General features: G+C 37.0%; 11 protein-coding genes across 23 annotated transcripts in view; 3 read left to right on the plus strand and 8 right to left on the minus strand.

The window, feature by feature from the left end:
* The window catches only part of LOC132127504 (secreted frizzled-related protein 1-like), a 4,241-nt gene extending 2,947 nt beyond the window's left edge, over positions 1-1,294 (minus strand). The window contains exons 1-2 of the mRNA XM_059539404.1: positions 601-1,294; positions 1-43 (exon numbers count right to left, since the gene is read on the minus strand). The exon at positions 1-43 is cut by the window's left edge and continues 38 nt beyond it. Of these exons, the coding sequence (XP_059395387.1) occupies positions 1-43; positions 601-1,090 (533 nt within the window). The 5' untranslated portion in view covers positions 1,091-1,294. The remainder of the gene's footprint in view (positions 44-600) is intronic.
* Positions 1,295-5,926: 4,632 nt separating this feature from the next.
* LOC132127244 (golgin subfamily A member 7-like) lies at positions 5,927-9,668 on the plus strand. The gene is made up of 6 exons (XM_059539022.1): positions 5,927-6,070; positions 7,567-7,689; positions 7,810-7,962; positions 8,047-8,148; positions 8,638-8,694; positions 8,794-9,668. The coding sequence occupies exons 1-5, from the start codon at positions 6,062-6,064 to the stop codon at positions 8,680-8,682; spliced, it is 432 nt and encodes a 143-aa protein (XP_059395005.1). The 5' UTR covers positions 5,927-6,061; the 3' UTR covers positions 8,683-8,694; positions 8,794-9,668.
* Positions 9,669-17,090: 7,422 nt separating this feature from the next.
* LOC132127049 (lysyl oxidase homolog 2A) lies at positions 17,091-38,887 on the minus strand. Its single transcript, XM_059538663.1, has 13 exons — positions 38,573-38,887; positions 37,561-37,736; positions 31,352-31,560; positions 29,974-30,190; positions 28,499-28,682; positions 26,671-26,822; positions 26,415-26,582; positions 23,475-23,640; positions 23,009-23,249; positions 22,770-22,885; positions 18,136-18,272; positions 17,868-17,979; positions 17,091-17,777 (listed from the first exon to the last, which is right to left on the minus strand). The coding sequence occupies exons 1-13, from the start codon at positions 38,877-38,879 to the stop codon at positions 17,713-17,715; spliced, it is 2,250 nt and encodes a 749-aa protein (XP_059394646.1). The 5' UTR covers positions 38,880-38,887; the 3' UTR covers positions 17,091-17,712.
* Positions 38,888-40,951: 2,064 nt separating this feature from the next.
* si:ch211-113d22.2 (CD59 glycoprotein) lies at positions 40,952-43,214 on the minus strand. Of its 2 annotated transcripts, none has more exons than XM_059538666.1 (3): positions 43,070-43,214; positions 42,069-42,182; positions 40,952-41,414 (listed from the first exon to the last, which is right to left on the minus strand). In XM_059538666.1, the coding sequence occupies exons 1-3, from the start codon at positions 43,116-43,118 to the stop codon at positions 41,197-41,199; spliced, it is 381 nt and encodes a 126-aa protein (XP_059394649.1). In that variant the 5' UTR covers positions 43,119-43,214; the 3' UTR covers positions 40,952-41,196. The 2 variants fall into 2 exon arrangements, with proteins under 2 accessions (XP_059394649.1, XP_059394647.1); XM_059538664.1 differs by having other exon boundaries at positions 42,069-42,209; positions 43,070-43,202.
* A 693-nt stretch (positions 43,215-43,907) lies between these two features.
* LOC132127687 (transforming acidic coiled-coil-containing protein 1-like) lies at positions 43,908-64,489 on the minus strand. 3 transcript variants are annotated; one of them, XM_059539671.1, is made up of 13 exons: positions 64,350-64,489; positions 55,246-55,352; positions 50,594-51,578; positions 49,238-49,298; positions 48,694-48,853; positions 47,458-47,510; positions 46,992-47,120; positions 46,820-46,896; positions 46,648-46,691; positions 46,411-46,571; positions 46,225-46,331; positions 46,006-46,126; positions 43,908-45,903 (listed from the first exon to the last, which is right to left on the minus strand). In XM_059539671.1, the coding sequence occupies exons 1-13, from the start codon at positions 64,400-64,402 to the stop codon at positions 45,835-45,837; spliced, it is 2,127 nt and encodes a 708-aa protein (XP_059395654.1). In that variant the 5' UTR covers positions 64,403-64,489; the 3' UTR covers positions 43,908-45,834. The 3 variants fall into 3 exon arrangements, with proteins under 3 accessions (XP_059395654.1, XP_059395653.1, XP_059395652.1); XM_059539670.1 differs by lacking the exon at positions 64,350-64,489 and adding an exon at positions 58,366-59,152 and having other exon boundaries at positions 55,246-55,349; XM_059539669.1 differs by lacking the exon at positions 64,350-64,489 and adding an exon at positions 58,366-59,143.
* Positions 64,490-73,372: 8,883 nt separating this feature from the next.
* Positions 73,373-80,001, minus strand: ddhd2 (DDHD domain containing 2). The gene is made up of 17 exons (XM_059538726.1): positions 79,838-80,001; positions 78,619-78,786; positions 78,294-78,490; positions 78,119-78,208; positions 77,919-78,033; positions 77,335-77,424; positions 77,038-77,179; positions 76,049-76,257; positions 75,861-75,925; positions 75,444-75,572; positions 75,256-75,342; positions 74,925-75,056; positions 74,291-74,446; positions 74,105-74,210; positions 73,879-74,019; positions 73,642-73,786; positions 73,373-73,558 (listed from the first exon to the last, which is right to left on the minus strand). The coding sequence occupies exons 2-17, from the start codon at positions 78,746-78,748 to the stop codon at positions 73,483-73,485; spliced, it is 2,010 nt and encodes a 669-aa protein (XP_059394709.1). The 5' UTR covers positions 78,749-78,786; positions 79,838-80,001; the 3' UTR covers positions 73,373-73,482.
* A 1,382-nt stretch (positions 80,002-81,383) lies between these two features.
* Positions 81,384-85,880, minus strand: LOC132127099 (phospholipid phosphatase 5-like). 4 transcript variants are annotated; one of them, XM_059538727.1, is made up of 8 exons: positions 85,625-85,880; positions 84,430-84,542; positions 84,109-84,217; positions 83,899-83,989; positions 83,308-83,371; positions 83,014-83,138; positions 81,978-82,148; positions 81,384-81,894 (listed from the first exon to the last, which is right to left on the minus strand). In XM_059538727.1, exons 1-8 carry the CDS (start codon positions 85,775-85,777, stop codon positions 81,725-81,727), a joined length of 996 nt encoding a protein of 331 aa, XP_059394710.1. In that variant the 5' UTR covers positions 85,778-85,880; the 3' UTR covers positions 81,384-81,724. The 4 variants fall into 4 exon arrangements, with proteins under 4 accessions (XP_059394710.1, XP_059394712.1, XP_059394711.1 ...); XM_059538729.1 differs by having other exon boundaries at positions 85,690-85,828; XM_059538728.1 differs by having other exon boundaries at positions 85,621-85,784.
* Positions 85,881-86,468: 588 nt separating this feature from the next.
* On the minus strand, positions 86,469-108,734 carry nsd3 (nuclear receptor binding SET domain protein 3). Of its 6 annotated transcripts, none has more exons than XM_059539576.1 (23): positions 108,393-108,734; positions 106,094-107,121; positions 105,803-105,962; positions 104,681-104,835; positions 103,998-104,594; positions 103,350-103,452; positions 103,135-103,226; positions 102,716-102,761; positions 102,423-102,553; positions 102,114-102,239; positions 101,485-101,611; positions 99,327-99,524; positions 99,061-99,240; positions 97,367-97,516; positions 95,575-95,731; positions 93,091-93,293; positions 92,850-92,962; positions 92,418-92,687; positions 91,863-91,979; positions 91,636-91,777; positions 91,430-91,536; positions 91,042-91,246; positions 86,469-89,991 (listed from the first exon to the last, which is right to left on the minus strand). In XM_059539576.1, the coding sequence occupies exons 2-23, from the start codon at positions 107,075-107,077 to the stop codon at positions 89,705-89,707; spliced, it is 4,650 nt and encodes a 1,549-aa protein (XP_059395559.1). In that variant the 5' UTR covers positions 107,078-107,121; positions 108,393-108,734; the 3' UTR covers positions 86,469-89,704. The 6 variants fall into 6 exon arrangements, with proteins under 6 accessions (XP_059395559.1, XP_059395562.1, XP_059395558.1 ...); XM_059539579.1 differs by having other exon boundaries at positions 97,367-97,390; positions 106,094-107,124; XM_059539575.1 differs by having other exon boundaries at positions 106,094-107,124.
* Positions 108,735-109,752: 1,018 nt separating this feature from the next.
* Positions 109,753-118,410, plus strand: LOC132127787 (LETM1 domain-containing protein LETM2, mitochondrial-like). Its single transcript, XM_059539890.1, has 11 exons — positions 109,753-110,077; positions 110,991-111,046; positions 111,668-112,106; positions 112,392-112,535; positions 112,727-112,864; positions 112,955-113,158; positions 114,881-115,000; positions 115,327-115,446; positions 116,070-116,177; positions 116,331-116,396; positions 117,214-118,410. The coding sequence occupies exons 2-11, from the start codon at positions 111,000-111,002 to the stop codon at positions 117,265-117,267; spliced, it is 1,440 nt and encodes a 479-aa protein (XP_059395873.1). The 5' UTR covers positions 109,753-110,077; positions 110,991-110,999; the 3' UTR covers positions 117,268-118,410.
* A 4,169-nt stretch (positions 118,411-122,579) lies between these two features.
* LOC132127785 (serine/threonine-protein kinase 10-like) lies at positions 122,580-132,698 on the plus strand. Its single transcript, XM_059539888.1, has 17 exons — positions 122,580-122,900; positions 124,435-124,599; positions 125,271-125,319; positions 125,403-125,552; positions 125,631-125,703; positions 125,925-126,119; positions 126,204-126,378; positions 126,917-128,722; positions 128,805-128,935; positions 129,011-129,134; positions 130,251-130,430; positions 130,509-130,638; positions 131,630-131,754; positions 131,851-132,036; positions 132,117-132,242; positions 132,330-132,443; positions 132,531-132,698. Exons 1-17 carry the CDS (start codon positions 122,751-122,753, stop codon positions 132,654-132,656), a joined length of 4,005 nt encoding a protein of 1,334 aa, XP_059395871.1. The 5' UTR covers positions 122,580-122,750; the 3' UTR covers positions 132,657-132,698.
* Positions 132,699-141,141: 8,443 nt separating this feature from the next.
* Positions 141,142-142,862, minus strand: LOC132127529 (shadow of prion protein-like). 2 transcript variants are annotated; one of them, XM_059539436.1, is made up of 2 exons: positions 142,733-142,862; positions 141,142-141,614 (listed from the first exon to the last, which is right to left on the minus strand). In XM_059539436.1, the coding sequence occupies exon 2, from the start codon at positions 141,597-141,599 to the stop codon at positions 141,180-141,182; it is 420 nt and encodes a 139-aa protein (XP_059395419.1). In that variant the 5' UTR covers positions 141,600-141,614; positions 142,733-142,862; the 3' UTR covers positions 141,142-141,179. The 2 variants fall into 2 exon arrangements, with proteins under 2 accessions (XP_059395419.1, XP_059395418.1); XM_059539435.1 differs by having other exon boundaries at positions 141,142-141,617; positions 142,733-142,860.
* Positions 142,863-143,044: the final 182 nt, after the last annotated feature.

A 143,044-nucleotide genomic window follows, 5' to 3' on the forward strand; every position in this document is an offset into this window, starting at 1 on the left:
GTGTTCATCTCATGGTCACATGGCGGACAAACAGAAGGGACACCTAAAGAAAAAAAGGAGGAGAAGAAAAATGGTTTAAACCAAATGTCCTGACTGTTGCTTACATCTCAAGTAGATAAGCAAATGGTAAGATTATAAATTGATCTAAGTGTAAATGTTTAATTACTTGATATATAATAATTTATTTATTTATTTTACAGTAGTTTCACATTTAAAATGTTGAAAAGATGCAACAAATTCAATACTGCAGGTAAAAAAAGTAATGTATTTAATACTGTAATGTTAAGTAAAAACTAAATACATGTCAATAACTCTATGGTTATGTGTTTGTAATGCATCATAAACGTATCTAAACAAACAATCAGCCTTAACAAACCATAATTCACAAAAAGTCTAAACTTAAGACACACCTACTGATTCTACCTTTTATTTTTCACATTTTTAAATAACAAAACAGTAACAATATGTAACCAAAACAGTCAATAAAATAGTTGCACAAAGTGGCACAATTTATTTGGCTGCACCATATATTTTTTTAAGGATAAAAAGGAAGATTCAAAAAGAAGTTAATGTGAAATTCTGTCAAATACAGCTACACACCTGGGGATTTGTCCGTGTCATCGCTGCTGGTGGTGTTCATAGAAAGGCACACGTCGCTCAGGGGAAACTTGTCACATTTGAGCATTTCAGGCCAAGGGAACCCAAACGCCTGCATTATAGGGGTACAGCCGTCCCGGACAGCCTCGCACAGCCAGCGACACGGATATATGGGTGTTTCGAGGCACACGGGGGCGAAGAGCGAGCAGAGGAACACTTGCGTGCCGGGGTGACAGGCTTTGTGCACCAGAGGAACCCAGCTGCTCGCTTGCTGCTTCACCTCAGCTATGCTTTCATGCTCCAGCAAATTGGGAAGCAGCATTTGGTGGTAGCCCACATTAAAACACAACCTCAGGTCCTCGGGAATGTCCATGCACTGTGGGCTTTTTTCGTAACCCGAATCCGGTATCCAGGTGTGGTACTTAGCGTTGAGCGAAGGGAGGAAGACAGCTGGAGCGATGAAGATCCACAGCTTGAGGAGAAGGTTCTTCATGGCACAAGAGGGAAAAATAACAGTTATATCCAACTGCGTTGCACTGTTGAGACTTCAGACGTATGTTTTTGCATTAGTACTGCACTAACTCGGTTTCTTTGGCGTCCTCGTTTGCCACTGTCTTGGTATGAGAGTGTCACGCGCTGCCGTTCCGTTACGCAGCGCGAGAGTAATGAACGCGCTTGAAAGGTGAAACAACCAATAGTAATGCAACTGGCTTGGCATAACGCGAAGATTGCTCAATGTGCTAGACAAATATATATATTTTTTATTCATGCAGGGGGGACTAAAATTATTCATTAACCCCTTGTGTCTACTAATTGACTGAATTTTTAGATAATATAAATATGTGTGTGCACGTGTAAAAAAAAACATTTAATTTGAATTTTCCAATTAATCTTTTAATGCGATATATTAGACCTACAATTGGGGAATGCATAAATCACTCTCTTAATACAAGTATCGGATATAAAGAACATAATGTCTTCTTTAGTGATCCCCATTCGCGAATAAATCGTTCTTTTGAACGTCACACCGTGGTCTATCACACTTTTATTTCCTTTTTCCTCTGATTCATAAAGCATGTTGTGTGAGGAAATATTTATATAAATGCACAAATATTTATTTTATATATTTTATATTTTCTCATAATATCTGTGACCCTGGACCAAAGAACCAGTCATAAGGGTCAATTTATGCATCTCAATTGTCTGAAATGCTGAAATGATGTATGGTTTGTTAGGATAGGACAATATTTAGGCTGAGATACAACTATTTGAAAATAGCCATGCATATTACTAATCAAAAATTAAGTTTTGATATACATAATTATGGTAGGAAATGTACAAAATATCTGCATGGAAAATGACCTTTACTTAAAGGGGTCATATGATGCGATTAAATTTTTTTCCTTTCTCTTTGGAGTGTTACAAGCTCTTGGTGCATGAAGATCTGTAAAGTTGCAAAGATTAAAGTCTCAAATCCAAAGAGATATTCTTTATCAAAGTTAAGATTTGTCCACACCCCCCTAATACGTCTCGTTCTAACACGCCCCCACATCTCTACATCACTATGTGGGAAGATTTGCATAATGCCACTCAGATGTTCACGCAAAGAAAGAAGGTGTAACTTTTATTCTCGTTGTATTGTTGTTGCCGCTGCCATGTCGTATAGATGCTGTGTTTCATTGTGAAAAAGAAACTACTTTGTTTGGCCTTCCAAAAGAGGGCGATATCCGCTTCATCATGCCTGGAGCTGATCCGTGCTGGTCTCTGAGGAAATACATCAACTTTACACTGTGGATCACTGGATCAGCTTTCACCATGGACGAAGTGGAGTCCAGCCCGGGGTCGTCACATGTGGTGGCCTCAAGCTCCAAGCTGCTCCCTCGTTGAATCCACCAGCCGTTCCTCACTCACTCTTTGAAAGGGCAGTCTGATGCTTCTGACTCACATTCTGTAAGTACATTTTTATATTTAAAGAATTTGTCACTGATGATTCAAACATGAGTTTTGAGCAGTGTAGAGTAGCGCTTGTTGTTTGTCGTTTCTCAGATCACAAATGCAGACATGGTTTTATGTTTACGCAGCGCAATACGCAACACAATGTGTAAAAAGACAGCATAAGTCATTAAAATCAGTAATTGTTTCCCCACTTGAAGCAACAAATGCCTCGTTTATAATAGGTTTTATTGTTTTTGTCTCATCCGGCTGGGAGATGACATCACAGTAATTTAAGGGGCACAACATTTCCATCACACGCTTGAGGCATTCAGCCAATCACAACATCTTCACTGGAGGACTCATTAGACAGAGGACTTGGAAGCAACATTTGTAATATTTGAATGATGAATTTGTTTAGAACATATGTGAATCCTTTTACTTCATTTAGACATTATGGACTGGAGTCATGTGCATAACTTGTGGATTATTGTGATGTTTTTATCAGCCGTTTGGACTTTCATAATGACGGCACCCATTCACTGCAGTGGATGCATTGGTAAGCATGCTACATTTCTCCAAATCTGTTCTGCTGAAGAAATAAACTACTCTACATCCTGGATGGCCTGAAGCTTTTTTTTGTTGTTCTGTTTTGTTTTTTCAAAAGTGTTTTTTTTTTTTGTGAACTATTTACCAGCTTGGCTAAAACTGGCATCCAAACAGCTGCATTTGTTCAAGAGGCTCTAGGTTGAAAAGCTCTTGTGTGACAGACTAATAAAATGTACGTGAAAATGGCTGTACATGGACTGTATCCGTGGTGCATCTGTAAAATGTCTGATCTAATTCTATAAAAGTTCCACAGCCTGATTTATAACAGTGTTTGTCAAAGCAGTCAATGCAAGCCGGATGGCTCCTCTGCTACAAAGACACATTATTTAAAATGTATTAGTGAAGCATCTGTGACTTTTGGCTGGGTTTCTAGGACTGGGATGCAGATGCTTGCGAGATGTCCTTTGCTGCGTCTCGTTTGCTTTTCACACTGCATGAGAGCAGCTTCTACCCTGTTCTAACTTCAGCCATTACAAACAGCAATGTGGGCATTTCCTCTCTCACAATACTGCAGCTGTGTACTGGCTTTCATAACCACACGATTATTTCACAATGTTCTTAATGAAGTGACAGCTGAAAGAAAACAGACATGCTATCATGGAATGCCAAACTCGTCGTCACTTAAGATGTTTTAATTACACCAAAACATATCTGTCATCATGATATGTTTACCCGTGATTTCTCCACACTAGAGGATCTTTGGTGGTAGCAGAACACGTACCCTTCCAGTGAGACCACCTGTTGTTAGCATCATAGAGACTGCATGTATAAATGCGGGTCATTCAGAGATTTAGGAATGTCTACACTCATAACTTGGCTGTTATATCAGATATTTTCCTTATATTTTGAACAGCAGTCATATTAGTAAAACATATTTTCTGTTTCCCTAAAATTGCATCTGTGAAAAATAGCTAAAGTTGCAGAACACTGTACAGAAGACTTGATTGAGGACTGAGTCGTGTTTTGGGGTATTTGATATAGTTTTGATCACTTTGTTCATAGAATGGCAAACAATAAATTCAATTATAAAACTGATAGCTCCCTGATATATTAAAGCATCCCAAACACCTGCTCACCAAATCGCTTCACAACATTAACATTTGATTATTTTTGTAGAAAAAAATAAATAAAAATACAAACATACGAGTAAAAAATAAAATGCAAAATAAAATGCATATTATTTGAATTAGCTGAATTAATGTTTTAAACAACATCATTAATAAATTCTTAATATTTTTTTTAAAAGGTAAACAAGGTGAGTATTAATTAAAATGATTTTACCCAGATCTGTTATCACTAAGTAAAATCATTATTAACATTTTAATTGCTTAAATATTAAAAAACATATTATTATGATTATAAATAATAACAATAATAATTATAATGATAATACAAAAAAGTACATTACTTGATAAACTTTAACTGAAATGAAATATTTAAAAAATATATTTTAGTAAGGTTATTCTATTTCTCATTTCTCATTGAAGTACAAAAATAACTAAAACTTTAAAAAAAACTATAAAATTGTCAGAAACAAACTTACTAAAACTTAAAAATGTGTGTGTGTGTGTGTGTGTGTGTGTATGTGTCTAAAATAACAATGATGCAAATAATGAAATAAATAAAAAATATGGATGTATGTATTTAAGAACTGATTATTAAACTAACACTATTAATGAAACAAATGTAGGAGTTAAATGATTCAAAACAAAAAGTTTCACAGACAAAAGTTTACAAGTGTTAATAAAATTAAATTAAATAAATTTAAATTCATGCATTTAGCAGACTTTTTTATCCAAAGCGACTTACAGTGCATTCAGGCTATTAATTTTTACCTTAATGAGTTTCCTCATTTGAGATCAATCAAAAAAAAAAAAAGTTTGTGTGAATCGAGCGTCCTGCACCAACTTGATGCAATGAGAATGCCATCAAATAAAACATTACCACACAACATGATATTTTTACAAAATATTGTCTGATATATGATCTGCCAAATGGTTTTGAGAGATCTCAAGGTGTACCAAAAGCTTATTTTATGTACATACTGAGTTGATCCAGTGCTGTCTAAGGAACTGAGTGATGGTGAAAACTTTGAATCCAATGAAAAACGGCCCAGGTGTCCCACGGGAGCCTTTAGGTCTCACCGATGTACCATTCATCATGTGAGGCTGGCGGGACCGCTGCTGTAAAATAAGGGCGATTCCTTGCACTCTCAATCATGAAGACTTTTCTCTGTTGTATGTCATCCTGTATAAGTCATCCAAGTAGGATTAGAAAAACACAGATGGAGACAACGAGGGAGAACTGTTTTAGGCATTAACCTTGTTTTCTCCTCTAGGTTTCACTCAGTATCACAAATTATTCTGAAATAAAAGTGAATAAACATCATTAGTAGGATGGACTGCTTCCTTCTTGAATCCTCTTCTCTGAAATGTTGTGACACTATTGTCTTAATGCTGGCAAACAAAGGCATCATAACGATGATATATATGGACAGAGATACATTTAAATACCATCCAAAACAACTAAATCCCTTTGGAAACTGCAAATGAATGAGTTTTAGTTTAAAGGAAGGTTATATTTTACATGAGTTATGAGATTACCATTTAATTTTAGCTATTTCTGAAACTGTTGCTCAACTGTTGCACAATATTTTTCTTTAAAGGTATTTTAATGTGAAATAGTGGTGTGCTGGCAATGGTGTATTTTTTAAGTAAATTTGAGGCTCACCAAATAAGTTAATTCACAATACGTCATCTTTAAGGTGAGGAAAAAAAATAAAAATAAAATAAACATTTTCGCCATAATAGAGGAATAGATTTGGTGTAGCAGCGGAACTGTTGAGTGAAGTCAAAGGTTCCTCCCGGACTGTGTTTTGTGGAGGACAGGAGGTCGAATAACAGGAAGAGGAGCAGCAGCCACTATGGCGGAGGTGCGTGAGTAAAAATTAAACTTAATTACACTTGTCTTTATGTTCAGTGACAAAGATTGACGTCTGAAATAATGCGTTATAATAAATGTTTCGCTCTCCAATTATCTGATTGGCAGAATTTGGCACACGTGTTCTTGTAATACCGCTATTATTTGATACGTTAGCGTTTCTCCAGTGGTCGTCAAATATAAATATCGACTTAGATATACATCCTCACTTTTACTGACAATATACTCATATAAATCTCAAACCAGGTGTCGTATTTAAAACGAGCTTCATGTTGTCATTAGATTTCAGTCGTTGTATTAAAATGTAACGTAACTTATATGTATTTGTTGATGATGCTATAAGGGCGTTGTGTGTGTAGTTGTCATTATATATAGGTCTGATTTCCTGTGGTTTTAATAATCACCTTTGATAGTTATTAAAAATGTCATCAAATCATCATCATAGTGGAATAATTTGTGAAGGATCATCATGTGACTGAAGATGAGTGCTGAAACACCAGCTCTGCCATCACAGGATTATATTACATTTAAAAAATATATTCAAAATAAAGAAGCAGTTATTTTAAATAGTAATAATATTTAATAATATTACAGTTTCTTAATATATATTATACATATACACACAGACACACACACACATATTATTTATTATGACATGGAAAACATTAGTTTAGTAACCAGTTATTGGCTCTTAAAATGTAATATTTCATATATGTACTTGGAAAAAAAAACACTTTCAGAGTTTTGAGGCGAGACACCATAGGTGAATAGGGTAAAAAATATGAACTAATAGTTATCGCCTTACCTAGTTGATTGATTACACTGATAATTGCAAAGATTTTTTGTTTTAAAAGTTTTCTAAAATGTTAGGTTTAAATATACAAATGAGGCATTTTCTAATTAAATATGTGCTAATTTGCATACATTTCTAGTACCTAAATCTGAACACTGGATGAGGTCAGTTTCAAAAATCTTGTTTCTTTCTTTTTCTTTTTTTTGGGACACATCAGTCAAATGTTTTTACAGAGGGAATTTGGGGTGTCTCAATTTTGTCACTCCATAATACACTCAGAACAGACAGAAAACAATATGTGATGGGGAATAAAATGTATATAATCAAGAAAAAAATATATATATGAACAAATCCTCTTTAAAAACCTTCAGGATATAGACAGGAATGAAAATGTAACGTTTGGTGTGTGTAAGTGCTACCGAAGTGTACTCTGTGTAGGAGGAAGAAAAACGAATTTTGAGAACAAAAAAAAGCCTTTTAACAATATCTGTTGTGAATTAAATGTGTTGATACAAATAAAGTGCTAGAAAAGAAACACTTAACATGTTTTCTATTCTTTCCTGTAGTTTGAAAATCCAAAAAGTCCAAAATCTCAAAGTTGACAGGTGTATGAAAAAACATCAGTGTTTTCCCCCTTAAAGAACAGTTTTTTGAGGGTGGAAGATGTATTGTTTAATCCGTGGTTTTCTCACCAGACGCACAGCTTGCAGGACCTGCGGCAAGCAGCCGTCACCTCCAAGGTTTTCGTTCAGAGAGACTACACCTCTGGAACCATCTGCAAGTTCCAGACTAAGTTCCCAGCAGAGCTGGAGAGCAGGGTGTGTGGAGACCCAGAGCAAACACAAAAGTTCCCTTAACCACTCATCTGCATTTACAGATGTCTGATATATCCAGAGCTTTGGCACATGGATTCTATGATGATTGTGTTGTTGTTACAGATGGAAAAGCAGCAGTTTGAGGAGACCATACAGACCCTGAATAATCTCTATGCAGAGGCAGAGAAGTTGGGCGGCAGGTCATATCTGGAGGGCTGTCTTGCCTGTCTCACTGCGTACACAATCTTCCTCTGCATGGAGACCCACTACGAGAAAGTGAGCCGACTGAGAGATAGGCTTTACGTGTCATCTATATCACATTATGCGTATGGGTTTCAGTGTTGTGTTGAATTCATTCAGGTTCTGAAAAAGATCGCCAAGTACATCCAGGAGCAGAATGAGAAGATCTACGCTCCTCTCGGGCTTCTCCTGACTGACCCCATAGAGAGGGGCCTCAGGGTTGTATCCTTACATACAGTTTTCTGATGTAACTGAAGGAAATGTGTACTTGTATTCAGCAAGGATGCATTCAATTGGTCAAAAGTGATACGAAGACATGTTTAATGTAACAACAGATTTCAAATACAAATGTAATGTTGCATAGATCTTTTTTTTTTTGTTAACAAAAGAAAAAAACGTTCTGCTTGTGTACAATTTTGTTGATAATGTTCCTTGAGCAGCTAATGAGCACATATGGGGGAGTAACTTTGCATTATATGAATTAATTCCAGTTTCAAATCTGTTCAAATAGAAAATGTATTATTTCATGGAAATAAAATTTCACAATATTGCTGCTTTTAATGTACTTTGGAACAAATGAATTCAGCCTTGGTGAACATAAGAGACCTGTCAAAAATCCTATGTACACAAACTTTTGAACTGTTTGAAGAAATAGAAAACACCTTGCAGGGTTTTTATGACACTTTATTTCCTTAACTTGAGTTTTCAAAGGTGGAGATCACTATTTTCGAGGATAGAAGTATTGGTTCAAGATAAAACACACCAAAGGTAAGTCCTTTTAGACCTGAATATGATGATATCCCATGTATTTAGTGCACTGGATCATCATCATCATTGAAATAATGCAGTTTTCTTTCTTTCCTGCAGGTTTATGTTTGTAAGGTGATGATTGGCCTGCTGGACTCAGAACTTGCTTCTCTATCTCATGATATCTCAACCCTAATGCTTTACATGTAGATAGCATAGCTTTAATTTCAGACCATTGATCCATTAATGTTTGAGTTTTTTGACAGAGGGAGAGAGTGGTTATATTGTGTATCTTCGTGAAACTCTCCAAACCAGCTTTCCCTCATCTAACAGCTTTCCAATGTCTTAATCGGAGTTGTTTTAAATCTGTGTTGTGCCATGTCATTTTATATTGCAGCTCCAGTGCGTTCCTTTCTCTTGTTTTCTGTGTATACTTGTTTTGAATGGGAAGTATAGATTAAGTGCACAGTGTTCAGTCACAATACAGTTGCATCTTGATTATTCAAAGCTTTTGTGACTGTGTTCTCATAGTAAAAATTTGTTTTTGTTAAAAACGGCCATAACATTCAGGAAGAAGCTTCAATTTCGTTTACGTGGAAATTTGAGACTCATAGTTTATTTAATTATTTTTTTTTTCATCAGTTCAGTTTCTTCAAGTCACTGTTCTATTCCATTCTCCTCTAGCAAAAACTTTGTTTTCTTCCATGCTGTTTTAACACTACATTTGACTATATACACACATCATTGAACTACTGTACTTTTATTGGGGTCTGCAATATAATCCTTCTTACACACAAATGCCATAAATCCTTAAAAGGCATGATTGCATTTAATATTGCATCTCCAGCTTGTATTTCAGACTGCTGTCAGTTCGACCTGTTTCTTGCATAAATCTTTTTATCAGTGTTGTATCATAATGTCTTTTTTTGAAAATCTTTTGACACTTATTTAAACTATGTATCATACAATAAATTGTGTTTTCTTGAACAAATTAATTTCATTGTCTGCAATTTTTCTTCAAACACAGTGCTTGGTACATTACATAAGAATTGTAGTTTTACTAATATAATCTGATACAAATTATGATACGAATGTGACAAAAGAAATTTAAATACACCACTTCTTCAACTTAAACATAAATTGCTGTCACTATATAAACTAAATGTGTCCAGCCTGTTAGGGTTTCTGACTTCAAATGAGCCATTACACATTACATTACAATCAGTCTGAGCAATAAAATGCTAACACAGAAGGTGTGTAAAATAAAGAATAGAACGTTATTATAAAAAAGTACTTTTACAAATAAGAATTTCAATTTTATTTTATTTTTCATATTCCCCTCAACAGGATGGACATGTTGAAGTCGACCACATGTTGTCTACATGAAAACTGCGATGACATGGTCAAAGTCTTCCAGATTTTAAATAGTTTTGTGGGATACACATTGGTAAAGTTTAGTAATTATTTGTCTCATACATAGATTATCTTACTGAAAAGGCGCTTTTAGCCCCAAATTCTGAAGCATGGATAGCAAACCAATGTCAAACGGGGAAAAAATGCACCCTGACCGCTAGAGGGGCCTAAAAGCCTTCACATGTGAACCGAACATCTTCATCACCTCACTGGTGCCGGTGTCATGAGAAATCGAGTCCGCCCGAGAAATCGAGTCCGCTTAGGACCCCGAGTGATCCCATTGGCTCAACGAACATTTAATGGGTATTATTTTTTTAGCGCCTGATTACAATTCCTGCTAAATCGCGTTTTTATTTATGTCGTTTGAACTTTGCTATAATGACCATTTATGTACTTTAAATTACATGTTTCATAGGCTAGTATATAGCCGACGCGCTATAGGTTGTGAAATCAAACATTTCTCGTTTTTTTTTTTTTTTTTTTTTTTTTTACTCGTGTATCAGCATAGCATACAGCTACTCGATGTGTGTGTAAATTTATATTGTTAATCTAAATGATATAATATCGCAATTGCTTGTGCAGAACCGTGTTATTGTTGTATTATATACAGATATATTATTATTTTATGTAAAACGAATGTTATATTAATTTTACATGAAGTATGTCAGTATGCCTATTATATTTATACAATTAAGTATAGTAAGTGAATAATGGTTGTTTGTGCACTGAAAGTAACTAAAAATACAACTAGATAGTTTATATAGATAGCAATAATTGCTATATAATTATAACTTGCAATTATAATATAATGAATTACTGTTTTTTTTTTTTTACATATAAATGTTCAAGCAATATGCACACTATCAATGTAAGACATTTATACATTTTTCAAAATGCATAACATTTTCAAAGAATCTTTACAGAAAGACATACTGTTGTGTCTATATGGTCAAAAACACCCTCACTGTTTTAATAGTTGGTGCTAAATGCATTAGTCGTCATACAGACAGCAAGTAAGCCAAAGGCAACGGTGGTTAATAAAGAAAAATCTGTAAGATGTCGATACTGGAGTAAAAAAAACTTTGGAGAAACCAGACTAACCAAAAACACTGGGGACCAGTTCTCCTCTGTATATTCAGTCTGAACATTTGGTACAATATCATTGGTAGTTAACAGTGTTACTGCATTGATTCAGCTGTAAGGTTAGAGGTTAATTGTGCCATGTACAGGCAGCAACATTGTTTTCTCTGTGGCCCAGGTGAGGCATGCAGTGGCAGTGAAGAGTGCTAAGGTGCAGTCATCCATTCATAAATTCTTGCTTTTTTGCTGAAACTGGAAACAGTTCATCCTATGTGAAGTCCATTGTGGAAGATTGGGGAATCATCAGTCTCAACGTAACTCGAGAGCGTCTCGGGACAGAGCTTCTGTGGTAAAGAAAAATATAAAAATGTTTAGGAACTGTAATATAATAACATTTTTTTCCTCTCTGCCTTTGTAATATACAGTATGCTTTCTTGACATCATACAGAACGGAATACAACAGAAGCAGGAAACATCAAAAATCACTGTTAACCGTAGAGCATCGGTTTACAATTCTTGCAAAAATCAAGTTATGATTTATGTGTATGTTGTTATAAAAACAATGAAACAGACGTAAATGTAATCTGTTAAACTATATATATATATATATATATATATATATATATATATATATATATATATATATAATATATATTTAATCTATCCTATTTTCTTCCTACAATCTTTTGAATTTGTGGGCTAAACGTGTTTTAGTCATCACAACTGAATTATTATTATTATTATTTTAGAACTGGAAAATATATTCAAAAGCTGTGCTGAGGCGTTCTAGTAACCGAATATTAAAACTAATTACAATGAATTATTTATTTATTTGCTAGTTTTATGACATTTAAAAAACATTTTGATCGATTACATTCTGTATGTTGCTTTTACTAAATTATTTTAGCTTGAAACAACAAGCTACCGCAGCTCCGATTAGCCATACAACAAGTTATCGCGATAACAACTTTTGATAGGCATTTAAAACAGCTACCGCCTTGGTCCTAAGCGGACTCGATTTCGCGGGGGGACTGGATTTCTCACCACACCGGTTCAATATAGCGTTGTTACTGTGTCACGGCTATCAAGAGTTATCTTTTTGACTGGGATTTAATCACGTTTAAAGGTCTCTTTCGAGTTTATTTGTCTAAACCAGTCGCGTCTTGAAACGCGTTTAACGTTCATGAGTGAGAGTGGCGAGCTAAGCTAGTAACGTTAGCTAATGTTCAAGTGAGTTCAGATGTTTAATGTCATTTTGTGTCCCCTTATAAAACTTAACGATAACTATTTATAATTTACTCATACTTGAGCAGGTGACAATAAACTAACGACTTAATGGCTTTTAGGTTTTATTTTGGACAGGTGTATGTGAATTAATGATAACATCTGTGCCTCGGTGAGCTCAAGCCAAGAGCTTTATATTGTTGTTTTGTGATGTTTGACTTTTAAGTTACTGATCCGCTCTGTAATGTTTTTTTCTGAAGCGTGTAGAGACTAAAGCATCTCCTGTAAGTCTCTGTGAATAAAGATCTTCATCCTCTGACACCCTGGCTCTTCCTTGTGTCAATGGCTGTTACCTCCCCAAACGAGACTGAATTCATCCATACAGGTTAGGATTCATCCATTCATCCATACAACCTTAGGGTTAGGAGTCAACCTCTCTAACTTCTAGGCCAAGACTTCCCCACAAAAACAATTGAAACCTCATAAATTGCATAGCTGCATGACAGAACAACCCTCAAAACTACACAGAAACAGACCAAGAAGCACTCCGAAGACTCAAGCAGCTGCATGGCAGAAAGCAAAATGACTTATCTTACAATACCCTATTGCAACACATTAAAGACACTCAAACATCCTTGCAACTGCAGTGACTTGACAACCACCCTAACACAGTGGCGATGGATTTGACATATATCACTCTCATATGTGTGTATTTTGGGCTTCCTGTCATATTGTCTGACTGAGATGTTCTGAACTGCAGCGTTCTACTCTTCCCTCCTGTCCCGAGCCGACTTCGCTTCCTGATTCACCAAACCAGTGCAAATCATCCCAACCTCAGCACCTTCTCTGTGGGCAAGGGCTGCGCTCGCAGAGTCGTAGTGTGCTTTTCAGACCTCAGGTAAAGTGGCCAGAGCTCATGACACACTCATAGAGCTTCAGTGTCTCGTCATCGTGATGCCAGTGCTGAATGGTAACTGGATTACATAATCAGATTCAGAAAATCCAGAAATTGGTTTTAAATTTGAAAAATACTCATAGTCAGACTACACTTTTTTATTTGTTGCATATTATTTACACAACAGCAATCAATTATTCCTAATTTATTGATTCTCTCTAATTCGTTTTCATCTTTTAAAAAGTTCCTTTCTTAAATAGTCTACCGCTTTTATATACATTCAGAAAGTCTTCCAGTTTTATCAACATTCAGACAAAGAACAGCCATTAGTGAAATGGCTACACAGCAGTCCACACAGCATCTGACAACTGGATTTACAAAATCATTTCAATTTTAAGAAGCGTTTTCATTCATATCAGCATTTCAACATTGCATTAATTACTGATGAGCACATTCATTTTTATTGAATTATCACTCCATAATTAACCATACATTACTATGTCTTTTTAAGACCTTTGTCTTTCAAACACAGTAAAATTCAAAAATTCCTGTTATTTCTTATTTACATGTAATGCAGCGATTCCCAAACTTTTTTTTTTGTCAGCCAAAAATACATTTACTTGAAGCACTACTTGAGATTTTAAGGTAATAAGAGTTGATAATTAAGTATATTTGCATGTTCATCGTTCTCTAATGTTGTTGATGGTCACATGACAAAATATTTCATATTTTTAATAAAAGTTCAATTTTGATTATTGTTATTATTATTTAATAATAAGCTTTTCATTATAAAGTTCCATCGTGATGTAATTTTTTTTTATGCACTTCATGTTGTTAACAATTGATTGAAATATATTTACTTTGTGTATTTTACTATCCGTATGGTTATAGAAACTTTTTTTATTTACACTATGTAAATTAGGGTTGCAAAGATGCAGAAACTTTCCAAAGTTTCCGTAAATTCCCAAAAGTTTCCAAAAAAACCCAGAAAGTTCTTAAAATTTCTGGAAAGCTTCAGAAATGTTCTGCTTTATTGCAACCCTAAGTTAAATTCAATGCGATAAACATTAGTTCAGTCAAAATTAATCTAAAACTAATTTAAAAAGTACTCCCACTGTATTACCTAAAATGTGTGATGTAACAGATTATGTTACTAACTACAGTTTCTGTGCGGTGCATCTGACGGGTTGCCAGAAGAAGAGCAGATAGATGGGAATGAGTGAGCGCGCAGTCGGGACAGAGACATGGAGACCAGCTTCAACAGCAGACAGAGAGCCAGACGGCCAGACAAGGCTATTTACATTCCACGTGTTATGAGACATAAGATAGATCTGGAACAACCGAATCTCAAGGAGTCATCTGTGGAACCATCTGACATTGCTGAGGAACCTCTTGTAGCCAATCAGAAGCCAGAGTAGACAGTACTGGCCATTCAGTGGGCGATGAGAAGTTTGTGCAGCTTTCGAGGTCGGGTCCGTCACCGTGGCCTCCAGCCTGAGACCAGACTGTGACTTTCTTCACATCTTTGACATTAGATGACGAGAAAGATGAAAACTGTGCCAACAACACGGAGCTTCCCACTGAGGCCACACTCCAGCAGCAGGACGTTGATGAAAGTTTGCTCTCCGAGGTCTTTTAACTTTCTTGAATCATTTCTTGCGCGCTGCTGGAGTGGAGCCAGAAGGCAAAGTGGAAAGCAGCCAGACGTGCAGGTACACAAAAGATGCCTTTCAGAAAGTAGTTTCACTTTAGAAGACTTGGTGTGTCCACCATCAAAACAAATCTGGATTAAATAGCTTTTTTACCTTTTTAAGGAAAATATTATGTAAGGACTTTAAAACTGTTAAGTGGTGTCACAATCAAGTGAGGTCGAGAAGTTTTTGTCTGTGTGTTTGAAAGCCTTTTATGCTCTCCAAGGCTGCATTTATTTAATCAAAAGAATACAGTAAAACAGTAATACTGTGAAATATTACTAGAAATTGAAATAATATTTATATTAAATATTTCTGTGATATTCACGACTCTAGTCTTAAATGTCACCTGATTTATTATTATCATTGTTGAGAACAGTTTTGCTGCTTAATATGTTTGAGGAAACTGTGACACAAGTGTTTTTTTCAGGTGCTATATTAAGTTAGGGATAGTTCACCCAAAAATGAAAATTCGGTCGTTAATTATTCACCCGTATGTTGTTCCAAACCTGTAAGACCATTGTTCATCTTCAGAATACAATTAAGATTTTAGAAATTAAGATTTTTTTTGATGAAATCCGAGAGCTTCCTGACTCTGCATAGACAGCAACACAACTGAAATGTTCTCAGACCCAGAAATGTAGTAAGGACTTTGGTATAATATTTAATGTGGCATCAGGTTGTTTATTTGTAATTTTCAAAGCTGCGAGAATACTTTATGCGCAAACAAAGCAAAACATAATGACTTAATTCAACAATTATTTCTAAATCACGTCTTCTACCTTTATCGAGAGTACCTCTGCACATTAACAATGCAGAGTGTTTAAAATGTAGAACGTGCAGAGGAACACACGCATGTGAAGCGTTACTCTCCGTAATGGCGAGAATCAACAAAGAATGGTTTAATAAAGTCGTCATTTGTTTTCTTTGCGCACAAAAACTATTCTTGTTGCTTTTATAAAATTGTGGTTGCGTCACATGGACTATTTTACCGAAGTCCATACTATGTTTCTGGGTCTTGCTACATTTCAGTTGGGTTGCTGTCTATGCAGGGTCAGAAAGCTCTCGGATTTCATCAAAAATATCTCAAGAAGTTCCTACGGTTTAGGATGACATGAGGGTGAGTAACAGAATTTTCATTATACCTTTTAAAGTCATTGTATGTATATTTTGTATATTTTTAAATAAATAAATAAATAAATTCATACAAATGCCATGTTACTGATCTGTATAATGTCAGTAATATACTAATTTTGAATGTTGATGTCGTCCATACAGAGTTCATTCAGCCGGTGAAGGTAAGGCCGCGGACGGACAGTGGTGGCTCGCAGGATGGTGACCAGAGCGCTGGGCTTGATGGGGAGACGCTTTGAAATCAGAAACAACTTCAACTGAATATTAAATAAAGTTCCAAAGACTGTCCTTCAGTTAAAACTAGACTGGGAAAAGAACAAATGTCCTTGACATTACTGAACCACTCAAGACTATTTTAGGAAACAAGCCAGTACTACGTTACAGTAAGTGAGCATTTGATTTGTGTTTTGGTAAGCATTCAGAGGACTTTGGTTCTTTCTTCTTTGGAAGGAAACAGCCTTGTTTTATTTATTTTTTTCCTGCTCAGCATCTGCTCCAGCCATTGTAAATAGATCGTTTTTATGAACTTAAACCTTATTTAATACAAATAAGCTCTTTAACTCATTGGATTTGTTAAAATGGGTCATGCAGGACCATCATAGTGAATCTAATGATTAAATTAAGTAGACCGTGTGTTTAGCTTTGTCAATGTTGTTTTCATGTTCAGCTTGTGTAATTTAAGATGGAATGGACTCCGAATTACATTTTTGAAACATTAAATATGCTGTTTAAAATGCAATAGTATTATTTTAACTACACTAACTAAATGTAGCTAATACTGTTTATTTTGTTTGCTACCATTATTATATATTCGACTTGAGTTGATTTGTTAAAAAATAACTCATTTCTGCACTATGATACTTTAAAATAGTTTGATACCTCAACCTGTTTCTCCTGATTTAATTAAATGTATCGTTTGTTGTTTTGGTGTCACGTGTTTAACATGGGTCGTCAGGTTCACATAAACACCATCCTCCAAATAACACACATGAATTGCTTTTATTATAGAAAACGTTGCAATGATTTGACCAAATGTGTTGTTCAGTCATAAACACATTGTATATCTGGAAACCATTGAACTCTTCATAGATACCCTCATAAAACAGAGGGTAGATGCTTCAAAAAATTGCACCAAATTATTACAGTTTCACATTGCATACACAAAACCTGACAAAACATAATCCCTGACTGAACACAATAAATTACTTGACATGCTTGATGAATAAAGCACAGGAGTTTGACAGCCGCTAGTGGGGCTCATGAGTTCATGAAACTGCAGGCTTTGTGAATTTAAGTTATAATGCAGAAATAATTGAAAAATTAATATTAAGATCCTAGTTTGAACATTACTGCATGGGTTTGTAAACTCTACAACCAACAAATAAGCACTTCAAGCACCAAAAATGAATAAAGCAAGTACAGTACAGGAATTTAAATCGTTTCTGTTGAAAGCAAGTTTGATATAGGGAGGACCATGAAAGAACAAGCTGTACTTCAACCTAAGAGTGCTGGAGTCTCTCTAGTGGTCAGTAATATTTGAATAGTCTGAGTGACAGCCTGCAGCGTCCTCCTGCGAGAGCGTTTGTCCTTCCTCACTGTGTCCTATCTGAAGTGCAGCTGGTTGCTCATTCCAGGGTACTCATCCATGTCTGAACTCCGCGAGCCACCTGGAAAGTGGTAGAGGTGGTAGAATTCACTTCTAATGGCTTTTAAACTGTCCTGGTAGAACTTCAGTACAGTTTTTATCTGCAGCTCACCTGTATGACATTGGTACGTCCATATCCTGTATCCATCATAGCGGCACTTGCACTTCATAACGTTGTTGGAATAATCTGATTCGGCTACATCATAGTTAGGATTGATTACAACCTGTCACAGAATGTTGTCAGAAAAACACAAATTCTGAATGGCTATAAAAAAGAAAAAATTATGTTCACTCATGAATTGTTAGAATATTTATCAAAAAAATAACCAAAGAATTAAAGATAGATTTTTGAAGTTTTTACACTTTAGGTAAAACACTACCTGGAAAATATAATCTCCTGGTTTGACATCTGTGATATCAATCCACTGACAATCAATGTCATGTCTGTAGGTATCCCAGCAGCCAACGGTGATGCCCTGTTCACCAAAGTTGGCACAAACATACCGTTTCTGAATACCTAGATCAAAGAAAACAACAGTTTCATTAAAACTGATGGATTTTTCCTTATCATGTCATCCCCTATATGGCAAATATTTATCTTTCTGGGCAAATATGATGTAAAGTAAAAATATTATTGCACTTTATTTATTTATTTATTTTTTCTTTTTTAATAATAGTAAATAAACTAAATAATAGTGTGTGACAATATTATTAAAAATAAAAGGCAGTCCTAGTATTAAATACAAATACATTTATTTTATAGTAAACTTACAAATAAAATGCTAATATTTACTACTACTTCCTTTGTTTGCCTCTTTAAGAAAAATCGCTTTATGTATTCCCAATTTTAAGTCGCTTTGGATAAATGCGTCTAAAATAAATAAATAAAAGCATTTTCATTATATTCAAACTTAAAATCAGCAGGCTTTTATTTTGGCGGGTAGCCGACAAGTAAGTATACGCACTTCCGGATTTACCGCTGCTGATTTAAAGGTCCTATGACATGAAAATTTCACTTTCTGAGGTTTTTTAACATTAATATGAGTTCCCCTAGCATGTATGTGGTCCCCAAGTTTCAAAAAATTTTAATCGGTGTAAATCGAGATTTTGCTATCTTTCTCTGCCTTTGAGAAAATGGAAGCTCAAACGGGCTGATCTGGAATCTCCTCTTTGTGACGTTGTAAAGAGAAATGTTACCTCCCCTTTCTCTGCTTTGCCCGCCCAAATATTTACATATAATTCAGTCGCAATGTCAGCAAAGGCGTTACAAACAGACTTTTATGATATGGATTCGACAGCACCGGCACAAACAGTGAGTAACAGTGTTCATTAATGCCTGATCTGTGATCAGTGATTTCTGATGTGTATTTAATCATTCAAGTTCACACAGACTTTCTTTCTAAATCGTTTAATACTGTTTATGCATCAGTGAATCAAGCCAGTGACTAAACGATCAACTTCACGTTCTTTCTCTTAGTAGCATGAAACAAATCTGTTATTTAAATTGTGATTTAACTACAGAGAGCGATCAAAGAACGCCCCTTTTTTTTTCGGAGCTCTCACACATCGCGAGTAAATCTGCACACTTGCCTAAACTGCCGTTACAATGAATGACGCTGTTATGCTGCACAACAAAGCTCTTACTGTATTCATGTGTTTGCTGTTAGTTGTGGTGAAAGCATTTTGTGAGAGAAAACGTGTTGCAATAATGACGAGATCACTGCATTCACGCGATAAACAGACTCTGTCTCTTCAATGCTCATCACTGCAGTCTTTCATGTGATGGGAAAAGATCGAAAAAATAATTATATGATCAACAAATCTACGATTCGTTAATCTCGACAGCTGTAGTAGGCTATATATATATATATATATATATATATATATATATATATTTATTTATTTATTTATTTATTTGAGAGGGGTTCCACATGTAATACGCATTTCGAATGCAAAGATGTCAGCCAATCACAACAGTTGTCGTTTACTCGGAGTCTCACAGCAGACACGCCCCTTCAAACAGAGCATTCAAGCCAGAGGGCTAATATCAGGATATAAAAAATGCTTTTTATTTCTAAATTTTAAATGTAAAAATCATACTAACAATATAAGTACACCTAAGGAAACATTAAAAAGCATTTAAAGAAAAGTAAATAATCTATGTCATGGGACCTTTAAGAGCATCAGTGGATGAATGTCACAGTTTTGTATTGTGCTTTGAAAACGGCATGACATAGCCTAGATTTATGCTTTCAGGTTGAAAATAAAACTTATATAGTACAGTTTGTGATCTAAAATGGTAATTGTGTATTAACAGCTGTCAACCATGTCGGTACGCAAATGCGCTGTCAGAACATATTTATATAACACATTTTTTATTTTGGTCGCACATGCAGACCTGCGGAGTGCGGACCACTTATGTGCACCCTTGTGTATATGTATGTATAGTACAGACCAAAAGTTTGGAAACATGACTATTTTTTATGTTTTTGAAAGAAGTTTCTTCTGCTCATCAAGCCTGCCTTTATTTGATCAAAAATACAGAAAAACAGTAATATTGTGAAATATTATTACAACTTAAAATAATAGTTTTCTATTTGAATATACTTAAAAAAAAAAAAATCCTGTAATGCAAAGCTGAATTTTCAGCATCATTACTCCAGCCTTCAGTGTCACATGTAACATCCAGTCTATCACATGATCATTTAGAAATCATTCTAATATTCTGATTTATTATGAGTGTTGGAAACAGTTCTGCTGTCTAATATATTTGATGAAGAAAAGGTTAAAAAGAACTGCATTTATTCAAAATAAAAAAATTCTAATAATATATATTCTAATAATATATCTTCTTTACTATCACTTTTTATCAATTTAACACATCCTTGCTGAATAAAAGTATTGATTTTATAAAAAAAAAAAGAAAAAAATTACTGATCCCAAATTACCAGAGGTGGGGGACTCGAGTCACATGACTCGAGTCACAATTTTCCGGACTTGCAACTTGCTTGATTAAAGTATGAAAATGACTTGACTTGACTTTGACTTGAGAATAAGTTACCTGAGACTTGACTTTACTTGAAGTGGAAGACTCGACAATGACTTGAATGTACAGTACAATAAACAATCAGCAATAAAATTAACAATAAAAAAAAAAATATTGTTACATCAGCACCACTAATCAGCGTCTGTGCCTTTAATGCTGCAAAATTCAAACCGCATCAAACATGGTAGACATTAGTCGAGCTCCACAAATAGGACTTTGAAGTGGACCGTTCCGATAAAAAAATATTTGCCAGATGCAAAATATGCAAAGCAAGAATATCCGAGACGACAGCATCAAATTTCATTCGACATTTCAAGAACAATAAATAAAGGAAATAAAATAATTTCTTTATAGTTAGTTTCATTAAGATCTATAACAATTTCTAATGTACGTTAATGAATTAATCTTTTATGTTTGTCATAATTTGGCCTTGGTTGCATATGTTTTATTACTTATTAGAAATGTGACCATTATCATTACTGATACGTCTCATAAATAGATGTATTGGGGAATTTAGCTATAACAGTGGCATAACCTGAATTTTAATGCTGGACGCGTCCAAAGGAAACAGTTCTCGGTTCAGTGTACTGGTGATCTGAAAACCGATGCAACCGGATCTTGACTTGAGAACGAGTCAATCATTCGTTCGTTATCTGGCTCGGCTCTGTGTTCATCTTCAGTTCTCTCTTCACAGCAGTCCAGTCAGTGTACTGTTTTAGTAAATGAATTACTCCGGGATATTGGTTTGTTTTAACGCAGAGGGAGTGTCAGCCAAATTAAACAAATTAACAGTTTAAGTCATTTGTGGATTAATGCGTATTGGAGACGCGAACCGTTTAAAACGATTCAGTTCGATTTGGTGAACTGGTTCAATCGAACAATTCGTTCGCGAACCGGACACTATCGTTCACAGCTTAGTGCCATTGTCTATGCAAACCATATTTTCTGTAAATGCAACACATTTTAGACTGTTTCAATTAAATTGAATTAGACGACTGGATTGTGTAAACAACACAATTTAATTTAATTATGGATCAGATATTAATGTAGCACAGGTCTGCGTATGATTCATATATAGCAAATGTATAATGAATAAGATACATAATAATTGTATACAAGTTCATATTTTCTGTGCAAAAATAAATATGTATTGAAAAACCTTACCTCTATTTATTTTAGTACTGACTTGACTTGACTAGAAACTTATCAGGTCTAGACTTGACTTGCTTAGGGTGAACGCTTGACTTGACTTGACTTGCTTGATTTATCTGAACTGTGACTTGAGACTTGACTCGAGACTTGATGATTAAGACTTGAGACTTGCTTGGACTTGACCATGTGTGACTTGTCCCCACCTCTGCAAATTACTGATCAGTAGTGTATATTGTTATTACAAAATATTTATATTTTAAAAACATAGCTTCTTTTTTTTTTTTTTACTTTTTATTCATCAGAGTATCCTAAAAAAGTATCACATGTTCTGAAAAAATATTAAGCAGCAGAACTGTTTCCAACTTTGATAATGAATCATCATATTAGAATGATTTCTAAAGGATCATGTGATAATGATCCTAAAAAATTCAGCTTTGCATCACAGAATAAATGATAGTTTAAAGTTTAATAAATTTAAAAACAATTATTTTAAATTGTAATAATATATCACAATATTACATTTTTTTCTGTATTTTTGATCAAATAAATGCAGGATTGATGAGCAGAAGAAACTTCTTTCAAAAACATTAAAAATAGTAATGTTTCCAAACTTTTGGTCTGTACTGTATATATATATATATATATATATATATATACTGTATATGTGTGTGTGTGTGTGTGTGTGTGTGTACATATATATATATATATATATATATATATATATATATTATATATATTTTTTTATTATTATTATTATTAAAAAAAATAGGCCAAAAAAATCTTTTATTTACATAAATAAATGAACTCAGTTCTCACCCTCGTCACACTGAGTGTCCTCTAGACAGAAGCTGGCCTTGTGACCCTCTGCCACCTTGGTGCCGTTCAGACTCAGCAGATCATAATGAGTAAAAACCTCCATGCTGTGATAATGCCTGCAGAGTCACAACAGTATGATACTTTAAACATCGTCTCATTGGCACAAATGATTTTGTGACATCATATCTTCACATATGTGTTTGTCTTTATGGTGTTTACTGAGGGGTCTAAGGTCTTGCCTGTGACACTCGTGCCAGGTCCAGGCGTGGTAACCCAGTTTGGGTCTGAAATCTGATTGGCCAACGTTGTGGATCTGGGAGGAGAAGCGGAGCAGGCGGCGGTAGGAGCTGTGGTCGTTCTTTTTGGCCGTGCTTGACAGGCAGTTCTCCTCAAGAGCGCACTGCAGAGCGTACATGGGCCGGTCCTCCAGGTAAGTGGTCTGCTCCACCAGCTGAGCATTCAGCACCAGGTCAGGAGCCGCTGAGATCAGAGGTCAGAGGTCAGACAGAGCAAATTCCTCCATGCGTATCAGTCTAGACAACCAGGGCAGGCTAGTACACATGGAACTGATGATCCATCTTGAATACTTAAAAAAATGAAGATTATGTGACAGCTGAAGTGTAGCTTTGGAATGGCTTTTTAGTTTACTATTACATTAAGCTTGTTTACAAAGCCAGGATTTAAATAAAGAGGTGATTGTCTCACTATCAGAGCAGGAGACCCCAGCAGCGAAGCGTCCTCCTCCTTTGGGACAGCTGATGTGTTTGCCGTGGTGAAGACACTGAGGAAGACTCATCTCAGTTCCTGAGCATCTGACCCCGCTCATCACAACATTATCTGCACTCGCGTCTCCAGCCCAGTACCACGTCTCCTGTACAAACACACGCTACACATGAGCTGTGGAGAAATTACTGGATTTATTATTTCTTTTTATCTGATTGATTGATTGATTTTGCCCCGTCATTAAATTGGTTAAATCATCATTCTGGTCTCTGAGCAAAGTCAGTTTGTTTTACGAGAAGAACTGGCTCAAAAGAATCATTTGTTCACTGATTCGATGCGATTCCAGTTTCCCTCTGTTCACATCTGAGAACGATTGTAAGAACATTTTGATCATTTAGTTTCTTCAAATCACATCAAAAAGCAACTGACTTCTAATGAATCTAATGTAAACCAGTCTTTTTTTTAGCACTGATGAAATACTAACATAGTTTTTAATGAATTAGTATTTCATTTATTTTAAGTTTTGTTAAAGCTTTAGTCTTTTTGATCTAGTTTGATTTCATTTGAGATATTTAAGCACATCAAGTATTTTAGTGCATCTAAATGAAAACTAGTTGAATTAAAATAAGTTTGAATATTTATTTACTCATTTAAAACATATAACTATATTTATATACATTTATTTAAAATGAGTTTTGTAGCTTTTTTACAGTTTCAGTTTTATTGAACTATAATAAGCCTGGAGCAAATCTAGGACAACGGATATCTGGCTGTCATTATGCCTTCTCACCAAACGAGGGCTGTTTTATCACGGTTTCCAGATCGACTAATGTGTTCCCAAACGTGATTTGAGCATCTGCTCCCAAGATTGCTTTTCAATACATCTGTTGCATAAGTTTAGCGGTCTGAAACATAAGACAAGCTGTCCCCCAGAAGAGGGGAAAGTGTCTGTCAGTTTTCTTGTGATGCAAAAACATAATCATCTAGCATTAGGGTGTTTTCCATGTGTTTTGTGTTAGACTGCACAGCGCTGAGTCACTGCCTCCTCTGATAGATAAGCCAGTTGGACTCCTGCTGTGGGCAGGGGACTGTGGGCACATTCTGTCAGACTTTCCATGTGCTTCCTTCAACCCTCGCCATTGTAAAACCCTCCACACATGCTGTCTGGAAAGAAAGAGCCACCGCTCCAGACCGAATATTTAATGGCCACTCCGACATCTGGAAGTTGTATCCTGCACTTTTCAAGTTCGGTAAGAGAAAACGTAAATGTCGGTGAACAAACTTCCCTATTAATGCATCATTTGAATTGCTTTAAAGTCTCTTGCTCGTGCTCACTAAGATGTATTTATTTGATAAAAACTAAATTAAGAACAGTGTTAACAAAACAGCTATTTTCTCATTGAATATATGTTAAAACGTAATTTATTCCTGTGATGTAAAGCTGAATTTTAGCATCATTCCTCCAGTCTGTGTCACATGATCAGAAATCATTTTAATATGCTGATTTGCTGCTCAAGAAAAATGATTTTTTTTTTTTAAGCAGGGCTCCAGTTAAACAAATACCACACTAGCATAATACACTAGGCTTTTCAAGAGGGACTTATAATGACCATGAGTGACATGAGATAGAACTGCTTTGTGTCCCAAAGTTGAAGCCGTTAAAGAAATGATGTCTTGACATGCAGCCATGTGCCACAGCTCGTGGCGAATTTCAGTCAATCATCATAAAAACACTTGATCATGGCATTACCCTGCAGAAGCACTTTAGGCTTCCAATTTCCACTCATAAAACCGCCCATCAAGCTATTCCCTCCATACCATTTCTAATGCATTAATAGCTTCCAGGCTTGTATCACTGTGAGTTTGTCACTGGGCTGTTAAATATCCGTCTCTAGTCTAGCCATCTCAGTCCTAGACAGTCTGTGATCTTACACGCAAATTCAAAAATTAATTATTGAAATGAATGGTATTGAACAGAGTTACAGGATCCAGGAAACTTGTGGTGGATTAAATGGGGATACCACACTGACTACATGGCATGTGCCCTTATTAAAGTCCTTCATCTACACCAAGTGCCCTAAAACAGTCTCATTCAAATGCGTGCTACGAACACTACGATGACTCACTGTGGCTATTGAAAGGTTAGCACTACTGAAGATGGTCCTTCCTTAGATGGTAAAATATGCTGGATTGAGTGTTGGAAACAACTTTTATTGTTCACTGGCGAATCTTAGGTGAAATCTAGTCATTTTAATAGGAATCCACACAATCAGAAATTTAGTTTGCAGGTTAAAGGTTTCCTCAAACAGATTTTCACACTGAACGTAAAAATTTGGTCCTGTGACGCTTTTGAATCAAAACAGATTCGTATGGGGCTATTCACACCGGGTGCAATCATTCACGCAAACAACAGTTTTTTTTTCGTCCTGTGTGTCGATTTCTTCGAAGACGAAACGGCTGTCCAATTAGATTTGAGCTAAGATCACGTGCCCGGAGCAGCTGTTGTTGCACAAAAGGGTGAGAATGGTGGCGTTAAAAAAATATATATATATTTTTAATATAAAAAAATTAATAAGACCTCATGTTGTGTCAATCGCGTTTACACACTACATTGGAAACTTTCGTCTGCCATAAAAAAAAATCAGATCTGGTTCACTTTTCTAAGTTTACGCATCTGTAGCAAGCATTTTGATAGGAAAGAATGACGAATATATATAAAAAAAAAACGCATATGAAAATTTCGGACTCTGTGCAAGGACCTTTGGTCAAATGAATTTGCCATGCTGACCAACAGAAATCTACCCAGCTTGAAATCTCCACATCTATGTCTCTACACTACTGACAATTAACAAGCTTTTTTGGTGAATTTCTGGTAATTTTGCCACAAAAAAGACTGGTGAGCACTTTAATGGGTAGATTTACCTGAAAGGCATAGCTGGCAAAGCCCAATCCCAGCTGTCTGCAGACCACCATGGCCTCGACCATCCCCCAGTTTTCACTACAAACGGTTCCCCAAACCAGAGAGCCGTTCTTCTCAGTCAGAACCTCCACACGTCCCTCATGTGGGTTCCTTCCTCCGCTTAGACGTATCTGTTGTAGTCAAAAATACATATTTGTGAATTTGTAGCTAGTGTTAGAACAATAACAGAATAAGTAAGTAGAGTTGAAGGGTCCTGACCCTCTTCTGGAAACCCATGGCAGGTATATTACAGCGGACGGCAGCGTCCTCCTCGTGACTGCAGCCCAGAGCATCATTATTGAAGTAACAGTCAGTGAGAGATTTCTCAAATCCAGAGCACTCCACCTCATTCATGTGGACTGGACCCATTCCTGAGAAAACACACATTCAGAATAAGACAAAAAAACAGGGTGTTCATGGACAGGGAATATTGATTTGTGCTTAAATGACATTTTTCTGTCTTTTCTGTTAAAAAAACACAGTAGAGAAACAACACAGAAAACAATCAGCATATTTTATATTACATTTATATTAAACTTGATATATTTAATACACATAAATATTCAGGGTCCATTTTGAAGTAACCTTGGGTGAAATGACTTGCTCAAAGGCACATTTTGGACCTAAAAAAAGGAATTCAGCAAATATGGACATCAGACAGATGTCATACTCAGATATTATTTACTGGAAACACATGAAACATTGGATCCAGCAAAACTGAAGAAGTATTTGTTTAGACTAAAACGAGCAAAAGCTGTTGATCTCACTCTCAACTTTTAAAAACTTAAAAGCCTTAAAGTACCACAAAAGGACCTTTGTTTGGTAGAACGCGTTTTAAAATGAACCAAAACAGCTTGGAGACTGATTTAAAGTAGTTTACTGATTTAAAGTTGATGTATTCAATTCTGAAAATAAATAAATAAATAAATTAACTCTTGGAGGAAGAAGAAAGCATTTTTCTCTACTTGAAATTTAGTTCTAAATATAATTTTTGCCATACATGACTAAATATTTTCCTTGTTGTATATTTCCTACATTCAATGAGCTATCAAAACTACCATCCTAATTTCAGTGTGATTGAAGTGAAACCTTGTGCATATGGAATTAAAGACAAGTGCGCAAGTTTGAGATATTTCTGGATGTGCACATCTTCTCTGAGCAAGTTCTTTGAACATGGATTTTAAAAATCCATTACTGTAGGAACCTGTCCAAACATCAGCTGAGGAGCAACCATCTTCACAAGCGGTTGCAGCACAGATGTTTCGTTACGCATGAGTCTCCTTGCCAAAGAATGTTCAAAAAATCTGCCTCTCATGCCCCTGATCAAAGACTCTTTAGTACAGAGCAGTGATCCATGGACGTCTGATGAATGCCAGACACAGACACTGCTGTAGAAGTTGCAGTTTAAGGACAATGTGCGTCTGATTTTTGCTTCCTGCTTAATGAGTATACTTCATTTTCTAAAAAATTTAGATATTAAAGATTATTATAGACATTTTCTGAGTACCAGTATTATGCAGTATTATATGGTTAGTTGCATTTCATTATTTGCATTTTATAAATTTTTTTTACAAGCAGAGGAATACACATGGTGAAGACTGACATGGAAGAAAAAAAGTTGTTATTTTTGTTGTTTTGCACATAAAAAGTATTCTTGTAGTTTCATAAAATTACGGTTGAACCACTGATGTATCATGGGCTGTTTTAACAATGTCCTTACTACTTTTCTGAACCTTGAACGTTTCAGACGCATTACTGTCTATTAAGGGTCAGAAAGCTCTTGGATTTCATCAAAATTATCTTCATTTGTGTTCCGAAGATGAACAAAGGTCTTATAGATTTGGAATGACATGAAGGTTTGTAATTAATTAATGAATTTTCATTTTTGGGTGAACTATTCCTTTAAGCTTCTTCTTAAACATCTAGTATTTTGGAAATCCAGATAATGGAGACAATCTCAACGTCTCAGAATCAAAGAACTGATTCTTATGGGATTGACTCCCCAAGGTCTATTGGTTTAAGAACCACTGATAGTGTATTAACTAACCTTGTCCTAACTTCGCTCCAGTGAGAGCCTCTTTGGCGCTCCCAAAGCCCAGCTCTCGACACACGATGGTGGCAGCCCTCAGGTTCCAGTTATCATCGCAGACGGTTCCCCAAACTCCATTCTTCAGCACCTCCACTCTCCCTTCACCGATCCGCGAACCTCCCCGCAGACGAACCAAGGGTTGCTGTGTCATCAGAGATGGAAGAAATTAGCAGGATGATCAGTCCATACACCCTCAGTGACCAGTGTTTGTTCAGTCTCTGTATATTGATCTGATTCAGGTGACTCAGCCTTTCAGATGAATTTTTTCCATCCCTTGTTTATACACACTCACTTCAGGCCTCTGGGGTCATGTTTGAATATTATGTAATCTCCTTTTCTTCGAAAAGGCAATATGATTTAATGTACTTCATGACTGAAGTGTCACTTTGACATGATGATCCACAGGAAACCAATGGAAGAGTAAGCGATTCTTTCCAGAAAGTAAGAGGCTGATAGGTGAGGGAAAACAGACTCGCCAAACATTCCACAACCACAAATCATCTCTGAGAAGGACTGTAACCTTAGCATTCAACATTCAGCCCTCAACAGACACAAACTCATTTTCACGTGCGCATTAGAACAAACAAGAAGTCTGTGAACCCAGTGCTAACCGGGAGCTGCTGATGGAAGACAGTCCAAAAGGAATTTTCCTTCATTACATCATTGCAGGTGACAGTGTAGTTTCTTAGGAAAGCTATTTTAATTCCAGCAGCGCTTGTAGCATGGGGCCACTAATACAAACTTCATTTTGTGGATGTTGTTCATGTCAGTGTCTCATTATTGTCCATGTTTGATATGTTCTACTAAGTTTAAGGACATAATATACTATAATAATTAGTGCAACCCTTATGTTACCATTTGTGTAACAACAGTTTTACTACAAATACCATGGTTAAACTATGGTTAGTTTAGGGTATTTGTAGTAAATCCATGGGTAATTTTCAATCAAGTAGTTGGGTGAATCTAATACCATCTGGAAAACCTTATGAAAGATGATTAGAAGTACATTTTCTGTTGCTGCTGGGACTGTTGATTCTTAGGAATACTATTTTTACCCTATCGTCACTCTTTTTTCGCTGTTGAGAAGCGCTAGTAGCTACTACCTTCAAATCTAACTTCATGCTCTGTTAACTGTACCATGCCATGAATTACTATTCTCTATTACCAATTTTCCCTGTTGGATATGTTCTACAAAGTCTAAGACCATAATATACTTTTAAATATTACTGTATATAATGACTTGTTGATCAACTGTCAGTCTGTGAGCCCAATGCTAACCAAAACGCCTTCAGGAAACACAATGATGAATGACTTATTTTATTTTGCCGATGACGCTGATTCTTAGGAAAACTGTTTTTATTCCAGAGTCTGTCCTTATTTTGATGCTAAGCAGCGCTAGTGATAACAGTTACTTAAATTGTAAGGCTACCAACCTCTGGTCTGTAAGCCTTGCGGAAGCCAGTGGAGGATGAGGGGGCAAAAGCTCTTCCAGGCACACAGCTGACCACCACAGGCAGGCCATGTCCACATTCGACGTTCCGCTTGGGCTCCAAGGGTTTGCCCAGCCTACAGCTAGACAGGTGGGCTTCATTTCCTGTGCAGTTCACTGAGAAACCCCAGTAGTTCTTTTTCTTACGCATGGACAGTGATCTGTAAAACAGAGCCACAGATAAAGATCAGTAGTGCTACAAAATAATTAATCATGCAATTAAACACATACTTCAGATATTGAATTCTTGTTTAGGAGGACATTATCCAAAAGGACGTGTTATGATTACTATAGGGACCAGACATTGCCTGTGGCAGTACTGCTGTGCTAACCCAAGAAAACATGACTTTTCCCATGACTCCACAGTCCAGAGTTCAGCAAAGGTCACCAAACATCTTGACTCAAACAATCTGAAAAGCCTTCAGGTTTCCTTTCCTTCTCGTTTAATGAGTACAGCATGTTCTGAGTCCAGATTTCTGAGCATTTTTTGATATCTCAGTATTATTTTTGGTACTATACATCAACTCTGATGTAAGACAATACCATTTACTATGGCCTACTTCTTTGCATAATTGTGTTTCTCAATGGCATGAATAACATTAAAGGCACAGACTTAAAATAAATGGACTGAGGAAAAGTGAGGTCACATGGCCAGCAGTTTAAAACGTGGATCATTATAAAACGTTCCAACAAAACAAACAAACATGGACAAACCTCACCTTTAAATATCACCAGGCATTACTTTCATTAGTATGTTGCTTAGTTTAGAAATAAACGCATGAATACATCTAAAAAAAATATATATATACATATATATATATATAAACATTTTCCTGGAATCTATATATATATATATATATGTATATATATATAAACTTACACTAAACTTTTGTGTGTTATAGTGTGTTTTAGTGTACAAATGTGGTTAAAACACCCTAAAATGATAATTTATAGGCAGTTTTACTATAAAATGTCCTTACCAGAGTTACAGTGGAAACAAAATGTTCTCTGTTAGAGGGGAAACAGCCAAGAATTATGTTGGGAAACAATCTGGCCATGATTCACTTGTGGAGGCGTTCACACACATCTGAGGACTAAATAACTCTTGTTGCCTGTTTACATGGTAACTTTAAACTTTAGAAAGTTACTTTTGGGGAAACCCTAAAAACTCTCTGAGTGTGTCTGTTTTCTTTCTTGTCTGTTTGTTCTTGATTTTTAGTGCGTCCTAATCACAAAGGCCTGAAAATGTATCTTTTTTCAAATTTGTGTTTGACTCATGGCTCTTTATCATACAAAGCAAAGCAGCGGGGACTTTTCCGTACTTGTAGACTTTGTTGTTGTAGTTCTTCTCTCTGGGGAATCCGTACATTCCACAGACGACTCGGTTGTTCAGTGGGGTCCACTCCTCATCACAGATCTGCCTCCATTTGCCCCTTTCTTTAATCTCCACGTATCCTTCAGTAACGGGTATGCGCTTGAGGTGAGATGAAATGGGTCTTATACGGATTTCTTCCACTCGTTCTTCGAGAGTCTAGGGAGGAAAAAACAAAAGAGCATGTTATCAGTCTTTATCGGAATTCCCACATTATTCCCAGAATGGATCGTTTATTTAGGCCATTTCCTCAAGTAGCAGCAAATGACTTAAGTTCTGGATGTTGCAGACACCGTATTAGTCAGAAGAGTGTCTTCTACTCTTTCAGGGTGGAATCTGAGGGCCAGCCAGATAATCCATGACTCACATTTAACAAGGCTTGCCAGATACAGTTTATAAGACAAGGCCAAAGTTGGAATTTGACCAAAAGCTTCACTTCAGTATCTCTCAAAACATTCTTGCAGTAATCATCCTAGATTTTGAGGAGTTCATGCACTTTTATTACAGTAGAATCTGTCATCCAATCCATTAAGTTACAGGAATCTTCCAGCTTGAAGGAACATTAACTGTTATAAAATTAAAAGGTATCTTTGTTAGCTGCAAAAAAATACCCTCACATGTGCCCTCACGAGGGCTGTTTTCCATGATATCAACTGAAAGGAATGTTTTAGATGTGTAAACCCAGCAATGTTGTACTTTTAACAGGGAGGTGGTTACCGGACATGTTTCAACTGACCACGGTAAACATAAAACGAAGACTGTGGCTTCTAATTTAATTTTGGCATGTGTTAATGTGCATGTGTGTGCATTATAGAAAAGGGAGAGAGAAAGTTGGCCAACGGGGTTAAGCCAAAAGAATTTGGCGGCCTCACGTGGACCTAAATGCTCTAGACGCAGAGTGAGCAGAACTGAGTTTAATGTAAATATTACTATATAAAGGCCAGACTGATGGGTTGGGTCCAGTTGAAGTGGGCTCTAGAGTCAGACACATCACTGTTTGCTTAAGCACTGGAAGTCTGGAGGAAACCAAAGAGTTGAGTGTTGAAGCTGAGGGCGTGAGTCGGGGTCATCCAGCCAGATGTGAGGAAGTGCCTACGCCTGTTGCCTGATAGCGTGACCTCCGCCTAAAGAAACCAGACCAGATACCTTCCACTGCATATTTTTAAACCAAAGTGACGCCCTGTTTTATCATTCTCAGGTTTTGCCCACATAAGAAACTCAGAGATTGATATACTATGATGGCACAAGTACATTTGAGTTTGCCGATGGAAAATACACTTGGAATGTTCATAAATCTTCATATTTATATATATAAAAGAATGCCTTGCAGGTAGTGTTGGGCGGACTGAACAAAAATCTGTATCAGGGTTTCATGGTTTATTACACCAGACTGTGTTTTTATCAGAATGCATGAGACCTAATCTGAAGAACCACTGTATTCACTGTCATTATTCAGAAATGTATGCTTTTAACAGGGATTCTCTCTCAATCCAGGACACTGTCTAACGTTACAGTTGGTGAGCCACTTGTTCTTGTATGCTTTTTGTATATATTTTTTTTATTCATACTGTGTGTGTAATTCAAACTGGTTTACCGTTTAAATCAGGATACGGCCCAGCACTATGTTGCAAGTGTTGGGTATATTAGATCAAGCACCCTTTAAGGTATAAAGTATCTGTCTAATAAGGAACGTTCTCTGTACAGAATAGTTGAAACAACAATTTCTGCTTTGTTAAGCTTGAAGAATGTCTGGTCCAAGACTCGACATGCAGTGACCAACAATGAAGGCTATGTTCCTGACTGATAGGATGACAAGTTCGACAGGAGCCATCAAGCCTTCAAACCCAAGGTTTTGTTTTGGGGAAATTCCTAGAGACGTAAAAGAAAACTGACCCTATTGAGGTCTCTTAACCAGAAAATACTATGAATTCACATGAAAGGTATTTTTGTGTTCATGTAGCTCAATGGCAGAGCAAAGCACTACCAATGGCAAGGTTCTGTGTCTAATTCAAAGTTGAAAATTAATTAAATCAATTAAATAAAGCAAGCAACTGCAGCAACCAGTGCTCTTTACCTTATGCAAGAAGTTAAAAAGATGTCTGACATTGCTGGACAAATGCCAGAAACCCATTAGCCATCAAGATTGCAGTTTAGGTCAAAGTGAATCTCCATCATTAAAAAGCAGTTAACACATGTATGCCGCCACAATTCTTGGAGGGAAACCTTTTCCACTTTTAATGTCATTTGTAGCATAAAATTAATATTGTAGTATTGTAATTTAATATTTGCTTAGTTATCACCAAAGCTCAGAAGTCTGTCCAAAATATGTTTTTCATGAGGTACCTTCATGCACAAATGCTTTTAAAGATATTTATTGGATTAAATCCCTGTCAATAATCTGAATGTGTAAATGTGTGTAAGTGTACAACCAAACATACGTCATCTTTCATTCAATCACATCACCTCTACTTCACAATGTGTGGGCTTTTTTTAGGAATGAGACTTGACAAAGAGGTCTTTGAGGCTATAAATGCTGTCTGTCAGCTCATATAGACTAATACGTCTGAGACATACTCACTTACAGTCATTCATATAAGTGAGAAACCATTCCCACATCTGACTGTGTTTTAAGAGCGAGGGGTCCATGTGTAAGCGATGGAAACGGTAGAAGTGAGACTGGAAGCCCCTCGTAGTCCAGACATTCCTCAGTAGCTGAGGTGCCAGCTGGGACAGAACCACCTTCTTTTCACCTTCATGGAATCCAGATATCAAAATATTTACATGCCGTTAATGTTCTCCTTAGGGCTTTTTGATGTGGGCGAGGGAGAGGTGACGGTGTCTGGTACAGTCGCGCAGTCAAATTCTCCTCTCCTTTTCCCTTCCTGCCTCCTCTTCCCTTCCTGTTTCACGTTGGTCCTCCACGTGCCTGTTCCAGGGACTTGATTGTGCAGGTTTGTGGTTTTGAGGGAATTTTAGGCACTTTTTGAGGAAGTTAACGATGAATGTGAGGGGTGGATGGATCCAGCTGGTATATTGATTCTTGCTGAAGTAATCTCTAAGAAAGAGGCTACATGGACAACATCTGGATTCTCTCCACCATTACAAAGCCGAACATACGTATGTACAGACTATCATTCCCATCCCCTAAAAAGCAGGAATTTCTTCAGCTCGGTTTGTCATCACTCTCAAACACAACTCATATTCACACCACCACACCAAAGGCCGTCCGTCTACAACTGTCTGAAAGGAATGCCATTTTTAGATATGCTTTTGTCTTCAGGGTCATCTTTGTGTCAGGGTACCACTTACAACTCTGTGTGCATGAAGGAAATAAAGAGGGAGGACAAGAAACAAAGAATGAGAGAATTAATGGTGAGCTCAGCAGTAGTAAAGGGTCACAAGGGTCCCACGAACAAGTCAGTTCCATGGAAACGATTAAGCTTAACATGACCCCTGAACCTTTATTCCACAGAACATCTCTGGACATATTTATGTTCAGCCCTGGAGATTCTTCCCAAAAGACTGGTCTTCCATTATTCAAGAGCAGTTCTTAACACCTTGCAGACAAAGACACCAGTCAGAACAAATCTTGGGTTCTGGGAGAACATGTTAGTCCTCAAGTTATAACTTAATATAGATATAGCAGCAATATATCTACATATACTTAAAAGTCAATACAGCAAGAGAACTTGTAACTATATAGAGTACTTAAGTCTGACTTGATAATATTCTGCCAATCACCATGACAGAATCATTATAAGCATTTAATCTACTTTAGGTCCTGTCTTTTTGCCTCATGAACATGACTTTACTATGTTCTAAAGTTCAGTCCTGAGGACTTCTAAACATCTGAATGTCATGTCTGGTCGTAGTGTATCTTAGCAAGTTGTATATTCTCATCTGCATGTTCTGTATGTACCAAGAATATGAAGTTGTGTTGGTAGGAAACATCTGCTGTAGACAAACATGTAAATAAGTTATATAATCATAAGCTGATTTATTAAAGCATTTTCTTGAACTCAAACCAAGCAAAGAGTTTGCCTGCTCTGAACCTTTGGGAACCACTCTGATTGTTTCCATGTGTGGAGGCAGACTGTGTGTGGTGGTGATTCATTTGATTATATGATAAGCTGTTCTTCTGTTCCATTGAATGTTTACAAGAATACAAAACAAACAATTCACTCATTCATTTACCTCTGCTCTCTTTTCTGAGAGCCTGTCTTTTGCCTATCTTATTAGTTTAGACAAAACATTTGTGTCCAGCTGTGTGTGGTCAGTTCTAAGTGATGAGAACATGTTTATGTTTCAGAGGGAGATAATATATTGGGAAAACTGCGAAAAGGAAAGCAATATAAACAGTTAAATATATGATTCATCATTCAAACAGAAATGATAGCACTAGGAGTTTACGGTAAAAAAAAGTGGTGGTGATGTTACAATGCTACTGTGAATGTTAGCATGTTGCTTGGGGTTTTATACACAGTTCTGTTTGGTTGCTAGGTTGTTTAGGGAAGTTTTTAGCCAATGTCTTCATTAACACAAAAATGTGAATCTAAGTGTCTAAACATCTTCACAAGCCATTAAACCCAGCTAATCAAGTAGCTGCTCTGCATTTATGGGCTCTGAAATAACACTAACGGTAATGATGATGTTAAACACTACATGTTTTCAGGGTAATGTAGTGTTTCTTTACATATCAATAATAAGCTAATATGATTATAGCAGCAAAACCACAGTAAACCATCTATCTGTCATCTTCTCCTACATCTTTAAAGGTTTTTAAGAGGTAATGTTTGCAGGGTGGAGAACACACTGGTTAGCTGTGCTGACACCCAGGAAAGGCAAATAAAAGCAGGCAAACAGACATTAAAACTGTGTTGTTTATATGTATATGACATAAAAAAGTGTTTTTTCCAGTTTTGGCAAAGGATAATATTTGTGGAAGCATTTTGTAATCCACCGCTTGTGATGCGTTAAGAATTTAGCACTGTTCGGCTGCCAGTTTCTGCTACCCTTTGTTATTTCTGAAATCACACCGTCCATTGATGAGAAAAAATACACAAAAAGATGGACTCTCGCTTAGAAAAACATTGGCGCTGGAAGGAAGCCTGAGGAATCTGGGTGTCTGTCTCAGTTTAGTTCACCCTGGTGTTTGAGAATTCACTCATACGAGCTTCACAGAGGAGCGTCTGTGTCTCAGACTTCTGGTATGTGATGCAGGGAAAAGTCACGATTACACCTACCAAAACCTAACAACTTCTCACATTCATTCACAGACCGTCGCCTGACCGGTGACATCACAGGAACTTGAACCTGACGGCTGGTATTTTTCATACCAGGCCAGAGAAACACTGTCCCTCATTCAAATCTTTTAACTAACAGTCTTTTCGCTTCTCACAATAAAATAATTTTCACATTTAATAGGTGGGATTCCGTTTTGAAATCATTCCTTCCATTAGTCAGCAGTTCCCAAAGAAGACATCAGAGGAAGGGGGGAACGTCTCGGGGACAGGAAGGATCGGGAGAAAGACACACAATGTGGGAAAGTCATTAAATCTTGGGGTCGTGGAAATGGAAAAGCACACTATGGGCTCTTAGATCTCTCTCAAAGGTCAGTCGTTTCTTTAAACCAGCTTACCTTGGTTGCCATAGCCACATGGCAAATATACAGATATCGGTTAATTCTGGCACAGACCTTTGCATCAAAGGACATAGGGGTGTGTGTGGACAGCTGGCGCATCATAAAAGGAGAATTGAACGCTAATAAACTATTCTATAGCAGCAAACTTTGGAGAGGAATGTGTGACCTGTGGTAACAGACCTTCACTTCCTTTCATCCACGAGATAAAGTGACTGGGAATGATCACCGATAAGAAAGAAAGAAAGCAGAACTACCACTCAGAGCTGAATTTCTGGATATGACAAAGATATGTGGTCATGTGTCTAAGACATAATGCTTTTCTGGGTAGGATTCTTGGCTCTTCAGATGGAAAATACTGGTTGTTAATCCCAATCACCTCCAGCAGAGTCTTAGGCTTGGTTTACCAGCTCTGAATTCACATCTGCACTGCCTTTCAGTAAATTTCAAGTGACTAAGCACTGTCAACCTCAGTTAGGTTAATAAACTAGCATGATTACGTGATCCTAGAGTTGACGTACCTCAACGTTGTTGTTCATGGTATTGATGAACCTGTGGCCAGGAATGCGCTTCTGATTGCAAATCACCCCAACATCCTCACTGTGGCGGCAGTCTGACACCCCAAAGCCATTTGAGGGGCATTCGGCTAAGGATTTCTCTCTTCCTGTGCAATGGACGTTGTCCAGCCAAATGCGTCCTGTGTAATAAAGAGCAATTGATGGTTTTGTCAATCACCAGCAGATGTTGTGTTTTGGATGCTGTCTTGGTGTCACTATCTGGCTACTTAATTCCCTTAATTGAACAGTTCAACTCTCAAAAATGACTCTGCAACTCTACTTTATCTATTTCAAAACCTGTATGATGGTGAGTTTTGGAAGGATTTTTTTTTAATAAGCACCATAAAAGAATCATTAAAGATGTTCTCACAACTTGTGTACTATGCTGCAAGTGTCAGACTGAAAGTCAAACTAAAATAATTCAAAAGTTCTGCCTCTCACAAATGAATTGTCAGTGATTATGCTGATGACAGAAGTTTCTTATTTGGGTGAATTATTCCTGCTTTTAGCTAAATGCCTTGGTAAACCAGCCTCAACCACTCTAGTCTGGCTAGATTTTGTTAACTTCTTTGATTCAATATAAAGTTATCAAATATGAACCCTTCTAGAATTTCCCTTCACTATGCATTGCATGCTGCTAATGATTTTGCTTACTCTGTGGAAAGTGGAATAAGAGTCAAGACCAATGGTTACTCTTCCCATAGGGCTCAATCATAACCACCCACTGATTTACATCTTTGGACAGATTTATTGAGACAAATCATCATGTTTCTGTGGTAAAGAGACAGAGAGATGAGATTATGTCTGCTCTTGACTTTAAATCTTGTTTCCATACTTTTTTGACTCTCTGTTTGGTATCAATTACCTCTAATGACTAAAACATGATGGATTAGCAATAAAATTCAAGAATATATGCATATAATGGATCTTTCAGTAGAACAGAAGCTTATAATATACAATCAGAATTCTTGCCTACCTTCTCCTTGTCCAAACTTTGCAGATGGGGACCAGGCCACAGCACCCAGGAAGCCAAGCTCCCTGCATGCAACATGAGCAGCTAAGATTGAGAAGTCATCATCACAGATAGTCCCCCATTCGTTGTTGTAGAAGACCTCCAGACGACCCTCGTAATGCTTGCGTTTATTACCCGCTAGACGGAGCTGAATCTTGGGTTGCTGGGATTCAGATTGGGCCTGAACCAAAGCCAAGAGACTAAAGATGCACAATGCAGAAGGGAACACCATGGCTAAACTTTCACCTGCGAGAGCATTAAACAACACCATCCATGTCAGTTCGGTCCACACCATTTCTCAAATCCTGAGGCTATAGCAGACAGATAACTGGGGTGTTTACTTTTTCCACTACTCATCCCAAACTGTCAATTAGAGGGGTTTTGTAGGAACATGTCCTACAATTATTGACACTGATGATACTGACATTAATGTATCTCAAAGGCATGTATGTTTACTGCATTAAAAACATCTATCTATTATTTCTGCACAAGAAAAAACAAAACAAAAACAGAGCTCAGAGTTCAAACAAGAACTATCAATGAATGGCAGCCAAATGGTTTCCAGGATGTTGGAGTTTATAGAAACGCCAGCACATATGACATAACAACCCCTGCTATTCTTACACATCTAACTTGCAAAACCACAAAGTGGACATTTTCACAAACAGTTAAGATGCATGTTTTATTCACATGCATAGACAAATAAAGAAGTGAAGTCTGCACACTGAAAACTACTGCTCCAGAGGAATTTAATCAAGCAACGTTTCGACCTTCAGGTCTTCATCAGGCACATTGTGCACCTGCATCCTATTCGGATGTTTGGGATGTGCACAACAATTTTTGTACTGTATTTTTTATTCACATGCATACTCATGTGGGGTAACTAGGATGTTATCTGCACATCATGATGTTAATTAATGTTCAGGACACTCATCCAGGTACTCATAGGTACTCAATATCCTATTTCCTGACTGAGAAAATGCCTTTCCCTAATGGATTCTGTTCCCAAACAAATCACTAAGAGCTGCCCCGTCAGAGAGTCATTGCATAAAATTAATGAGACTTTAACATGATGTCATAATCACTGTCCCAAAACTAACCATTCAATCTAATTTGGTAGTTTTAAAACCTCCTTAGATTTACTTCCTGTGTGTGTATGATTGATAGCTCATTCATTCATCCATTACAGATTAATTGTCTTATTTAATTGTCCTATTTGATGCAGTAATGAGACAAATATGTTCATATATATATATATATATATGTGACCCTCAAGTCTCAAAATCAAATAATGAGATAACAAGCATCGAAGTTTGATTTTAACTATGATTTGTAGATGTCTATAATAAAGATATCAAGGTTACATTTTCACAGAATGTTCTTTACCTTATTAAGGACGATTATATGTAGAAAACAGTAAATCGCTTAAATTGACTTTAGCTGGGTTTTCACAGCCAGCGGCGCATACTATTCATAATAGTATAATGATAATATTCATATGCGAAGCAATAAAAGTTATTTGTCTAAAATGTAGCTAGGTGTTATAACTGTCCATTTTGGAACAAGTAGACTAGTTAATATAGTATAATTGTAACATGTAGGCTATTCTTCAATATGCATGTGTGCACAAGTTATGTTTTGCACAGTCACGTGTATTTAAGGCACAATACACTTGTAATAGATTAGTGTGGTTACACCACTTCACATCACCTGAATCAACTACCTTTTTTTCTACAAAGTATTTCAAAACCAATAAATACAACGAGTGCATTTGCACGGACACGACAATAAAGTTACCTTTAAATTTTATATATATAAAAATAGCCTAACGTTACATATTTACAGCGGTTTAAATATCACAGGCACTTTATTAAAGACACTCAAAAGAACAACTCGGATGTCAGCATTCCAATATATATATTTAGTAGGCTATATCAGCGTTTTAAACACAATTCGATTTAAAAATAAATGATTAAATACTACATAGCCTGTAATTCTGATTGGCGCCATAAACTTACCTCAGAAAGCGTTGTTCCTGAAGTAACTCGTCAGTCTTCTCAGTCACACCCGCAATTGCAGCAGCGCTGATTCTCTCTGTGTCCTGCAACACTTTTAAACGAGTTTTACCGCCTCCCACCAGCTCAGCAACCTGAAACCAGCCATCACTACAACATGATGAATGTTACAGACGCCCCATGTGTCTGCTGCACATGACTGACGTCATGCTAGGGATGCCCTGTGGCCCCGCGAGCGGATGCTTACTTTTCCATGCTTACTGGAAACAGACATTCAGAGATAAAGATAGCTGAACAGACACAACTACTGAGTCGAATCAGACAAGCCTTCAGCATTTGAACCGGTCATTTATTAATTTATTCATTAGTTAACCAGACGCTCATTTGAGCTCACATACAACAGAAAATAAAAGAGATGAACACCAAATCTAAGCAGTGTTTATTCAACCCCTGTAGCCTATGTGTAACAGCAAAACCACACCGATTATTCTGCCTCCCAACAGACAAAAGCTCATCTATCAGTTACATGAACACCTGTACTCCATCATTTATTTATGTATTTGTGTTACAGGTTTACAGGGAACTGAGAGCCAGTCTAAGTAGCAGGAGCCCCAGCAGCAGGACGGGGCTGGAGCTTAGGCTCGTGGCGGTGTTGTGGTGCTCCCCATGGCTGTGGGACCGGTGAGGGCCGTTACACTCGTCGTTGAAGCAGCATTCCAGCTTCATCTCCCCATTGCTCATGTGAGACTTGTCACAGAAGGACTTATAAGCGCATGACTTCATCACGGAGTCTGTGGTGAGGAAAACACATGGTGGATTTAGAGGGGCTCTACAAATCAATGCTTACAAAAACATCTGCGCAGGCCAAACATTGCTGAAGGATGCGTCAAATAATCCATGTTTGGTTTGCACGCTTGGTTGAGCATGTGTGCAACCCAGCAGAAGCAGTATTTTATACAATAGTTATGAGCAGGGCTAGTTGTCACAAGAGTTTCAAGCATCTCATTAACTGCAGGTTGAGTCAGAAGACAAAATGCATAATTGTTTGTTTTCTGCACAGTGGCTTTAAACAGTCTTAAATCAGCATCAGCATTTTTATAAATTCAGTCTTTCAAATCTTTATTTGCAACCAAGTCTTTAAAGTGTGTGTCTATAGGCCTACAGAAATTGTCTTTCTAAATAATATGAACACAAATAAACACACTGGAATAAACTGGAGTAAAACATGTGACAACTAGCCCCAGTCTCACTTACTGTATTGAAATGAAACACAAGACACACACATGTAATGGCACTTACTAGTTGGTCAATCTAGTTCTTAAGACACGGTCTTAACATGGTGGCTAAGTTTATGCAACTGGTTCCTGGTCAGGAGGGATGTCACCCCCAAGTGTTCAACATCCAAACTGCAGTGTGAATCACTGTATGTGTGCGCATGTACTCACTGGGTCCTGTGATGGTGGAGCAGGCATCTGAATGAGCAGGACACACAGTCGAGCCCTGCCGGAAACACTCGTCCGCGTTCTTTGCCACACAGGTGTAACACTTCAACCCCTCACCTTCACACATCGGACAAGACAACACAGCTGATCTGAGATTAAACCACTTCAAACTTGATCCAGATGCTATGGTTGTGGATGAGGAGATACCCCCTGACTGTGTAAAGCGCTTTGAGTGCCTAGAAAATCGCTATATAAATGTAAGGATTTATTATTATTCATCATTTCACAAGGACAGTAGGAAAATCAGATAATTTATGTTTTGTTATCCGCTCTTATTACTGTATAAGAATTATTGTTTCTGTGTTGCAAAATGTATATGAAATAAGGTTTTATTTACATATTTATTACATATTTATTATAAACAACAACAACAGTAGTAATAATAATAATAAACTTTTTTGTAAAAATGTATAGACTACACAGATTTCTCATGTGTGACAAAAACAATATTTGATTAATATGTTACCATTTTTGGATAACCCTTTATTTTAAAGTATTGCATGTAATTAGTTATAAGACTGCTGTAAATTATGCATGGTTACATCCAGTAACCCAAAAAAGGTACATGTTGTTAATTTAATTATTCTCATTCTAATTTAAAAATTCTCAGTACTTGATTGTATAATAACACTGTAACATCTCACAATAAAGAGTTACTCTGTAAGTCATCCTTGTTAAAGTGTAATTATACATTTAAGTTAATTAACAACATGTACTTACTATATGGTGAGGATTAGGGTTTGGAAGTATGCAACATGGACACCTTAAAATAAAGTGTTGCCAAATAAAGTATAACCCATCACTTTAAGTATTTCTGTAAAATCTTAATCACAGAAGTATTAACACTTAAAGTAATGCCAGCATTACATTAATAACCATAAAGTGATGTGAAAGTATTTTGATAATGTGTGTTTGGATCTATTTGGTACTATAGAGATACTCACTGTGTAGCACAGCGGCGAACAGGACCAGCGCGACGAGGACAGTCTTCATGTTAAGGAGGAGGTTGTATTAGAAAAGTGCTGGGACAGTGTGGAAGTCTTAACTAGAAAACACCTCAGTGTCTCTCCATAATCCCACAGTGAGCATCCATCACATGAGCATTACACTGGATTAACACACACTACGCTTCTGCGCAAGCAACCCGGGGACATGGAGGATGAAAGGGGGTTGCACCAGGAAAAAGGGGAATGATCTATGATCTGGATATTTCAATTTAGTTTTAATGCAGATTTCATATAAAATTTAGTGTAAGACTTATGCAAATCAATTATACTTACCAGAAGGCCACAGAATGCTAATTCCACCAATCATTTTTATCTGTATACAGTATATTTTTCATATTTTGTGTATTTACAGCCCAACAATGTTTTGATTGAATTGACTGCTGTAACAACATAAGGACAGTCTCTCTGAGTGCACATATTAATATCCAGTCTACCCTGTCACCAGATATCCCTCTTAAGAAGAGCTTAGCTGCTGTATGCAACACGCTCACAACATGAGAATCATTTCTGGATACTGCTGCTAATAATGCCACATGCATCTTTGAAATAACTTTTCACTTGTTAGTTCATGTTCATCCCAGGTCCATTAAATAATAATAAGAGAAACTACTTTTAATTTTAATAATACAATAGCAAATACTGAAATGAATTAAAATGAATAAATGCTTAAGAAATATTTGAATTGTCAGTTCGTGTAGTTAACGGATCTTAACAAATGAATCTTATTGTAAGGTGATGTTAACCGATATTTATATGAAATTCAAAACCAGTGTCATCAAGCGATTTTTTTTATTTTATTCAGGGAATGCATTTATGCACAAAATATATATTAGTCAACAGGGTTTCTGTGCAACTGTCTCTTTCTCATCCACTTTACAAACATTAATAACACAATAAAATATCATGTTCTCATTAAAAATATACACAGGTCAGTGAGTACTGTAAAGAACACCAACACGCTCCTGAAACAACAACATGACAATTTACAGGCTCGACTTCTCCACACGAGCTGGTAATGTTTGGCACATGGACAGCGGTTTCATTTGGCAGTTGATCATTCCGAGCTGAAAAATATTGCATAAGATAGCACAAAGGAATTGTGGGTAAAAAAAAAGAAGCAAGAGCCAGTAGAAAGCATCACTTCAGCCTTTTTACTCACATACTTTAGCAAGTCTGGCAAAAGATTGTCAATTCTTGAAATGACTTCATTAAATGTTTTGAAAATGATTCGGTCCATTTGACACAGCTCAGTTAAACGGAGTGTAAACTTGTACTTCATGCAGACTTTGAAACCAAAGTAATTCATTAATCAAAGAAAGTTTAAGTGCTTTCAGTTAGATTTGCTTTTGTGCTGTTAAATTTTGAAAGCAAGCATTTGATCGGATGATTATGACTTCATGGCTAGAAATAAGTCACCCATCAGAGCATCTAGTAACACCAGAGCTCACCTAATATGATCAATTATGATAATTTGGCACCTAAACACACAGGGAGTAAGAAAACAATGGATGGAACTACAACCGTCTACGTCTACCAACTCTCTTCAATAACAGCTTTGAATATGCTGAAAGCTACTCGGTGAAATAATATTCCAGGTTCAGTACAAGTTCAACTCGACAGCATTTGTGGCAGAATTTTGACTAGCACAAAATGTCATTTTGACTCATCCCTTCTTTTCTTTAAAAAATAAATAAATAAATGAGGCAATGGTGAGGCTCTTACAATTAAAGTGAATGGGATTTAAAGAAATGTGCAGCTTCTAATTTCATAAAAGCACTTTCATTAATTTGTTATTAAATTATTTGAGCTCTAAATATAATTAAATCAGAATTTTAGGGTTTTAGTGTTTAAGGCTTTATGTTTTAATGGTAATGACGTAGTATTGTCAGTTAACTTTATACAAAAAAAGGTTAGGCAAGCAATTCTTCACACTAAAATCATGTTAACACGCATATTGTGTACTTCTAGTGGCCATACTATTGAAATATTGAATATTTTCATGTTTATATTTACATTTACTTCCATTGTGTAAATGGCACCTCTGCTAGGAGTTCTGTAACCCAGAATTGTGTGGTTTTCTTTTTTCTTTTTTTACAGACACATTTTGATGGTAATCAACATTATACCACCAATGATTTCACCTTGTACTGAACTCAGAACAGTCCTTAAATGTATATCAGAACCTCTAATATATAAACAAATAATTACACAGGTTTACTTTCCAAAGCAAGTAATGTAACTAAAAAGTTGTAAATAATATGATTTGCTCCCTCCGTTACAAATAGCAGCAGTGCGATCATGTAAACTAAGAACAAGTCCAGTGACCCTCATCCCGTGTCTGTTTCTTTACACCTGAACACACACTCAGAGGCTCTCCCAAACGCTCAGAACAGCCAGCAGAAATGAGATCAGAATCAGATATGTGGGTGGTGTTTCCCACCGTCTTCAAAGACATTACACCACCAAATATAGGTGCAAGTCCAACATCAGCATTTTATGAATCTGTAAAAACATTTGGGACTCTTTTATTTGATTCTTCAGCTCATATCTTGTTTCTCCCAGTGCCTGAACCAGATCCATGGAAAAGTGACTCCTTTCCAAAAAAAAAAAAAAAAAAAAAACACCATTGGGAGATCCAGTGGCATTCTTGGTCAGGGTGGGTTTGGGTCAGAGAGGGCAATATAAGCAGATTCTCCTTCCTCTTAGTCCGTGGTGCCCAATTTTGCAATGAGCTCGTCACAAATCTTAGAAAGCTCTTCAATCTCTTGATTCTGGAAATAATAATGTGAATTTTAAATAATGTTTTCTTGGGAAGAATCTCGAGTTGATGTTGCAGCATGTGTTAAATTGCATGTGAATGTGTGAGCGTTCACCTTCTGTTCGAGCGCCCGCTCCAGGGACTCTGCCTTCATCTGCTCTTTTCTCAGGCTGGCGTTCAGTGCCACGCTCTCTGCGTTGGCCTTCGATCGCACTTGAGCTATTTCCTCATTTGCTCTGGAAAAACATATGCAGGTCAGAGATCAATCAATAAGAGTAAAAAACATTAGATTATTCCATTAGGTTACATTAGAACTGATGTATATCGCTTTTACTTGTCAAGTTTCTCCTCTGCGTGGATTTTGAGGGTCTGATAACGTTGTTCCTCCTGCCTCACGCGTGTGAGGTATTCCTGAGCGCACTTCTTTAGCACTTCCTCATTCTGACAAGAGACCAGCACAAACATCAGTGCATGTCCAGAGGAATCATTTATAAATTCAGCATTTCAGAAGATACCTTACCTTCTTAAACCCCTCGAGAACGGTCTTCATGTTTTCGTAGCGTCTGAACAGGTCGGAGAGCGAGCGCTCCACTGAGTTGAGGTCTGCGAGGGCCTGATCTCTCTCCAAGGTTATCTGTTGGACGCTTTTCTGGGATCCAATGTTCTTTCGCTGCTCATCTTCTGTATTGGGATAAAAACCAGGCATAAAACATTTAAGTTTTATATTCAGAATTGTATTAAAATGGCTCTGACTCACCTATCATTTGAGCTACCGTCTTCTCATATTCATCCACTATTTTCCTATTGAAAAAGCAGTAAGTAATGTTAGAATGTTCCATTGTTGGGACTGTACTGTGCGGGCATTAAACTTGTATGAGAATAAAACCATCCCCGGTGCATTCTGGGAAGGGTTCTAGATTAGGATGTACCTCATTTCAGTAACTTCCAGTCTACTCTCTTCATATTTCCTCTTCCACTCATTGGCTTCGATCTCTTTGGCAATTATCTACAGGTACAAAAACACAATTTTACATGTACTGTACATTGTAACGAGACTGCATATTTAAAACAGTGTAGACACAGGGCAGATGTTGATGTTACCTCTTCTCTGATCAGCGTGAGCACAGCTGCTTTATCTATCTCACTGAGAGGAATTGAATCCAGCCCTGGACTCGTCTTCACTATGGTCTCACTGTCTGAAGAGCTCAGAGTCTTACACAAACTCTCACTCTGAAGAATAAACACAGTCAGATGAAAGCTTTAGGATCTATTTCATTTTGAATTACTTTACTTTTCTTATAATACTATATGGTAACATACATAACACCAACATTTTTCAATAAGATGAAACAATGACTGCACTCTTTCCTCTGACACAGTTATTAGCTCGACCTTGGGCAGATTAAGGCCTGTGGACATCATAATCCTTTTAATGGGATTATAATTATGAATCCCTGTCGGGCAGATAAATGGCACCTCTGATAGGAATTCATGTGTTGAAGGTAGTCATATTTGCAGGAATGGCTTGGATATCGTATCTAATAGACATGAACAAATCAGTACTTACAGGAGAGGAAAGGTCCTTCTCATCAAACTGGTCTCTTATGCCCACTAGCAGATCTGATTGAAAAGAAAATCTAATTATTACTGGTTTGCACTATTTCCTGTGATTTTATAAATAGTTCTGTTGTTGTTACTTTGAAAGTGGATAAAGATTTCTAAAAAGACGAATCGGTATAATAAAGTATTTAAACCGTTTATAACTGATGGTTTCTCTATGGCTTAAAAAATAAAATAATATACAAATAATTCATGAAGTAGCCATTAGAGGGCAGCACAGGCCCTAGTAAAAGACCATTCAGATCAAACCTGTTTTATAAAGTCTATGGATCAAACACGCCATGCTGCGTTCAGTTCTCCCTCTTTTATCGACACATAATTACGTTTTAAGATAAGAAAAAACGTATATTTATGTCTTTATCCAGGTATTTAAAGTCCTCATGCAGGTATTATCTATATACAACCCCTTAACGGCATTCGCAACGAATTTATCTTTTGTAATGTCAATTATTTCTAGGTAAAACAATATTCAGCTGCATCCTATGGAAGGCGGGACGTCATTGTATCCACTGTGATTTGATTGGATCATGTGAAGGCTATGCTATGATCTTATTGGTTAATATTAGCTGCTTGTTTCCTGCTCGCGCAGCCTTAAACACGACGTCAGCAGCAAAATTAAAAAGTACTATTTTGTGAAGCTGATATATTTACATTTTCATAAAAGACTATGACAACAAATATCTTTTTTGTTTTGTTTTAGAATAATATTTTTGATTTCACATTGTCTTTACACAAGGTCCCTTTACACAGGACCATTTACTTTTCAACATCCATGACACTGCTATATTAACTGCTCATCAACTTAATTAACTACATGTGTCAAAGAACACAATCTTGCCTAACCTAATTGCTCTCTGGTAGCTCCAAAGCTCCTATTTAAAATTGAATGGGAATAACAGGACTGTCTGCGACTGTTTTTGTTTGCTGGGCAAATGAATATGCCAACAGAACAGATAGCTGTTCTTTTTTTGTCTTGAAGGAGAGAGAGAAGCAAGCAGAACAAGTAAGTCTGTTTCCCATTCACAAGAGTCTGAACAATGCCCCCAAACTGTCCGATCTAACAGAGCAGTGCTTGTTAAACCTCATTAGTGACATACTGATCCAGTCTCTAAAGATTATTGATTTATTATCTGAGAACAAACACTGCTACAATAGAGCAGACTGAGAAGTAACAAGCCCTCACCGTCTGCAGTCTTAGTAGAGGTGGTTGTTTCGGTGGAGTCTGAAAAATCCTCCGGCCCGTCCTTCTGGCCCATGACAGTGGAGGCTAACTTCTCCTCATCTGTGGCGTGATGAACGCGGTGGGGCAGTTTAGATGCTGGATCTTCCTGCTCGTCTTTCTCCTGTAAATGATAATAATTTTATAGACATGATTTATAATGTTTATAGGCTGACTTCAGAGATTTTGCACTGATGGTAAACAGATATTTTTTTCTGCGTACAAAATAGCACTGCAGTTCAGCTGTGAACAAGCCAAATATTTGAACAGTCTAAAAAATTGTCATGAGTGAAAGAACAAGGAACAGGATGTTTGCTAAAAGTCACTGCTGTAATCACAAAGTCCAAGACAATACAGCAAATCTAGAGGCTTTGTTTATAATATATACTTGTTATGCTTTCACAGTCATCTACATACCCACCAAAGCACACACAGATATGCAAATACATGCCCACAGAGAACAAGATGCATACAATTTGCAATTTGTTGGACAGTATTGAAATGATACCTGATTGCAGACATCCAGGACTAAGGACTGATTCTCATACTTCTTTACTTTACATGAGTTCCTGGAGAAAAGAACATTGACAGAATCAGAACATGCAAAACACAATGAAATTTTTTTTTGGAAAAAATAATACTAAATACAGATTTCGATAAACCCATTATTTATCAACATCATAATTTTTTTTAGTTCGCAATATAAATAAATAATGGGTGATAAATATGATTGCAAATATGGTAGTTATAAATGAAAATGAAATGAAATGAAAGCTAGGCAAAAAAAAACTAGCTTTTCACGAGATGCTGCATCCATGCCAGCAGGTGTTCAATACAAGACCACTGTGGTATTAGCCTCAAAACATTTAAATTGCATTATTTTCTATGTAACCTATATAAGCTTTGCAGCACTACCTTTGGCATCTTTTGAAAACCTCTCTGGTTAACCACTCAGAAAGAGCAATTATAGGCATTAAATTAAAAAAATAAAATAAAAATAATATAACTGAAAATGCATATTTAAAATCCTAAGACTGATTTGTGCTTTACAACACTGTTTAGTAAAGTGACCATCTATATATTGGCCACCATGAGAGAGTCAGATGTGAAAATCACTACAAAATGCCCATGGAGTAAATCAATTCTGTCTGCCAGACAGTTAGAATACAATGAAATAAATAACTTCTGCCCTAGTTTAGAGGACTGATTCTGTACATGATTTGGAGCCAGAGGGCAGTTCAGCCTTCAACAGAGCTCATGACATGCAATGGGACAGAATAGATAACCTCGAAAGTACAGGAAAGGAGGGCAGGAGAGGATACTTACAATAGAAAACAGAGAAACCGCACTTGCTCAGTGGTCCTGAGGACAGTATGAGAGAGGAAGGGACAGGGGAGGGAGGAAGCACACACAGAGAGGAGGGGATGTGGAGAGGGGAGGGGACGTGCCGTAAGACATTAGAGGGCAAGATTGAAGCATGAAGAAAACATGTAGGAGTGATTTTAAGCTTCGTGACTTTCACAAACAAAAAGGAGTTAGTTTGTAGAGGGGATGCCATAGTTTAGTGGAAAGTGGGAGTTGTATACACTGGGACAGTGTAAACAAGACTACCGTAAACTTTACGAACGTAAACTACGTATGAAAAATGATTGTGCCACAGGAACTATGTACGACTGAACAACAGCTGAGATGTTGAAAAGAAAGGGTAGCATACCAACAGTAAAAAAAAAACAGAAAAGGTGTGCCTGATAATGTTCAGTAGGTGAAAATCGCTTCTTTTTGCTCATTCTATGCACAACATCTATATACAGATGCAACACAAAACATCATTTTATCTCCCTGTCTAGCATTATATGCCACTCACGTAATGATCCTGTCTTTGTTTTTCTTCGGAGACTGTCCTGATTTTTTCCACTGCTCCACAGATCCCTCTGGTTTGTGTTTGTCTGTAAGCTCCTCAGGAGTTGGTTTAATCGTGTCACTTCCACCTAAGGTCTTTGATGGCTTAAAAGGATCAATAGAGTCATCAAAGTTATCAGGGTCAAACTTATATGATCCTTCAGGAAGTGTTGGCAAGTTACTAAGTTTACTGTTCCCACCAAAAGGATTAAAGTTGGGATCGTCCCACTGACTTGGGTCAAAGTTGTAGGATTTTTTAGGAATAGGAATATCATCAGTGTCCTCAGATGGCGGTTGGTCTTGTTCTGATGATGTCTGCAGTGGTGGAGCTGCTGTTTCTGCAGCTTTTGGTCTTTGTTTTTTTGGAGTAGTCAGCTTGCTGCTTGTCTTCTTTCCAGACCTCTTGGGTGGAGGTCTCTTTGCTTCAGCATCATCAAGTCCAAACTCCAGCATTACTGGCTGAGCAGGCATTTCATCTGTCACGTCTGATTTAGGAATACTGGCAGGCGGAGAGTTCTGCAACTTGGACCCTCTGGTAGCGAATTGATTTATGGCATCATCAGACTGATTAGGGTCAAAGCTGTAGCTCCCCTTTGGAAGTATCGGAGGATCGTCATCCACCTCGTTGGGGTCTACACCATTCAGTGGGGCCTTTACCTTAAGGGAAGGAGGTCTAGTCTTGAGGGACTTGGTCTGTGGTTTGGAGGATGGCTCTTCAATGTGACCATTGCAGGTGTTGGTGTCATCTGTTGTTCCTGCTTCAGCAGGATCGGGTTGGTCCACATCCATGTCAGCAGAGGAAGGCTGGTTCCTGAGGTTCAGGGCTGGGGTTGGGTCCACACTGCTCTGCTGCACCACCGAGGCAGGTGCATCCTCAGGAAAGCTCTCGTCCAGGGTCAGGTTCTGGGTTTTAGTTGTGATGGAGGTCAAATGATTTACTTCTGGGAAACCTGTCAAGAGTAGAAAAGGGAATTATTTGTCTATGATCTACAACATTTATAGAATTATCCTATTGAAATACATGCAATAGTATGTTACAGAATATTGCAGTATTTTCATCTAATACCACTTTTCTTGTTATTTCAGGGTGTTTTTCCTTTTCCTTTCATATGTTCTTCGAGCACATACAGTATGCTCTATTGTTCAACCTATCGAGGACATTTGAAGAACAGACTTCCTTACGACAGAAAAGGCAGGAAATGCTTCGCTCAGGATGCTAAGAGCTGAACAATAGTCTTCTCCTCCCTGTCTCCAACAGGCATAAAAACTCAACAGCAGAATTTCAAGCAACAATCAAATATAAATGTGGGCTAGCCCATTTTGTATGTACTGCAATGAAGAATTAAAGTCTGCCATGATACGAAGAAAAACTGATAACTGATAAACAAAATATGTGAAATTATGATTTTGCCACTTTGAAAACACTCTCCATTGACAAACAGTCCTGCTGGCTGATTTTGATGCAATAGCCTGTTGCTAAGAGACAAGAAGAGACAGTCTATTTTTAAATGAGATGTATGCCTTCGCTCTGACCTCCGACTGAGACAGCTTTAAGAAATACTAGCTGTTATCTGTTCAAAATATTTATATGCAAGAAAGAACATGTCCAGTGATGAGGAGACTGTTTCTCACAGTTGACTTTGTGTATTCAGTAAGTGCTCCAACACGACATGCGTTTGAGTTTGTTTGAGGGATATTCTGTAGCGGTTAAGACCCAGGTGTGGTAACCGAACGGTTGCAGGTTTGATCCCCACAAAGACTAAGACATGATTCCTAACTATTGTACTCTTAAGTAAGGCACTTAACCAAAGATTTCTCCTGGGGATTGACCAGTAAAAAGTTCTTAGCACTGTTCTAAAGTAACATAATGTGAAAATCACATAAACAATTATAACTTCTAGGCTAGTAGCCTAAAGTTTAAACTGTAACACAGTGGTTTCCACTGGACATCCAAAAAGAGGAACTTGAGTTTTACCAACTATCATTTTAAGGAACTAGCTTTACGTGTATGAAATTAAAACAACATCAGCATTGTAATGATAATATTTCACTCACAGACCTTCCATAAGTCCTCTCCAATGCCCATGCCTAGTCTTTCTCCTGAAGTTCTAGCTATCTCTTTCTCTCTGTGTCTTTTGTACACAAATACACTGTCCCTCAGTGTTAAATGAGATGGCAGACAGCCCTTGTCATCAAGGACACAAAAACACTCTGATCAGCACTTTTGAAGTCTGACTGCTCTTGACATCACTTCCAGAGGTCAAGGCTCCTCCTTAAAATTCATACGGCAAGCTAATTTCTGCAATGAATAAACCTTTTGACAGATAAAAGCCATGTCCCTATACATTTGATGTCCATTTTTAGAAAGATCTACAGGTTTTATTTACTATCTGTCAATTTAGGGCCTTGTGATTCATTCATATTGGTTAGGTAACCGAAATGTTGAAAGATTGTACTCAAGGAGGCCATTTTGAACACAAGACACGACGCGCCAGTGAAGGAGAATCATCAGGCACACTGCGATTAGTTATGCAACCAGCTCTAGTGGCTGTGACTTCAGCTTTCTCTTTGTGTTGGGAGTGTGCTGCCTTGAAAATGTTTATATCATCAAAACGGAAAAGCCTTGCTATGCTATGGACAGCATGAGCTAATAATCAAATCACAAAGGCTTCATCTACACCCTGTTCAGAGACATTTCAGATCGATTTTGATTATATCTAAAATAATAATAACACTCATCCCAGGAAAATGCATAATGCTGTTAAAACATATTAGTCAGTTCCGTCTTAAAGATACAGCACACAACAGCCATAAAAAATGAGACTGTATAACCAAGCTTGTTCTAGAGTAGAAAATGCAATTATACTGTAAATAATGAACGTTTATTTTTTAATAATATACTCTGACGTCCAAAAGCAATGGATGTCAACAAGTGTTTATCTGACTTTACACTGAAGGCGCAGCAGGATTTAGTGTTTGGGGTGGAGACAACACAATAAGGCTTGTGTTTACATAACCACAAATTCTGGCTAAAGCACTGCTAGCCATGAAAATGTGTGTTCCAGATGCTGGTGTATATCTGTACAGCTGTGAGGATGAGGATGTCTGTGGTGGAAACTGGATTGTGCGTTGCTGGAGCCAGACTTTTACTGTCTGTCTGCTCAAGTAATCCGAACCACGACACGTAGACTTGGAAAAGCTGTGTCTATTAGCCTAGAGCATACTGAGGAAAACGTCTCAAAAAATTCCCTGAAAAAGTTAACATATTTTAAAGCATTTATTCCTGAGAGGTATAACAATCAAGCTTCCAGAAATTAGGGTTAGGAAAGGAACCAGAGAGAACAATTTAATTGTGAATAAACTAGCTAGCAAGCATAGCTCAGTTTCAGTGAGTGTAAATGTGTGTTGTAGAGTGTCTGTGTGTGGCATTTAGAGCAAAGAACTAAATCACATGCTGTGAGCCTTTGATCTTGTCCATTGATAAATGTGCTCTGAGAGGAGCCGGCGCTTTTGTTCAATTCCAATCTCCTGAATTCCAAGCTATGCACTTTTCCCACACTGGGTCAGGGGCCTCTCTTTACCCAAACTTCTATTTTCAAACCTCAAAACCTCCTCCTCTCAGTTACAAAAATGTAACTAATACTGTCGGCACTGTTTAAAATCAGGCAGAGGTTAAAATGCATGGATGCCTTTGACTCTTTGCAGTGCAAACACAGAAATGTTTTCCTCCTCACCTATGAAACCACTGGAAGACTTTATCAGAGCTTCTCGCAAAGACTAAAATACGATTTCAGAAGAAAAACAATAGTAAGGTGCATGTTTTCTAATGCATTCACTCAACGGTAATGACAAGTCAAATTTTAGAGTGTTTATGAGATTTTAATGGGCAGATAAATTCCTCAAAAATGTCTGGGGAAGTGCAGCTGTTTTGAGTTAGTGATATGGTACACTCCCCTGAATTTGGACACATGTCTGATGGCAGAAGAGGAAACAATGCAAGCTTTTAAGTAAAATAAACTATTTTAGATAAGGAACAGAAACATGAATCGATGTGCTTGTCAAAATCATCAAATTTATTGTAGAAGACAGTAAGGCCTTATACGAATGGTACTCAATTTGCATTTGCAATTGTTCTAAAAGATACATTTTAATTTAATTCAGTCAAACCTATGCTAAAAATGTTTGTAATGTTTGCACTCGATCATAAGGGAGAACTTTCTTTGTTTTGATGGATGGTTTAAATGAAATGATAAATCAGACAAAAGAAATCTTTGCCCATTTACCCGCCTTCCAGCAAATCAGGTGCACTGACATTGCTATCTAATTAATATTCATGACCCAAGCTGATTTATTAGATAAAGTATAACTTATAATGTGCCTGCTCCACTATGTCTATGTTCCCAATAATACTTATGAATGACAAGAAATGCTACCAACAATATATTGTTTTCAAGTGACACTAAAAGACCACGTATAACCACATACTGACATACTTTCCTTTTGTTGCCATGGCAACATCCCATTGCATGAGAGGAATAGAAGCACATGCAGCGACAGGTGCTCTGTGGCATCTACCGTCTGTATCTATAGCTCTCTTTTCTCGAGGTCTTCTTTTACCTGTGCTCTCTGTGATTGGTTGATCCAGTGCTGGTGGTTCTTCATATGGCTGATGTACAGGCGTCTCAGCTTCAGGTGTCTCAAATTGGCCCTCTGAGTCCGAACTGCTGGAAAATTAAGAGAACTTTATGATTAGTACTTCGCCTAAGGGACACTGCCATGGTTATTTGGCACAGCTTGATTTAAATCAGATGGATAATGCAGATCTTTGATCAGGAGTGATCAGTATAAACATACAAACTCATCAGATCATCAAATGACATCAATATTTAATAAAACATTTTGCGCATGTGGCTTAAAGGAAAAACACCACCGTTTTTCCATATTCCACTATGTTCTTCCCTCAACTTAGACGAGTTGATACATACCTCTCACATCTCAGTGCGCGCACTCAAACGCTGTAGCACGCGGCGCCACTTTACTAGCATTTAGCGTAGCACCATTCATTCCTTAGGATACAAACAGGGATGAATTTAAAAGCAACCAAACCCTTCCAAGTTTTCCTTCTTTAAAGACGGTTAAATGAGTAGTTACATGAGTAAGTATGGTGACACAAAATAAAACGTTTCGATTTTATAAGCGGACAAATAATGATAACTATAATGTACCTCAGCGCAGTAATATCATCACTCCTGAAAACTCCTCATGTTGGTTGTATTGACGTAAGTTAGAGGGAGAGGGGGACGGGGAGTTTTCAGGAGTGATGATATTACTGCACCGAGGTCGAAGTGCTGCAAAACGCTAGCATAGTGTCGCCGCGCGCTACAACGATCGAGTAAACGCAGTGAGACAGGAGGGGTATGAATCAATTCGTCTAGGTTCAGGGTCATAGTGGAATATGAAAAAACGGTACCATTTTCCTTTAAAGGTTTAGCTTTGGGTGAAATGAAACTGATGCACATCATGTCCTCATTAAATAATAACAATGTATATTTTATGCATATTGCGGTATATAAGGTCTGCTTTTATGGTTTGTGTGAGGTAACACTGAAGAACTTAAAGGAATAGTTCACCCAAATATTCTCCTGGAAAATTACTTCCTCATCCTCATGTTGTTCCAAACCCATATGACCTTATTTCTTCCATGGAAAACAAAAGAAGCATTATGAAATTAGGCTTCAGTTTCAGAAAGGACATAAAAGTGTCACAAAAGCAGACCAGGTGACCCATGTGCTTTTTAAGATAAGGGAATGATGACTTTAATTTCAGCTTTTAACATATGACTTCTTAGGACCACATTCATTGTAATTTAAAAGAGCACTCCACTTTTTGGGAAAATAGACTCATTTTCCAACTCCCCTAGAGTTAAACAGTTGAGTTTTACTGTTTATGAATCCATTCAGCCGTTCTCCGGGTCTGGCGGTAGCACTTTTAGCTTAGCTTAGCTTAGCATAGATCATCAAATCTGTTTAGACCGTTAGCATCTCACTCAAAAATGACCAAACTATTAGGAACTATATTCTCATTCCGGCTTAATAATCAAGGAACTTTGCTGCCGTACCATTGGTGCAGCAGGCGCAGTGATATTATGCAGCGCCTGAAATAGTCCCCAGCTAGTCTGTGTAGTTTCAGATGGAAGGAGAGAATAGTTCCTAGCCATATCATATGTTTAACTGTTTAAATCTAGGGGAGTTGGAAAATGACCCTATTTTCAAAGAAAGTGGAGTGTTCCTTTAATGGAAAAAGACAACAGCTACAGTTTTCTAAAATATCTTTTTTTATAGACATTGTAGACAACATTCAAATTTTTACGTAAACTATCCTTTTTACACTCAGAACAGAGCATAATGGTCATGAGCCTGAGCTGAAAGGAAAGAATTGTTAATTTACTGTGTGTGTGTGTGTGTGTGTGTGTGTGTGTGTGTGTGTGCGAAATCAGTCCCCAAGTCTGGGAGAACTGCCCGGTCTTGTTGCACTAGGCCACCTGCAGCCCCATAATACCGTTAGGGAAGTAATCATTACTAGTCAAGCAAAACAAACACAACAGACAATACCATGAGGAACTTAAGCTATAAAGTGTTATTAATAGGTTTAGAACAAATTTTGCAAACCCAATTCAAACCCTAAAATCACTGTGTTTTTCATAAAATCCCTGCCTGCATAACTCATGCTGCTTGTACTGACTCACACTGAGCTCCATAGAAATAAGCAGCCCTCTACAGAATGTGTGGGTGGCTAACTGTGTGTTTTTCTAAGTATATTTACAACTTTCATGATCCTGCCACTCTTTTGGGCCATTGTTCAGGTCTGTGTAGCGATTAATTTGTTGCGGTCTCTCAGGCTATGAGGCGTTAGGAAAGAAAGGATTCTTCAAGGAAAAGAATGTTAGCAGACAGCTCAACAACAGCACATAGACAGATAAACGACGTTTTTGCATTCAAGACTATAAAAATAAGGTCCTCAAAAAACGGCATGTCTGTCGCACAAAGGTATGGGGGACAAGGATTTCTTCAAATCTTCAACCCTAATTATAAGCAACAGCACTGTTAATGCCATTCATAGCATCAACTAATAATGAAGCAGACTAATAGACAAATAAAAGTCTTTTTTTTTAACAAAAGAAAACCGTGTTGAGAAGGCAGTTTTATCTATGGGCAAGGAAATTAGCCTTGTCACAATTGGGGGGTTGGGAGAGGAGGACGGTTGAATTTTGATCTTTATCTGAGCACAGGGACACATTAGACTAACAGCTTGACCCTGAGCCATGCACACTTCCTAAGGAAGTCCCCAATGAAGTTGAAAACACCCACAAACACACCAAGAACACACATATAGATGAACAAACGTGTACACGCCACTTTCCCCAACCGTGACTACAGCACCAACAGACATCGACATTCAGAGCCTCTGATCACTGAATGCTTTGATCCATGTGGCTGACTGCTAAGCCATGGCTGTCTGCACAGCATTCAGAACAGTTAACACCATCATCTGACTCAAACAGGTGGCTCTGGAGGTAGTTTTTCCAAGGTTGGCCTCTACTGCTTGATCTTTCAAAGTAAGGACTTGATTTAAGAAAAGAACTAAAGAGAATCGTAAATAACAGATATCCCAGAAACCCCAACTTCACACCCTCATTTCCTTGCTCACGCTGTGGAATTCACAAGGTTCCAAACTTGCCTGCAGCCATGAGACCTTTCGTCGTCCTCTCGATCTTTTGGTATAGCCTCTCGCGCCTCTTCCGAAAGGGCTTCGTCGTCCATCCCCAAATAAGTCTCACCTTCTTCCTCCCCTCCTCCTCTAACGGCCGACCAGGTCCATTTGGCCCACTGCACTGGTGACAGCCAAGACATCTTCGACCTCTTGCTGGTGACACGCCAAGCGTCTACAGGAACACCTTGTGGGCAAATCCAAACAAGTGAGTCAGTCTCCCCTTCCTTCTTTTTCTCTCCTCCTGTCTTGCAGATGTTTTTCTCAGTGGTAGGCAACGCTTCTCGTGGTCTTGAAGTCGAGCTTCATGTTTTCGTCTCAAAAGCTCAGTTGCTTCCTTCCTCTCACGCGACTGTTGATGTTTTCTCACAGCTTCCTCTTTCTCAGTGCAGCTAAGTAACGAAGAGTTTGCAGTCTCCTTCTTTCCCTCGCAGACTACCACAGCAAAGATCAGCTGGCTGCCAGATAACTCCCCATCCACCCCTCCTTTACGGGATCAGACTATTGAGAAGAAACTAATGGGGGAGGAGAAAAGAGCATGTCTGTATCTCTGGTCCAGCTGATTCGGCATCCCCCGTTGTGTAGGAATGGTAGCTTCCTTCCCAAGCAGAACCGCCTCTCTCATAAATAGCAGAAAAAGGGAACACAAACCGAGGCTGAAGAGAAGGGAGAGGGGGGATCAGTGGTTTCGGTAGGGAGACTGTGGAATGCAGGGCTGAGCTCCTCCTCTGTCTTTTTTCCATTCACCTCCTCTAGCCTTGAGCTCCAGCTCGCAACCAGGAAAACCTGTTCTCTCACTTGTCCTTTCACATTGTTACCTGTTTGAAATGCCTCAGCAGATCGCCTGGGGGTGTCAGCGTGCCCATGACTAATTTGTACTCATACCAACATCCTTTTCCAACAAGAAAAAGACCACAAGACCTCTGCAGTATCTATACAAAACTAAGTATTGAGCTTGCCTTGAAAAACAAAAAACTTATAACACTACCTAAGTACTTTCGGTGTGCACACTGCATAATCTTAATCAGGATAATGCAGTGCTTAAGGATTTAGTTGATGGGTACTGCACCAAGTATCTCCATTCTGCACCACAACCACATCCTTTGATCACTGTCAACAGTCTAAAAATACAACCCCAGTGAGGCCGTGTTGCTGGTCATTGCCATCACAAAGTCTACCCACACAACCAGAGCAACGGTTCTCACTGCCGTAAAGTGTTTGAGCTTTGATAAAATGTCCTAAACAATGTTGGTGTGAGTGCAAAGACACTGAAATAAAATCTTTATGAGACCTCTATTAGACCATGAAAAGCAGATGTCCCTTCAAGGCTCAGGGTAACTTATATAACTGATCTCCATGGAGAAGATGGGTCGTTCCACATCAGAGGTCTGCAGATATTTCAGGCAGAATTCATTCTATGAGACGACACAGTTAAATGTGCCTGTATGATACTGGCAGAACTGCTTCTTAATGCTAATTGTGAAATGAGCACATATTGTTAAAAAGCGTGGGATTTCTTAGAGCCATGTTATTTAAATGTGTATGTAACTGAGTGTATGATGTTTTGGTGAAGAAATTGAATGAAAGAAAAACAGTGGAGACTTTTCCTTTTCCTTATAAAAGACCACCCATATACGTTACCTCACGATTTGTGAGGTTTTAATACCACATGCTCAGGATATGAGGCTAAGATTCCGTTATTCAAGTTGAAGAGGACTGCACGAGGAGGTCTCACATTTCAAACACACGTGGAAAACTTGGCAGGAGACACAATAGAAGCCTGAATAAAAGAAAACACAACATAAAAGACATAACACGCCACTGAAAAGAGTGCTTCTCAGAAAGAAACATTGCTCTTTCCCCAAAACAATGACTGGGAACACGTCTCAGAACATTTCCCGTTACCAGACGCTGAGCAACCCAAACAGCCCTAAATATTATGGTTTCACAGATAATTTTGGTTTAAGGGGAGGGTGCATCTGTGCTTCTAATTACAGATTTCACATTTAGAGAATTGAACAGATTGAAGCCATTGAAGCTCTGTGTTTAGATCCACCCAACAGCTTGCATCTGAACCACCACGAATGGGACTTAAAGAAAGACCAAATTCCCCTGTTTGTCACAAAGGAGAGAGATGAAAAATGTGAAGAATTTCAATCAGTTTGTTCTGGGATCTGGGTGTAACCTGGATCCCACTCAGCACTAATTTACAGAATGAAGGTATAGTGTGTTTTACATTTGCTTGTCAAGAGAAGCTCTGCCTTTTGAAAGCCACTTCCACCAAACCCAAATGTACTGGTTTGAAATCTTGATAACGTACTTGAAAAGAACTGAGCTAAGATTCCAAACCTTAGAAATCTTGTTTTTTTTTAAGTGTTGCTTTGTTAATCTACCTTTGATATGGAAATCAGAAGCGACCCAAAAAGGCTGATGACTGCAAAAACTTTAAGGGGAATTTGACCAATCAACACTTTCCCAGACACAGCTGTCACGGCCTATGAACTTCTGATGTCAGACCAGCTTAACACATCATAATGACACTCTCCAACAACCTTCAGAGCATCATATTCCTGTGTTCAGTGCCAGGTTCAGCACGATATCTCATAAGCTCCCAGCATCAAATCTCGGTTGAGTATGAATGATGACATTTTTTTTTTTAAATAATCACAAAAATATTCAACTGCTGCATTTGGAATAGGCTATGTTTCAAGCACATTTGAAAAAAAGCATCATATATGTAAGAATGCCTTCAAGAAACATTTCCAGCCTATGTATTTAGTCTTGAAGGAATTATTAGATCTGTAAAAGAAAGATGTGATAATAACAGGCAGCCAGAACTAGACTGAGGCAAAAGCACATGAATAAAGGGAGCAGAGCCATCTTACATAACAAACCTTTACTGATGTGACAAATGGCTGCACTCCATCGTGTACAAATGGGAGCCAAAAATAGCACAATCAGCTAAATAAATACTTCACATTTCCAGAAAAGATTGGAACACGATGGCCAATAAAAAGTCACCTCTCCAGTACCGATAAGCTTTATGTTACTTAATCTATATATAAAGACATATAGAGACCCAGTCTATTTGTAGTCGAACAATAATCACTGTTATTTTTACTGGAGTCACAAGACGGGGAGAACAGCTGTCCAAAAACAACTCACATGAGAAAAACCACTCCCTTCAGAGTAAGAGTGTATCTCAACACGAGGCCAGAAACACAGTTCACTGTTTATTCCTGGTTTTATACAGGAGATTAATGTGAGATTTTGGTTAGATTGCGATCAAACATTATCAGTTTACTACAATGTAAATGAGCATAGGACAAACATTAGCAATATTTTTTTTTTAACAATTTGAATTACTGAAATTATTTAGCCACACTGTTGGGTTAATTAAGGAAGATGAAAAGTTGAAAAATATGACAAAGTTCTGAAATTTTAATAGACTTAAATATTCTATATATAATCTTGGAGTGAGTTTGCTAGATGAAACGATAATAAACAGCACTGCATAGCAGTTAAAACCATCCTCTTCCCTCATGAGTCTAAAGTCACAGAGCCACCTTGTGGAGAAAAACTGAACCACTTCTAAAACTACTTATGAGTGCAATCACAAATCAACTCTCAACTTCAAACTTCAATCAGTGTATTATTCTTGTAAAATGGGACAAAATATGCCTTAACATTACCAGATATTGGCTTTCAATCACCATTTGAAAAAATAACCCAAAATTAGGTCAAGATTTGATCAAGATTTTGGGCTCAGTGCTACGGGTCTAAGGCTTTTAGCCCTGTCCGGCCCGTTGAAAGCACTGGCTAGAACCCGCCCAACAGTGGAAAAGCAGCTTTTGTGTGTATTTTAAAATAATGCTAGAAATAATTGTTCTTACATTTTCTTTTACGCTAATGATATGCCAACACCATCACAGAAATTGTAAAAAAGTATTTGGGATTTTTTTTTTTTTTTTATGTAGATCCATAGTATTTTAATGTAGATCCATAGAATTATCGGTTTCAACTACAGCTAGGAGGATAGAAATTATAAAAAAAATAAAATAGGGGTAATTTTGGCTTTTTTTTTTTTATTTAAGTATCTAACCAAAAGGTTTTGAACCAATAATTTCTGAAAATATTTTGAGCTGCTGAAAAGACAGCACACTGGCCACATCTGCTGGTCAAATTGAGGAATGCAAGCAGATTTTTACTAAAGAGTCATGCTTCACTATATTTTAAAATCAAAGCATGTTTCTATCTGAGTTTAAAAGTTTATGGTGCAACAGAGCTGTTTTCTCTTGAGCAGCAAATCTATACACCTGAAAGATTTTTGAAAGATCATGTGACACTGAAGACTGCAGTAATGATGATGAAAATTCATCTTAAAATCACAGGAATAAATTACAATTTAAAATATATTCAAACAGATAACTGTTGTTTGACATTTCAATAATATTTCACAATATAACTGTCTTACCTGTATTTTTAAACAAATAAATTGAGATTTGGTGAGCATAAGAAAAAAGACTGTAGTATATATATTGGTAGTCTTTAATACATGAACTCCATGCTTTCATAATCATCTTTATTTTGTACTTTTTAATTCCATAAATGTTTTCTAAAGCATGTCACTATTACTCCCACTGTGTGTGTCATCACACTCTAGCACACTTGACGTAATACATCACAACAGAGAAACGCACAAGTATGCGATTGTCCATATGAACAGCCTTAATCACATGCATGAATGCAGAATATCATTTCAGCGCTGACCCTCTAACCCAAAACCCCCCGACCCTCTCAAAACAGAAACAAACATTCATCAGACGAGAAGAAAAAAGCTTAAGCTTCAAAATGACATTTTTGACCTGCGCTCTGGGAAAATGGAAACATTGTGTCCTTCTAAGAAGTGCTACCAGCATGGAAGAGCTATTTTTAGTTTTTATACACAAGTAGTGCACAGAATAAAAACCTGACCAAAAATGAAACAACCTATCATAATATTTCCCACAAATTGGTCATGCGTCAGATTTTCTGATTCAAATGCAATTTATTAAACACAAACTCAACGAACCAAGTAGAATTTCCCACAAATGCTACACATTGTGCAGTTTAGTGCACTACAACTTAAACCCGAAGAGGTTATGAATCATCAGTACATTTGAATATGAAAATAAGATACACAAATGATGCCACATGTCAAATCGAGTTTACCAAAGGAAGGAAACTGGTGTTCAGTATGGCTCAAGGACCTAATCTAACCCTCAAGTGTAGCTTACGTGTCATTTGTACACCTTTACAACCCACTACAGATGGTGATGCAATCAGTCATAAGGTTTATGGATGCTCTTTAAGATATAAACAAATTCTCTGAGCATGACACTACTAAAAATATACTTTCAAAAAAACACTCTTGTCATGCCATATTATCGCACTTACAGTAACGCCTCGCTAAATAAAAGATGTTCAAATAGGCTGTGCTGCAAAAGGCCTGAAACTTGTCAGTGTGCCTTAAAGGCATGGGGTTATTTACACAAGAACTGGGGTTTGATTTTAGCAAAGCATTGTGTTACATAAAGATGATTCATTTGAACATGTCTGAAAAAGTCTGTGATTGAAGCCCGAAGCTGTTTCATGCAACCCCACCATAGAAACTACACTTTTAACCCTTTAAGTTCTTAAACTTCATATGAATCCACGAGAAACGTCACCAGCATGATGGCCACACCTTTGCTGTCACACCATTCACCAGGAAAAGTTAGCAAACACAACACATATGACACAATAACACTGACATGTCTCTAGTATGAACAGGTACAAGATTAACTCAGTTTTACTGCACATGCACATGATTACGCAGAATAATAGACATCATAGGCGTTAAGTGCATGCAGAATATCAAAATAGCATGACATCTATCGTATGAAGTTAAAATATGCAATGCAAGTCAAACTTACATGCTAATGCTCTGCTGTTTTATGGAGTTGGTCTTGCTTTGGGATCCCCCCATGATGCCGGTCTGTTTAGAGCGTGTACGACTAACTTCAAGTATGTTTTCAAGTCAGTCCTAGCAGGTGTAGCTGGCTCAGAAGCCTTCAGCAGTGATGGTGCAAAGTGTGTCAGAAATGCTGAAAGACTGCTTGTTTCCACGCTGTATGCCCCTCCCACCTCAGCACACACACACACACACACACACACACACACACACACACACACACACACTCCTACAGTAGTTACAGTAGCAAATGACCTCTAAACAAACACATACACAGACTCAAGCTGTCAGTCAGACATGGGACATGGAACGCTGGCAGGGAAGGATACGCATCCCGACAGGTTTATCTCATTGTGTTGTGGACGGACCTGCATTGATGATCTCAGTGATCATGTTTTTCTGAACAAGCACTGACGTGGACAAAGTTCAGCGCTGCTAACAACTCTTTCTTATAGACAAACTAAAAAAATGTTGCTTGTGACAGACTTAATAAGGTTCAATCTCACATGTGGGTCAAATCTGATTAGCTGATCTTTTTTTAGACCACATCAAGGTAAAAACAATGTGATATTATGTTCTATAAAAGGCTCTCATGTGGGAAGACTGAGTGCAGATAAGGGAAAGAACAGCAGTATGTGTGGTGATAGGCTTGTTATATAATGGAAATTGTTAGCAATTACTCCCTCTCATGTCATTCCAAACCTCTTTGACTTTATTATGGAACATAAAAGAATGTATTTTGAAGACTGTTCTCTCTGCTCTTTTCCACACAATAGAAGGGGATGGGGACTGGAGCTGTCAAGCTCCAAAATGGATTTAAAGCCATATAATAGATTTGTGTGAGGAAAAGACTGAAATTTAATGCTGACAAAAATCCTCAACTTTCACAGCACGTTACACATCACACTCTTACTTGATCTGGAGAAACTGTGCATCAGTTGAAAGACTCTAGCATCGATATCTGACCAATGATAAAACATTGTTGCAGTGAGAGTTATTTAGTAATTTATGTCAGGAGTACAAAATAATAAATATGTATGAGTCATTTTTAGAATAGAAATTCACCAAGCATTCATATTCATTCACGTCTGCAGCAGTTTATTTGTGTTCACATAGATTCACTGAACAGCGTCAATAAGGGTTCTTAGTCAAAAGTTGCATATACATGGAGATATATGGATATATTTACTGATGTTTACTTCATATTTCTTCAGATAGAATCATAATTTCTATTCATTTTCCAATGATTTACGCGATCTGATAATAATGATCCGCTCCCAGCGCGGTCTCTGTGTGTTTAGTGATCCTTGTGTGCGCTGCCGCTGACAGAGACCTGATTCGCAGTGTTGCCAACTTCTTTCAATGGAAAGTAGCTAAACCCTGCCTGAAAAGTCGCTAAATGCCGCTAGATGACGTCATATGCTAATTAGCATATTCATGACGTAAGTGCGTCATATTATCTTCCCCTTTTTTGTGCTCATGTACTGCATTTTAATGCAGCCAAAATTCTCAATAAAACGTTTTTTATTTTTATATTTTAATGTTTCTGTTGTCCGACGACGGAATTAATATTATAATGACTGAAACGCGGTCCATTAAAGGTGCCATCTGTCATATCTGGCAAAAAAATCAAGTCATACTCCACATTCCATACCAGATGGGGGCAGTATGCCTCAATAAAGTGAATTGGTTTACTCTAGAGTAACAAACGAGAAACGGCATAGTCTCTATGCTACGCCTCTACCTTCACAACAACCCTAGAGCATAGCCGAAGCCTATAAGACAGCGGTTCTCAATTGCAGTCCTCGCGCCCCACTGCTCTGCACATTTTGAACGTTTCTCTTAGCGCTTCAGACATTTGTTCTATTCGAACATAAGTGCCCTGCGAAGTGGACATCACAGGATATTCAGCCATGATTCCAGTTCGAAGCGAACGTAGCTATATGTTCCAATCAAAGTGCATTGAAGTGTGCAAGATGTGAATTTACATTTTTTTACAGAGGTATATGATGTCACAGTTGTCCATGTTTAAAGACGCTGCACAGCACAAATCAGTGAATGAATGTTTCGATGTGAGGTAAACTTCAACAGATTTCCCCTGCTCAAAGAGTAGGGAGCAATGAACATTTGAAAAACAGTTCATGCACGGAGTTCATTTCTAAAGAGCTGATTATCTGAATCAGGTGTGTTAACAAAGAGAAACGTGCAAAATATGCAGAGCAGTGGGGCACGAGGACTGGAATTGAGAACCGCTGCTATAAGAGGACGTTTTGCCTCCAGAGGAACGTTGGGTGATGTCAAGTGATTTTGAAACATGACATCTTCAAGCTACTCCCCTTCACCTTTACCAGTGAATATGTTCATATTCGTTTTGTTCATATTACATTTTGAGTTGTATATACACATTATTTGAATTAAATTAATTTGACAGACAACATTGTGTCAACATCATTGGTCAACATCAGACAGCTGATGTTGACCAAGCTAGCGTAACCAGAGCTGCCAACTCTCAAGCATTCACCGTGAGACACACGCAATTGACTCTTTTCACACGCTTTCACGCCACACATCAATTTTCTCACGTACAGAAAAACCACGAAGCAAAGAGGACACGGAGACCAACAGACTAGACAGAGCAGGTTACTTATGATATAAAAAAATGGGTAAGTTATAGCTAGCTAATTATCAAACGCAGCTACGGTTAGCCATTGCTAACATTAGCACGTTTATAGAACAGCCTTCGATACATTTCTATGTTATAACTTCCCGAAAAAAAATACACAAACATATAAAACAAACATCTAGCGAAATACTAACAGCATCTAACTTACCAATCCAAAAGAAATGTTGCAAGTTCGGTGTCGAACCTCTTTTCTTTCAGGTCCATCAGTTGTCTCCAGCGATTGAAAGCAGTGCCGATGTTTACTCTGGTTCGGCTCCTTGTCTTATCGGATTTGATTTGTGATTCCGAGCACGGTTGTTTCCCTGTAGCGGGTGGTGGTCTCTTGCCAAGGGCTTAAGTCATCCTTCCGCTCTCTTCCCTGAACTGAAATGAAGTAGTGGGCTGTACTTTCCACACGATTGATTGACATCAGGTTCAGGTACGCCCACAAGCCGTGCAAGTTATTTGTGTATTGCAGGTTGGCTGGTGGTTATGTTGCCCGCATACCGCCTCCCATGGCCGAAACTGGTATTACGACACCTGTCGGGCCGGGGCTAGTAATGCTACTGCTAATTAAGGTTGATATCTCTGCAGCACTATAACTTGACATTTTTTTAATGACATCATCGCCCTTATTTCTTCTCATACTTTTGATGCGTGTAGGTCATTTTTTTTATATTTTTACCTCAATTTTTGCACATGGCACCTTTAAGACTACATAACCAGCTCTCAAAGATGTTTGTTAATCTCTGCACTAAAATCCTATTCACGACGTTGTCTAATGAAATCACATACACATAAGATTAAGACAATGGTTGTACTGTGATTTCGGCTATACTTGTATGTAAAATAAAAGTCTGTCAAAAAAAAAAGTCGCTAGATTTGTCGCTAATCGCTTTTTAGAAAAAAAGTCGCTAAAAGGGTCTGAAAAGTCGCTTAATCTAGTTGGCAACACTGCTGATTCGTCCGTGTCTTGTCCATCATAACTGTGCATCATATCCCGCTCCGTCTACCCGTGATGCGTTTCCTGTACACTTCCGTGTTGATATCTGACCACAACAACACAGAGAAACCTCTGTACCCACGAAATATCCATATAATAAACACACGATTATGTTACTAAATGGTTGGTATGTGATTTTCTTGAGATTTGGGGCATGTATATAACAATATTGAACATGTACATCTGAAATGCTAACTTGTGCAGCGATGTAAAAAGCTATAAATGGCATATTTTTACAACAGTAAACAACTAAATTCCACATGTGATCGCAAAAGGAAGTTATTACAAACACTCGATCGGGGTTTAAAGTGAGTTTTGAGTAAAAGTGTACTAATAATTTCATAAATAGTCTTATGTAGCTTGATGCTAACGTTAGCTCTAATGCAGCTAATGGCAGGTGCAGTTCTTCTTCATAATGCATTTTGTCATGATAATTCACGCAAGGTTGTGAGAAAATCTTTTGTTGTATTTTTATAGTAAGGTTTTTGATAATAATTGGGGTAAATGTTTTTTTATAGTAAGGCTTTTGATAATAAATGGGGTAAATGTTTACTCAGATTGAAGCGAGATTGGAGCTTTGTGGTTTGGTAAACCTCGAAATACCAGAACAAAAGCTAATAATGGTGGAATAAAAACTAAAGAATAATGATAAAAGAATAATGAGGATTTTGTGTCATACCTGATGTGTGAAAGGCTCGTTTTGTGAGAACAACAGAATCATGAATGGGGGAGTTTTGCCGGTCCAAACATGAGATAATAGCACTCCACAAGTGCTTACAGGGGTCATAAATCAATTTTATTAGCCTTTTATGAGCCTTCATGACATGACATGGTCTTAGAAAATGTTTCATAAAATTCACAGTTTGTGAGATTATATTCTGAAATATCAAAATGAAGTATAAGTAGACTTGTGGCTTTAGCTTCATTATGTTTCTAAAATCATATCCTACATCAATGTTTTTTTTAAATACATTAAAAAATATGTTTTTAATATTTTTATTTTTGTTTTCATGTTTGAGCTTATATATCTCTATTATCATAACAGTCTAAGTAATTCTGATTCCTGGACAGTTAACTTTGAAGTGTCAGCTTTGTGAACATATGTTGCTTATGTAGTAAGAAAGAGTCATAAGCAGCAACCTTTTAATTTATGGGTATGTCATTTGTGTCTCCATGCTGAAAATGGGGGGTGACAAGTAAGGGGTTAAAGAGACGATTCACCTAATATATATATATATATATAGTCATTTTTTATCATAATTTGCTAATACTAGTGATCAAACAGCTGATTGTCCCCATTCACTTCCATAGTATTTTTTTTACCTACTGTGGAAGTCAATGGGGACCAACAACTGTTTGGTTCTTCAAAATTCTTCTTTTGTGATCAACATGAGAAAGACACTTGTATGGGTTTGGAATGACAAGAACGTGAATAAATGATCCTAAAAAACTGTTTTTGGATGAACATCATCGTTTTATTGTATGGAAAACAGCATCTTGGACATTCTGCTTAACATGTCCTTTTGTTTTCCCCAGAAAAGTTATATAAGTTTCAAAATACATAAGGGTGAGTAATTTATGACTTTTTTGGATAAGTGAACTTTTTATTTATGCAATGTCTTGATATGATCTTAACATCGAAAGCTACAGTGATACTTCAGAAGCTTAACTGAACATTAGACAAATGAATAAACCAACATAACATTTTTAATACCTTCAAGTACATTTAAAAGTCATTACAGTACACAAAACAACTTTTCATTTAAAAGAAAAAGCTCCAGGCAAAGCCTTTAGCTGAAGGTTCCCCTCACATAAACCTGACACACTTTTAGCTAAATTTGCAGATCTCACATTGCTGCTGAGTGCTACCACCGAACATTTCTGAAATGATGTTGCTGAGAGATACATTCGGTTGGCTGGTTTGTCAAAGCAACAGAACGTCTCAATAACCAAAAAGCAGCCCGAAGACACTCTTCATCCACAACCAGTTAACAACTCCACACATAAAGTCTTACTCTTTGCATTTTACCTCTGCTCTGGCTGACTTCTTATTCTAGCTTTCTAATAAACAACAACAAACATGGTGCACTGTCTGTCTAGCTACCATTACATACATTATCAGTGAAATAAGGAAGAACCTGCAAGGTAAAAAAAAAGTGAATTCTATATATAAAAAAAAAAAAAAATAGTGAATTTTTGTTGACAAAAGTTGAGAAAATTAATTACATTTAAATACTTTTTGGCTCTTGGTTTTTCTCTCATGTAATAATTACTTTTAGATATCATAATAAAGACCAAATCTGTCTGAATTGGGGTGTGCATAGTAATTTCAGTGAACGCTTATAGAAAGGCGTGATGGCTAAATCTGATAAAGTCCGCCCTCTTGTGGTGTGGCCGAGCAAATAGGCAAATAGTTGAGTCTATGAAACCAGACAACAACTTATAAAAAAATTAATTGTAGAGAGTCCTTCTGATAGACATGGAACTACTTAGAAAAAATGTCAGTGTATTTCGCGTCGCTGAGTGGACCCCAAATAACCACAAAAAGATTTTTCTAAAAAATAAGAACCAAATAGCCTTTAAAGCTGAAGAGAATCCAAACATAAGATTCTGCTTATGTGTGTTTACGTGGTTGCCATGCAACAAGCGGAACTAGAGGTCAGGAACATGACACATTCTCTTCAGTCGGGACTCTTTCTATGTTCTTTTTCGGAGGCACAAAACCATGAGCAATCTCAGGCTGGGAAACTTCCCTTTGTTGACTTAACATCTTTCCACATCCTCCTTCCAACAAGGGACGATTACATAGTCTACTGCACACTGTGGGGGTCGAGATCCAAGTATGTGTGCATGAAAGATATCGCTTCAGATTCACAAGATTAGAACTCAGTTTCATCCTGGAGCACTGTAACTCGACTGACAGGCACAAGACTCGACATTTCCAACCAATGAGTGTTTTAAGGTGTGACCTCACCCTTCTGCCTCAAGAAACTTGGAAATACTAGGAAGAAAAGAAAAAAACGAGCCAATATGACGCAATCCACATGTAATGGTCTTGTGAGCCAGATGGTCACTTAAAGGAACAGTTCACCCGAAATGAAAATTTGCTGAGAATTTTCATCAACAGGCCATCCAAGATGTAGATGAGTTTGTTTCCTCCTTGCAACAGATCTGGAGAAATGTGGGTCTCTGATGTAAGCTTTCTGAATGTGGTTATTTTGGGGACTTTGTACAAGTCTAGAGAGTGAATTGACCTTTGCATCAGTGGATAAAGCTAAGACACAATTACCGTACTGACTTCAATGCAGAGGTCTTTTTTTTTCCCCAAGTGGTTAACACATGACTGATCATGTAATGAGTCCGTTCAGCTCTTCATTTTCATCAGCATATCCCAGATAAAGTTTCCTGCTCTGACGATTAAAGATGATGCAGGTATTTCCATGAACAGGCAAACCACGTGACTATGAAAGGAACGCAGGACTTCAACTACAGAAGGATTATAAAAATTGTGCACTGATGCATGTTAAGTCCAACTAACTAGCTTTTTACATTTTGGTGAGTGGACCAAATGGCATAATTGTGAAAACAACGGCACCCTTTTTGAGACACAATAATAAGACCAAGTTTGGATTAGATTCAAAAAGGGTGACTTGAGTTAAGCATACAAGACATGGATAGGTTAGGAAAACAAATATGTTCCCATGGAAGCAGTAAAGCATTCTGAAGTAAAAATTTCCAGCAAGGAACACGGTGGGTATATGAGAAACAAGAAATAAGAATAAACATGATGAATATAAACATTAAAGAATAAAGTTAAATGAAGTGACTCAATGTGAAAACCCTCAAGAGATGCATATTAATCTCCTTGTACTGATTTAAACATTTCATTAGCGTTTAATAGTGTTATTTAAAAGCTATTATAAATATGAAAAAAAAAAAATCTGTCATTATTTGCCGTCGTGTTGTTCCAAACCTTCATGCCTTTTTCCTCAGTCACGGTCATTTTAATAACTTTTTCTGTAAACAAAGTGAAAGCTGACTGAGACTGTCAGTCTGTAACATTCTCCGTTTGTGTTCCACTGATCAAAGTCAGTCATAGAGGGCTGGAACAACAGAAGGGTCAGTTAAAAAAAAAATGACAGAACTTTTATCTTTTTGGCGAACGATCACTTTAAATAACGCAAATGGAGAGCTCATACGTGTTCTTTATCCGTTTATAAGTTTTCTTTAGAACAGTTCTTTTCATTAACTTAAAAAAATGCACATATGCACATAATTCCCTTCAAATGTTCTTGATTTTCACTGGCTAATTTACGAAACGGACATATCTGACTGAAACTAAGTTTGACAGTTGACTGGAGAACCGCTCGGTCCCACTCGTAAAGAACTCGTTTAGTTAAACTAACTCACTGAAAGATTATACTTAAAAGAACGAGGCGTTCGAATGTTGAAAATCGAACATTCTAAGATGAGCAAATTCAATTTCCATTTGATTTAACGGAATATTAATAAGAAACTGAGTAATGTTTGTTCAACTGAGAGCAAATGTTAAACTTCTGACAGGCGAGCGATTCTGCCTCGTGAGCAGAGCGAGTATGAAACACAACATCACCGGCTTCAAGTTTGAATTCCCTCCAAGCAGATTAGAAAAAAGGGAACATTTCTGTAACATTCTTGTTGGATAAGAAAGTTTTCTCACCTTTTTTTCAAAGACTGGGCATCTTTAACTTCTTTTTTTCAGTCTTTTAATAGTTTGAATATCATCAGGTAGCGGGACGTTTAAAGAGACGGAATAAAAGTCTCGCAGATCCTGACGGCGTAATGCTGTTGTGTTCATTGGCTGTGTGAAGGAGGGCAGTTCGTGCCTCTGTATGGAAAAGGGATGTTTGGTAATGTGTGGCGCTGCTGGCGCAATATTCCAGACGGATAAATGGGAAATGAACGAACTTCCCGGTGGCTATGATGTGAATTCTGCCTTAAAGACACAGTGTTGGTATCTAAAGAATGTCTAACAACCAGATACAGACGTCACAACAACAAAAAAATTGAGTTGGGAGTTTAATAATATAATAGTAATAAAAAAACAAAAAACAATCACAAAGATCCAAGCATTATAAATGCATAATATTACTTAAATTAATTAGAAAACACTGACCAGTTACATAAGTAGGCTACACATTAAATGCAAGTTTCTTATAAAGTGCATATTATTGCACAAAAGTTTATTGTGCCTATATGAAATGTCCGTAATCCTACAACAATATCCCAATTCCTGGCAATATGTCAATTGGGATTCCAATTTGAAATTCTTCATTTCTTTTTTTTTTAGGTAGTTTATTGGCTGGCTGGCTGGTTAAAATGTGAGGAGCGAACCAACTCACTGTGGCCTGGTTTTAAAGGTAATTGTACAGTACGAAAGGTATATAACATTCATAAATGAGTGTTTCTCGCTGGGATATTTCCATAAATCTCTCTCAGAACCAACAGAGCAGTATCTTCAGACTCCCTGCAAACAAACAGAAAGAATGATAGATTTCAGAGCATATAAACAATACACCATAGCAAGTGTCATGGAAGATTTTCTCTTACCAGTAGCACAAATGGCTCTGTATGGCAAACAGGTACTCATTGAAACTTTCAATCGGTGTCTCCTGGAGGACAAAGTCAATACGGCGCCCACGATTCAACGTCCCCACCTTGGGGAAGTTTCTTTCCTCCTGCTCCATTGGTGACACTGCACCACAAATATTACAATTTAAGAAGGGACATTCAAAATATGAGGTGGATTTTATAAATATCTGAATCAAGAAAAGTTTCATTAGATACCTTCTGCTTCATCTGTAGGGGTCATGGAGCGGATTCCACCCTCTGCGAGCGCTGGCGCTGGGACCTGAGAAATGCTCTGCCAAACCATTCGTAGTGATCCCATGAGATCAGAACTGACTCGAGTCAAACCTTCTTTGAGTTCTGCAAGCATCAAGACATTTCATTCAGTTACATTTAGTAATTTTAGAATATAAAAACTCTTGGTTTATTAAGTGACTTGACATACCGAGGTGCATCCTTTTTCTGCCTTTATGATGGGGTATCAACATGGGGGGCATGTCCATGTCTTGAGACAAAATCATGGGCTCAATTCGATACGCCACTGGGTCAAACTGCACACATCACATTCGAGGTGTAAGAACAGAGCTCTAAGGAAGTTTTATGGTTCTCAGTGTTTTGGAGAGTGTCTTACTGGATGGAAGATGTTGTAAAAACTCTTGCAGGTTGGGAAGCTGTAATTTGGATCTATCCTCTTCAGACCTCTAACAATTAAAAACATTCCTATGGGTGAACCCATGGCAAAGAACGCCTGCGGATGAAAGGCTAACTGAGGATAATCGATGGATACCTGCGGAATAAAGATGCTGTTATTTGGCAAAAACAGACAATAGCAGCCCAAACTTGGAAGAACATTCAGAAAACAATATAAAAACAAATACTTTTATAGATGAGATTAAATGATATATGAAAAATAGTTAATGTATGAAAAATACAATAAATTATTTCCACTCAATATTTATTTATTATTAGATTTGTCTGTAACTGTGTATTCCAACAATTCCAATTTGAAAGCAATAAGTCTTTTAATGTAATAAAATATGCTGTAATATTGTGAAAAATTTGTGCAATTTAAAATAACAGTTTTCTATTTTAATACACTTTAAAATATATTTTAGTCCTGTGATGCAATGCTGAATTTTCATCAGCCGTTACAACAATCTTCAGAGTCACATGATCCTTCAGAAATCTTTCTAATATGCTGATTTATTATCCATGTTGGAAACAGTTTTGCTGCTTAAATATCTATATTTATATAAATAACTTACTTGTCCAATGCCAACATCAAAATGCTGATAATCAACCGCACTAGTGGTGGGGATGTGATGTTCATTTCTCATCCCTAGGCTTGGGGAGTGTGTCTCATTTTGGGCTGCATGTCCACTTCCAGATCTAGAGTGCTGTTGGACGTTCAAGAAGTAGTTACTAGAAAGTGTCAAAACAGACATTCCAATCTAAAACAATGGACTCTTATCTGTCTTCCCTTCCATTTTTGGGTGCGGAGAGGAAACTGCACACAATTAAAGCTACATTGCAAACCTTTCCATTTCTGCCATAAGCTCCTACAAACACAGGGCTATAAAGAGTTCCAGGAATTACCTTCCATTTCTTCACACAGTTCATCATTTTCTTGCGAGGACCCAGAGGTATTCCGATATCTTTTAGGTCCTTCTCTGAACAAAGCATCTGAAACCGTTTAATTGGAGTAAGAAGGGTGAAAATTAACAATTGGAGTGTTGTGTTTTGTTTGTTATATGCGATTCAGGACAAAAAAAAAAGACACTGACCAAGGACTCCATATCCATTTGTTCTCTATGCAGTGTATTGAGGTGCTCCTCTAACCCATGGCCCTTCAGCACCTCCTCCAGACTCTCATAGGAGCCGCAGCCTGGGTCTACATGAGCGTCCTCACCGAGCTGTGCAGACCACACAAATACATTCTTCAGAAATTATCTTTAAAACCAAATCTAAAGCATAAGGTGTAAAAGCTGAAATTTAATATACATGTTTGAAAACAAATAATTGATTTGTTATATATTTTTAAATATTAAAAAATATATATATTTAAAAATCTCTTATAATAATAATTTGAGTCAATTTGAGTTTAAGTAAACATTATACTTCGATTTGTAATATGTAATATCACCATGTGATATTTATATTTTATTTCAAGTAATGAAATCAATAACAAAATTGGTACAGACCTCATGAGGTGTGCCATCTGCATCAGTCTCTTGATTGGTCAGGAGATCAAACAGGATCAATGAGCCTGTGTAAAACATGACATCATTATAATGGACATAAAATATCTGCACCATCCCTAAGTACAGGTTCTTATTATATCACCAAACCAAAATATTCTGTTTTGAAAAGCGCAGTTAACACTTTGTACCAAGGCTGTGTCCAACCAGTGAAGCGTGTCCTGTGAAGTCTGGATGTCTCTGGAGGAAGAGGCTGTGCAAACGGTTGATCTCGGAGGCCACTGTATCCACAATGGTCTGGCAGTACGTAGCGCTGTTGTAGAAGAAAAGGTCCAGCACTGTATCGTTGCTGAACTGACGCAGGCGGCTAATGCTAGGCAGAGTGATTCTCTCAATGTCTCTATTAAAAATAGACATAAAACAGTAAATAATTCTGTGTGTGTATTATACATATAAAGTACATTTATTAATGGGTCATTCCATGTCAAATCAATTAAATTTAATTTACTTCACAAATATTTGATTTTTGCAGTATTTTGTCTAAAGAAAGATAAACATGTATAGTGATGAAGGTCATAATATTAAGTGTCATGGATATATATTTACAGAGTAAAACACTATTTTGTAGAGAGGAGTCTAAATGTCAGTTTTCACCTGGGATTCAGAGCCAAATTACAGGGGTAAAAATGACTTCGGAAAGAAGGCACCATAATAATGTTATTTTTTTTACACAGAGATTGGTACGTTTGCAATTTTCAAGTTTATTCTCTATCCTTGTAACTAAAGAAGTATTAAAGATATCTTTAGATATGCCCTGTTAGATACTGGGTCTTAAACTTTCCTTTTGGCATCTTCATTTTTCGGAAAGCAGATTGGAATCTCAATATGGCCCCAAGAATAAATGCTTAAATTGGACACATTTTCAGTAGTCAAAAACCAAATGTGTGTCACTTTGCATATGGATGATACTCTTCTTGTAAAGAGGAATGTCTGAAGAACGAGTAATGTTGAAACTAGTAATGTATCTTGTTTCATTCTATCAAAACATTGCATAGAACATACCTGTCTGAGTGCTATAAATATTAGCTTTTTCCCAGAGTTTCCAGAGATAGTTTCTGTATCAACCTCTGGTTGAGTTGACACGGAATGACCAGAATACAATAATAGGCAAGCGTCTTACTTGTCAACTCCTATAGTTTCTCCATGCAAGACTTTGTGCCAGTTGACTGGAAGGTACTCAACCCTTCCAATAATGCACGAGCCCTCACTCTGCCTGAAGTGGCTCTTTAGGAGGCCGTTGGAAGCGTTTCGAAATTCATTCACTGCAGCAGAGAAAGAATAAAAAAATACTCCTTTAAAGAAAATGGTACAATAAAGTGTTACGTGTCATAAACATGGCTTGCGAACAGCTCAACTGTTGCGAAACAATCAAACACACTGAAGAAGTGCATGTATTCAGTTTTAGATAAAGGCTCACCGCACTGGACAATGCCACGGAGACGTATGTCACAGGCCGGACCGATACCATGAACCATGAACACCAGGTGGTCTACCATCTCTGGTTCTCCTGCAAAAACACAGCAAGAAAATGATAACAAAAGACAGATATTGTTAGCAACACAGTGCAATCCACAAAAATGTAGTGAGCTTCCCTGCCGTCTACTGCCTATACAGACAGCTACCTTTTAAGGCAGCATCGTAACACAAATACTGCTTCTCATTAGGAGTGACTCAACAATTGTAATAGATGTTGCTAAGCTAACTGTATGATGCTTCAAAAATACACAGCATAAACATAAGTAAAACAGTCTAAGAGGGTTTGATATAGTATTGCATGAAATAGGTATATCTGTTATCAGCATTTCTCTCAAGCTGCCATCATGGATGAGCTTGTCATAATGTGTTCTGGGGCTACCTACATGAAGGTTATAGTGTTTCTGCCTCAGAAATACTGACCAATATTAGGTATTTTACTTTTCAGAAACATGCCTATACGATGCCATACAATGGCAAGTCGCCGGGATTTTAAATAGATTTTGATAGTTACACTACTACACTCACCCTCTGGTATCTCAACTGGAATATTCTCAGTTCCTCTCTTTAGTGTCCTGGGTTGAGTTCGTTCATTCGGGGAAGGGGGGAACTCTTTGCAGCTGCTGGGATACTGCATCATGAGCTGAGGTAATGCAACGAGAAACACCAAACGTAAATTGTGAACAGAGAAGTGTCTGTTTACCGCTAGTTTTCCATTCAGACAATACCTTTGGATTGTGAAGGATCACAGTGTCCCCTGTTGGGAGCTCCACATTCTGCTTCCATTCGTCCAGGGTCATCGCAATCATATAGGCATCCTGTTTATGAATAAAGAAAAACAATTAAGCATTAAAAACTGGACGATTTTGATTTGTTCTAAAAAAAAAACCTGTCACTTCTGACCTCTAAGAAATCACTGAGATCTTCACTGTAGGGAGTGTAGTTCAAGTCTTTGCTGCCTTTGTGGAACCAGGAGCAGCGTCTGACCTCGGCGGGCTTCTGTTCCCAATACACAGAGTAACGCTTCCTTTCACGTAGCCTGACGTCATACCTCCTTCCATCTGTAGCCACTACCACTTCATCCTTTTCTTTTTTACCCACTGCAGACAAATCAGACATAATGGTTAAACATTCAACATGTTGACTTGTGCCATGATCTAATAAACTATACTTTCATCAACAGCAACCAATGGTTTTAGGGTTTTGTTAAGAAGAAGTCAATGGGAACCTCGACTGTACGCCTCCTCCAGCCGCTGGGAGTCTTCTCTGCTGAAGGGTTGCCAGGAGTCTTTGGAGTCCGTCTGCTGGTTGTAGAACCAGTGGTGCTGGACGGGTTCATACGGCTCAACAACATTCATGATGAGAACATGAGGGACTACACGCCAAGACCAATAGACTGCAAATATAACATTAAAACCATTTTACTATATTTCAAATGATTTAAAGAATTATTATAGAATTTCAGAGTTTTTTGAACCTCCCAGCTAACAATTTTTGGTTCCCAGAACGTTCTGGTAACATTTGTTGCTGGTTATAAAAATAAAACCTAAAAATAACCTGCAGAGAACATATCGTAGGCTTTGAATCCTTTTTAGTTGTCACAAAAACAGCCCTACAACGTTCTGGCAAGGTTAGTTTTTGGTAAAAAAAAATAAATAAAAAAAATAAATAATAAATAAATAAAAAAATAAAAAATCTAAAAGGACGGAAAGAAACCAAAATGTTTTAAAATTAAGACCCTCCAGACAGCTATATCGCAAATACATTCTGAAATGGTGAATAACAATGAAATTTTATGCATTTTATATATATATATATATTTTTTTTAAATCTGCACAAAAAAATCCGTCACGTCACTGATTCATAAATAAAATGAAATTAAATAATAGATGCAAGAATACTGCAAGACAAACAAACAGAAAGTAAAACATGACTTCTGATTTCAAGGATAGAGGTGACGTCATCAACATGGTGTTAAATCTATTACGTAATATTGGATGATGACAGCAACCCAAATGACAAACAGTCAACTGTTAGCTGGCCCTAGCGTGAAATAGCAATACAAACATTTGGATGCCGAAAACATAAAATAGCAAATCTAACGATGGGAACAATGCGGAGCGTGTTTGCGTTGGCTGGCTGTGTAATTGTACTGCAAAAGTAGGACACGGCATTTAAACGAGTTACCGAGGACAGTGAAACTCAAACAAATGCATTTATTTGATCGTGCGAACTTAACAACACATAGAGAATCGAGTAATTCGATGCATGGGAAAATATAATTGTATTCGACTGACACGAGGACCGTTGATTCAGTTGACCTAATAAGCCTGTCTGGAAATCTTTAAAACACGATGTGAAGACATACTGAGTGTAAGTAATACGAGCCTGAGACAAATGTAACAAATACAGAGAAAAGCATAATAATGTATCGGCCATCTACTCACCGGCTCCGTGTACGGATACACGCTTGGGACAAAAATGACTTCTGACGGAGAGAGCAAACCTCACATACTGTAGCTCACTGTCCTGTCGTGTCACCCGTCAAGTCCAGAGCAAGGTTCGTGCATCTACCAGGAGCTGAGTCTTTATAAGAAGTCTTTGTGTCTAAAGGTCGACTAAAAGGGGTGAAGGGTTATTATGATTCAATCAAACTGAAATTATGATGCTTTTCATCATGCGCAGTGAATAATAAATGAGCCAGTTTTCAGCGTGTTGCACAATGTTTCCTTTAGAGTTTATATTTAGAAGATCCACAGTGGTGAATGAACTTCCACTTTTTAATGTAACATTAAATATTTCAACAATTGTTAGACAAGAAAATTCAACACACTGGACACACACTAGTCATTGTTCATTTTTATGATTTTCCACATTTAAGAATCATGATCTTAAATCACATAAATATATGACCCTGCATTGAAACCAGTCGTAAAGGTCAATGTTCATCTGAAAGCTGAATAAACAAGCTTTCCATTGATGTATGGTTTGTTAGGATAGAATCAAATCAGCTTTAAAATTCTTGGATATTACTAATCAAAAATTAGGTTTTGATATATTCACTGTAGGAAATTTACTAAATATCTTCATGGAACATGATCTTTACTTAATATCCTAATGATTTTTAGCATAAAAGAAAAATCTATAATTTTGACCCATACAATGTATTGTTGGCTACTGCTACTTATGATTGGTTTTGTGGTCCAGGGTTACATATAAGAATGCACATGTAGTAACGTTATGTAGTAAATTATATATGAGATAAATTATCGTTTTGTTTAAAGTGGTTTTATTTTCTATTCAGGTATGCAATCTCACAACATTTAGGTCATTTATACCTTATATCAAATAAATAAAACATCAAATAAAATCTAGGCCAGAGAGTTGCAATAAACAGGTTACAAATTTAGCCAAAATTAAGCTTTTACTCATTAGTGGTTCGCTAATTGTAAAACTTATAACAAACTACGCCTAACTACTTACACACTTCTTTTCTTAAGAATCTTAGAGTTTTATGAGCCTCTCAAGTTCTCTCAACATTTCTTGGTTCCCAGACCATTCTGGCAACATTCGTTTTTAGTTTTTTAAAATTAACATGTAAGGTTCCCTTAAAAAAAAAAAAAAAAAAAAAAAAAAAAAATATATATATATATATATTTGGTTCCCTCTAAAGTTTGGGGAAAATGTTTTGTAGTTATTGACACAATTAATATTTCATATATATTTTTTTAATCATTTGTGTAACAGTTCAGTTTGTATAAAAACTTGTCTTCCATGTTGTATCAAGGATCCAAATAATGTCAGATAATTTATCAAACATTACTAATAGTTTTTTTACAGAGAAAACATATTCAACAGATTGTCACTGACTCACTTCCAGAAGATTCCCGAGTGATGTCCACACAGCACAAGCTAATCTATAAACAGATAAGAGACAGAGCAAAGTGTTGACAGACGCCAAAACATCAAATGATCAGATCACGATCCAGCCGATACATTAGAAATCGTCACAAACTTTAATGACAAATATAATTCAGGGGATTTCCTGTAGAGATAGACTGGAGATCCCTATAAATATGTCTGCCAAGTTTTAAAGTTGACCTAGAAGCTGTTTTCACAGATATTTCTTCACCAGGATAGTTCACATGTAAACGTCAAAGAGCTTGATAAAAGATACAAATTTTCAAAGACATTTGTGCTCTACAATACACAAAACAGTAAACGGTATAAGAAGGCAAAAACTAGAAGTGCTTGTTGATTGACAGGCGTCACACACGCAGCAAATGGTTTGGTAAACTTTCACACAGTAGATGGTTGTTGGTCCGGTTAAGTTTCTACAAAGGTAAGAGGTAGCCTGGGACGGCCTGCTTGTGTTCCTGCGCTGGAACCATGACCTTTCTCAGTCGGAGGGGTCTGTGGCAGTCCGAGTCGCTGAGAGCTGGGTAATGCTGTCTGTAACAGAGGTATGCGAAGGCCAAACCCAGGAGGGATCCCACCAACACATCTGGGAATGAACGGGAGATCGTGTCACTGCTTTGAAACCATATACATGAAGGTAGGGCTGTTATGAGGATATGATAACCTCACCTTGCCAGTGATGTTTGTAGTCACATGTTCTGGAGAGGGCGATCATGCCGGCAAAGAGGAGGGGGGTGAGGAAGGCACACAACCTCCAGGCTTTACCACGGCCCACTGGGCTGAAACAGTGCAGCTTCCCAGCCAAGTACAGCGCAGTGAAGCCCAGCCCAGCAAACGCAACTATGACGACATCAAATGATGTCAGAGTCGCAGGTAGCTGGATATGAGGTCAATATTAAACTGTTAAAGAATATTGTATTTTTACTATTCAGACATTTCATATTTTTAAAAGGTTTTTTTTTTTTTTTTAACAAGGACACTTTATTTATAAATAAATAAATTGATAAATTATTAGCTCAAAGTGAAAGTAAAGATTTTTTTAAAGATAATTTTTTCTGTTTCTTTGATCTTTCTGAACTTTCAGATATTACATTTCTGAAGATTGATGACGCTAAGAATTTTGCTTTGTTTCACAGGAATAAAATACATTTTAAAATGTATTCAAATATAAAACAGTAAAAAAAAAATAAAAAAAAATATTGGTTTTAATGCATTTTAAAGAAACTAAAAAAAAAGCAATCCAAAAAAAATATATATATTATATATATCTTACCAACCCCAAACTTTTAAGCAGTAGTTAATATTATACTAAAGTTTGTTTATATTATATTGTAATTAAATTGTATTTTTTTAATTAAATGTACTTAAAATAATACAGATGATGAAAATTAATCATTTTGATTGTATTTAAGGCATTATATTTGAATAAAGTTTTAAAAAGTCCACATAATATTAAAATGACCCCATTAACCTCTCTGACACATCTTCTCAGTTTTATTGTGCTTGACTCATTTGTGCCATTTACACAAAAAAATAAAATAAAATAATACTTTTTACAATCTAATCAATTTCATGCAGACAAACTTCCCATCTTACCTTTTTCTCATTTCAGAAATATATCAGATTACAGATGCAAATCTTTGTAAATAGTGTTTCACGGTGACTTTACAAAGTGCCAGTAAATAAATCCAGCAGCTGCTCTTACAGGAAGAGTGTCCACTTGGAAAGCTCTTCCTGCCGTCCATGACTACATCCGGGTCACCGCTACAGTGAAGCTCTGGGTTCATTTGGCCATCCGGGAAACAACGGTAGAAGAAATCAGGTCGTGGCCTGGCAGGGAGGCAGAAATGAAGTTTAAATGGGAAAAAGAGTCTCCGAAGCTTTCAATAAATGCTTCATTTTTCTGTACTCAAAGGCAGTCAATAGGAGATGTTGAAATGTAATATTAGAATTTTAACTTTGCATTAGATACTTTAATAAGTGTAGATTACTCACTTACCTGCCCACGATTAGCTTGATTGCATTAGTGAAAATTCCATTCAACACCAGGGTCAAAGTCACAGCTGTGGCACACAAACAACACACAGAGATTTATGTTAACCGGCAATAACTCTCAAGATTATGAAATCATCATTTATCATATCTCATAATCAACACAACTATATTTTACAATGATTTGCTCTAAATAAACAGTACTGGGAAGCATAAAACTGTCTACATATATATATACATGTAGTGTGTATATATATGTGTGTGTGTGTGTGCATATACAGTACAGTATATGTATGTGTGTGTGTGTGTGTGTGTATATATATATATATATATACACACACACACAATATATATATATATATATATATATATATATATATATATATATATACACACACACACACTATATACACACACACACACACACACACACACACGCATACTGTATATGCACACACACACACACACACACACACACACACACACACACACACACACACACATATATATAAATATATATATATATATGTAATGATTGTTTATATAATTATTTAGATATATTTTTTGCTGTAAGGTGCCATTTTCACACATTTCATACCCAAAGCTGCTTCTTTCAAATCTCCCTTTCCTCCTTTTTTCATTAAGGCAAGTAAGAAAATAACCAGCAATGGAGTGAAGAGGGCGATAGACTGTTTCAAAAAGTTAATCAGACAAAAACAGTAATGAGATTCCCCATTATCATCCTCACACACATGCATTTTATATTCGACTGAATTTCCATGGCTGAATACGAGTTGTAAGCACTTACAAACATGAAGCGGATGGGAACATAGTCCTTTTTGACGGGATTGAACTTATAGAGCCAGAGTTCCTCGGGCTGGATCTCACGGCTGAACGGAGTAAGCACCTCAGTCACGCTACAAGAGCATAATAACAGCCTGAGAGAACAATCCTCATCTCCACAAACCAAAACAGAGACTGGAAAATCTTCAACAACAGCTCTATAAAACTGAACCAAAGACTAGCAGAACAGGTTATGAAGGATGAGGATACTGGTTCGATTAGTCAAACCCACACATGTAACCGAAGTTTTGTAGCGTCTGTTTGATCAAGCAGAACGTGTACTTACAGAAAAACAGCTAAAAGCAGCAGCCGCATAATAACTTCAGCAATAAAGCCATTATCAAAACTCTTTCTCATCTTTGGTCCTGGTTTGTCATTGACGACAGATCCACCTAAAACCTGGAAAAAGTGGAAGATGATTGTTGCATTAAACTGAAATCGTAATTTAAATACAAAGACAGAATGAAGTATCTGAGAATTCAACCAGGAACCTCTGAGATAAACTTCATCCCCAACAAGTTACCGTCCACCAAAAGGAATTGAGAAGATATGACGGGGAATGTAATACTTCAACTGGTTAGTATTATAAACCCACAACAAAAAGAACAGAAACCACTGGTGTTATTTAAATGGGGATTTCATATTACATTAGTTGCGTCTGCAGCACAGAACCCTGTTAGAATCTCCAGTTTAAAATGGTATCTGGTTTCTAGCTGGTTTATGATGGTCATTACAAGCTGATTGGCCAGTTGCATCACAAACCAATCTGACCACCAATAATGAACAACTAGTAATTGGTTTGTTGTATGACTTTAATTAATAACCACATTGGATCAGCATGTATACTACAGTAGAACCAGCATAAACAAGCTGTCAGGTTTGACGCTGATCTAAGAAGGTCTACAGCATCGACCAAACCAGCTACCATGTTCCAAAGTACCACTAGATTTACCAGTTTTTCCAGCATGGAGCTCCGTTCGAAAAGCTAGTTTAAGTGGTAGCTGGTTTCTAGCTGGTGGTCATTACAAGCTGGTTAGCAAGTTGCCATGTTTGAAAAACCCAACCGGACCACCAAGTAGAACTAGCCAGTAGATGTTATGTTGCTGGTCACCAACCAATAACCACCTTGGACCAGCTAGAATAACTATTCTTACCACTTTAAGATAATATGAACAGCTTGTAGATTGTCTATACTATAGTTTAAACCAGCATTAACAAGATGCATTAACAGTTTGTTGCTGGTTTAAGATGGTCTTCAACTTAAACCAACTAGAAATCAGCTACCACGTTTCGAAAAACAGGTGGATTTAGGCTAGCAGTTTTTTCCAGCACTGAAGAAAGTTTCGATATTTCCTGGTGAAGCAACCAGAGCACTAGTGTGTCACGGAAGACAGACAGACAAACTGATGGTTAATCTGTAGGATGTTCTGCCACCAGCCGCGCGACCCTCCGCGCCACATCTGGGATAGTTGCTTACGAACATTTCCGCAAACACGACATCGCGCATCCTCCGTCTCTTGCCTGCAGGTCGGAGCTGAATACAGACCTTCGGATTCTTTCCTTTTCCGTCTAAACCGCCTCCTTGTCGGCTGTTGAGAGCAGCCTCCGGAGCAGGATTTCGTGATGTCTATCATATATATTTGACATGTCCAGCAGCAGCTGAGCGCCGTATGAGTGAGCAGCGATGAAGAGGTCTGACGAGGCAGTCCATACACTGAGATAACACGTCAGTCCTTTCAGGGACGTCCGAATCGCGAAGGAATCGTTCATTTGAACCGGTTCTTTTTACTAGTTCGAACGAGCCGATTCGCAGAGGCTATGTGAATCACTCGAATTTATAGGGAGCTGCAATGAATGATGACTATTGACTTTAGTATTTAAAATAGCACAATTTTCACCTCGAAATTAATCAAAAAGTTTGGTCAAATTTTGTCAAAATGAATGTTTTAAAATCTTTTCACTTTACCCCAAAAACTCTGTCCTGAGACAATATAATAAATACTATATACTTTCAAAGTATATTAAACTCCACTAAAAAGAAAAAATAGTTTTTTTTAGTTAATGCAAAAATGAGCGATTAACCGCAGTAATATAAACAAATATTTAAACGTTTCTTGTGAACACAACGCGATGACTCGGTGAATCAAAAACGTTTCAAAAGAATCGATTCGGACACATGATTCATACACTCTCTAGTCTAGAGACTGTCACATTTGCACATTTTCTTAGCCACCTGGACCCTAATCAAAGTAGGCTAAACGTATTCAAAAATGCGTGACAGTCAATTACGACAAACTCAGTTCAGGTTGGGATTCAAAGAAACACTTGACCATTCATTACAGTTTATTGAAGTCAAACCAGGCAAGTCTGAAAACGTTTAAATCTGTGGAATGTTGCTTAAAGTACTCTCAGAATAAATTATGACTTATGAATTCTGAAGAAATACATCTCAAAAGTTGGTCAAATAAAATACAAGAAATGTACAAAATGTTTCTAGGTTCACAAACATTCAGAAGCAATATTACAAGCATTCGAATGACACTACAATATGATGACAATGGAGTTGGTTTTGTTTTCCTTTTTTTTTTTTTTAGCTGTCGACTATGTACAATTGTTCAAGCATCATTCTCTTACACAATGCAATGACATAGGCTACATAACATAGCCAAAGAAATTTCTATCCATGAGTAGTACATCATTAGAAAACCTTGAGAGGACTTACATTCTACCCAAGCCATATCATTTAGGATAAGTTTTATTTAGTTGAGTGTGTAATGTGATTCAATGCGCGTGGTGAAAATATTACAATATCACATTAATCTTTACACAAACTCTGTAACTCAGTAGCAAGAATTAGTAAACAGTCTATTTAAAAGGAATGTGAAATCAGTACACAGAAATCAAAGTGTAAGCTGGTAGGACACCACCTTTAGTAAATTTAGTTAAGCAACACAAAGAACATGCTCGGATAGCACAAAATGATAATGATAACTTCAAATACACAAAAAAATGTACACAAAGTAGAGTGCACTGACACCAAACACTGGAATCAATGGAGATAATATACTTTTAACATTTGATACAGCAAAACTGATATAGCAACAAATCAATTACAGTCAGATCAGTGATCGAACCACTGAATAAACAGAAAAGGAAATTTCCACGAGGGTTCAAACAAGCCGTTCCGAAAAAGGCATTGGCAATTTCTAGTGATCATCTATATCTGATCAAACATGTAAATGAAGGCCAAATAAAGAAAACAGAAATGAAAGTATAAGTAAAAAAATATATAGTACCAACAAACAGGCAAAACATGTGTTTTGCATCCTGCCAACTGGATATTCTTGACCATTTTCATTATAAACGTAAGGACAAATATTGGTGCTTCAGGAACAAAAGTGCCTATGACCTCTAAAAAAATACAAGTAAGCTATATAAAAATAAATGTAAACTATAAAAATATCACATATCAGAATATAACACAAAAGTATGGAAGCCTTTTCCTGCCACAGAATAAAAACAAAAGTTAATTGTGACTTTCATTTCATAATTCTGACTATTTAAAAAAAAAAAAAAAAAAAAAAAATTTACATCGCGCAGTTCTTTCCGAAAAGTGAGATAAAAAGTCACAATTTTTTTATTCCACGGCAGAAATGGGCTTCCACACAACAGAAACCCAAAATGCCTTCCATGTTTCAAAGACACAGATGCAAGTAAGAGCATACAGTATTTTCATAAATGTACTAATCTCAGTTTGGCAGTCAAATCATCAGAATTCTTTAAATTTGTCGTCGGATGCAAGAATCCAGTACAGAGATCCACTAATTACACTCCATTGTGAGACAAAAATAATAATAAATACAGACTTGAACAAAGGCAAAATGGACACGATTCAAGTAAAATGAAAACTTGCAGCACTTTCCCTTCTTTCCATAAAGTGACAAACATACTGGTGGTGCCATCACGTATAATACTTGTACTGTGGTCTATAAAAACGTTCATGTGAAATGACTAACGAGTAAGTATACAAAGCCCATGTGCCGAAGCCGTCGAGATTCGTCGGATTTTCATCCGTGCAAACTGTGGCACAGCACGACCGCACAGCTACCAGTAACAAGAGAGAAACAGCTCCACTTTACAGCACAGGCATCAAAGCTATTGAGTTTAAGCAAATTCACATCAAGTACAGTCACAGAGAGGATTATGCTACACTCTGCTGTAAATCGTACAGACCTCCAACGTTACATGATAGTTCGGTTTTAGCGAAGTAGCACGCATTAATACAACCGAACGTAACCGATGAGATAAATGAAAGTTTCTGGTTAAGGTACGCTTTGATACCTTTGAAACGAGTCTTGACTGTACAGCAATGTACTAGGTGTGAAATATTAATCTCAACTACTGAAAACAAAACACAACAGTAAATCAGATTATATATACACTTCGGAAACGCAGAAAAAAAATGGAGAAAAAAAAAGAAAAATCACATTAATTAAAGATTGTACTCACAGTCTCACAACTAGCACTGCTCAGAAAAATGACATGGGTTCCTCGTAGTTGAAATACACACTGGCACCTGTTCAATACTCACAATGGTAATATTCGTTTAAGACTCATGGCAGTGTTGGAGTATATGTGGCTTAACTCTACACCATCAAACGTTATTGTTTGTACACGTGAGAACTGATTTTCTTGGGTGACTGATAGTTATTTCGAACACTTATAACTTTGAATTATGCTGCGTCGCTACTCGATGGAACGAAAGATGAAGGCAATACAGTACCGGCCAAGCAATAATGCAATTTTGCTGACAAAAAGGGCACATTTACAACAATACGATAGTGATATCAAATTGACTAATACAGATGAATAATACTGTACATTGTGAATGGATGTAAACATAGACATAAATATATTAATGATTATATATATCTTAAAAGTCACAAACTCACTGGAATGGGGCGGCAGTTGAACAAACCTCGTATGTCTTTTGAATCGCTCGTCTTTTTTTTTTTTTTTTGATGTTAGCACGACAGGTTCATATTCAGAAATGTAGTGAAATCCTACCGGTGAGAGGCTAATGGTTGCGCCCGACACATATTACAACAGTCTTTGCTATTTACATGAGGTACATAAATAAAGTTCTTGGTTTAAAGTGTTTATAGAGTGTTTTAAGTACCATAGAGGTGGAAACTGACTTTGCCGCTGAAAGGCGTCGTTTTAACCGAGTTGTTTTTCTATTTTTGCCGAAATTGAGCACTTCTGAAAAAAAACAGTAAGAATTAGCTGTGAAATTTTGCTTATAAAACCAGAAATGAGTAGCTTACATTTTTATATAAGCCAGTATGAATTTGACATGAGGCCGTAAATTGTGATAAGTTCAAAAAATTCATACCAGCTGCTGTAGATTTGGAATGAATCAAACCAGTTTATCAAGTCCACTTAGTTTAATTGTACAGTGGACCAGCTAGCTGCATGTATCTACTCTATGGTTCATTGTAGTTTGAACTTTTCATGTACTTTGATGTGGTTTTCAATGCTTCCTCTATGCTTTGGCCCAATCACTCCCCCTCTCCCCCCTCGTCATCATCGTCTTCCTCCTCATTGCCGTCACCCTCCTCTTCGGCTTCGAGCGGTTCCTTCTTTACAGCGACCTGGCTAGGGCTAGCCTGAGGCCCTAAGGGTCTCTGGGGGTCGTGGTTTGAACAGCAGGTCCGGTTGTCTAGGGCAGACACTACCAGCTGTCCTCTCTCGTGCTCTCGGCAGAAGGAGGCGGGGCAGAAGTGGCAGAAGGAGGCGGCGGTGCGCTGACACACACTGCACTGATGCCAGGAGCATTCCCATCGTCCTGAGACGCACAGAAAATACAAATCAATCATTCAACATCTAAGTGACTCAAGAGAGAACTTCTGCTGCCCTCATATTGGCAATTTCATTGTAATTAATAGATTTAGATCGGTCACATCTCATACTGTCAGTTCAATTAACATATAGGATGTAGGGTAACTGGGACAACAGCATATCAAGAAGAAAAAAAAAAGTATATATATATATATATATGAGTTCAAAACTCCTAATTCTCAGAAATGGGCTCTTTGTTTTTTTTTTTCTCAAGAACTTTATACAATTTTCAAAAAAAGTTTTAAATTAATGACAAATGTCATCAAGTAAAATGACTTTTCCTCAATTTCCTCACACCTTGCATACTTGCAATTGTACATATTCTAAACATTTTCAAAAAAGCCTTTAAACATTTTGCTAGCTGTATTTACACAAATTATTAATTGATCATTTTTGGGGAGTTGCACCACCTGACATTTTACAACCTGAACTAACCTAGTTTTGTCATAAAAAGGTCAAATACTCTGATATTTTAAGAAACTTTGACAAAGAATTGAGAACTTGCATCATTTCATGGTTTTTTTTCTTCATTATGTTGGTTGCACCACATGACGTGGTTTTGTCGAAATACAGAAACACTGAATAGATACATTTTATAAATCAAAAACAAACTATTTTAAATCTTATTTAAAAACAGCTACAATATTTGTAACAAAACTTCTGTATTTTAATAAGTAATAAAGGATTATGCCAAACTACTTGTTTCAAGAATTCATTTATTTTATTATTATTGTCTTCTTTACAATATCAGGACAGCTGTATAACCCTTTAAATTTCTAGACTTTTATAATTTATACCCCCTTAAATATACTTTATTAACAAACATTTAATTATTCTCATCATAGGAGTGTGTTCAAGCCATTTTATCCATGAATTATTCTACACAATTGCTATGTACTTGTACTAAAAATAAATGTAATTGTGTAATTTGTAATTGTGTCCATTCTTTCATTTCTTTGTGGTTCGCAACCTTTTAGGCTTTAAAGTTTAAATTTACCGTATGGAGGTTTGGTCAGGTTGAGGCAGAGGAGATGGTAGGCCTTCGGACAATCCTTTTTATCACACATGACCAGCTCTCCTCCCTCTCCACAGCTGTAGCAGTAATACTCGTGGGTCTGTTTACTCTCGGTCTTCAGCTTGCGCTTCTTGGGCTTGAGCTTAGCATTGCGCACCTTCTCTTCTCTCTCCATGACCACTGCACTCTGCAGGAAGTAAAACAAGGTGTCAGACAAGAGACTGAATTGATGACGATAGATAAAGAACAAAGAGAAAGACAAAAACCTAGTGTTAAAGAAAGCATTAAGTACCCTCATCTATAGAACAATGGTTCAATAGAAAATGGGTAAGGACTTCATATGCTTCTGTCTATTTCAGTTAGGCTTTACCTTGGGCTTGACTCCAAGAAACCCACTGCAGTTCTCAGACCCACAGTGGCATGATGTCCTCCCATTACCCAGACAGTCCAGGTTGTAATTAAAGGTTAGCTCCGTGTCTGAAAAACAACAACAACAAAAAAAACCCAACATGATTATCTCAATTAGCTTCTAATCAAACAGTGCCCTTTTTCAGATCAAATGCTAATTGTTCTTACCAGCTGCGATATCACACAAGGTGAAGAGTCCTATCCGAACATCTCCATTTATGGTCCACTTCTGTGTCTCACAGTTGGGACTGCAGCTGTGGTTCATAAAGCGTGACAAGTTCCCTTTGGGTCCAGCATCAATCACACGGTCCTGAGAAGCACAGAAGGAGCGACTTTAATACATCTGAGATGATGTATAATGTTACATACACGAAATAAACATGCAACAGTGATACCTTTGTGAGGGTCAGCATGTAAAAGTTGGTCACATGGTTCTCATTGGCATGTCTTATTCGTTGCTTGCACTCCTCGGAGTCGATCAGTTCGCCAACATACTCCATGACAAAATCACCCTAAACACAACCAACGTCCCAAGAGCAGTAACAAGAAAGATTTTATGCAATATAACAAATAAAGGTCTAAACTAAGCAGTCTTTCATCCAGATGTTCTTCACTGGTTATTTTGGACATTCCAAAAAATGTCAGAATACCCCCAATTTAATACTTACACCCAAAAAAAAAAAAAAAAAAAAGTTGTCAAGCCAATATTTCTCTTTTTCATCTATCTAATAGTAATAATTTTAGTGAACTACTTCAGCTTTATTTCAGTTATCAAAATGTTTTCAGTAGTTTTAGTTAATAATAGTAACCCTGGAGCATAACTATAAATATTTATAGTCACCACAAAAATGTACAATGTGTCTTTACAGCAAGTCTTAATGAACGTTTCTCAATTACAGCTCCAGGCCATTAGTGCTATCAGACTTCATGCTCAGATGCGCAACTCTCACCTTTTTGAGGTCCTGCTTGGTCTTTAGGCCCCATCCTCGGCCGGTGGTCTTAATGACCTCAGTGTCGGGGTAGAGGCGTTTGGAGAAGCACTGGTTGTGGCAGCGGTCACCTGCGGGACAGACCTGCGGGTGGCATTCATACTGCAGCATGCGGTTCAGGCACTGAGAGTCCTGGCTGCACGGACGCTCATCTGTGGGTTTACAGTTGCAGCGGGGGATCTCTGAGAGGTCAGCGACGTGCACCTGCACCTTCCCAACTGGCTTATTGGACTGAGGTGAGAAACGTGGACAAAAACATAGTTTTAGTTTGTTTGAATACGATTTAGTTTTCTTTGCAAAGTTGCATTGTAGAGAGATTAACATGAAAGGTAAGAATGGGTCATATTATGGTACCACAGGACAACAAAGAAGGATTTGAGCTACATTCTGTACCTTGATAAGTTTGTATGGTGGAGGTCTCCGAGAGTTTCGCTCCTGTTCGAGGGCCTCTTTAGTTTCTCGCTGTGCTTTTAACTCATGGAACCTTTTTGCTGCCTCCTCAAGTGCTTTACATGCACAAAAAAATCATTCAGAAGTCAATTTAGCTTCACCTTTATTGGGGATGTGATACTTACATTGAACATTTAATATAACAAAACAAATGAAACACCACTGAACTGGTCTGGGATCTTACCTTTTTTAAACGTCTTATTGATGCCAACTTGTCCCTCTGCAAAGTTCTTATCGCTCTCAACATACGGGAAAACTCTGCCCTGGTTTATCCAGTAATAGTCATGGGAGCCAAAGAAAAAGACTGGAAAGTCACCAATGTCATGCTTCAAGGTCTGGATGTTGGAGGGAACCAGACGAGGGTTGCAGATCTCAGCTGGCCACCACCTACACATGGTTCAACATCAACATTAGGTTTATCACCGATTCACTGGTCAGTTAAAATTTTGCCTTCATCAATAAATGAAAAAAATTAATTTAATTTAAATTTATGCATTTATCCAAAGTGACTTACAGTGCATTCAGGCTATCAATTTTTACCTATCATGTGTTCCCGGGGAATCGAACCCCCAACCTTGTGCTTGATAGCACAATGCTCTACCACTTGAGCTACAGGAACACTATAAAGGATATGGTTCAGCAAAAGCCATTTTTTTTGGACTTAAGACTTTTTACACAGCACTGTGCCGGCTCAAATTCAGTGTAAAGATGTGATGCCGCATAAAAGCCAGACTAAATTATGCCTGCTCAGACCAAAGTATCAAATTATACAGCAGTAATGTGTAAATGCATTCATGCCACCTCTGAGCAGCATTACACTGTCTGTGTAAAGACACTTAAATGCCACTTCAGATGAGCTTTTGTGACACCTTAGCAGTAGTGTTGTCAAAAGACCCGGTACTTCGGTACCAAGTCGGTACTAAAAAAATGTAAATGTGACGGTACCAGGTTTCTGTAAGTACCGGTAGTACCGAGGTCCCGTTCAAACCCGGTTCAGCGCTATGATTTCCGCGTAGCAGAAAACGAGGACGGAATCTCAAAATCCAGTCATGAAAATGAAACTTACATTTTAATATGGACAGTCATGGAATTTGTCAAAGTGAGCATAAATTAATAAAATCTCCATATTTACAGATACTGGTCCATGTTAAGGCGCAAAAGTTGTTTGAAATATGAATCCGTGTTCTGCGCGTCTCTGTGTGAATTAATGAATGGCAGAGACGTGCGGGTTTGTTTACTACATAGACTGAAGCGCATGACGCTTGCATTAATTTCAGCATCTGAGCTTCAGAGTTCTCTCTCCATCAAGCGATCTGAACTTTTCAGTTCATCTCAATGGACGCACAGCGCACCTGATGCTCTGTAAACTCTTTGTGAAGGCACACGACTCACCGTCGCTTTACTGATAGCGCTGTTTCTCACACATGCAAAGAGAGAGAGAGAGGGCGAGAGTCTTACCACGCTGAATCGACACACTATATGTAAACTATTCTTTGTTGTCTTCTCCTGTCAAAATAATTCAGCAAATAATTTTGACCGAACGCAGACAATGTGATTAATATTCATGAACCCAGCAGCTCATCAATTCATAGTGCATTGTATATACATTAGTATGATAGTAGAATTAGTAGTAGTATTATCTTTAAATAATAATTAATATGATCAATAACTATTTTTTTACAGAAACCCTCAACGACCAAAAATATCTTAAGCATCACCAACAGTCTTAAGTTCAGTTAAAATTACAAATATGCATTCATTAGGCCTAAAAGTTAATTTTTACATAAAGGCATTGTGCTATAAATATTACTATTATTTAGTAAAATGTATGTGATACTGCTACTACTGTTGAAAAAATTTATAAAACTTTATTTTTTAAAGAAATAAATCACAATATTTCTTCCATGTTTTAATTTTAATAGCAAATCCCCTTTATTTACCAAAAATAAAATGTTTAAATTTCATAAATGAAAAGACAAATTAAATTTGGGTGAAACTTGTTTACTGTTTTTCATAATTATATAACTTGTAGAAATACTTTAAACACAATTGTAAATAAGTATAAAGAATGGCATTGGTTTTATTTTTAGTGCTAAAAAGTTATATTTTTTTTAATTAGCATATTATGTGTTTTGCTTTGGTACCGAAGTTGGTACCGAGAACCGTGGATTTTCACTGGTATCGGTACCAAATACTGAAATTTTGGTACCGTGACAACACTACTTAGCAGTATAAATTTAATACTATAAAGGTATAAAGTTGCCGTGCAAATACATTTACGTGACCTCGGAGCAGCATTAAACAGTCTAAAGTCAAAAAAATACATGCATCGTTGAAACAACGTCTCTGTGAACAAGTCAGAAATATACTACAATGATATATAACATTCTTAGATAAAATATTTTTAATTATTATTACTTTTTAAATCTTATTTATTTTCATATATTATGCGCTGCATCAGACGTTGTGAGAAAAGGCTTGAGTTTTTTTGGGGGAAAAAAATAAAAGCTTTTTGAATATTTTACATTTTTTTATTTAAAATTTTTTTATTGAATATTTACATTTTTTTTGCCATTTAGTCATATTAGACTTGACATGAACATACCTTTAGTTTTTAGCAAAGATATCTTAGAACACTAAGAGACTTTTAACAGTTCTACGGACGTACCTGTAGTTGCCCAGCTTGACCCAGACTATCTGCTTATAGTGGGGCTTCTTGCCCGCTCGGCATTCCCCACACAGCCACGTCCCCTCTGGCATCTCCATCTTCAAGCACTCGGGGTGGAACGAGGCGGGACAGGCCTCGCAACACAACAGTCTTCCTCCTTTTTGACAAGCACACACACGCACATGAACACAATCGAAAACACAGGCCCACAGTATCACCACATGCTTGTCCATTCCCAATAAGGTGGTTTTCCACAAACCTCATCCATGAGCATGTCAGAATCAGACAGTTGTGTGACTTCGGAGATCGATAGAAGTCTCTGAAATGCTTCAACATATATGTCTAGATTCTAAATGCTAATTTGTAGTTCAGTTTGACATGCTCAAAGACATGGTTTGATGACTAACACATTTCAGCATTATGTTAATGTGCTTTTTTGTGCTGGGTGATTTAATAAGCAGCCAATAGTGAATGATCAGAGGGGGGCACTATGGGAAACATGCAGTGATGCACACTGACTGACTGGCCGCATTAACATCACCTGCAGTACACTAGCAGACACGGAGCAAGTATTTTGGATGGTGTCACTTAAAACACTTTGTTTGACTGAAAAATTTGGCAAATAAGCACTAATGGACGATAAAAGATGGAGCACAGCAGTGAGTGCCCACTTTGGCTCCGAAAGCATTGTTTTCCGATTCATTTTTTCCAAAGGGATTAAAAAAAAAACAATCTAACCAGCTCTGAAATTATTCACATCAACTAACTACTCACTCCAAGAACCATAAAAAATTATGTAAATAAAATATAAAAAGGTACAATAAGAATTAAATAATCTAAAGTACAAAAATTATTTTTTTCTACATAATAAAAAAAGGTAATTTCAACTTCTCACAATTGTATAATCTCAGAATTGAGATATAAACGTGCAATTCTGAGAAGAAATGTCCAAATTGTGAGAGATAAACTTGCAACTGCAAGACAAAAAAAGTCAAAATTGTGAGATAAAACGGTTTCAATTTGCCTTTTAATTTTTATTCCATGGTGGAAATGTAAAAAAAAAAAAAGTGTGAAAAAAATTGCAAGGCATGAACTCAGAATTCTCTATTTATATCTTGCAATACTGACCTTGTTTCTCAGAAATGCAAGGACAAAAGTTGTGAGATAAGTCACAATTACCTTTTTGAATTTATAGTCCTTAACAGAAAAGGGCTTCCATACATGAGAGCTGTACAAGTTATCTTTAAACAATTCTCTATGGACAAAATGAATGGGATTTTGACTTCCAGGACCCTGCTGTTGGCTCTATTAAAACGGCCATCCAAAATATGTTTATGTTTGGAGGGTGGTAGAGTACAATTGTGCTCAAGCAAACAGAGAAACGGGACAAAGTAATTTAGAAACAATCCAAGCAATTAATGCTAAGCCAAAGCATGTTACAGACTCAGAATAACAAGTTATGTGACAATATCCTAACATAGTAAAATTCCCAGGAATCAGACACAGGCACACAAAGATTTGAATATTATCCCAACTTCTATTTTATTTCTCCACATGATTTCCCAAACTAATTTATAATGCTGATCTGATTTAAACTGAAGAACTAAAAATTTAAGCTATTTGTTGCCGCGTGTTATTTCAAGCCAACTATGTGCATTAGAAGCAATGAGAGGGTGTCAAATTACGAGCAATAAAATGACCCCAAAAATAAATAAAGAAACAAAGTAGCAGTAAGACAGCCATGAAAGCAAACAGATGGCAAACTACATAAACCAAGAAAACGTGATTTTACCTTTCCCAATATTCTTTTTGGTAGCTGACGAAGAAGAAGGAATCATAGGTAATTTCATCAACTCAGCACGATTTGACTCAGTCAGAAGGTAGTGCGACTTAAAGGTATAAGAACTTAATATGGTGTCAGTACGGTCGTGCACTAAAAGCCCTACACGAGACAAACAGGAAAAGTCATGAGTAATGAAACTACCCATGATTCCAGAAAACACACATCAGAAAAAAAAAAAAAAAAAAAAGACACGTGATTAAATAAGTAGTCCTGAAAAGAGAACACAAAAAATGAGAGTCTTAAGGAGGAATACTGCAGTGTTGGAGTGGGACCATTTTTATGATACGTTTATGGTGCTTTTACATCCTTATTTGAACTTGGAATCTTCAGCCCTGATTAACTGCAACTGCATGGGCAAAGAAAAGCCAAAACTAGACCTTTCTTCCAAATTTTGCATTTTGTGTTTCAGGGAAGAAATGCAGTCATAAGGCTTGGAACAATATGATGGGAGTAAACTAAATATTTTCCTTGACAAAGGCTGTAAGGACTAATATTGGTTATAAAAATCAGGCAAATGCTCCCACGCCAACACAGCCTATCCAAATTACTGCAGACAACAAAGATGGTTAAAGAAATGAACAAAATACAGTTTATAATAGTCAGTTAGTTTCTTCAGAAATTAGAAGGTGAAAAAGCTTTTCTACAAAAGTGGGAAGGGGTTCGTTCCAAAACTTAAAGATGCAATCAATGATATTAATTAAGGTTTGCATTCTGAACTAAACATCTGGCCGTAAGACACTACCACTGAGTGATTTTACATGTGCAACAAGACACTATCAGAAATCAGTGCCTATTCACAAATAAATCATGAAAATAATTTGGTTTAGGTCTTGGCATAATGCAGGCTTATTAATCAACTGCATCATACACACTTATTTACATTCATATCGAGCACAATATATTGTAACCAGAATGGTATCAACCAACATTACCAATAAATTTCAAATTAACTTAATTTTGTGCTATTGCAGATAAACCTTAAAATTCAATTTTAAACATTTATTGTCTTAATGTCTAATTTTACTTGAACAACATATCAAGGTAAATTATGAAGACTATAATCTCTATATCTGTGCAAAATAATAATAATAAAAAAACCTCTTGAGACCCAACCATTAAAATTGGCAGATTCTTATGATTTCACCATTTACTAACAGATTTGGTGTTCATTAATTGCTCACTGGAATGTTTTAAATTACTGACAATTTTTGCCATTTTTAAAGTTCACATTTAATTAAATCCAATCTCAGTCCTTCCCCAGAAGAATCACAGACAATTTAAATGTTACTAATTAGTAGGAAACAAACATGATCTGATGGATCACGAACAAACAAAACATCTTAAAGTAAAGGATTAGGTGACAAGAAAGGAGGTCACATTAAAAAGTGTCCAACTCTTAAAGAGAAGGAACATCAAACACTACAAAGGACGACACCAGAGAACATTAAAACACTGATGTGGTGAGAAGATTGTTAGAAAGTGTTACATTCACTGATTGCACTAGTGACACCTTGCAATTTTGACAAGAACTAATTTAAATGCCTTTTAAAGTATGAGATACACTGAACATACAAATCTTATCCTCTTAGTGATTATGGCTTTAGCTATAACGCAAGGTATAAAGACTGTCAGGCCAAACGTACCTCGAGCGCAGATGAAACACCAGCCTACGTTTACAGGTGAGGAAAAGTGTCCGTTCTTCCTGGAACTGGAGTGGTTGCTACATATGATGATGTGGGGTGTTATCAACACACTGCCAGCCGCCACACAGCCGTCTCCTGTGTGATACGCCACCGGACAGCGGATACATCGCATCATACGGCCTAAACAGGGAGAGAGAAAAAACAGAAACCGCTCTGAAATTGCGTCTGTGAGATACAATGCGAAAGTCGATCTTCTATATATCTACCTTTGCCAGCTTTGTGAAGGTCTCTGTCGAGGCAGCATGTGGCACAGCTGTGCTGAGGGCAGCGGAGGCCTCTAGTATCAGTGCTGGTGCCAGTGTACTTGCGGGCACATGTTTCGTGATAATAGCGGCCACAACTGTTCACTGAGCACCGCTTCACATCACCTTCCACAACCTTGCAGGAGAAACAAGGGTGGGAACCTGGAGAAAGAGAGGGCGACAAACAGATTAGACCGAACAGGAACTGAAATTAGAAAACAAAAAGACAAAAATACATGACACAATGTTAAAAAACTAACCCAATTCATTTGCTATGAAACTTCTTTCACAGATGTTACAGGCCATTTTTTTGAGTGTTATATATTTGGTAACAGCTTTTAAAAAGTTACCACAAATCAGATGTAGTGGTAGATATGAAATGAAATAGGAGAAGAATACCTATTTAATTCAGTTCACTGAATAATTCTGTATAACCATTTAGGAACAATAGTGTGTAATAATTAGCGCTGGGCAATTAGCGCATCTGTTTTTTTAAATTAGATTCCATATCAATTCTCAAAAGAATCTAATTGATCTTTGCCAGTATTTATTTCAGCAAACATTTAACCCTTAAAGACCTAGAACATTTTTGGGGCGCCTGACACACCTGCACTTTTCTTTGTTTTTCAGACCTATTCTAGCAGTCAGCATCAAGTGCCATATATCATTATAAACAGGAGGACTTACAGTTTAAGTTTAACTAATTTAAAGTCTCAATTTTACTATCGTTTTCTCAAAGAATGAATGAAATTACTGAATTTTAAGAAAAATGCAAGCAACAATTGGGTGTTTTTTACTGTGTACTCAAACAGAAACTCCTAAAGTTTGGATATTTTGCTTTAGAAAGTTGTGTCTGGGTGTTTTACACTTCCAAATAAAATGTTGTTTAGATATACCATTCCCCAAGCAATTTATAGCCATTTATTACAATATTGTTATCTGCGCTTTTAAGTGAAAAAAAAAACAGGCCTATTTCGTTAACTAACAATAGAGATGTGTCCAAAATCATTTTAATAAGTAAAGAAAATGGAAAGAGTGTTATTTGATAACAAAACCAAACAAAATAAGTTTTTTTCTTCTTCTGAGAAATATATTTTCAATCTGAGTATGAACAATAAACACAAACTATGCAGCATATAGTAAAAACAATTGCACAAATTGTCTTCAACAATACAGTGCAAATGATTCACAAACTACACAAAATAAGTGAGAAATATTCAGTGCAACTGAAATTTTTTTTGCAAACTATCTTTATGAACTATATATTTATATAATTATTTAAACATAATAGACATCATATAAATGAGAGATCCGCTGCCAGTAATCTGTGTCAGAATCGATTTAACCGGGACATCGCCTAGGGACCCAATGTAGAAATCCCAGTGCTTCCACTGTTTCATCCTTGGTTTGGATTTGTTTTATGTCAAAGTTTTCTGTCGTGTGTTTTTTTGTGCTTTTTCAGAGAGTTTTGTTAGTTTGTGTTTGTATCCATGCACTCCCAACAGACTTCACTTTCACTTTGTGTTCGTTCATATTTCAAAAGCAATATGTTAAGTAGTAGTTCAAAAGACTTCTTATTGGTTGAATATGGTACAGTTTGAACCAATCTGGGCTCGGGGGCGGGACAACGCGTCAACAATCATTTCTGTTTGGCTCAGAGGAACGAAAGCATTGGTTTCTTCTTACGAATCAATGTTGTCAAAATGTGATGACGTAATCACGTGCACTACGACGCCTCTGAATATCCAAATGAGATAAATAGGATATCTCCGAAACGTGGAGAACACGTCTCTGCTTTACATCACTTTTTAAAGCATTCAGATTGCATTAGCAGTTCAAAAGTTATTAAACATTAAAAAAACAACAGTTATTTTTAGCCGCGGGCGGCTGTCTCGGTCTTTGAGGGTTAAAACAAGATCTGATTATCTCATCGTTAGTCTTCTCCACTGTAAACAAAATTTTTCATTTTGGATGCGATTAACCACAATTAACGTTTGACAGCAATAATTAAAACTATATTCACTGAATGTAATAAAGATTTTTTTTTAATTGAATAAAGAATCGAATCAAGAGCTTGGGAATCGAAATGGGATCGGGACATCTGAATAGATACCTGGCTCACCTGTCTTACACTCCTGACACAGTTGTTCTCCATCTGGTCCACTGTTGGATCCAATACACTCTGGATGAAACAGTCTGTTACAGTCTCCCTCACAGCTCAACAAAGAATCCCCGAATGTTTCACAGACCTAAGACATTTACAGAAGAACCACATCAGATTATTACATAACAACAATACCTGAGAGAGTCAGACAATATCAGTATTGTTACGATGAATATAACCTCAAAAATAACACTTATTCAAGCAAAGACACGATACATTTATCAAAGACAATATAGACTTTTACATTGTGTCAAATAGAATTCCATTTTAAATACACGCTGTTCTTTTGAACTTTCTATTTGTGAAAAAATCTTGGTTTCCATAAAAAATGAATCAACACTGATAATTATAAGAAAATGCTTCTTTAGCATCAAATAAGCAGCCTAAACTAATGTCTGCTGAAAATTCAGCTTTGCCAGCACAGGAATAAATCACATTTTGAAATATATTTACATTTAGTTATTTAAATTTCTAATACTATTTCACAAAATTACTGATTTGACTGTATTTATCAAAACTTTTGAACAGCATTGTATCTAATGTCACTACATATAATGTTATATAAACCCAGCGTTTATAGAACTTACATGGCAGACTGTGTCCTTTTTTGAGGAACTTCCTCCTTGACGGGACAGGCTGGAGTCCACAGACTGTGCGTCAGATCCGTCAGCATCTACTGTAGCAGGACTGTCTGAGCGCTTCCCGAATCCAGTCTGCGAGGGATGCAAATGAATGCAAAAATTGGACTTTACAAACAGAGTCCATTTGGCTACAAAATCTGCATTTTAAATAAATCTGTCATAACAATTGTAGAACCCAATGAGGAGTGTTTGGCTAAGGCGTCAACCAAAAAAATCCTGATTGGAGACTGGCTGTATTGTTGCGTGTAGTCTGACCTGTGGATCATTGAGGCCTCTGGAGTCAGAGTCAGAAGTGTCTCTGTACAGTGAGCTGGCCATCTCCACATCAGTAGATGCTCTGCTGCGTTTCTTCAGTGGTTTACACGAGTCTGAGATCTCGCTGGCACCTACAAGATTCCAGTAGCATTAACAGGGAGATACTGATCTGAAATTACTGAATACTGAAATTAATTTATGGACTTATTAATAATTTAAAACATAACCCCAAAAAATTACATCTAAGAAAACCTTTCAGATAAATGTAAATTTCATCTTGCAGTGTCAAGCACCTTTTTGCGACCCTGTTTTGAAATCCATTTGAGGTGCAGCTTCAGCCTGTGGGGAAAAACAAAAAATAAATTTTCCATCATGGCATCAGAAATAATAAAGTATATACAAAACTCGTTGTTTAAAGAGACGATTCATGTGACTGGATGAGAGTGGTGAAGTGATGCTGAATGGTATATCAGAGTCTGCTACATTCTTCACAAGTAAGCATTCAGAATTGGCCCCCAAGATGAGGATTCTGTGCTGTGCAAATAACATTTTGCACAAGTATATAATAACAGGTTTGCACAGTAATTTGATTTGGATAAATACTTAAGCGAATCAGGTGCTAAAATTATGCAGGCAGAAGGTTCAGTTAATTTAGTGAATTCTACCCTACGGTTTGTTGGATTCATCACTGTTAAATTATTGTGTGCTCTACCTGTTCTTTCTTCACTTTCTTTTTTGGCACTGGTTCCACACTCTTCTCCGAATCAGAACGGCTTCGCACAGACCGGCGCTGCTGCTTTCTCTCTGATATCACAGACACAGAAGACGTTTTCACAGATTAGATTTATACTGCAAAGCACATCTGAATACCGTTGCAAAAGGGAGTTTAACTCTGGTGAATAACTCTGTGTTTGTGCTTATATATACCTGTGGATTGCTCAGTGCTCTCCTGGTCACTCCAGGCTGAGGGAGACGCTGCTCGCTCTTCTTCACTGGAACACGTCTCTGCCTCTGCCTTGTCACTGGAGCCCTTTGTGGGATGCATTGAGAAGCATTATATAAAAAAAATAAAAAAACACATACCAACAGCTGCCTGGCAGAAAAGGTGCAATTTCTTCTCAAGCTGCATGCATAAAGAGAGAGAGCAGAGTCCTAATTTTAGGTTAGCTAGCTACAGCTGATCTTAGTAATTAACTTTAGGCAGTAAGCTATAATATTATAATATAAATTTACCAAACTAAATGCATTATAGAGGATAAATTAATTTCAGAGAATTTTTGGTGACATTAATTCTACCTGTCCTGCAAGTTATTATGCAGCATAGTTATCATCTAGTCAGCATACCCTGCTTTAAATGAGTCAGACAGGGAAGCTGGCTAATACTGGGAAATGTGAGTTCAAAAATATACATGTTTACAACAATACTAAATACACTCATATACAATTAGTACACTATTTACACTAGGAAGCAAATAGCATCCAGTGTCATTTTAGTATTTTTGTACCATTGTAGTATTTATGAATATTTTAAATTTTATTGTACTTTTGTCGTGCTTGTCATTTTTTTATTTCTACCTCAGGTGACTGAACCTGATCGCTGGGCCTCTCCTCACTCTCCATCTTCTTAGGTAAGTCCAACTTTTGCTTTGGGAGCTGCCAATCACATTTGATGATCTCCACGTTTAGTTTCTTCATAGTAATGGAGAGTGGGAGCAGCTTGCGGGCTGCGGCGGTCTTCCAGGGTGTCCTGACTGGAGGTGGGGAGGGTTCCTTGGGGTGGGGGTCAGGTTTTGCAGGGCTGTGGGGTTGCTCTTGGTCCATATCATCTTCTCCCTGATTGGGAGATGATGTTTCTCCACTACTATTGATGCTGCACTGCCTTCGTGGCTGCTGCCGACGAGGTATGGGCTCATCTTTCGCTCCAGCACTGCCTTTATAGCGTCTCTGCTTGCGTTCAGTGCGGTTTTTAGTGATCGCCCTAGGTGAGGTTACAGGATCATCAGCAGGAGCAGCGGCAGGAGCAGGAGCAGCGGCAGCACTGGGTTCCTTGTCAATGTAGATGAAGGTGTAGTTCTCATTGCGTTCTTCTCGTGTCATCTGCAGAGCGGCTTCTGCGTGACCCACACCCACTTCCCATTGGGCGCGCTCCTTCTGGGACTGAGGCTTCAGCAGCTTTAAAATAAATAAACCAGAGAATAAGTAATCAGAAATGTCCACAGAAAGATGGTCACCACATTTGAATGGGTACAGCAGGATACCTTTTGTTTCTCAGTTGGGTTGGTTGCTTTCCGGAGTGTTTCTGCTTGCAAATCCTCAAATTGGCTCTCGCCCTTGTACACCACAATTCTCTTCTCATGGATCCAAGCCCTCTCAGGGACACTCCCGAAGAACTGTACATGGTATTCCTTAACACCTACAAAGAACCATGGAAGCAAGTTATTATAAATTCCTGACTTGGATGGAGGACATCAGATATTGTGCAAAATTTCATGTATGATTCACAATTTTTCCTCTTTAAGGCTGCATGTCTACCAAAGTGTTTTTAGCTCTGCTAAGAAAGCACAGCTGTGAGCTAGGGCTGTGCAATTAATCAAAATTAAATCTCAAAAGTCAATAAACTGCGATTAGGCAGAAGCTGCGATTGTCATGCGCATCTTTCAGTGAAGCACAGTTCTGTGATCAGTAGGAAATATCCATCCAAAGAAATCCAGGAAATGGCTATCGCAGCTGAATAAACAGAAGATTTAACTACTTTCACTGATTCAGCATGACTAATAAACACAGAAACTACAGCAATAAATGGTTTATCAGAGTTCTTATTATTAGAATTTTCATCATAATAAAGTATATCTATAATAATGCTAATCAACATAGCCTTAATAACTGCTTAATACAACAAAATATTGTGTGCCTTAATAGTAAAGACATAAATACTCGAAGACAAAACAATATTAACTTCATTGTTGTTCAGGCGTAGAACAAACAGGGTGTGATAGTTGGCGGATATTAGTCCCGCCCCTCCTCCACTGTGATTGGTTAGCTGACTGAAAAGTGAGAGTGATGAGAGCAGCGTTTTACCCAAAGTTGAACATTCTTCAACTCTCTGTGCTGAGAAAAAAAAACACCCCAACGTTCAGTGCAAAAGAAAATGCTTAGCACTTGGCATGGTCCTGGCATTAAAAAAAAAAAAAAGTAGAATGTTTAGAACAATTGAAAAAACACGCCACCCTTGGGGAAAAAATGCTTTGTTGGACATGCGGCCTAAATGTTTTCAAAGCAAACAAGTGTATAACACCTAGAGTTTTGAAAACTGCTCTGATTTTAAATATCGTCAAGCGTATTCCAGCAATAAATACACACACTTATAGTAGATGAATTACCTCTTTTATTAAGTCGTATATGAACATTTGACTGAGGGTCTGACGACACCATGCACGGCCACCAAGGAAACGTCCCAACCTTTGCCCACACCAAGTCCCCGATCTCATACTCTTGACAAGAGCCGGTGCTAGTGATGACCGAAGGAAAGTGCTTTTCAACCTAAACAAGAACACAAGATGGTCTTGGATGAACAGGAACTGATCAGATCTCATCAACCAGAAATTCTCTCCGCTTTTCCACATCTTCTGAAGTGAAAAGGGCTACAAACATATGAAGAATATTAAACTCACTTTCTGTTCCTTCAGTTCTGCTTTGGGGCTTTTGAGGGTCAAAGAAGGTTGCTCTTCTCTGAATGCGACATGACCTTCGTTGAGCTGTGAGGAGTTTTGAACCACCCCTGACCGCTCCTCCACTTTGCATGGCTGCTGGCTCTCTTCTTCTTGACAAGCACCATGTCTGCTGCTTCTCTTTTTCCTCTTTTCCTTCTTTTGCTCATGTCTTCTGGAAGTCTCGCCGGCCTGAATCTCTTGCAGCAGATCCCCGCACAGTGAGGACTCGAACAGCTCCCTGCCGTTCTGGTAGGTCTTAATGATCTTTATTTTGATCTCTGGGGAGCTGGTCTTTTTGGGAGTGTTGGTGGATTGTGTAATGGGGTTGGAGACGGTGCTCTCTTGAGGTGAAAGGAGGGGCGGTGAAGAGGGCAAGAGCAATGGAGGAAGGGGTGGCAAGACTTGAGGCATTAGGTGAGAAGCAGGAGGCGGGTGATGGTGGTGAGGTAACAGTGGTGGGTTTTGTGGATGGTGTTGCTGCTGCTGATTGTGGTGGTGATGGTGGTGAGGAGGATGATGAGGCTGGTGGTGATGATGGGGATGAGGTGGAGGTGAGATGTGGCTTGGAGGTTTCTCCTGGACCACTGGTGGTCTCAATACAGTGCCTTCACCAAGCAGCAAACCGTGATCCCCATAGTTTCGTATGGCTCCGTAGCCATTCGCTGAGCCATTGGGGAACTGTGAGTACAAGGCAAACTTGGCTTGTTGCTCATAGGTACCTACGCCTGTCGGGTAGCCGTTTGTAATGACTGGGAGGTCTTCAGCAGGGTAAGGAAAGCCTGACTCCAAAGGAGATTCAAAGTTTTGCTGTCCTCCATCATCTCCTGGGTCACTTATGGCTTCATAGACATCCTCCTGTCTGATGTTAGCGGAGTCAATAAGCTGAGGGGGTTGCTGAATTGTGTTTCCCATGATCCCTTGCATGAAAGAGAAGGAGAAATCCATTGTTCTGCTCCAGCATCCTTAAGTTTCCCTTTTTCTTACAGGGCCTGCTTAGATATTGAGGAAAAACAGATAGACTGTGTTTATGACTCAAAAAAAAAAAAAACTAATTTGATCACATTTGTTAAAAAAAGTGCTCACAGCAAATATGTTTAATAGCTTTGCCTTTGTGTATAAAAAAATGGGTAAAAAATGTGATTAATACTCTGCACAAATGAGTTTGAGGTTTGCAGTACTTCTGCAATGCTGCAAATCTCCCTCCCAGGGGATAAATTAAGTTTACTCCACTCCAAGTTAAGCCAACTTTCCCGAATTCTTGAGAGGAAACTTCAACCAAAATTTAGACTGAAATTACACAGCCTTGCTTGATAGGATATTTAGTCAGAATCTAGCATGTTAAATGCCATGTTCCTCATATAACATCCCCTCACCTTTATGACAACAATGCATGCTTTATCTCAGTTTCTGTTTCATTAAATAATATTTTTAATTTTTAGTTTCTCTCCCTTTAATTACAAGTATGCCAGTTGGTTAATAAAATATATATTTGCCATCAAAGCAGTGTTTATTTTGTCTATTTTGCTTGTTTCGTCTGTCTAGTAAGAGAAGATGTAAAAACAGCCGTTAAAGACTTTCATTTAGCACATGAACCACATCACTCAATGCCACAAAACAACAAACGACTGTTTCTAAACCAACTAATATAATAAAATGTTTCATGTCAAACAAACCTGCAGTGACCAGCAGCTGGCTAATATTAGCCTGCTAGCCTTTTCTGGATAACAAAACATACTCGATATAATCATATTATCATGTATAAACACATACAACTTAATGAAAATGCTATATGGCCAACGAATAAACAAAATTAAGCTATCGTGATTCGTGTAGTTAAAAAACAGATCCTGTTTCCGTAACAGCCTTGTAAAGCGGACCCGTGTAATGTCGCTGCATTCTATGAAAGGCGGCGTTAGCGGATGTGCTAATGTGTGTACACGGGGAAACACCGACGCACGTAACGTTATTGCTAAGGTTTATCACCATGGAATTTTCCAAACAAACATTGTTTCCAAATGGTATGTTTCTTGGTAGATTGGATCATGCGGAGGACCACAAAAACTGAAGAAGTGAATGCGAACATGCCAACATGGCTGCCCGTGCCCCTTTAAATCAAATTGGCCAGATTACATTTCCATCAGGAAACGGTGTGATGAAAAACCACTGCTCTGTTGTTATCAAAACCAGAAATTCATGCAGCTCTTTTTTTGGATTCAACGCGATATTATGAAACGAAGTAGAATAAAAATAGCGTCTGTACCTTCAGCGTGTTCCATTCTAAACAAATACACCAAATAAACTGGATCCCCGCTGCAGTTAACATAAATATATCAACACAAAGACCTATAACTCCACGTTTCTTAGATCTAATCCGGTGTATGGAAAATAAAATTGGGGCTAGATCAGTCCTATGTCGATCCCCATGACTAGACGTGTGGCTGTAGAATAGGGTGAGGCCCCGTTTTTTTGCGGGATGCTCCTGCAGACCCAGGGAAATTTGGCTCCCATATATTTTATTATAGCCGTCTCCCTCCCTCTAGCTTTAACAAAAGCCCTTCTGCTTGAGGCCTGTGTCTCAGCGCCAAAATAAGGTCTCCCCCATTGGCTGTGCTGCATGATGTGAGGGGCATGTTGGGACGAGTAGTTTTTTCTTCTTCTTATAATTACAACATAATCACAACAATATTATTGCTTGACATTAAATCATAAGATGTGATCAATGTATTACAGAGGATAATTATATATATATATATATATATATATATATATATATATATATATATATATATATATATATTGTATAATATGTGCACACACACAATAAAAAACAATGTATTTATGAAACAAATAATTTTAAAATATAATTGTAAAAAAAAAAACTAAATTTTACTTTATTTTACAATTATTTGTTTCATAAATACATTGTTTTTTATTGTGTGTGTGCATATATTATACAATAATTATATATATATATATATATATATATATATATATATATATATATATATATATATATATATATATATATATATATATGTTTGTAAAATTAAAAATAAAAACAATATTTTATATGGATAAAGCTAGATAAAACTAAAGATAGATGATATAGAAAGAAAAAAACATTGTCTAACTCCACATTAATAAACTCTTTTAAAATGTGTTTTATTCATTATACGAGGCCTACAGAAATAATAATTACCAGTGTAACATTACACCAATTGTTTAATTATTCTGGGCGTTTCATAAACAGTATATTTCAGTAAAAATGTAAATAAGAACAAAACAATGTTATTAGGGTACTATGTTCCTTCCCTGTGGATCTCAAGCGAAATTAAACTGAATAATAGCGCCATCGTCTGAACAAGTACCTAATAACAGCCATATAAAACGCCCCGCTGTTCTGGTCACTGTGATTTTGACTGTTGCCATGACAATTCTGAGTTACAGCTGAACTGAGATCAGTAGGTGTGGAGGCTCATCTGCCCTCATCATCACGGATGAGGTCATGGGAAGTTCCACTGTCCGCCCCGTCCAGCGGATTGGCCAGCGTCACTAGTGCGTACAACTCGCTCATTGGCTTATATGGCTGTCAATCACACCTCACCCCTTATCGGATGATCCTCCTAGGACAGTCTGGGGCACCGGAGGCAACCTGACAGTCTGTTCCAAAAACAACAATACATCACCACGCATGTTTTAACTTATATCCCCATTAGGTTTATATTTTAAACCTAACGAGCGACATAACATCGTGAATGGAGTATCTCATCCCGCAAAAGGTCAGTTTTTCACCCGTACCATCGCCTCCGAGGAAATTTGACCCTCAGCTGCAGGAGGAGCGCCGTCGAGCCGGACATTTTTCTCCACCGTCATCCGATCTGACACCATATCCAATCATTACAGCCTAACAGCCGTCATACCGCGCGACACGGGCCTTTTCCACAGGTTGGTAACGTTAGATGTTTAATCGTGTTTCGAGTTGTTAAATACTCCATATGTTTTTAAGACTGTCTCGAATCTCGATCCTTTGGCTTTCATCTGTTGCTTCTTAACCGTTTAACCACCGCTCGCTGTTAGCAGTAACTTACATAAAATGAAAGTAAAACAAAATAACTTTCCGATCGATGTAAAGTTGTGCTGGTATTGAAAGCGGAGTGTTTTGAGATGGTGTAACGTTATATCTGCGGCCTCTACCGTGGCCTTCTGCGCCTGTCAGTAAAACTTCACTGTTTTGACACTCGCACCACTTTTATACAACAATTTAGACGTTTAAAAAGTTTAAACTTTCGATGACTTATAATAGAAAGTGGATACCGTAGTTTATGTTTAGCTACGCATAAAATAAAGTGAAAGCATTTTAATAGTTAAGAGGTCTGTGTCATAATGGCCACAAATATGATATAACGTTTAAACAATTTACCTGTTGTAATGTTTGTAAACTTTCGGCTGAAATGAAACGTCACTTTAATTGTCGTTAAATATGGCCTATGACTTTGACAGGTCTCCGTGTTTGTGTTCTGTTTTAGCAACGTAAGCGGCGAAGTTAAGCACGCGAGTCAGCGTGTGCGCGTGCTCGCGACCGGCCTCGTCCGTGACGAGCGCGCTTTCCTATTCATCAAGACATGTACTTTTACGTATATAATAACAAATATGCATAACAAATGACAGGACTCATCCCTCAAAAATACTTGTGTATCTGTATTTGTTTGAGAATCTGTGTACTTTATTCATATTAGTACAGTGATAAAAAGGATTAGTCCCCAAAAATCCTCAGTTTAATCAGATTTTATAAGTCTCTTATATTTGTAAATCTAATTGCATCACAGGTACATAACATTGCATCTATTTTTCTTTACAGGACACGAAAATGGCAGTTTTTAGCTCACAGGTGCTTCTAGCTGTAACAAGATCAAGGTGAGGTCATCGTCCAAGTTACTGGTGCAAAAATGAACATTTTCATCCTGTTCAATATATTATATTCAAAATATTATTTGATTAAAATATAAATTTTTCATAATAATATTTTGCATTGTTCCCTGATTTACAATGCTTCGTGGAGGTTTTAAAAACTGAAATGGCAAGCTTGTTTTGCTAAAGCACATCAATTATTGCATTCTAAATATATGCGAGCTGTAGCTGGCTAAATAATTTGTCTAAATTCTCGTTTTAGTGAGGGAAATACTTTTCTAGGCTAATTAATTTAATGTAATTCCTGATGTAAAATAGTTGCCTGCTTTCTTATTGTTTTGTACATTATTATAAAGTCACTGGGTTTACAGGCTTTACATGATCAGGATAGGATTGAAAGATTAGCTTTAAGACGAGGCTAGTATCCAGTGTTATCGCACATGTTAACAATTTTAAAATCTTAGGGATCAATCGACCATTATTGTAAACAATTTGAATGTTTTTTACAAACTGACGAACAAGTTGAAATTATTTTCAGAAACTTGAACATGCCTAAATACGTTATCTTATGTTTTAATATTGTAAATACTCTCTTTATCAAAGCTCAAGGTTCTGGTTTTCTTCCAGGGGATCCTACTTACTTTCTAAAAGACACGGTTGTGCTTCACTCCCGTCGACTGCATGCATACGCTACCATTCGGAGTTCCTCAGCCGGGTGGCCGTCACAGCCAGGTGTCCCAGGCCACTGTACCCCTGTTACACATCCAGTTTCATCCGTCCTGGTTGCATAGCTGCACGTCCTCTCCACAGTTCTTGTGCTTGGCTTCAAGAGGTGAAGGACGGCCCTGAACCTGTCAAGGGTGATCCTGTCCTCGCCGCCTCTGGCACTCAACCACCTGCAGCACCACCAGCAGTGCCAAGAAAGTCCCTGGGACAGAGAGTCCTGGATGAGCTCAAGCATTACTATCATGGCTTCCGCCTCCTGGGCATTGACACCAAAATCGCGGCCAGGATGGTCTGGAGGTTACTGCACGGGCAGCAGCTCACCCGGAGGGAGAGGAGGAGGGTATGTTTTGGGTTTTTCAGGTTAATTTAAATAATACCTTATGCTATACATCTGATTTGTTATTTCTTTGCATCTCCATGATCTGTGAGCTCAAGTTATAATATTCCAGTATTTGATATTCTAGATAATATTTAAAAATGTTTATTAACAAAATTAACCGGAAACAAAACTTTTAAAGTCAGAACATCATAATTCTGGATTAGGCCAGAAATGCTATTCTCGCTTACCCATATTGCTTTTGTGTTTGACTACGGATGAATAAGACTTGTCCCGTTGTCTCCACAGCTGATGCGGACATGTGCCGACTTGTTCCGGCTTGTGCCCTTCATGGTCTTTGTCATCGTTCCCTTCATGGAGTTTCTGCTCCCCGTATTCCTCAAACTCTTTCCAGAAATGCTGCCTTCTACATTTGAGACCGAGTCCAAGAAGGTATTATAAGCTTACTTTTTAAACAACAGCAAAAGTTCAGCCTAAATGACGAAATGCAAGAATAAGATATCTGTGTAAAGGATTCATAAAACAATTTCTCAATGTATCGGAGTAGTAATTTTCATGAAGTTGTCGAAATGGATGAGTAATGACTAATGAAACATCTGAATTTGTTTGTTTTACTCTGAAAGGAGGAAAAACAGAAGAAGGGACTCGCTGCTAAACTAGAGCTGGCCAAGTTCTTACAGGAGACCATCGGTGAGATGGCCAGGAGGAACAAAGCAGCCGTTGGAGACGAGACTCAGAAGTTCTCCACTTACGTGCAGCAGGTGAGTTCAATAATCAAATCCATTTTGACACATCATGTATAGTTTAAATGGTTCTGGTTGTGACTGACGCTTCTAACTTGTCCGCTATAGGTGAGGCACACCGGTGAACAACCCAGCACTAAAGACATTGTGAAGTTCTCCAAGCTGTTTGAGGATGAGCTGACGCTGGAGCATCTGGAGCGGCCGCAGCTGGTGGCCTTGTGCAAACTGCTGGAGCTACAGCCCATCGGCACCAATAACCTGCTGCGTTTCCAGCTGATGATGCAGCTGCGCACCATCAAGACTGACGATGAGGTGAGACAAAACCAGACAACTGCCACTGACCCTCTAAAGCAGTTTTACAGCTGGTTTTATGACTTGACATGTTGCTGTGATCTCTAGGTTTGTGGGTGTCTAAACCATACGTCTTAAAATTAGGGGCTGATCACAAAAAAATGCATTTTTGTGTTCTACAATGCTAGCTTTCTATTATTTAAAAATGCACTAAATAAACGTCTTTGACTTGTTTTGGCATCTTTATTATGATACCCATTCTAAAAACACAGCTCTTAAAGGGTTAGTTCACCTTTGTGATTTAAGATATTTTTGATTTGAAACTGAGAGCTCTCTGACCCTCCATAGACAGCATGGATATTACCATGATCAACGCACAGAAACATAGTAAAGATATCGGTAAAATAGTCCGTGTACAACCGTAATTTTACAAAGCAGCAAGAATACTTTTTTGTATGCAAAATAAAACAATAATAACAATTTATTCAGCAAATCTTCTCCCCTAGTTATCGTCTTCCGCCATTTTGAAGAGTACCCCAAAACATAATCAACATAATGAGCATCTTTTTTTAATGTTCAGCATGCGTGTGCTTTCACCGAATTTAATCAGCGTTGTTTACATTCAGTAGACTGTGTGTGCATTCGGAAAGTAAACAACGCTTATTACGTTGATTACGTTCTGGGGCAGTCTCCGAAATGGCAGAAGATAATTTCCTGATAATTTACCCGCCTCCATGTCACTAATGATGGTTTTTGTCTGTCTGTCTGTCTTCTGTCGCAAGGTAATTAAGTTTTTTGAGGAAAATGTATTATTATTCCAGGATTTTTCTCCAAATAGTGAACTCCAATGGCCCCCCTATTTCTCAGCTGGGATTGCGTAGAGCCGTTTGAAGCTGTACAGGAACTGCAATTTGGACCTTCAACCCATTGAAGTCCACTATATTGAGAGAAATCCTGGAATGTTTTTCTCAAAATCCTTACTTTCTTTTCGACTGACGATATGAACATCTTGGATTACATGGGGCTGAGTAAATCTTTATTCTGGATATGAGCTAATCCTCGTTAAAATAAGTAAAAACAATAAGTGTACAACTTGTTTTTTTTTTGTTTTTTGAACACACAAATGTATTCTGAGTATCCTTAGTCTCAATCAGACAGAACACATTTTTAGGTCCAAAAATGCGAAGGCACCACACTGCCTTTTTCTGGTGACTTAAAAAAAAAACAAAAAAAACAATCAGTGTGCTGTGGGTTTTTATGTTGCTAGGCATAAAATCTACAACAACCAAAAGCCTTTAAAAAAAAATACGGCTCCAGGTAACCCATGACAGGCACCAAAATTTCGCCTCCATTGCAGTCTCTGGACTTTCTAAGCAACGGTAAACTTTCATCACCACAGCGGAAATCATGCCTCTCCATTTATTCGATGGGACAATTGAAAAAGGGAAAAAAAACACGCAATTGACGTTGAGTGCTTTTCTGCACAGTTGCTTTTTTTTTTTTTGTCACTCCTCAGAGGTGCAGCAGGTGCCTAAAACACAAGACGCTCGGGGCGCATAAACAGTGCTCAAAATGCACACTGCCAATAGAAAACTATTTTATAAAGGCGCCTCTCGCTGCAAAAAACATGTTCCGTCTGATCAGGGCCTTAATACGTTAAAGTCATTTTCAGGGTTTGAGAATGTTAAGGAAATGATCTCAGATGTTAGATAATCATGATTTTGGGTTTTCGTGTCTCTGTAGATGATCTCCAAGGAGGGTGTGTCTGCAATGACTGTGGCTGAGCTCCAGGCCGCCTGCAGGAGTCGCGGCATGAGATCTTTGGGTCTGACCACAGATCAGCTCCGACAGCAGCTGCAGCAGGTGTGTAAAACTGCCTACTGGAGGATATTTATGACTGTTTTCCACCCAAAGACATTGAGACACCCGTTGACACATTGAAAGTGTGACACACACACACAACAGGCATTAAACAGTCCTCTTATATTTACCAGCTTGTGACTACTGAGTGTTGTCCTCCTCGTGTCACAGGGTGGTGTTGTCACCGTAACGCTGCGTCGGTGGTGTTACAGATACATTTCTGATCGTTTAGACATTACTGTATGTGTGCCTGCATGCTTTGAGTCATTGATAACTTCTTAATTGTTATTGGCATGCTTTCTCTCTCTCTCTCTCTCTCTCTCTCTCAGTGGCTGGACCTGCACTTGAAAGAGAACGTCCCACCGTCCTTGTTGCTGCTCTCTCGTGCAATGTACCTGACGGACCTCACTCCTAAAACTCCAGTCATCCCACCAGTGCCCAAACTGGAGGTAACAAAACATTTCTATACTAGTTTGTCTAAATAAATGTCTAAAATACAGTCCTCTAAATGTTACAAGTGAATATGGCATCACAACATTATAATGTACAGTATGAAAAATGGATGTTCATTTAGAAATTTGCTAAAGATTACATTTAACAGTGTTGTTAAATCAGTAGTTTGTTTTAAAGATGAACTTTGAGCAGATACTGTGTATAGAATGAAAGTAGCAAATTAAACTCTATTATACTCCAGCTACCAATGTATCGTATATCTCCACACCTGTCCCTTCAGACTATCCAAAATATACCAGATATACCCAGCTTATCTGTTCCACATAACGTAAAACTGGTTTTAAAATATTCCGTATACATTCTGTAAACATCCAAAGAGCATGAATACAGAATACATTTGTGCAGCATGTTGTAAATATTGATTTATTCACCTAATAAGCACGTTGACTTTATGAATGAAACCAAACTTTGTCAGCTCTGTTCACTTTCTGCTTAAAACATTCCCCAGTGCTTGGCAACAGATTACCTTTGAACATGTTTCTAAACTGTGCAGAAATGCAGACTGGCACGTCTTGTTACGGTTTCATATGTAATGGTCTTCTTCATGTCGGTGTCACAGAAAGCCACTCCTCCTCCTGTGGAGGCCGAAACCTCAGCCAAAGAGAATCCGCTGTCGTCCTCTGTGGAGGCGCTGGTGGACTCTGCTCCGGTTATCAAAGACAGAAAGGTAGGAATGTTATTACATCACCAACCAGTCAATCAATTTCTCAGTCTTCAAGGGTTCTCCAGGACGTCAGCCATTGTATAACAAGTAATGGTTAAACTAATACAAATAGTTTAAATTCCAGATATTGTTAACACTTTGATTTATGTATTTTAGTCTGAAGAATTGTTGGAGAAACCCAGGGGGTTGGACATGCCATCACCTGAAGCTCAGTTAATACATGTAAGTGTGCCGAACGAGATGTTGTACAGGTCACTCAGTGTGTGTATTTATGGAAAGATGAAGAGTCAACAATATGTGGTTTTGGAAGGATTACTTTGACTATTACGTAGGTACGTTGTATCGCATACTTTGACTTATGTTGTTGGCAATGGTTTTATTCTGAACCGTAGGCATTTATAAAATATTTTAAATAGATTTCATATATTTTTTTGAGGTTTCATTTTATATTGCATTTTTTTTTTTTTTTTTTAAATCTTTTTTTTTTTTTTGCATGGATTTAGAGTTTCTATTAAACATTCAAATAAAAGATTTTGCATAGTGGTTGTAATTAAGTGTTTTTATTTTATATTGTATTTTCATCTTTTTTTTTTTTTTGCATGAATTTTTTTTTTTTTTTAATCAAATATTAAATTGAAATTTGATAGATTTTATATTGCATTTTTTGCATGCATTTAGAAATACTATCAAATATTATATTGATAGATTTGATATAATAGTTAATATTTTAAGAGGTTTCATTTTATATTGTATTTTTTTTTAGCCTTGATTTAGAATTTCCATCAAATATTAAATTGAAAGATTTTCTAATAGTTGTAATATTTTAGAACGTTTAATGCTATATCGTGTTCTTTTTATTTTTAGCATTTGCAAAAATTTTATTAGTATATGAATAAATGTATGTCAGTCCATATGTAAATGCTATTTCTGCTCACTTGCTCACATTTTGTGTGTATGTATTCTACATCGATGTATAATGAGACCACTAGTGTCTAGAAACTGCTGGATATTAACACCCTCACCTGTTCTGTCCCATCAGGCTAAAGAGGCAGAATTGTCACAGAAGTCCAAGATAAGCGCCAATGGGACGTGAGAGGGGCTCAGGGTTTCCTCCATCACCCTATTCTGTCAGAGAAGAGGGTGGAGCTTCTGGTTCGGCCTCTTCCACCGCTGCTGCTTCTGCTGAGGAAGCGTCTCTCTCACAGTCCAGGATTTCAGAGGCCTTGCCGTCTCACACCTCTCATACACACTTGATGGACTAGTCGCATCACATCCTCCAACGACATATGAATTTAGACATCACTCCAGCTTGACATCCGACATGTTTACATCTCCCATCCCCTGAAGATTTGACAAATAATGCACATTTGAAACTGGAAAAAAAAACAGCAACTCAGTCCAGCCAGAAAATGAATAAGCACTCTTTGCTAATCTTCATTTTGTAAATGTGTAAATAAAATGTACAGTACCTGCATATTATATAAGTGCTACTGCTTTATACAGTCGGCTGTGTCATATGTGTGGGCTAGAAGGTGAAAGAAGTCATATTTTATTATCAGGAATGCATATGTTTGCATTCTGGATTTAGGTTGGCAGATGCATTGTAAATGGTCAAGTATGTGGGTATTTTTTATTTTTTGAAAATTTCAAATTGCCTTTTCTAAGGGAATTTTACGTTCACTCCCTCAGGAGATGCGATTAGTGGTGTAGCGATTACGCAAGGCCTGTCTATGACAGACTCTGCAGTTTGGCACAAAAACTAGCTGTTGAATTTGTTCATTATCAGCTATGTCCTCCTTTCAATCAGGGGTTGAAATTTTTCCTTGGCGGAAAATCTAAATGACTATTGGAGTCCTAAAGTTTACGGTTCACTTATGCTTAAAAATAATGAAACAAATGTTTGTTTTTGATTCACATACTGTTTCCTGTTGCACTGCATAAACCACTGGGAGGGAAAACAAACTGTAAAATTTTTATTTAAAAAGCATTGAATCGCTCAGATAATTGCTTTGTTTATCCCATAACCTGCCTGTAACTCGACTGTAAACTATTGGCTGAATTTGTTGCGTTTTTAGACCGACCTGTCCCAGTCTTTCCTGATGCACTTTTTCATGTTTATCAAAAGTGTAAAATTGAAAAATGAGTTTGAAACTGCCTGTCATTACATTAAACAGTGTCCCGTCTTGTACTGTACAGACAGAAAGTAAAGGTGCTCAATGATCATACCTCTTTTAAATGTATTACGCGTCCAAATTATTACCCCCATTTATTGAGTGTAACGTGAACGAATATACTGGTTTTTGTTTCCAAAACTGACAAAATTTAAAAGGTAATTTTGCAATTAATTGATTGTGTTCAGTTTAAAAAACGCAAAATGATTGATGTGAAATTAATTTTCTCATGAATCTAATCGTCTACATTTTCTTGCGAGTTAAATATAAATAACTTCGAATTGGTTATTTTCCCAGGGGATTTTAAATCGAGTTAATAGGGTGTCCGTGGACAATTGAAAATTAAAATGTTATAAAATGCAGTTTTAGGGCTGTCCGTGTTAACCTACAAATCTATAAATGTTAATTTAACCTATTAAGTATGTTTAATATATTTTTCTTCTTAGCATATTTACCAAAACTGTATTTGTTGCTATTACTTTTATTCAGCCCTCATTTTAAAAAGAAACGTACAACAAATCTGTATATTGCATATTAAGTGAGATGGTGATGGTAAAAATGTAAAATCGGAGGAAAAATGTCTGCATTTCTTGTGAGATTTCTGTGTTTGCTTTCAATTTGCTCAAAACACTTTTGCAACTTCACGTCACTCGAAAAAATATACGCATTCCCTCAAGAAAATTCACTTATAACTACATTCATTTACATTCTGTGGTCACATGGTTTCTCAAGAAATGGAGATCTTTCGGAAGAGCAACAGCGTTTGAATATAATTTTCTTTCCATCTCTATGTCCCTTTACGGTCTCCATAGTATTTAGTATTTGTATTAAAAAAAATCACATAACTACACTTAATAATTTCAATAGATTTGTCTCGTATAGTTGCGTTTTATATTAGGAATGATGATTTTCAGGGGTCCTTGTGCTTTTATAAGTGTAGCGTTTGAGGTTCTCCACCGTGTACTTTTGACTGTATGCACAGCCTAGAATGCTGTTCAATGGTTGACTGGAGATGTCTTCTCTGGGGTTTTTAGTTTGACTATTTAAACAAGCTGATTAGCAGGAATGTCATCCAAGTTCTCATGCCTCAGATTGGTTCAGTGGAGCATCACACTGCTCATGCTGTACAGTTACATGAGGCTGGTCGCTCTTTAAAGTCTTCATGAAAACCTGACAGGGGGTTGATCATTCGGAGGGTCTGCATATTTAGGATCATTTCTCCCAACCATTCCTAGTGCTTCCATACGGAGGATGTGACAAATAAATCAATGACATAACTGTGGAAAATGTAGCTGTTTTTTCCATTATTATGAAAATCATGCCTGATCATGAGTTTCCAAATGTTGAGTGGGATGTATTTTGAAACAAGATCATCTACTGTGCAGTCACAGACTGTCACGTGTGTTAGTGCTGGGACAATATATTTAACCATGGGGAGAATTAAGACATGGCAAAGGCACATCTTCCATTTGTCTTTCAAACTTTGACACATTTTTGACACGATTTGAAGCATAAGCAATTTTGAACATTTTCTTTTCTTTTTTAAACATTGTTAAATATAAAGACAAAAGAGTATTTAGGCACTTTCTGACTGTTGTCCTACATAAGTGTTCATAGTTAGTTTGGTAAACTACAGCTGTGGTTACTCTGCTGGAACTGACTTCATTCATTCATTCACTAAAATAACTTACTTTTGTGAATGTTGGTTAAGTCGTTGGAGGGAAAGGCTCAGTAAAATGAAGAATGAAGCTCTAGTTAGGAGCATTTATTTGCAGATGCCACTAGTCAGATATTTTGTTATGTAGAAAAATAAAATACAAACATTTTAAGTGACTTAAAATCATTTTTGAGACCACAGTATAACCTGCATGTGGCCAGATGCATGATCTGCTTAGATACGTCTTACAAGTTAGTCAAGGTTTTTTTTTATTTTATTTATTTATTTTTATACATAAGTTACATAAAAACTGATTACTTCTACTTGGCCAGACTAGTTCATAATGTAGATTAGTAGTAACTAGTTCAGACTAGTAAGAATTACCATAAAGGTGTGTAAGAAGAATTTTAGGTAACACTTGTTAACTATTAACTACAACATTTCTCTCAATAAATTCTTAATTTGCTGCTTATTAATAGTTAGTAAGGTAGTTGTTTTAGGTATTGGGTAAGATTAGGGATGTAGAATAAGGTAAAGTAGAATAAGGCATTAATATGTTCTTAATTAGCACTAATACATGGCTAATAATCTAGTAATATGCATTCTAATAAACAACTAATAGATGTTACCTATTCTAAAGTGTTACCGAATTGTAATATTGTTAGTCATATTTCAAAATAAACACTTAAGGACTGAAACAGCTTCAGTTTACATCCATATGTGTGTGTATATATATATATATATATATATATATATATATATATATATATATAAAGAAATAATGTAAATCAAATATGATGCATTAGGCTTTTGAGCAACATCTATATCTCAATGAAAAATATCAATCATCATGGATTTCATTGCATTATATATTTTGCTCATATTAAAAACTACAGAGCTTTGTTCATAAAACGAAACACTTAAATATCATCTTACGACGACATAATATTGGGAAATAAAGAGTAACAACTGATATACAGTAAGCATTTTAAGTAGTCTGTTTTACTGTTATAAAGATCTCATTTATATTACAGGCCATCAGAATTTCATCATACTTTTTGGCCATATAAATAACACCTGCAACACATTTAATATTTTTATATTTTTATATTTTTGCTCAGTTTGAGTCTCTAAATAACACAGAGATGTTTTTCCCTCCTTGAATAGAGCTTCATTTTCTTATACTATATGCACCATAAAGGCATGATGTATCACAAATGACACAAAAAACTGGTGTTATTTTATATATATATATATATATATATATATATATATATATACACACATACAGTACAGACCAAAAGTTTGGAAACATTACTATTTTTAATGTTTTTGAAAGAAGTTTCTTCTGCTCATCAATCCTGCATTTATTTGATCAAAAATACAGAAAAAACAGTAATATTGTGATATATTATTAAAATTTAAAATAATTGTTTTTTAATGTATTATACTTTAAATTATCATTTATTTCTGTGATGCAAAGCTGATTTTTTTAACCTTTTCTTCATCAAATATATTAGACAGCAGAACTGTTTCCAACACTCATAATAAATCAGAATATTATAATGATTTCTAAATGATCATGTGATCGACTGGATGTTACATGTGACACTGAAGGCTGGAGTAATGATGCTGAAAATTCAGCTTTGCATCACAGAAATAAATTATTTTTTTAAAGTATATTCAAATAGAAAACTATTATTTTAAGTTGTAATAATATTTCACAATATTACTGTTTTTTTCTGTATTTTTGATCAAATAAATGCAGGCTTGATGAGCAGAAGAAACTTCTTTCAAAAACATAAAAAATAGTAATGTTTCCAAACTTTTGGTCTGTACTGTATACACACACACACACACACACACACACACACACACACACACACACACACACACACACACACACACACACACACACACACACACACAGACACAAACAAACCAAAAATACTTTTTTCTAGAGTTTCTAAAATGGTTCAATAAATGTTCCATTAATAAAAAATAAAATCAATCAGACTATTATTTCATGTCAGACTTACCAGGTTAAATATGTGAAAGTGGAACCATCTAGTGGTTAAAGTGTAGGACTACATCTCTCAGATCATCCTACTCATGTCAGTAAACAGAGCCAACAGTGGAAAATCACATTGATGACCTGTTTCAAGACTCAAGATGGATTTCTTGTTTTTCTCCATGTGATTGATTTTAAGCTAGTAGTTGTACAGTATGTACATTTTAGGGGATCCCCTAAAACACTGTTAAAATGCTGTTTAAGTTTGTTTTTGAAACCATTAGTAAGAATAGGACTATGTGAACACAGTACATCTTACTGCACAGAACAATCTGCCTTTCTGTAAAACGCAACACATTCATTCTGAAACCAATCATTCATATCTGTTTATCTAAATCATTATGCTTTCTTACACAAGTAATGGCCCTATGGCTGCTGAAAACACACTACTATAGATGGCACAAACTAAGTACATCTCTACAGACGAGGCGCGCGTCCTACTCATTATTGTGGCCCATATTTTTGAAGGATGTGGTTGTTACTTGCAGCTTCCTGCTGTGCTCTGAGGTGCGCATGAGGAGCGACGTGACAATCAAAAGCATCTTTGTCTTGGAGAAATTCAGACGGTTGTCCTTTGTGTAGTTTTTAGTTTGGGCAGTGGTTCTGAGGACCACCGACTGACTGAAAGGGACTGGGATTTCTTTAGGAGTTGGGGTGAATTTAAAAGGGAGGGAGCCATGGCCTCCCTCCTGATGCGAATCTTTCGGTTGGGTGTGGAGAAAAAGCGAGTTCGGCACTACGAAAACCTGAAGAGGGATGTGGATCCACACCAGACGTGGGAGACTATGGGAGAACTGGGAGATGGAGCTTTTGGGAAGGTCTATAAGGTAAGGGGATCAAATCATGAGGTTCAGTCTTCTGTTAAATGCAAAGTAACAGAACACTCTTGTAATATATCTATCTCGGGTCACTTAATTCAAACTTTTTTTAAGGGAAAAATAAAAAACTGAATGTTTAAAGAATAATAAAACTAGTCTGGGCCTTTAAAAAGGCATAGCCTGATCTAATCTCGTAATTTCAAGGAAATCCCTCCCTCTTCAGATTGAAATGTCAACTAAAGTGACAAATACGGTTCTGCAAGTAACTGTGTCTTGCTCAGACTACCTCTTATAACATTTCATGAACATGCTAAATGACAAGAATGATTAAAAGTTAATAGAATGAATACAGAACAATTTACAATTTAAATACGAGATTTTTTTTATCACGCTGTTTGACCCCATTGATCTTATTTTAGGAATAAATCTAGGTTTAACTAACAAATATATATCCATAAATATATAAATATCACACAGGAGAGAAAATAGTGCTATTGTTCACAATATTATTCGCAAATGCTCACAGCCGATCCACAGACGCTGACATTCAGAACAACAGCACGACTGCAAATGTGATTCTTTACACAAAAAAAATCAATAAATCTTTTTTAATATTTAGTAACTCACATTTTAGAAGCAATGTTGCCAGTTATTTAATTTTTTCTCCGTCTGCAGTTCCAAACGATGTCTACGAAGAGCTCAGAATGTTTTTTTTTTCATGAATCAGTAAATGAATCAGTTTCTTTGAATCGGTTGAGTGCATGATTCAGTGATTCATTCATAAGGACCGCCATTTAACGCCAACCCTTGGTTTAACTTAGAAAGTTCTGGAAAGTCTTTGGTCACAAAAAGAATCTTCAGAGAACGTTCCTAGAATGTTATTATTTGGTTCTCAAAAGTAACCATAAGGGAACGGCAGGGGAGGACCGGATGTTTGTGGATGATGAGATACATAATTTGTGGTTTAGGCTGTCAACATGATCATTGTTGTGATGTCACTACATTACACAATAAACTCTTGTATATACATAATGTGTAAACAAATGAAGCAGTGTGTTGTTAATCCAATTCAATGCAGTCTACCTGAATATTTACTGTATAGATCTAGAAAACACTTTATTTGAACAATTCATTACACTTTATTTTAAACAAACAAATAAGTAGAAATATATTAATTCACTTTTTGAAAAATTGTTTATTTATAGGTTTCTAAGGTGACAGAAAATGGAGGTATAGTGCTACACTGTGGTTAGGCAACTTCCTGTTAAACTAAAATGTGAAAGATCAAAGATGGCTTCCTGTTAGTGTTTTCAAGCTCATATCAACCTCTTTTTCTGCATATAGCTTTCTGAAACTGAAATGCACCATGCAGCTGTACAGCTTTCAGTATCTTTGCAGTTTGTAAATCGTTTTGCATCATGGCATGCATCTGTACAGCTGTTAAGTTCTGCTTCCCAGTTTTCAGAACTTCTGATTCCTTTCTTGCACTTTGATTAGAAATGCCAAAGGCAAGTGTTACAGTATATTACACTGTTGATCACAGGCACAGAATCAGACTACGGGGGTCCTGGCAGCTGTTAAAGTGATTGAAGTGCGCAGTGAAGAGCAGCTGGACGACTACATCACTGAGATAGACATCCTAGCTTCCTGTCGCCACACAAACATCATCTCCTTGATGGACGCCATCTTCTTTGAGGACTGGCTGTGGGTAAGGAACACCCCCCCCCCCCCCTCCCCAGCTACTTTTATGTTTTGAGAATTAATGTTTATTTAAAACTTACCAGAAGTCTTTTCCCCCTCATTTATTTGGTGAGCGTGATTTCACCAAGTACAACATCATTCCAATCAACCAATCAGAATTGAGATATATTTTCAGGAAATGTCAGTTTTAGGCTTACAATCAGGGTTAGGTGCTTCTACAACCTTGCTAATCAGCTATCATTTCCCACTGATTTTAGGAATAAATTATGTGTAGGGTTAAGTTTAGGGGTAGGGATTGGGTTAAGTCTATATTTTTGGACAATAATGTTGATCCAGGATCATCAGAAGATGTTGATCCAGGAACATGTCTTACTTGGCAAAATCACAGTGACCCATTTATTTATAGGGACTATAAATACAAAACTAAATTGGAAGCTCAAAAAAAGACAACTTCTTTTTTCCAGTGTTGTGGAATGTAACTTTTAAAATAATGCATGACAAAATTTGCACTATTCAATGTTACTTAGTTACTTTTTCATGGAAAGTAATGCATTACATTACTTTTACATCACATTTGTCACTTGTAATGCACTACCCCCAACACTGGTTTTTACTTTCTATAAGTCTGCATAAATAAAGACACATTCCTATATAGCTTGACTATTATAATTTTTTTAGATCCTGATTGAGTACTGTCCTGGAGGCGCTCTGGATGATATCATGTTGGGTAGGTCACTTGACGCTTTTCAGTCATTTATGGTAGTATCTGCAAGGCATTATCATAATTTGTCCATACTGCGTGTGCTTCAGAACTGGAGCGTGGCCTTACAGAGCAGCAGATCAGTGAGGTGTGCTGTCAGTCTCTGCAGGCTCTGTCTTACCTGCACCAGCATCACATTATACACAGAGACCTGAAGGCGGGCAACATTCTGCTCACCATGGATGGACAAGTCAAACTAGGTACAGATATAATGTTCTCTCACATTTTTGGTCTAAATACAGTCTGTGCTTTATCTGTTTATATTCTCTTTCATACAGCTGACTTTGGTGTGTCTGCAAAAAATGACAATACCCTCCAAAAACGATCAACTTTCATTGGAACTCCATACTGGTGAGACTCTCAAACACTTGATCAAATGCTCTTGCTGTCATTGTTTAGAAAAAGAAAGAAAAAAACTTGTACAGATCAACATGAGACAGAATAATCATTTTGGGTGAACTATACCTATTGAACCTCATAAAAAGAAACAATTAAATAACTTATAGTGATTGCTTTACTTAATACAGCCCTCCTGCCAAAGAACATTAGATCATAATATTTTGTCTTTTAAGGATGGCACCTGAGGTGATAATGTGTGAAACGTCAAAGGACAATCCCTACACGACTAAAGCTGACATCTGGTCACTGGGCATCACTTTAATTGAGGCCGCTGAGATGGAGCCTCCTCATCATTCTCTCAACCCCATGAGGGTCTTGCTGAAGATCACCAAATCTCCACCACCCACACTCTCCAATCCACGCCAATGGTGGGTCATCGCTTCCTCATCCCCTTTCTAGATCTTCTGGGGTTTAGGCTTAAGCTTTACCTTGTTTTGTTTTTTTGCCGTCAGGTCATCGCATTTCCAAGATTTTCTACGGAGAACCTTGCAGAAGAATCCAGAGTCTCGTTGGGGAGCCCAACAGCTCATGGCCCATCCTTTCTCTTACGCAGGACGAGATGGACGAGCCCTTAAAGAACTCATCGCTGAGGCCAAAGCAGAGGTCACTGAGGTCATAGAGGCTGAGGTAAATACACAGGTCAATGACAAGAACATGCTGTTATTTTGAACTTTCTATCCATCAAAAAATCCTGAAAATACATTTTACACAAAAATAGTAAGCAGCACAACTGTTTTTAAAGTTGATATTAATGTTTATTGAGAACCAAATGAGCGAATTAGAATGCTTTTCTAAAGGATTTCACTGAAGACTGGAGGAATGATGCTGAAAATTTAGCTTTGCATCACAGGAATAACTTACATTTTATATAAAATATTAAAATATATAAAAAAAGAAAACAGTTCTTTTAAATTTAAATAATAGCCTATGTTAGACTTCTTTCAAAAACATCTTAAACATCAGAGAAATCTCACTGACCCCAAACTTTTGAGCAGTGGTGTAATTAAAAAAATAACAATAAATCATGGTTTTAACATTTTGGTTATACCACATGACCTATTTGAAAGTCATTATCCCCTTTTGTTGGACTGGTCAAACAAACATAATCCATGTGTTTAGCAGTACACAGATTAATACATGTTTTTCTGCATATTTTCTTCTGTAGTCTTTATTAGATCTCGAATGTTCTGCGAAGGAGATGATCACTGCAGAGTCGGAGCAAACAGTGCCACAACCAGAACAAGCAGTTGAAGAACAAGGACCACAAGAACTTGAGACCCTTCAGAAAACCTCTGTTCCAGAAGCTGTTCCTCAATCTCCCACCGACTCTGAGCCAATAGTTGAGGTTAAAGTGACCCGAAGGGCTTCACAGGCCACAGAAAAAGCTCAGAAGAGGTCAAGACGTCTTTCGGTTCCAGGAAATCTCCTCTCGTTTTTCACTGGAGGCTCCCGTCGCAAGTCTGGATTCTGGGGTGACAATCCACTTCTTCAAGGAAGTAAGGGCTCAGAGGTTTCAAGTGCAGCTTTGGAAACTGTGGAAACTTGCCCTTCAGATGGCAAAGAAAGCGAAAGCACTGATACACTGAAGGAGCAAACATCTGACTTAGTTGATGCTCCAAGTAATGAAGCTGCTGACACCAAAGACAAGGAAGGTAAAGTAGAAACTGACAAGGAGGTAGCCCAGACCTCAAACCCCTCAAGCACACCACCACAAACAGAGTTACCAACAGATTCCTCAGAAAAGGAAACACTAGATCTCACCAAGGAGGACAATGATAATGTGAAGTCTGATGATTCAGGAAACAATGACCAAACGTTTTGGAAATCCCTCCAAAGACCTGCTATTATCAAGGAAGAAACAGCACATCCACAAAGCACGCCAATCATAGCTTTGTGTTTGGAAACACCACTAGCTAAAAGGACTGAAAAGAATGAGGGACGTTATAAATATGAGTGCCTTGACTTGGCCTGTCCTTTGAAAAAGTGCAGTTCACCTCCAGCTTCAGATATAAGCAAAATCTTAACTGTAGAGCTGCCTTCTAATAATGCTCCTGAAGAAGTTTCTGACCTCAAAAAAGCAGAACAGATGACTGAACCATCAGAAAATGACACTGTTGAAGGAAGAACCAAGGAAGATGTAGAAGAACCAGGAGAACTGGAGACAGATGGAGGAACGGTGGATGCAACAAAAGCAGAAATCAGTGAAAATGGCAAGGACTTTGATGAAGTGAAGGAAGAACATATAACCGCCAATGAAGATGACATTACCATGAAGGTAGAGTGTGAGGATCTCAAGGAAGAGCATGTTACTACTCAGATAGGCCAGGAAGAAGTCAACTCAAGCAATGAAAAGTCTGAGGAAGAGCAAAGCTGTGAAAAAGACCAAGATCTTTACACAGACACAGAGGAAGAAGAGCATTCATCCAACAAGGAAGATGTTGAACATGAAGATTTAGACTCAAGAAATGAAAACAGCGAGAACACAAGAAAATCTGACGAGGAGTTAGAAATACCAGCCCGGGATGAGATGACCACTGGTTCACAGATGGCAGAGATACCATGTCAAAATCAAGAAGAGACCAGTTCTGAAGGAGAAAAGATCATCGTTGGTACTCCTGGTGATCAAGACAGAGCAAGTCCAACAGAAGTCTGTTCTGAAAAGAAAGAAGATGGGACAGACTCTGAACAAGAGCTTCACATGGAAACTAGTATACAGAACGTTACAGAAGAGCACTCAAAACCTCTTGGTGAAGATGCAACCGATGTTACTGGACCAAAGTTGAAAAAGCAAGTGATGTTTGTAGTTCAAGAGGACATAAATGACCAAGAAAGGCCACTTGCAAATGGCTTGAAAGATTTAGACTTAATAACACCTCATGAATCGAATGGATCCACACTTAAGGAATCTAATGAAGACATGATTGCACCTCTTTCCCCTACTGAGCCTCCACTGTCTCCAGGGATTGAAGGGGTAAGTCTGAAATAAACGTCTAGCTAAAAACCACCGTGCTAATTCAACATGTACAAACTGTTCTCATTTTGTATTAATTCAGGAATTGCACCCAAGCAGGAGAACCGTTAAAAGGACACGTAAATTTATGGTGGACGGTCGTGAGATCAGTGTCACCACTTCCAAAGTGGTTAGTGAAGGAGACATGAAGGAGCAACAACTGCGCTGCAACAGGTAATGAGTCTTTATGCTTTATAGTGGACATGGATGAATGGACGTGTCAATTCATAACTTCTTGGGTGTTTTCAGACGGCAGGAACTGCATGCTTTGAAACTCTTGCAAAGAGAAGAGCAGAGAGAACATGGCCAGCTTGAGCAGAAGCTACAGCAGCAGCGAGAGCAGATGTTCCGCCACATAGAACAAGAGATGACTGTAAGCCACAAGAACCAAAGCCCTTTGGCCTCAGTTAACAACATTAGACGTGCTATTAAACAGAAATGTTTTCATTCAGGTTCTTGACTGAAGTACATAACATGCCTTTTATACAAAAACCTTTACTAATGTTACGTTGACATGCAAGAACTTGCTTTAACAAAGCTGATTTTAAGGCACATTTCACAATTCATATTTATACATTTTTCATACTGTACATTAATTTACAATTCGTAAATTAACTTAAATATTTGTTTTATTATTTGAAAGGTTTATTTGCAAAAACAGATAGCTCTGTTTTTATAAATTTTCTTAAATCATGTTATTGTGTCTTATTGTGTTAGTTCGCTATAATTTTTTTGTTATTATTATTTAATCAAAACAACCCAACACTGATTGGAATGGAGGACAAAAAACAACAACAATATGATTTTTTAAAATTTTTGCATATGAACTTTTCTTATTTTTTCTTGTAACTTTTTAAAATAATTGTATTGATTATAATAATTATATTATTTAATATGAATTATTTAATGAATTATTATGTAATTTTGTAAGCATAACACAAGTGAAAAAATGTCAACTAAAAAAATATTTTTGTATTTTTATTGTTTACTGGGCAATACTATTGCTTTTAAAAATGGTTATTGTTAATAAAGCTAAAAATAAAGCTAAAACAATTAATTCTAAATATTAGAAAAAAAATCTATACATACATACATACATACATATATGTATATATATGTATGTGTGTGTGTGTGTGTGTGTGTGTGTAAAGTGGAAATTACAAAAGTTGCCTTTGCAATTAAAATGGCTAAAATTAAACCTAGAAATAAATTTATTTTGAATGCATTTTCATTATTGTATTAAGGTATAAAAATGACAAAAGCACATCAAAAATGTACTTAAACTAAACTAAAATGAAAACAAAATATAAAAACGAAAGCTCATTCAAAAGACTGTAGTAATAATACTGAATTGTACGTTCTATCAATCTATAAGCAAAGTCTCCTCGATAAGCTGCATGATGTGATTATTCTTAACCATATTCATAACCATAAGTACGAGCACTTGAAATAAAGATGCTTTGTTTTTTGAATGTTTGACCTGTTGAAGAGTAAGAAGCAGTACTATGATGGGGAGCTTGAGAGACTTGAGAAACAGTACCAGCACCAAAGCAGCCAGATGGAGGCTGAGCACACATCGCGGCTCAGGGAGGACGCACGCAGACTCAAGGCCCAGCAGGAGAAAGAGCTGAGCCGCAAGAGCAGCGCACTGAAAGCGGACCCTAAAGAGGTACGGACTGCTGCATTTAGCCGCATTAGGCTCAAACACATGGAGACAGTCTCTCACGTGTGTCTATTTCTGCTTTAGGAGCAGCGGTTCCTGCAGAAGCAGCAGCAGGAGCTGAATGAAGCTCTGCAGAAGGGCGTTCAGGAACATAAGAGGAAGGTGGCTTCCATGGAGTGGGAGATTACTGTCAAATCTCAGCAGCTCAAGCGAGGTAAATATGCCACTGCTAATACACTTGTTTATTTTGTAATTTGTACAAAAATCATGCAGTTTATCAATCTTTAAAATAATCTTTTAAAAATAAAGGTTCCAGAAGCTGGACAAGAACATTTTTTGGCTCCACAAAGAACCTTTTCATGAAGAGTTCTAAAAAAAAATAAAAAATAAAATCCCTTAGTGTAAAGAACATTTTAATAATCTGAAGCAAGAGTCCCACATAAAATAAAATAAGTTATCAGTTAATTAAATAAGAAATAAAAATGTGAAGAAATAGCTTCTTAAACTTGCAAATAAATGTTCTTAGGTGTATCACAAATCTGTGTCTAAAAAGTGCTTAAATGTAACACAAAATAATAAATCGATAGATATTTTTTTAAATACAAATTTAAATTGCATTAATTTGTCCGTTTGTAAAATGTAAAGAATCTTCAATCACATTTGTAATTCCAAAAGAAAGATGTATCAACAAATAACAATCGATAAATCATTTTTAAATGCAATTTTGTAAAATCCACTGATTTGTCAAATTAAAAACTGATACATTTATTATTTTGATGTTACATTTAATGACATTTTAAACATTAATTAAATAAAACGTTTTTTTTTGGGGGGGGGGATTATTGATTGATTATTTATTTGATTATTTCTATATATATATATATATATATATATAATTTTTCAAACTATTTCTATATATATATATATATATATATATATATATATATATATATATATATATATATATATAAATAGTTTGAAAAATTGTTTTAATGACTTTTAATAAACAAATGTTAAATTAATTCATTATTTTTGATGTGGTAAAATGTCCTCCATAGGTCACTCTGGTATTTTATGTGTACAGTAATGTTGCATGTACAGAGCACTGTAATAGTAAATAAATAGTGTGCATTGTACACATTCTGTATACAGAAGAAGGTTTGGTAGTATGTGATTCTAAACATACTGTGTCCTTCCTTCTCAAGCTCGCGAGGCAGTGATTTGGGAGTTAGAACAGCGCCACCTACAGGAGAAGTACCATCTATTTAAACAGCAGGTGAAGGAGCAGTACTCCCTCCAAAGGCAGCAGCTGACCAAGAGACACAACAAGGTCAATTATGCAGCACCCTCCAAAAGCATTATCTTCTTCTTTTTTCTTCTGTACCTTATCCTGACCAGTCTGTGGTTCTGTTCTCTCATATGGTAGGATAAGGAGAGAGCGTCTCGGTTCCAGCAAGCTCTACTGGAGGAGCAGAAGTCATTGCAGGCCCAAGAGAGAGTCTCCTTTCAGAAGGCCCAAAAAGCTGAAGCAAAGTCCTGTTTGAATCAGTTCAAGAATGAGCTCAGAAAGCAAGGTCTGAGTGGACCTGAGCAGCGACAACGTCTCACACAGGTTTGGGTTCAGAAGAAACAAAACAACATGTAGCAAATTCAACCTATGGTATACTTAATAAAACTGGTTTGCCCTCTCAGTTTTTATCAGAGGAGGAGGCAAAACAGAAGCAAGAGAGACAGAGTCTACAAGAGAGTCATGAGAACCAATTGAAAGTGGTGCAGGAACAATGTGATGCCAGTGCAGCTGAACTACAGCAGCTTCAGGTACATCAGCGTCAGCTTGGGAACAGCCTTGAGGTGTTTTCATCTTCAGGGAATGTGGTTCTCAGTGTCTGTGTGTTTGGATTTTAGAATGAGAAGCTCCAAATTCTTGTGGACATGGAGAAGAAAAAGATCAAAGCTCTGGAGGATGAACACACTCTGGAGCTCAACGAATGGAGAGATAAGCTTGCATGTAGAAAAGAGGTATTGGAGGGAATAGTAAAAATGAAAGGTTTAAAGCTTTTTAATCGGGGGGAAAGAACATGACTACTGTTGTATGTTTATGTTCAGGTGTTAGAGGAAGACCTCGCTCGCAGACGTAGAGAAAAAGAAGGAAACAGGAGACGAAGCAGTGAGCCAGAAAACCGGCATGCAGCTCGCCGTTCAAAGTTCTTCCATAATCTAAGCTTTTCCTGACAAACGTAAGAAATACTCTAAAGCCCAATGTCTTTATAAACATTATATGTACACTACTTTTTAAAAGTTTTGGAAAATTATAGAATTTTTTTTTTTTTTTGCATTACATCAGAGGTGGAAAGTAACGAATTACATTTACTCGCGTTACTGTAATTGAGTAGCTTTTTTGTGTACTAATACTTTTTAAAGTAATTTTTTAAATTTGTAATTTTACTTTTACTTAAGTATATTTTGATTGAAGTATTGTACTTCGCTACATTTTAAAACACATTAATTACTGAGTAAAAAAAATAAAAATAAAAAAAATAAATCGCTCCCTGGAAACTACGGCAGTAAATAATGAGCAGGAGGGCAAACTGGCGCTAAAATCAAAAGAAATCTGCAGACGGACAAAACAGGCGTTAGTGGTGCAGACACCGCTGAAAACGAAACTCCGTCATATTCTGAAGTTGAACTCGAAGGAAATGAAGTGAACCCCTGGCCATATGTATGCTCTATTATGCAGTGTAAGCTGTACTTGCCTAAAACCAAACTAGCAGCTTATAAAATCTCGACAAGACATCAACCCTTCGCAAGAATGTAGAGGTAAGCTAAATAATTGCATCGTTGCATTGGTGGTTAAAATGAAGCTTTGACATTTTAGCAAGAGGTTTTGCACAAATTAGCTAAAAAGACAGTGGTGAGGAGTGTGCTATTTTTGTTTTAATGATGTGTGCGCGCATTTATAGTGCGTTCTTTCACTGTGTGATTCAGTCTCCTAAAATGCATTTAGAATGATCGCAAAATTGAAGATATAGGGGCAGAAAATTCACATATTTATATAATTTCATATATTAAATCAAAATCACACAAAGAATGCCATCTTTTACATGAATATATACATACATATATATATATATATATATAACAGTTCAGTAAACAAGTTAATTAAGAGACTTGCGTTTTAGACACCATATTGCCTTTTTTAGCTCTATTTCTACAACAGAAAATAATTCCAAACACAGCCACCAAAGCACAGTTTTGCGTCTCTGAGCAACGTGACAGTGTTTCGTTCCTGAATGAATCAAACGTTTAAATGATTCGGTTCAATCGCAATGACTCACTTATTAACAGTGACTTGCTGACACATACTGGCCATTTTAATTTCACATTTAAAGTAGGCTATCTTTTGATTTTTTTAAATAATTAATTTCTTATCATTTCAAATGAGTATTCAACATTTTATGCCTTGTATATCAAAACATTATTTATGCATTTGTAACTGCAGGTTAAATGCATTCTTGTCCAGCACTACACAGTGTGATACATCTAAATGCCACTTCCAATGAATATTCTGCATTTCCTCTGCATTAAAAGATGAGTTTGTTGATACTGATTTCCTTGGCAACAGCCCAAATGTATTATTATTCTAAATAACTGATTCCTTTAATTAAAAACAACTACAACCCGAATTCCGGAAAAGTTGGGACGTTTTTTAAATTTTAATAAAATGAAAACTAAAAGACTTTCAAATCACATGAGCCAATATTTTATTCACAATAGAACATAGATAACATAGCAAATGTTTAAACTGAGAAAGTTTACAATTTTATGCACAAAATGAGCTCATTTCAATTTTGATTTCTGCTACAGGTCTCAAAATAGTTGGGACGGGGCACGTTTACCATGGTGTAGCATCTCCTTTTCTTTTCAAAACAGTTTGAAGACACCTGGGCATTGAGGCTATGAGTTGCTGGAGTTTTGCTGTTGGAATTTGGTCCCATTCTTGCCTTATATAGATTTCCAGCTGCTGAAGAGTTCGTGGTCATCTTTGACGTATTTTTCGTTTAATGATGCGCCAAATGTTCTCTATAGGTGAAAGATCTGGACTGCAGGCAGGCCAGGTTAGCATCCGGACTCTTCTACGACGAAGCCATGCTGTTGTTATAGCTGCAGTATGTGGTTTTGCATTGTACTGCTGAAATAAACAAGGCCTTCCCTGAAATAGACGTTGTTTGGAGGGAAGCATATGTTGCTCTAAAACCTTTATATACCTTTCAGCATTCACAGAGCCTTCCAAAACATGCAAGCTGCCCATACCGTATGCACTTATGCACCCCCATACCATCAGAGATGCTGGCTTTTGAACTGAACGCTGATAACATGCTGGAAGGTCTCCCTCCTCTTTAGCCCGGAGGACACGGCGTCCGTGATTTCCAACAAGAATGTCAAATTTGGACTCGTCTGACCATAAAACACTATTCCACTTTGAAATAGTCCATTTTAAATGAGCCTTGGCCCACAGGACACGACAGCGCTTCTGGACCATGTTCACATATGGCTTCCTTTTTGCATGATAGAGCTTTAGTTGGCATCTGCTGATGGCACGGCGGATTGTGTTTACCGTAGGGCTGGGCGATATACAAAAAAAAATGATATCTCGATATGGTCAAATTTTTTACGATATTCGATATATATCTCGATATGTTTGCATTTAAATAATAAAAAATAAAACATGATTTTCTTTTGCCCATTAAAAAAAACAAAAAACATTTAGATTAAACAGCTAATTTAAGCAGTTAAAAAATCTAGACCAAGAGGTCACTTACTGCTTTTTATTAATGAATACATGTAGGCCTATATGTAACTGAAGCAGTGCAAATTAAGTAACAGTTACAGAAAGTGCATTCTGTCAACTTTTTAGTGCATGCAATTCACAATTTAAACTATGCAACTGGGATAAGTATTTTATTTTAATTTAACAAGTTTTTAAGCTAAGAACACAAGTCTGTCAACTGTCTGTGGTTTTAAGAGAAGCTCTGTGGCATGAAACTATGTTCCTACTGACACTAAAAACCCTCTTAGATGGGGAGCTAGTTGCTGAAGCACATAGCTATTTCTTATATATAAATATATATCAATGAATACCAAAGACTTTTGCATTCTCTCTGTCTATATTATGGAAACTGGTAAACATATCAGTGAAATTCCCCAATAGTAATTCCAAATGGCCATAGCCTATGTTTCTCTATTCAAACATCAGCGGTCGATTAAGTGCATTTATTTTGCGATCACAAATGCAAACAATACAGTTGAGATCTCACGACAGAACACAGACCGGCTGAACGACGCTTTCATTAGATCGCTCAATTCCAGCTTGTTAGTGTTTTCAGATTATCGTCGGCGGCTCTTCCGCAATGAGGAGTGAGCACGTGCGCATGGTTGCCAGATTGCTTAAAATACGCAAACACCGGGCAGAAAATGTATCCTTGTAACAGTGGAGCTCTGATTGGGAGATTTAAACTCTTGTTATCTGGCAACCGCTATCATTACAGCTCTCGTAGTAGAGGGGTGTAGAGCAGTCAGCAGTTACAGGTTCCTTTTTTGGACATTCGGCGCGTTCTTTTGGGAAAGTATGCTTGAATTTGAAATTTTCGATATTCCCGATATATTCAAATTGTACATCGTCGTCAAAATTATTCCGATAGTATCGCTAATATTCGATATATCGCCCAGCCCTAGTTTACCGACAGTGGTTTCTGAAAGTATTCCTGGGCCCATTTAGTAATGTCATTGACACAATCATGCCGATGAGTGATGCAGTGTCGTCTGAGAGCCCGAAGACCACGGGCATCCAATAAATGTCTCCGGCCTTGTCCCTTACGCACAGAGATTTCTCCAGTTTCTCTGAATCTTTTGATGATGTTATGCACTGTAGATGATGAGATTTGCAAAGCCTTTGCAATTTGACGTTGAGGAACATTGTTTTTAAAGTTTTCCACAATTTTTTTACGTAGTCTTTCACAGATTGGAGAACCTCTGCCCATCTTTACTTCTGAGAGACTCTGCTTCTCTAAGACAAAGCTTTTATAGCTAATCATGTTACAGACCTGATATCAATTAACTTAATTAATCACTAGATGTTCTCCCAGCTGAATCTTTTCAAAAATGCTTGCTTTTTTAGCCATTTGTTGCCCCCGTGCCAACTTTTTTGAGACCTGTAGCAGGCATTAAATTTTAAATGAGCTAATTAAGTGGATAAAAGTGTAAAATTTCTCAGTTTAAACATTTGCTATGTTATCTATGTTCTATTGTGAATAAAATATTGGCTCATGTGATTTGAAATTCCTTTAGTTTTCATTTTATTAAAATTTAAAAAACGTCCCAACTTTTCCGGAATTCGGGTTGTAGTTTGAGATTAATAGACCTATCCCAGGGGTGTCAAACTCAGTTCCTGGAGGGCCGTAGCCCTGCAGAGTTTAGTTCTAACCCTGCTCCAGCACACATATCATGTAGTTTTCAAATAAACCTAAATGATTAGATTAGCTGGATCAGGTGTGTTTAATTAGGGTTATATCTAAACTGTGCAGGACTGTGGCCCTCCAGGAACTGAGTTTGACAACCTTGGCCTGTCCCATTTTTTACTCCCTCCCACTGTTAAAATGTAACTAAGTAATTTTTACTCTGAGTAAATTTTAAATGAGCTACTTTTTACTTTTACTTGAGTAGATTTTTAGACTGGTACTTTTACTTGTACTTAAGTAAAATTTCATTAATGTAATGGTACTTTTACTTGAGTAGAATATTTTTGTACTCTTTCCACCTCTGCATTACATTTATCAAAAGTGACAGTGGAGACATAAAATGTTCATTTTATTTTGTAATGATATTTCACACTATTACAATTTTTACTTTATTTTTGAATAAACGGTTAGAGACAAAACACATTATTAACGACCCCAAACTTTTGAACAGTAGTGTATGTACTGTATGTGTGTGTGTGTGTGTGTGTGTGTGTTTGTATGGGGCTAGTTGTCATATGGTTGTTACAATTTTATTATATAGTTTTCTTAATTTTTCCCCCCAAAATTGGTCCCATCATGCCAAATTACTCCATTTAAAGTGACTACATTAACAGAGTTAAAGTTAGTTTTTAAAACGAATTCACCCTAAGAAAAAAAAGTATATATATATATATATATATATATATATATATATATATATATATATACACACACACACACACATATTATATCTACATAATATATGGACATTAGGGTTAAATTGCAGAATTGTCTGGATTTTATGTATTTTTGTAAATATGTTTAAAATCTGCTTAGTCGTAATTCCTCTGTAAGTGTAACTTGTAGCCTGAAGATGAAAGTTTATGTGTAAATAAAATGTTTAAACTATTGTAGACAAAGAGTCTATTCAGATTATATTTCATCTGGATGAATAGTCATGTTCATGCACACCAACCTGGGCTGTCTGTAAGGCAGCAGAGAAAAAGATTAGACAACGCTACACCCAGACCAATATCTGTCTCTTGACTGTAGTCAACATGATTTCTATTGAGCTTCTGAAGAGACATGTTTTTAAACAGCAACCTCTTTATGGTAAGGTAAATGCTTTCATATTACTAAACATCTGGATGTATGAAAACATGTAATGTGACATTTGAAATGAATACAACAAATTGGAACATAATATTAAAGGTCAGTTATACTGAAAATACTTATTTGATATAATGCATTAAAATGTTATTCTGGTAAACCCAGATTTATATGTACATATGACATATTGCCCAATCCAAATACTAACCTTCAAAAAGGAATTAAAAACAAATTAACAATAAAATAGTTTGTTAAAAATGTTAGTAATTTGTCATGTAACTTACATTTACATTTATGCATTTAGCAGATGCTTTTATTCAAAGTGACTTACAGTGCATTCAGGCTATACATTTTTCTTTTTACCAGTATGTGTGTTCCCTGGGAATTGAACCTACAACCTTTTGCACTACTGACGCAATGCTATACTACGGAGCTAAAATATAGCTAAAAATGGTCATACTCCAGGACCATTTAAATGACCTTTAATTTGATTAAAAATGACAAATCCTTAATGTTAAAATGATCTGCTCAAATAAAAATGTTTATAACAGAAGGAATTCCCAAACAGGGAATTACTGGTATTACATGATGCAACATTGATATTAAATATTTAAATGTTGCAAACATTTAATAGCAGCAATAATTATTTGTTCAAGATGATTTATGTACAGCAACTGTTGTTGATTTTTTTCTCAGTGCATATGTTTGAAGCAGTACAACATTATAGATAATATAATATCTATAATATATATATATATGCACGATTTTTCAAGTTCAAGTCCACCAATGTTAATCTACTATCCTGAGTGGTTTGTTTGTCAGACAAAACTCTCTGCGAAGGGTCAATTGCCCTTCCTTTCCACTCTCTCAGTCTAGAAATATAAAGGTGAAGTTACATTTAAATAATTTTAGTATACGAAATTATTAGAATAAAATGTTCACTGATTAATTTATAGAATGGATAATTTTCATTATAGTAACCATTTATATTTACAAAAACATCAAAACAACAACACATTTTTTTTTATTAGCTGATAAATTAATTTATATTGATTATTTATTCATATCTTCATATCTTTCAGTAGTTTTCTTTTAATGTTCTTTCCCTTGTGAATGTGTGGTGTACATTAAATTCTACAGGAAAACAATATATATTTTCAATATTTTATAGACCAAACATTTGCTGGTCTGTTTAAAAGCTAGCAAAATGAAGCCCATTGCTATGGTAACAGCACAGAGAACACTGAGGCCTTCACATGATACATGCGGCACGTTGCTATGAGACCAGGCCTTTCAGAAACAGAACATCGTGATCTGGAGGAAGCAATCGGAGGTTCAGAAAACAAAGTGGACAGGAATAAGTCAATTATTTATTCATTTACAAACAGTACAAGGAGCAAACACTAACAGGTTTTAAAATGCCTGCCGAAATACACAACAAACCCTGACACCAACAGAAGAGTTTTAAATGACATCACCGGAATGAAAGAGACAGCAAAAGCACTTTTGTACATTTTTTGTCCATCCCACAACATTTCAGCTAAAAGAGTTTGCATCAAATAATTGTAGGTGTATGAAAGATTGCAAAATATTAGCCCTTAAATTAAATCTGTTTCAGATGAATTGAATGACATTTGACTAAAATAAATACAATAATTAAAATCCACAGTGACATATAATTGCAGAATTGTCTGCCATTAACAAAACAGGATGAATTCAATATAATACAACATTCATCACATTTGGCTAAAACATTTGAATATATGTTAAATAGTAAAATTAATGATCAAATCAATCTACCAATTTACATTACCTTCAACCAGGCATAATATGTAGGTAAACTGCAAAAATGACATACGTCACTAGCCCCTTTCACACAGTGAGGCCAGTCAACTGCTGTAAAAAAAATGGAACAACTTTACCGTACATAGCTACAAAAATGCTCTGTCCACACAATCAGTGATGTTACATCTTTTTTCCCGGTAAAGCGCCATTCACACATCTGTTTCAAAATACCGGTAAGTTCTGTGAGATCATTAACCAGAAATGACTTCTAAGCAGCTGCCCCTTCTGATGTTGTGTTTGTAAACATGGAAGGGTCAACGTGGTCAGTCTTTTTGTTGATATTTTAATTTTTCTGTCAAATGTTCACATTCATGCAGCGCTTTTAGCCCAGAGAAATTGCATTATAATTCAAACCAAACTATAGTTGTGGCTAGAAGGGATACATCTCCAACCAGAATCTAACAATGAAATTAAATGTTCTACTTATTAGATTGTTTTATTAACGTCTACACCAACCTTGACCCTAAAGCTACCCCTTACAATAATGTAAAAGTAGTAGTGGTGTCCATTTAAATTATATTAAGCCTTGAAGTTCTGGATAATTAAGGGCGTGGCCACATGAGTGACAGGTGGATTACCGCTGCTGTCACCTCTGTCGAGTTAGGTGGGCGTGGCTTCAGCAACCAGCTCCCGCCTCTTTGCCCATTTTTGATTATCTGGGCGTGACGCGCTGCCAAGATGGCGATGACTGGCTCTGCCAACTTTGAGCTTCAGAAACGCTCTTTAAAAACCTACGGGTGACGTCACGGACAATACGTCCATGTTTTTATAAAGTCTATGGTTCACACGCAACACCCTTTTGGCAAATTACTGCTAATGTTATCCCTTCCCTTACTAGTAAATTGCTGGAATGAATTTACCGGTATTTTTGAAAAGCTCCTGTTCACACATGATCTCTTTATGGTAATTGACCATTAAAGCAAAGGGGCAATAATTATTATTATTAATAATGAACGTAATTATTTAATTTAATTATTATATAAATACTGCTCAAAAAAATAAAGGGAACACTTAACAACACAATGTAACCCACAAGTGTTCCATTTATTTTTTTGAGCAGTTTATATATATATATATATATATATTTATATATTACTTTTTAAAATTACTTTTAACTTTTTACTTGTAGTGTGTGTACTGTATGTGTGATCTAATATCTCTTTTTATCTACTTTATCAAATTACATATATGTGTATGGTAGTTTCCTCTTCATCAAAACACTCTATCAATTAAAATGACTGCATCCAAAACAAACCATTTCTCCAGCTTATCTCTCTGTGACAAGAATTGCCTCAAACCCTGTAACTCATCCCCAAATACAGATGTGTCCGACTGTTCCGAGTATTATGAGGACACTGGTCACATGTTCTGAGCTGCCTGTGTTCCTGTAATATCGCCAGTCTGAGCGATTGTAGTATCCCTGTCCATCAGGGTAATAGCGCCTGTCATCCTCTGAGGAGCCATCGTAGCCGTAGCCATACCTCGGTCTGCCCAGAGAGCCCAGCCCATAGCCGATGGCCGCTCCACCGAGAGCCCCCGCGGCTGCAGCACCGGCCAGCTTCAGGCCCTGTCTGCCTTTGTTCTGGGAAGGAGGCGCTTTGGCTGGCAGACCCACTCCCTTACCCCTGCCACCAAAACCTCCTCCCCGCCTGCAGTGGGCCCAAGGATACAACGAGGCCAACAGCAACATCCACACCCAAATAATCAGGACCTTCTGATTACCCATCGTGACTGGGGGTCCCTTCTAAAAACATACAAATAATTGCGTAGAAAGGATTTGCAGTCAGAAATTTCTAGTTGATTTCATAACTAATTAGAAAAAAAAAAACACACACAGCAAGAAGCACATTGAATTAAATTTGAAATATTGATTAATATTTATTTGCAACATAGAAAACAGTGTTTTTGTACAGTGCAGAAAATTAAAGAAATGTAACAAAAATGGTCTTGTTCCAAATTTTAAAGTTATCAATATATAAGTTAGAGTACTTATTTGTATAACTCATTCAAGTGTCATATAATGGGTTTTTCTACAATGAAATGATTATACCTGTGATTCTATTTATTTCAATACTTCTTTAATAAGATTTTTGTATTATTATTATTATATAAATAGCAAAATGTCTGTGCACAGACACTTGTAAAATATTTCACAAATTAAAGATATTCAATATTTTATTACCAATAAACATTATTACAATGAATATAAAATAAAGTATGGCACATAAGATTTACAAATTATTTATCTTTCTTTATCTTAATCTGTTGTTATCATGCAATAATTATTATGCTTTTATTATTTATATCAAGTATTCTACCCCCCCCCCAGCTTTTTATCATCAAAATAAAATGTCTGTTTCAGCTCATTTACTATTATTATTTTTTTCAACATAATTATTTAAACAATTACAGTGCGGCGAGCGGCACAAGTCATCTGAATCTAATTATACGCTCCACTGCACATCAAAAGATGAGTGACCACTGACAACAAGCTAACGTTCTGAATGATGATTCAGTTGTCAGACTCACCTAGAATGCAATAGTGCTGCAATCTGCATTTGCTGACACACAATGACCCACTTGTTGTGCCATGAGTATATGTATATTTATTATCATAAATGTATTAAATTACTTTTATTTTGATACCATAAAGTTGATTTCAAACATATTCTAATATAAAAAAAATAATAAAACGAAACCGATGAAAATCTTTAGGATACCTCAGAATGCATCATTATATATTGTATTAGATATATTAAATGCTTCATCTCAGTTTTTAGTTCTAAAGCATTTATTATCATCCATATTTTGCAAATTTCATCAAAGCCCCATCTGCTGCAACAAACAGAAGCATCTTACCTGGAGATAGTGCTGATCACTGGCTTCTATTCAGCGCTTGAACTGCTCAACCTCACTGTGACAAGCTGCTCTATGTTGTAAACAACCACCTTGTGGAACTGTCACTCACCTGAATAGCAGCAAATGACCAGTCAGAGATGCTGAACAGCCCCGCCCACTCCAGAACAAAGGTACAGCAGAGAATGAATTCCAGAAGCAGTTTCTATTCAGATTTACATCCCATTGCTTCTACACTCTATTTTACCCTTGTGTCTATTATCCCTGGCCATTAAGTTTGAATATCTCAGTTGTAACAGTAGCAGATCAGTGCTA

The sequence above is a fragment of the Carassius carassius genome, chromosome 45 (assembly GCF_963082965.1).
Source record: "Carassius carassius chromosome 45, fCarCar2.1, whole genome shotgun sequence".
Lineage (NCBI taxonomy): Eukaryota > Metazoa > Chordata > Actinopteri > Cypriniformes > Cyprinidae > Carassius > Carassius carassius.

Coding starts and splice junctions, on each gene's coding strand:
- LOC132127244 (XM_059539022.1), top strand. Junction 7,690..7,809: donor CAGCAGAGCTGGAGAGCAGG/GTGTGTGGAGAC, acceptor TTGTTGTTACAG/ATGGAAAAGCAGCAGTTTGA. Junction 7,963..8,046: donor TGGAGACCCACTACGAGAAA/GTGAGCCGACTG, acceptor GAATTCATTCAG/GTTCTGAAAAAGATCGCCAA.
- LOC132127049 (XM_059538663.1), bottom strand. CDS start 38,879: ATGGTGTTGTTTAATGCTCTCGCAGGTGAAAGTTTAGCCATGGTGTTC. Junction 26,823..28,498: donor TGGAGCGAAGTTAGGACAAG/GTTAGTTAATAC, acceptor GTGTTTTCTCAG/GAATGGGTCCAGTCCACATG. Junction 17,980..18,135: donor CAGGAGATTATATTTTCCAG/GTAGTGTTTTAC, acceptor ATTCTGTGACAG/GTTGTAATCAATCCTAACTA.
- si:ch211-113d22.2 (XM_059538664.1), bottom strand. CDS start 43,118: ATGAAGACTGTCCTCGTCGCGCTGGTCCTGTTCGCCGCTGTGCTACAC. Junction 42,210..43,069: donor GTTCGCCGCTGTGCTACACA/GTGAGTATCTCT, acceptor ATCTCAGATCAG/CTGTGTTGTCTTGTCCGATG. Junction 41,415..42,068: donor CTCCACCATCACAGGACCCA/GTGAGTACATGC, acceptor TCCTCACCACAG/ACTCCGTGATGAAGTCATGC.
- LOC132127687 (XM_059539669.1), bottom strand. CDS start 58,538: ATGTCTTGGCTGTCACCAGTGCAGTGGGCCAAATGGACCTGGTCGGCC. Junction 46,127..46,224: donor GCAGAGGAGAAACTTGACAA/GTAAAAGCGATA, acceptor ATGTTTTTCCAG/AGCAAATGAGGAAATAGCTC. Junction 45,904..46,005: donor AGCGGGCGCTCGAACAGAAG/GTGAACGCTCAC, acceptor TATTATTTCCAG/AATCAAGAGATTGAAGAGCT.
- ddhd2 (XM_059538726.1), bottom strand. CDS start 78,748: ATGAATGTTGTTGAGCCGTATGAACCCGTCCAGCACCACTGGTTCTAC. Junction 74,211..74,290: donor TTTACAACATCTTCCATCCA/GTAAGACACTCT, acceptor TGATGTGTGCAG/TTTGACCCAGTGGCGTATCG. Junction 73,787..73,878: donor CCCTACAGATGAAGCAGAAG/GTATCTAATGAA, acceptor TTTGTGGTGCAG/TGTCACCAATGGAGCAGGAG.
- LOC132127099 (XM_059538727.1), bottom strand. CDS start 85,777: ATGATAGACATCACGAAATCCTGCTCCGGAGGCTGCTCTCAACAGCCG. Junction 82,149..83,013: donor TCCAAGTGGACACTCTTCCT/GTAAGAGCAGCT, acceptor ATGTCGTCATAG/TTGCGTTTGCTGGGCTGGGC. Junction 81,895..81,977: donor CTACAAACATCACTGGCAAG/GTGAGGTTATCA, acceptor GTTCATTCCCAG/ATGTGTTGGTGGGATCCCTC.
- nsd3 (XM_059539576.1), bottom strand. CDS start 107,077: ATGGATTTCTCCTTCTCTTTCATGCAAGGGATCATGGGAAACACAATT. Junction 104,595..104,680: donor ACCCAACTGAGAAACAAAAG/GTATCCTGCTGT, acceptor TTTATTTTAAAG/CTGCTGAAGCCTCAGTCCCA. Junction 102,762..103,134: donor AGAAAGTGAAGAAAGAACAG/GTAGAGCACACA, acceptor TTTTCCCCACAG/GCTGAAGCTGCACCTCAAAT.
- LOC132127787 (XM_059539890.1), top strand. CDS start 111,000: ATGGCAGTTTTTAGCTCACAGGTGCTTCTAGCTGTAACAAGATCAAG. Junction 115,001..115,326: donor TCCGACAGCAGCTGCAGCAG/GTGTGTAAAACT, acceptor TCTCTCTCTCAG/TGGCTGGACCTGCACTTGAA. Junction 116,178..116,330: donor CGGTTATCAAAGACAGAAAG/GTAGGAATGTTA, acceptor TATGTATTTTAG/TCTGAAGAATTGTTGGAGAA.
- LOC132127785 (XM_059539888.1), top strand. CDS start 122,751: ATGGCCTCCCTCCTGATGCGAATCTTTCGGTTGGGTGTGGAGAAAAAG. Junction 126,379..126,916: donor CTGAGGTCATAGAGGCTGAG/GTAAATACACAG, acceptor TTTCTTCTGTAG/TCTTTATTAGATCTCGAATG. Junction 132,037..132,116: donor AGCGACAACGTCTCACACAG/GTTTGGGTTCAG, acceptor TTGCCCTCTCAG/TTTTTATCAGAGGAGGAGGC.
- LOC132127529 (XM_059539436.1), bottom strand. CDS start 141,599: ATGGGTAATCAGAAGGTCCTGATTATTTGGGTGTGGATGTTGCTGTTG.